At 39.3% G+C, this 106,818-nt stretch overlaps 4 protein-coding genes, 1 long non-coding RNA gene and 1 pseudogene across 7 annotated transcripts; 3 read left to right on the top strand and 3 right to left on the bottom strand.

The window, feature by feature from the left end:
- Positions 1-11,988: 11,988 nt before the first annotated feature.
- Positions 11,989-20,492, bottom strand: LOC121142840. Its single transcript, XR_005879950.1, has 4 exons — positions 20,075-20,492; positions 12,900-12,926; positions 12,770-12,780; positions 11,989-12,624 (listed from the first exon to the last, which is right to left on the bottom strand). It is a non-coding gene; the product is annotated as an uncharacterized LOC121142840 (long non-coding RNA).
- A 99-nt stretch (positions 20,493-20,591) lies between these two features.
- On the top strand, positions 20,592-24,554 carry Asdurf (ASNSD1 upstream open reading frame). Its single transcript, XM_005084485.4, has 4 exons — positions 20,592-20,763; positions 22,229-22,282; positions 23,384-23,459; positions 24,415-24,554. The coding sequence occupies exons 1-4, from the start codon at positions 20,674-20,676 to the stop codon at positions 24,483-24,485; spliced, it is 291 nt and encodes a 96-aa protein (XP_005084542.2). The 5' UTR covers positions 20,592-20,673; the 3' UTR covers positions 24,486-24,554.
- On the top strand, positions 24,507-28,617 carry Asnsd1 (asparagine synthetase domain containing 1). The gene is made up of 3 exons (XM_021235562.2): positions 24,507-25,955; positions 26,198-26,379; positions 28,275-28,617. Exons 1-3 carry the CDS (start codon positions 24,507-24,509, stop codon positions 28,522-28,524), a joined length of 1,881 nt encoding a protein of 626 aa, XP_021091221.1. The 3' UTR covers positions 28,525-28,617.
- Positions 28,618-31,449: 2,832 nt separating this feature from the next.
- Ankar (ankyrin and armadillo repeat containing) lies at positions 31,450-89,176 on the top strand. The gene is made up of 24 exons (XM_040753674.1): positions 31,450-31,551; positions 33,109-33,744; positions 40,896-41,333; positions 48,730-48,893; positions 49,765-49,868; positions 53,965-54,145; positions 56,523-56,742; positions 57,229-57,264; positions 58,647-58,848; positions 60,136-60,344; positions 63,951-64,055; positions 67,009-67,250; positions 68,308-68,476; positions 73,730-73,971; positions 74,148-74,301; positions 74,375-74,536; positions 77,871-77,977; positions 79,692-79,814; positions 80,356-80,514; positions 81,137-81,254; positions 82,861-82,970; positions 85,291-85,487; positions 87,612-87,658; positions 88,896-89,176. The coding sequence occupies exons 2-24, from the start codon at positions 33,144-33,146 to the stop codon at positions 89,141-89,143; spliced, it is 4,338 nt and encodes a 1,445-aa protein (XP_040609608.1). The 5' UTR covers positions 31,450-31,551; positions 33,109-33,143; the 3' UTR covers positions 89,144-89,176.
- On the bottom strand, positions 38,157-38,748 carry LOC106022368 (annotated as a pseudogene).
- A 1,586-nt stretch (positions 89,177-90,762) lies between the features above and the next one.
- On the bottom strand, positions 90,763-103,811 carry Osgepl1 (O-sialoglycoprotein endopeptidase like 1). Of its 3 annotated transcripts, none has more exons than XM_040753675.1 (8): positions 103,231-103,802; positions 102,044-102,287; positions 97,266-97,653; positions 95,557-95,910; positions 94,022-94,152; positions 93,808-93,879; positions 92,124-92,227; positions 90,763-91,059 (listed from the first exon to the last, which is right to left on the bottom strand). In XM_040753675.1, the coding sequence occupies exons 2-7, from the start codon at positions 102,262-102,264 to the stop codon at positions 92,143-92,145; spliced, it is 1,251 nt and encodes a 416-aa protein (XP_040609609.1). In that variant the 5' UTR covers positions 102,265-102,287; positions 103,231-103,802; the 3' UTR covers positions 90,763-91,059; positions 92,124-92,142. The 3 variants fall into 3 exon arrangements, with proteins under 3 accessions (XP_040609609.1, XP_040609610.1, XP_040609611.1); XM_040753676.1 differs by having other exon boundaries at positions 102,044-102,226; positions 103,231-103,798; XM_040753677.1 differs by lacking the exons at positions 90,763-91,059; positions 92,124-92,227; positions 93,808-93,879 and having other exon boundaries at positions 94,021-94,152; positions 95,526-95,910; positions 103,231-103,811.
- Between the last annotated feature and the right edge of the window lie 3,007 nt (positions 103,812-106,818).

The raw sequence follows: 106,818 nt of genomic DNA, 5'->3' as shown, positions 1-106,818 counted from the left end.
TGTTACTTAGGAGAGTAGATGAATAATCTCAAAATTTTTATGAGTTATCACAACCATGTAAAAATATCCTGGAGTGTAATAGTCTTTCAAAATAGGTAGCTCAAAAAGACATGTGAAAATGAGTTGTTAATTAAATGAAAAATGGAAGTATATTGATCCATTCCTTTGGTATTTCAACTAATATTTACTTCTGAATGCTTTCTGTCTAGATGTTCTTGTGCTAATTGCTAGAAATATGTCTGCACATCGACAACACAGTCCAAAATCACTTGGAAAGATGAATGTTGGGTCACTGTAATGCCTATGTTAAGGACTGCAAGGAATATGGATGATTATAGAAACATACAAAGGACTTGATGTGCAGAAAGCCATGGAGAAGGAAGAAATATTGATGAAGAAAGCTGAAGAAAGAATTGGAATTAAGTAGGGTACAAGGTCCTTGTGATTATAGCTAGCTCTAGGGAAACCAGGAATGTTAAACACGCAGACTTTTCTCATCAACAGAAGGGATTTACACCTGTTTCTGCCAAGAAATCTGGGAATGAATGTTACTAGTAACCTGGTGATCTTGGCTGACTATGTGTAGGGTCAGGCCTCACCCAAGTCCTCCAGATATTATGCTTATTCCAGATTCTTCAGTCCTTGATCCTGAACATGGTTTCTCAGTCAATAGGTCCCATTCTTGTGGAAGGTACTTTACAAATGAGTTTAGATGTAGCTGTGCCTTGAGCTTTATGGTGATAATTGTCGTGAGGAAACTTTTTCCCCAAAGTTGTACTCTGTTCAAATATGTCAGAAGTAAACTGTTTAGGGGGAGACTGTAGAAGTGTGAGTCAACACTGGCTAAGTAAGTCGTGCTGAACCATTTTCTTCCTGCCTCACAGAGATTGTTACTCTGCCAGCCACAGTGTTTGCAGACACCTCACCACAAGCATGAATGTTGGGCTTCATTAGAATGAACTTAGAGTGTACTAAGGGGAGAAAGAAAGCCAAAATAGCCTGAACCTGTACATGGAAGGGAGAGTGGAACACATGAGGCCTGTATAGAACCAAGTCAGAGAGTTTAGAATTGACTTTGAAAGCATTAATTAATGCAGTAAGCTAATTAATATATTAAGCAGGGTGCTGAAATGATATGACCTACATACTTAAAAGTTGGCACCCCGTAGTCTTTGGGGTACAGAGATCCCTTAGTGGATGCAGAAAAAGCAGTTGTTGTGGTAGTCAGAGAGAATATGGTGGCCTAAAGTGATGAATGGAAGCAGAGATGGCCAAAAACTCAAGGTATATGAAGGAATTCAGAAGTTTCATGTTTGCTACGCTGTGAGAAGAGAGGATGGAGTGAGTCACGGTTCCAGCATTAACTAGGTAGAGGCTGTGTTAGCTGATAATAACACCAAAGAAAGAGGAATCCAGGGCAGACATGGTGAGTGTAGTCACACATAACTTTGTTTGAATCATTAGTGAGTCAGCCAATTAGAAGTCTTAAGTACAGTGGGTATGAACTCAAAACAGAAAGCTAGCCTACAGTTGCAAGGAAAGCTCAACATATGGATGATAAGAGAAGTTGAAAGATGCAGATAATCACCTGCTGTATGCTGGGGGTTCTGGAAGGCTCTCACGCTCATGTGTTCTCTGTGCTCAAGACACCCATATTCCAATAAAAACAATGGTGCATTTGCCAGGCCAGAACTTTAACTCAGCTGAGATGAAAAGTACACTGGAAATTCTTACTGTCTATACTCTGCTTCCTTTCCTGCCCTCTGGAGATCCATCTGACTACCTAACATCAAACTAGAAATTCATGTAAAAATTAACGAGACAGTACTTTGTCTCAGATTAAATAGACATCAAGCCAGGTGCAGTGTGTGCCTATATCTATGTCTGTGTGTGTGTGTCTATGTCTTTATGTGTGTCTATGTCTGTGCATAAGTGTTTCTGTGTGTACACATAAATAAAATATTTAACACACACAGACAGACTTCAACACAGAGTGTCTCTTAACATGCAAAAAGGGTTCACTTAGAATTTTAAAACATGTTCTGAGTTGAACTATATTAACATTGATATTACATTCTTTTCAGTACTAGACAGCCCTTCATGGAACAGACTGTAGGTTTTTCCAGTCAGCCTCATGATGTCATGAACTTTATAGGCCACAGGACTGTGATCACAAGGCCCAAGGTTTGTTAGACCTGTGCCATATGTAAATAAGTCCACAGTCTGAGGGGTCCTTGGGACATGATCTGCTTTTAAAATGTACTTTGTAGCTAAATTAGTATTGCATTTAGCAGCTAAACTTTCTGTTTGAATGTTCATTTAACACCACAAGTAATAACCCACTGCACTAAGAGACACTGACATCCCAGAGACAACCCCTTCTTCCTGTCACCCTCCTCCCTCCCTTCCTCCCTTTTCTTTTTGTTCTCATTTTCTCTTTCACTCTTCCCTCTCTTTCTTGGTTCCTTTCATCTTTCCTACATTCTCCAAATAGTTTCTCCTTCCAAACTTTCATGGAATGAGACAGGTTATTGATAAAATCTTAACAACACATACAATGTCAAGTGTGTCATTTTTCCCAAGTGCTTCCACAGAGCCACACCATTGATACTAGAAAGGGAAACACTTTTTTTTCAAGAAAAATTTTTATTACATTTTTTTAGAAAAGAGCTTGCTTCACATGTCAAGCCCAGCTCCCTCTCCCTCCCCTCCTCCTGATTCCCCCCACCTTCTCCCCTCCAGCCTCCCACCCCATTCCCATGTCCCTCCACACAGGGGATATCCAGAGTCTGTCACCTCGCTCAGGGCAGGGTCCAGGCCCTCCCACAAGAGTCCAGGCTGAAAGAATATCCCTCCCTGTGCCATGGACACATGAAGTCCATCTGTATACCAGGGACAAACACTGTTGCACTGTCCAGGGCCCCACAGGTTGCCCAGGCCTCCCCACCAACTCTTACACTCAAGGGGTCCAGATCAGTCCCATGCTGGCCTCCCAGCTGTCAGTCTGGGGTCCAAGTGCTCCTCCTTGTTCAGGTCAGCCATCTCTGCTGGCTTTGCCAGCCCATTCTTTGCCCATTTACTCATCGTTCCTCTCTCTCTGTCACTTGGCTCCAGGGGTTCAGTTCAGTGTTTAGCTGTGGGTGTCTCACTGGATGAAGGTTCCAGGATAGCATATAAGGTAATCATCATTATCAGGAATGGGCATTTAGGGTAGTCTCTCCACTATTGCTTAGCTTGCCAGTTGGTGTCATCCTTGTAGATCACTAGAAGTCTCACTGGTGCCAGATCTCTCTTCAAACCTATGACTCCCTCTATTATGGTATTTCTCATCCTGTTCTCCCCTATTCTACCCCCCACTCAACCATCCTGTTCCCCCAGTGACCTATTCTCTCCTCTAAAGAAGTGAAAGACCTGTATATCAAGAACTTTGTCTCTAAAGAAAGAAATCAAAGAGGATACCAGAAAATGGAAAGATCTCCCATGCTCTTGGATTGGTAGGATCAACATAATAATATGGCAATCTTGCTAAAAGCAGTCTACAGATTCAATGCAATCCCTATCAAAATACCGGCACAATTCTTCACAGACCTTGAAAGAACAATAATCAACTTTATATGGTGATGGGGGAAGTCCTGTGTATTTTTCAATAAAGCACTGTTGGCCAATAGGGAACCAAGATAGGTGGGACTAGGAGTCCAAGAGGACTCTGGGAAGGAGAAACACGAGAGTCAAGATGTAATGCCATGGGGTAGGAAGCCCAGAAACTTCTCCGGTAAGAGACATACTTAGATTAACAATTATGGGGAAATTACTTAAGCCAGAGCTAGCCAGTAAGAAACAAGCAAGGCCAACAGCTTCATAATTAATATAGCCTCCTGTGTGTTTATTTGGGACTGATGTGGCTCTGGAACCAGGCTGGCGGGAAGGCTTCCCTTTACAATATGGAAAAACAAAAGACCCAGGATAGCCAAACAACCTTATACAATAAAGCAACTTCAGGAGGCATCACCATCCCTGACTTCAAGCTCTATTACAGAGCTATAGTCCTGCAAACAGCTTGGTATTGGCACAAAAATAGACAGACAGACCAATGGAATTGAATTGAAAACCCTGATTTTAACCCACACACCTATGAACACTTGATTTTTGACAAGGAAGCTAAAATTATACAACGGAAAAAAGAAAGCATCTTCAACAAATAGTGCTAGCATAACTGGATATTGGCATGCAGAACACTGCAAATAGATCCATGTCTATCACCTTGCACAAAACTTAAGTCCAAATGGATCAAAGACCTCAACATAAATCCAGCCACACTGAAACTCTTAGAAGAGAAAGTGGGAGATACTTTTCAATGAATTGGTACAGGAGACCACTTCCTGAACATAACACCAGTGGCACATACACTGAGATCGACAATTAACAAATGGGACCTCCTGAAACTCAGAAGCTTCTGTAAGGCAAAGGACACAGTCAACAAGACAAGAAGGCAGTCCACAGAATGGAAAAAGATATTCATTAACCCCATATCCAACAGAGGGCTGATCTCCAAAATTTACAAAGAACTCAAGAAGCAAGTCTCCAAAACACCAAAGAATGCAATTAAAAAGTGGGTATAGAACTAAATAGAGAATTCTCTATAGTGGAGTATAAAATGGCTGAAAGACGCTTAGAAAATGCTCAACATCCTTAACCATCAGGGAAATGCAAATCAAAACAACTCTGAGATACCATCTTACTCCTGTCAGAATGGCTAAACTAAAAAACACCAATGACAATTTATGCTGGAGAGGATGTGGAGAGAGGGTAACACTCCTCCACTGCTGGTGGGAGTGCCAACTTGTACACTCACTTTGGAAATTAGTATGGGGATTCCGCAGGAAAATGGGAATCAATCTACCACAAGACCCAGCAATTCCACCAAAAGATGCAAATTCATACAACAAGGACATCTGTTCCACTATGTTCATAGCAACATTATTTGTAATAGCCAGAACCTGGAAGCAACCTAGATGCCCCTCAACTGAAGAGTGGATAGAGAAAAAGTGGTACATTTACACAATGGAGTACTACTCAGAGGAAAAAAAAACAATGGAATCTTGAAATTTGCAGGCAAATGGACGGCACTAGAAGAAACCAACCTGAGTGAGGTAACCCAGTCACAAAAAGACAAACATGGTATGTACTCACTCATATATGGATTTTAGACATGGATCAGGGGAGTGCCAGTCTGCAATTCCACTGACAGAGAGTCTGGGAAACAGGAAAGAACCTGAGAGAGACATGAATGGTACCCCAGAGAAGAGGAATGAGGCAAGATCTCCTGAACACGGTGAGGGGGGGGGGTGGACAGTGGGATCTGGGAAGAAGAGAGGGAAGCACTTTTATGAAGCCTGGTATCCAGTTCGCCCATTTGCAGGACAAGGCAGGCAGTTTGCTTTCTCACTGGGGTGCTTCTGTGCTTACTCAAAGATTATTTCCAGGCTTGTTTGGCTGTGGTACTAGACTTCATACTGCAAGGGCAGGCACTCTTGTGTTATCTTACTAAGTATGCATGCCTACAACTGTACAACCAGCACAGTTATCCACTGAAACATGTGACAATTGAGATCCTTAAATGTATGAAATCTGAATTGTGACACGCTAGAAATATAAATCTGCAGACAGTATTAAGGCATGCAAACTATACCTAGAAAATGCCACTATTGAATTTTATATGGATTACTTGATGAAAAATATTCTGGATATATTAGCTGAAATGAAGTATATTATTTTAATTCATTTTACTTGGGTCTACTCACCTTTTAAATTTAGCCACTAGAAATGTTTCCATTAAATATGTGGCTAATAGGGATTTTTAATAAGAAGGATAAACTAGATATATTCATTCTTTAAACATGATTTGAAAAATATTTTAAACTTTTAGCTAGTAGACAAAGAAATGAAAGGAATCACAACCATCATACTCCTTAATATAAATATATGCCCAGGGATATATACCTATATAATATTTTTCTTTCCTCTTTACTGGACATTTAAAACCTATTTGATTATTGCAAAATAGAAACACAATAGTCTTTCTGAGACATGAGCCTCCTAAATGGTTATTTGATACCAACTGGTACGAAATATATATTTGATATATATTTATATACATACACTACATATATAGATACATACATGTTTGTGTATGTGTGTGTTGTGTATACTTAACCCTGTAACCCTGTTTCTAATGTGGAAGTAAGTGTAAATGTTAGAATATTGTTGACTCCATTACTACAGAGAGCTATGGAACTACAGTGTCCAAGAAAAACTAAAAAACGGATGTTAGCAACATCAGCAGTTGTCATTTGGTATTTGGCAAGATTTCTAGAAACTAGGCAAAAAGTGTGAGAGAATGTCCCTTTGTGTGTGTGCAAAAAAAAAGCAGTAATTTTTAAGGATTCCCATTTTAAAGCAAGGATTTAGAGTGTGAGCCCATCAAGAATATTCCAAGTCTGTCATGGCTTCAGTCCTGTGCTTCCTGATATCACTCCTGTAGTGGTTTCAGTTCCTTGATTCCTGACATTGCTTCTTTTCCTGGCCTGCCTGGCTGGGCATGCATCAACTCTGCTGTCTGGCTCAAAGAAGCAACTGTTGTTGTTTCACAGATTCTAGTTTTTACAGCATTAATTGTTATGAAATATTAATTTAAAATGAGTTACATTTGTTTATGCTGTGGAATATTTGTTTAATGATGCAAAAATGTGTTGCATTCTTTTGTTGTATTTGTTTAACTCTGTGTTGCTTTATCTATCTAAAATACTGAACAACCAATAGCCAGACACGAAAGGGCTGCCAGGGCTGCCAGGCAGAGAGAATAAATAGAAGAAAGAGAGAGGGAGAGCCAGAAGAGGAGAAGGAGAAGAAGACACCAGGGGCCAGTCACCCAGTCACACAGCCATGGAGTAAGAAGGAAAGAAAGATATATAGAATAGAGAAAAGTACAAGCCCAGAGGCAAAAGGCAGACAGGACAATTTAAGTTAAGAAAAGCTGGCTAACTTTGGAAACTAGTATGGCAGTAACCCAGACCCAGAAAGACAAATGTGAAATGTCCTCCTCATAAGTGGATATTAGATGTAAAGCAAAGGATAACCAGGCTATAAACAACCCTAGAGAAACTAGATTAAAAAGGGGACCCTAAGAAGGACACACATGCAGGACCCCAGGAAGGGAAAATAGTTAAGATCTCCTGGGGAAACTGAAAGGGAGAGGGATAGGAAGAAGGGGGGGGGGGAATGGGAACACGAGGGATTAAGAAGATCCAGTTGGGAGAAGGGATGGAGGAGGAGAGCAATATGGATATTTAGTTTTTTTCCAGACAGGGCTTCACTCTCTCTGTAGACCAGGTTGCCCTCAAAGTCACAGAGATCTACCTACCTCTGCCTTCCAAGTGCTGGGATCAAAGGCGCATGACACCATTGCTTGGCTGAAAGATATTTTGATAGAGGGAGCCATTATGGGATTAAGGGGAAACCTGCTGCTAGAGAAATTCTCAGGAATCCACAAGGATGACCCCAGATAATACTCCTAGTAATATTGGAGAGGGTGTCTGAATGGGCCTTCCCCTTTAATCAGACTGGTGACTACCCTAGTTGTCATCATAAAACCTACATCCAGTAACTGATGGAAGCAGATGCAGTGACCCACAGCCAAGCCCAGGGCTGAGCTCCTGGAATTCAGTTGAAGAGGAGGGGGGAGGGAATCATATAAACAGGGTGGGCCAAGAGCAGGATGGGGAAAACCAGAGACAGTTGACCTGAGCTAGTGGGAGCTCATGGACTATGGACTGGCAGCTGGGGAACCTGTATGGGACTGAAATAGATAGACCCTCTGAATGTGAGTGACAGTTAAGCGACTTGATCTATTGGGGGGCCCCTGGCAGTGGCACCAGGACCTCTGTGGTGGAATACCTTGCTCAATCTTGATATGGGGGGGGGGAGGGGGCTTGGTCCTGCCACAACTTGGTATGCCAGACTTTATTGACCCCCCCCAAGGAAGGCCTTATCCCCTCTGAGGAGTCGATGGCGGTTGGAAGGGTAGAGAGGCAGGAGGTGGGAGAAAGGGAGGGAGAACTGGGGTTGATATGTAAAATGAAAAATAATTTTTAATTAAAAAAAGACAAAAGCTGGCTAGAAATAAAACAAGCTAAGGCAGGGAATTCATAAATAAGAATAAATCTCTGTTTACTTATTTGAGTGTTGGGTGGCAGGCCCCCAGAGAACAAAGAGTAAAAAAAAAAGAAAAAGAAAATAATCAACCATTTCCTATCTTCTGCATTGTTTCATTTAATTTGCTTTCCTAGTTTAAGGTATAAGCTAAAAATCATAGACTTGCTCTTTCATCTTTTCTTGTCACATATTTAGTGCTATGAATTGTTCTCTACTGTTTCCGGTCTTGATTCTACAGTAGAGATGGGCTGTGAGAACTGAGTTCATATAACTGAATATGAATTTACAATGCTGTCCTTCAGTCAAAGGGAGTGGGTTCTTCCCAGGCTGAGTGAGGCAGGACGGGAAGCTCCTTGTGCGCTAGTGATTATTCTCAATTTGGGAGTAGTTTATTTGCATTTTTAGCTATTATTTATTATTCTTTGACAATTTCATACATGTATGTAATGTACTTGGGTTGTTTCTATCACCATTACTATCTCTCCTCCCCTTCCCCTTCCTGGTGAACTTCTTTTTCTTCCCAGGAAGTCTCCCTCCTATTTCCGTGTCTTTGTTCTGTGATTCACTGCGTTCAGAGGTGATGTTTATACAAGCGAAGGAGGGAATTCTTTAGGAGTGTGGGCAATGTACTGGTGGCTAGAGCATGGAGGAAAAGTATTTCTCCTTCTCCAACAACCATTAACTTCAGATAGCTCTTCAGGGAGGGTGGGCCTGTGTGTTCCTTCCTTGGTCCACAGCTCTGTCTCACCTTACCTATCTGTTGAACAGAACCTTTTCAAATTGATAATGTCCACCCCATAAGATTTTTGTTGGTTAGTTAACATTTTCAAGTCTTTGCAAATTCTTTATCAAATGTTTAAAAAAGTAGAACAATCCAGGTATAGGTGGCATATGCTTTTACTATGAGCACTTAAGAGTCTGAGGCAGGTGGATCTCTGAGCAAGATCTCTGGTCTACAGAGTGAGTTCTAGAACATACAGGGCTACACAGAGAAACTCTGTCTTGAAAAACCATATCACACATACATACATACATACATACATACATACATACATACATATGAAGGAGAGCTTACGTTCTCTCAATGCTGACAGTGCACTGCCCCTAAATTACTGATTTGTCCAAGTTCACACATCTTATTAGTACAGAGAAGATGCCAGGGTACAAGACTATTTATTTGATCATTGACCTTTTTATCAGGGGAGAGTTCCATGAACAAAATTGTGAAATGGTTCTTAATGGGTGCAAAACTGAATTCAGTCAGATTTAACAAATATTTGAAGACCTGATCAGAAGCGCCAGGCATTTTTGTAGCCAGTAGCAGCTGTAGGGCATAGGTGCCATAACTCTAGTGTCTAGGGAACATCCTGTGAGTTCTAACAGATAGGCAAGACGACTTTCATCCAGCTTTTCTTATAGGCAATAATTTATCATGATGATTTCAGTATGACACTTCCATTTGAGCATATTTATCACTATTTTCATATCTCAGCTTTTCTGCAGTGATGTGATTACTAGCATATGCCATCATATCTACCTGTGTTTCCTTCATTTTTAAAACTTGAAATAACATAGTTGATTCACATAAGTTGTTAAACTCTATTGAAAATTGTAATATTAACTAAAATATTATTTGATCCTAAGTACATATATTGAAATCATTATAAAATTATCAACGTAGTCATACTTCTTAAAATTTATTTAATGTTTAAAATAGGTTATACTGTATTAAATTTACCATTATATTCTTACAGAACCATATTTTTTATATCAACTGATATTATTATTTCATGGTTATATAAGTCATTTGTTACTGAACAGCATTTTAGTTATTTTTTACCATATACACCTTTATAAATTTTCTCTGTACATTTAGAGTGATTGTACTTTACCCAATACTATTTTTGGATGCAAGTGTATTGCTTTCAGTCTCCAGAAACATTTTCTTTTAACATCTTAGATTTATTTATTTGCTGCTTAGATCATCAAGGAAAACACATATTTGTGCCTTGGAATAAATTCCTCTTTGTGGTAGTCTCCAGCCAGTATGATGATGTAGTCAAGATACTCGCAGTACACTTATGCATTTGTACCCATAGTCGTATGTTTGGGGGAAGTTTCTTAGTTATTTTTCTAGTGCCATAATAAAAGAGCATGACGAAGGCAACTTATAAAAGATGATGTTTATTGAGGCTCACAGGTTTAGTGGGTTGGTATCCACAAACATCATGGCAGGGAGCATGCCTGCAAGCATGTTGCCACTGAAAGAGTAGCTGAGAGCTTGCATCTTGATTTACAGGTGCTAGGCAGAGAGAGAGCTAACTGGGGATTGTGTGAGCTTTTGAAATCTCAAGGCCCACCCTACAATGACACACCTCCTTCAGTAAAGCCACATGTCACAGTCCTTCCCAAACAGCTCCATCAATTGTTCAAACACATGAGCCTAAGAGGACCATTCTCACTCACAGTACCGTATGGTGTGAAAACCATGCTGGCTTCATAAATTAGTATTTTTCCCACAATTCTTCACAATTCTCTATTAATTGAACTAGTTCAAATACAGAAAATATCCATTCTTTTTAGGTTAGAATGAAGTTAATAGTAAAATGATTCAGGGTAGTATGTTTTAAATATAGTGTGTCCAATAATCTTTTCAATTTTTCTGCATTTATTCATCTGTTTACTATTTTCTCTTGAGTCATTCTTTTCATTCATATTTTGTCAAATAAAGGGTTTTTGTTTTAAGATTTCTCCAATTTATTGCAACTAAATTGTACATAGCATTATGATTTAAAAGTTTTCTTCCCACTATTGTGTATTTAGCCTTCCTTATTCCTAAACTTTCAACTTTTACTGTCTCTCCTTCCCCCAAGTAAGGTAAATTAATATTTTATAAGAACTCAAGTTCTTATTTTAATTGCTTTTCTATTAATTCTATTTCTTACACAGTTTCAATTTTTATCTCCCCTAACTTCTGTTCCTAATTAGTTATGGCTCGTTGTTCTCTTTTTTAGTCTCTTAAATTATTTGAATTTTATGTTAAAATATAATGTTATCATTTCCCTCTTTCTCTTTCCTCCCTCTAACCCAGTGGTTCCCAACCTTTCGAACACTGTGACCCTTTAATACAGTTCCTCATGTCAAAATTGTGAAGCCCAACCATAAACTGTTCTTTTTTGTTGTTGTTGTTGTTTTTGTTTTGTTTTGTTTTTCGAGACAGGGTTTCTCTGTGGCTTTGGAGGCTGTCCTGGACCTAGCTCTTGTAGACCAGGCTGGCCTCGAACTCACAGAGATCCACCTGCCTCTGCCTCCCAAGTGCTGGGATTAAAGGCGTGCGCCACCAATGCCCGGCTCATAAACTGTTCTTGTTGCTACTTATAACTGTAATTTTGCTACTGTAGTGAGTCATAATGTAAATATCTGTGTTTTTCAGTGATTTTAGGTGACTCCTGTGAATAGTTGTTGGACTCTCAAAGGGTTATGAACCACAGGTTGAAAACTGTTGCTTTAACCCCTCCACACCAACTTGCTCCCTCTCAAATTCATTGCCTCTTTTCCTTTGTTATTGTTATATTACATATATAAGTGCATAAATATATCAACACAACCTCCTTAGTGTATTAGTGTTTTTCATATGTTATGATTTCATGGCTGGCTATTTTGTATCAAGTGAATCAAATAACCAGTTGGGAGGCTCATCCCTGGAAAAACGATTTTATTTCTGCTTTGTAAATAAGCAAATAAGGTTTTAAAGACTGGTGGCGGGGGGGATGACAGGTGATTTTGTTGATGTTTTTCCTCTTTTATTTCCTCTTTGCTTTCTTCTACGTCTTTTAGCTTCTTGAGATAAATGCCATCTTGTGACTTGGCATTTCCCACTTGTGACTGCCCAGAGAGTTGCTCTTACTTCAGCCAGTTCTACCCAGTATGCTGTAAGAATAGGCTCAGGCACACAGGGAGGGCCTTTGGCACCATCGTGGCTGGGAGATTGGAGTGCTTGTGTAATAGTCCAGACATTTTAGAAGAACTGAAAAATATGTTGGTATCCCATTTGGCAAGCTATCTAATGTAGAAAAGAAAAAAATGTTCACATTCTTCTTGCAAGGGGTGAGGGTAGAGATGGTGGAGAACATGTTATCATGCCTTCAAAAGCCAGGCTCTACGGGAACATCTGAGCTTTGAAGAAACGTTTCCACATGCCATGGTAGCACTGCTCATGGCTCCTTGAGAAATGCGAGTTAGGTCATCATTTTTTTAATTAAAATGATCACTATGTTCTATCTTATATGAGAGGCATTTCTATGTCAGGAAAATACACCATCTTCCAATGGGATCTTTGTAAGAAGACAGTAGTTCAATTCTTAAATTCATCCAAAGAACTTGAAGAGAAGGAATTATTCTCCCAATCTCATCCTACAGGACAGAATAACACCGATACCAAAACAGGGCACACAGTAAACAAAAGTTGAATTCCAGATCATTAATAAACACAGATGCAAAACTTGTAACAATATAATATATCAAACAAATTTAATAGTATGTTAAAAAGATTACTCACCATGATCCATCCTAGAGATACAAGGATGCATGAATAGATAGATAAACATACTATACAATCAACACAACAAAGGACAAAATCATATGATCATCTCAATAGACTCAGAAAATTCATTTGATAACACACCTACCTGGAGATGTGGCTCAGTGATGAAACACTTAAATTGCATGCATGAAAACAAAATAGTAAATAATTAGACTATAATCCAATGCCATTTTATGATTTTAAAAAATCCTCTGGAAAAACTGGCTGTAGAAAGAATGAACAAGCTTCAACATATTAAAAGTATGTATAACCATAGGAAGAAGCTAAGCACTGCTTTGTCTGAAATGTGGCACAAGACCAGGGTGCCACTTTCATCATGCTTACTCAGCATAGTACTACAAGTCCTTGCCAGAGCTATTGCATAAGAAGAGGAAATAAAGGGCATCTCGATTGGAAAGGAGAAAACCAGACTGACAGTGTTTACAGATGATAAGATGTTATATTCAAATCCCAAAGATCCCACCAAAAACTCGCAGAATAAGTGAATTCACCAGAGTTGCAGAATACAGAGCCAAAGCACAAAATCAGTATTGTTGTATAACAGTATTGATTTTTCTGAAAAAATCAGTAAAGCAGTCTTATTCACTATAGCTGCGTTGCATTAAACATTAACTATCTAGGAATGAATTTAACAAAAGTGAAATTTCTATATAATAAAAGTATAAAATGTTGATGAAAGAAATTAAACGAGGCAGGAAAATGGAAAGACACTTATGTTCAAGTAATACTGTCCATAGTAAAAAATAATCTATAGAGTCAATGAAATCCTTATCAAAATACCAACGGCATTGCTTCCAGTGGTAGAAAGAAATGAGCCTTAAAATCATATGGAATCTCACACACACACACACACACACACACACACACACACACACACACACACGATGTTAAAATCACATACAGGAAAAGGATTTTTAAAAATTAATAGTACTGGGAAAACTGGATATTCTCATTCAGAAGTAAACTAGACCCCCACTTTTCACTACTTTTTAAAATAAATTAACAAGTTACATGTAAGATCTGAAACTACAGAAGAATACAGGGAAGCACACCAAGGCACTGGAATGGACAGGAGATTTGTGAGACCCCCCCACAAAGCACAGGAGATAAAAAATGTATGAATGAGATGTCATCAATCTCAAAAGTGTCTGGACAGCAAAGGAAACAACCCTCAGAGGGAAGAGGCTACTTCAGAATGTGAGGAAATACTTGTGAACTATGTATCTGATAAAAGGGTTATTATCATCTAGACCATATAAGGATCTCAAAAAAATCCAGTGGCAAAAAATCAAATAATCCAGTTTAAAAATAGACAACACATTTTTTTTTTGGTTTTTACAAGACAGGGTTTCTCTGTATTGTTTCGGAGGCTATCGGTCCAGCCTGGCCTCGAACGCACAGAGATCCGCCTGCCTCTGCCTCCCAAGTGCTGGGATTAAAGGAGTGCGCCACCACCGCCCGGCTAGACAACACATTTAAGTTGATGTTTCCCAATAGAAGACATGCAAATGGACAGAAGGGGTAAACATATTTAGTGTCCCTGGTCACCAGGGCAATGCAGGTCCAACCACGGAAAGACCAAGGCCGACTCCAGTAAGGATGAACACTATGAAGGCAAAAGGAAACAAGTACTGCAAGCATGCTGAGAAAATGGAGCCCTTGCATACTGCTAGTGTAAGTCTAACTCAAATTTACTACAGAAATTGTGCAAATAGCAGGGAGGTTCCTCAAAAATTTAAACCAGAACTATTATATGATCCCAGATATTCTACGACTGGATGTATATCCAAATACATGGAAATAAGTTTGTTGAAGATACATTTATACGTCTTTATTTATTATTTATAACTATAATGATAGACATATAATAAACATTTGTATCCATTAGCTGATGAATGGATAAAGTATGTTATATAAACCTGCATGATACTCTTCAACCATTAAGAAGAACAAAATTAAAAGAAGGGTGAGAGGGAGGAGGAGAAGTTGCCATTTGTGGCATGGATGGAACTACAGGTTATGATGTTAAGTGAAATAAGCCCAGTGAAAACACAGGTACCAATAACCATGTGTGACCTACATCACACCCATACAAAAGCTTGCTGAGTTTTCTATTTCCCCCTTTTTAAAGTACCTTATCTCCCAGGTGTGACACCACATACTAGTAATGCCAGCACTTGGGAGGCTAGGGCCGGAAGATCTCCATTTAAAGTTCAACCTAGGCTTTATAGAGTTGGCCAATCTGAACTACATAGGAAGACTCTGTCTCTTAAAACCAAAAGGAAGCAAGCATGAGGAGGCATTTCCTCTCCCTATTCTCCTTTCTCCTCTTCAATCTAGGTAAATTTTCTTAGATTTCTCTACAAGTTTGGCGGAAGAAGTCATCAGGCCTTCGCCTCTTCTACGTTTGATGGAGACTAGCAGTTGTGAGTAGATCCTGTTTTTGTATTTACTCCATGTTCTACTGGTTGGTTGATCCATACCTCAAACATCTTGCTGGACCTGTTCACTTAGTTTATTTGAGCTAAGGTATGCTGCTGGAATGTTCTGGGGGTAACTTCCCACTGTGTGTGAAATGAATCTGTAGACTTGTGTATGCTCCACGGTAACAATAAGAACCACGTTAGAACTGTGCATAGTGAGTACTCAGTATTGCAGAGGCTCTAGGGTTCCTGGTCCACCTACCTGCTGTCTCCTGTTCTCTGTTAGGATTCCCTGCAATTTTCCCAGTTGACGAACTAACTTTTCTTATGGGCCTTGTTATTCCTCAATTAATCATGTTTCTTCCTGATTCCAAGGTGCACAGGCTGCCTTGAGCACAGGCTCCTCCCCTAAGCCTGCATGCCTTGCCACCTCACATGTTGTCAAGCTTCACCAAAATTCCTAGAATAACTAGACATTTTCCTTCTTTTTAAAGCCTGTGTATCCCTTCTCTTTGAAGGTAGTGTATCTTTCTCCATATCTTCCACCTCTCTGTAATCCAACCAAGTATCCTAGATATTCTGAAAGTTCTCATAAGAATTTTCAAGAGCTCCACATCTGTCTCAAAAAATAAACTAGCTTAGGCCAATTTCCATGCTAATAATTGAAAGAAAATGCAGATTTGAGTCTTTCAGAAGCTTCCTGGCTTTGTATTGTCATATCTCTTCATTTTTAAAGCAATGCCACTTTGGTTTGTTTAAAAATATGTTGACTATCTGTCTAGATTACAATCTTATTGTCCTTATTGAATTTCTTGCTTGTTCTCTCAAATGAAATGTTTTTTTTTTTTTACGGTTATCTCACAAACAAGCCTACATGTGAAATCTTAAAGTATCATACTTGTAGATGTGCAAGAGAGAAAGTGTTGTGATTATGTTTTGATGATTTCTTAGATTTAACACCAAATCTAAGGATGGAAGCAGAGAACTGGTTTCCATCAGAGTTGAAAACTCTGCTCACTAAAACGGCAGACAAGCAGTGGACCATGGAAAGCCAGCCCTTCCAGCTCTGCCTTCTGAGTGCTATGATTCTATGTGTGTGCCACAGTATTCAGCGGGACTGTCCTGGTTTATTAATACTGCATTCAGCAGAGTAAGAAACTGTCTATATGAATGACTTTGATTCCCAGCAAAACACCCTTCCCTGTGGGATCCTTTCTGGTCATTCCTATAATATATAGCTTTCCTTCTAATTCTTAAGAGATATAGTATTTTTATTATTATACTTAGGGAATTCATAAGAGTTTATGTGTTTCAAGTAAACAAAATTTATGAATGAAAATGACTGAAATCAATAAATAAAAAGGCTCAGAGTCTTTTGATTCTTGTGATAGAGATACTTAAGTTTCTTTAAATAATTGAACTAAACTCTTTACCACGTGCCTTTCAGTTTAAAACCCAGTTGGTGGTGTAAACCATAGCAGATTCCATCTAGTTGTTCACAGCTTCTTTCACTTGAACTAGTTTAAACATTAGTGCCAGTGGCATAATAATACACCTGATTTTTCAAACTTTCCTGTGTTCTAGCTGCCCAGGTTCCCTCCCTCTTCTCCTGCTCCCTGTAGACATTGCTTTTGCAAAAGCCATTCCATGACTATTTTCCCAGGCCTAAGCAACATAAGTTCAAGCATAGTAGCCGCTATACCTACCACAGGAACATTAAGCTGGCACTAAGTTCACCCTTGGTAGTACAGAGTTTAACCTTAGCCTTGCCTTACCAATCTTCTGCTATAAAATCATTTGGAACTGAAGTACACAGTCATATGATGTTCTGTTTTGTTTTTCTAGGTCAAGCTAACAGCTGCTGCATAGCAATATTTTTTAAAAGCAAACAAAATGTACAGGCAAACATGGGTATACTGAGGTAGCTTGCTTGAGGTAGCTTGCTTGCTTACATTGTATCAGTATAGCACAGTTTTTCTACCTAGTTGCTTCGCAAAGAAAAACAAATGAATGCCCCCAAGGCAGTACTGCATTTGGTTGTAAATAAATTTAGTTAATTATTTGCTATGTAATGTGAGCCAACTTGTAGAGATGACCAAGTCTACCTCAGCCATGCAGACCCCAACAAGTGAAGCATGGCCTTTGTCTTTTGGAAGCTAAGTAGACAGCGGTAGTAGTATAGGAGGAATCTAATAAAACCTAATTTTGATCGATCTTTTTGTAGCTGTCAGACATGCTGAGATATGTCAGACATGGGCAGCTTACATATCTCACATTGCTGTCATTCCTACAAGATTCTTCCCGCTAGACTGCAAAGCAGAACCACCAACAATGAAATCGTCAAATTACCCTGGCAGGAGAGCAAAGTGAAGACAAGGGCGCAGCATGAGGCATCCGGTGTGGAAATTGAAGGAGGTGTGCACCGTCAGGACCCTGAGAGCCAGGGCATCTGGACATTTTGTGTCCCACATTTACTCATGCCACACCCAGTCCCTCTGCAGGACAGCCTCAAGAGATACTGGCAGCCAGAAGTGAGCTGTTTGACCTTCACACTCCACAATTGAAGTTAGGCTTCAGAACTAATATTATCTCAAGTAGAAAGAGTTAGTGATCTCTAGCCTATTACTTGCACATGTTCCCCCTTTCAATGAAGAATTGAAATGCTTTGTTCCTGGTGCAAAATTCCTGCACCCTCCCTGTAACGCTTCTGATAAGGACCCAGTAGTCCATTTCACAGATTCTACAGTTCCTCCGGTAAACAAACAGTTCAGTATCTTGGGTTCCTTTGCCTTCTGACAAAATTCTTAAGCTTGTGGTTTTACCTGTCCTTTGATTTCACCTTCTTAATCCATTGTCTGACCCCAAAGTTAAACAAGGAACTTCGGATGACTGTCCAGGCAGGGAGATGTCTCTGTCAATTCTACAGTTTATATATTATCCTTCTGGGGTCTTTGATAGTGTTGAAGACAGATAGTTATGGTTATGTTTGTCCTTAGTTAGGATAAAAGATACATTACATATAAAACTTTAAACTCACAAAAATAGGGTAGATGATAGAATATTTTCTTTAAATTTTGCCAAATGTTAGTGGACCAAATATAGTTAACTAAAATTCTTGCTTGATAACTGTTTTGTACATATAATTTTACTGTGTTAAAGTTAAAACCTTTCTTTTTATTTAGACAGAAAGCAGGAGATTATGGGGGATGTTCTTCTGTATGCTTTGAGTTATGTGTCTCTTGTTGGTTGATGAATAAAGCCATTTTGGCCAATGGACAGACAGGATGTAGTCAAGCAGGTAGTATAGGTAGGGTTACCAGACTAGGAGAAAGTTGGGAAGAGGAACAGAGAGGAGTCGCCGGATAGATGCCATGTAGCTACCAAAGCAGTAACATGCCGGAGCATTACAGGTAAGCCACACACTTGTGGCAATACATAGTTTAATAGAAATGGACTAATAATTAAGAGAGAGCTAGCTAATAAGAACCCTTAGCCATTGACCAAACCGTTTGTAATTAATATTAGCCACTGTGTGTTTATTTGGGATTAAATGGCTATGTGACCAGGCAGGAGAGAAACTCTACATGCCCCCTCCTCCTCTACTCAATGCCCAACACTATCTCCTTACTGAGATTGCATTTGGTCTGCTAGTTCTGCTTCTTAAAAACAGTCTGGTTCAGTCTGTCACCTTACAAGTGGCTCCCACTTTATCTTACCTCACAAGAATTAATTAAAAGCCACCTATCAACCAAAAGTGGCAACCAAAAATGCCTACATGTTTTTAAAACATTATCTATGAACACTCTAGCATTGTAGAAAATAACTGGACAAGGAGATGTATCTTTAATATGAAATAAACCGGGCAAGCCACAGCCCAAAATCTTTGTGTTGTAAAAATCCACTGGGCTCGTTTCTGATTTGCTGTTTAGCACACTTATATAGACCTTAGTATGTGCCTGCAACTAACAAAGAACATGTACAGATACTAGGTTTTTTTTATCTTCAAAACAACCCTTTGAATGGGTAGACAGAGTGGTGGGTGACCATGATCCGTATACATGTACAAAATATATAAGGATGAATTTAATTAATAAAATCAATGGATAATGATTATTAATAAGTTCCAAATTAGGAAATTATTTTGACATTCACTCCGTGAAATGTAATGTGTATTCTAAAGTACAGACACATAAGACACATAGAGTGACCTCATTGTTTCAGTTTACAACTTCAGTCTCAGGTTGACTGTAAACATAGAACACAGGTAAATGATCAGTCTGGAGCTAGGGTCCTAGCTCATCCAATGGGCACAAAGAGGCTGACAAACTGGATTATCTACCAATCTCTTCTAAAAAGGAGCAGGTATCACTCATCCTGCAGACATTACTAAATGATTGTCTATAAAATTTAGACTATAAAACTAAATTCCCAATCATCATTGCTTCCAGTGTGAAATAGCTTAGCAGGAATGTGCACATCAGAAACAATCAATGATAAAGAAAAATATTTTAACCACTTGAGATTTACTCCAACCACCAGTAAGAGGCATGCGCGGGCATAACACATGATGTACAAGCCTTTTAGCTGTATGAGTTGTGTCCATCACCAGTTCACCTGTGCATTTCAAATCTGTGTCAAAAGTTTTAGTCAACTCAGAGAATCAGAGATGTTAAAACCAAATCAAAGAGCACCCGAGAAGTGTATAAACAAAGGAATGAGTTAGGCACACTACTGATTAATGACTTACAGAACAAGAGATCGCTACCTGTGGTTTCTAGTTTACCAAATTATCTTAACAAAACGACACCCCACAGGTGAGTCTCTGCTGTCCTCTTACTTTGCAGTTAGGTCCTTCCTGTGCGGCTCCATAGACCCCAGTCAGCAGAATGTCAACGCTAGAATCGCTGAAAAACACTCATTAATCTCTCTTGCCCATTTTCAGACTGGACTGAAATACTGCATGGAACAGATAATACAAAATTAATATGAAATTCATATAAAGCTGTATTTCATCTGGCAGCCCTAACCACAAGGTGTCAAAAACCTTGTCAACAGTCCTGTCCTCAGCACCTCGGCTTCCGGCCATGCCTGTTATTTTCACTTCTGTAGTCTATTTGGATGTGAGAGTGAGATGATGACGTGATGATTGTTGTTGTTATTATTTACATTCGATCCGCTAGGGGACGACACAGAACACTCACAAACTCCGCCACCGGGCCATTGCGCATTTCCGCCAAAACCAGTCTGCGCCTGCGTATAACTCTCCATATCCCAGTCTCCCGACCGTGCGCCCAGCGCGCCGTCTACTGCGCAGGCGTGAGTGTGCGAACTCCATTGGTCGGGATACCGGAAGGGGCGGGGTCCACGGAGAGCACGCACGCCGGCTCTGGGATCTCCGCCCTCGGTTCCCCTCCTGGCGTGCGGCTAGGCGTGGAGATGCCCACCCGTGGGGTGCGAGCCGACGATCGCGCCGCGCCGGTGCCCGCCCACACGTCGGCTGCACACACCGAGGCCCTTAGCAGCAAGGTGCGGTGGGTGGCTGGGGAGCGCCTTCCGCCTGGGACCCCGGGATGTGGGCAGCGGCCCCGCGGCCGTGTTCCTCGCTTCCCTCGTCCGTTCTCAGCATCCGCATCAGGTTGCCCCTCCTTCCTGCAGACTTTCCCTGAGGGAGGCGCAGAAGCTTATCTCCCCTAAACAGTGGGGGGGGGGCACGACACTGGCTGAGGTGTGGTGGGGTTGTCCCCTTCACATAGATTTGTTGCTCTGTGGATCTGCTTCGCCCTGTTAGCCACGCACCCGCCTGGGGGCCATCCTTGACATCCATCCCGAAAGTTTAGAAATCTGCCGGTGTTCTTCCAGATGCCCTCACTGGCTGTTCAGGGTGTCCCCAGCCGCCTGTGTCCTCCACTTCGATCCTAAAAAAAATTCGTCTGGTTGTCTCTAAGTAGGACCCTAGCAGATTAATTGTTGCCTGTCTCCCTCCCTCCCTCCCTGGCGCAAACACTGTTGTTTGAGGGGAGCATGACCTTATTCTCTTGCCTGACAGCCGAGATTTCTGGGATGCACCACCATGCTGAACTATCCCATTAATCTTAACTTCCAGTTACAGACACAATCTTTAAACATGTATAGTGGAGGGGTGTGGCATGTATAGTCTTTTCAGGTATTAAACATCCTAAATTCTACATCTTCGGTTAGTGACCTTATTCCCACTGTATCCCAGTTTCCTTTGGTGTTAGCTAAAGTGGGATGTATACCTGTCATTCCTAAAATGAACATCAAACACCAAAGAAAGAGACCTGAGTCTCAAGGAAGATGAACTCATGTGGCTTTGTAGTTCATCACTATAACTCAAGTCTGCCCGTGTGAAGACATAGGCTGCATACTCACTAGGGTGGGTGTGAGTTTTCAAAAGACCTTGCTTCTTAATACTGTGTGTGACGGCATGTGATTACTTAGAATAGTTATTGCCTAGTTAGGCATTCATCTGATGGTCACAAACAAGCCTAGCTTAAGGATTCCAGCAGTATGCAGTCTTTACTATGCAAATAGAATGGTGCAAAGATGGAAAATGATGCATCCAGTACCATTTGTTTTATCTCAGTGCCTGGCCATCATCTAGTACATGCATCATGAAAAGTAATGGTTGTTGGGGAAAGGAAGAAACACATTCGTTTTTTTTTTTTAAGTCTACAAGACTTTATAAAACTAATTAAAGGACAGGTATTAATTTTGGTGGATAGTGTCTCATTTTGGTTAAAGGTGTAAGGCATGTGGTATCTGGCACTTGACAAGACTAAGTCAGCTTTTCCTTCTCAGCTATTTTCCACAGAGCCCAGCCTGTAGAGTGCCTATTTAGAGAGGTGGTATGTGACAGTCCCTGTACAGCATCCATTTAGATAGGTGGTAAGTGACAGCCCCCAGTCTAGTTACTCAGAATGTCCTTACTAAACATACTTTGAAAACTCTAGGTTTTTCTCTATTTTAATAGATTAAAGAACAAAAAATTCTTGTGGATGAACTTTCTAACCTGAAGAAGAATCGGGTAAGTTACTGCAGGAATCCGGAATAGTATATAGCTTATTAAAATTAGGAATTAGGTCACTTATGCTAAAATTACAAAACTAACATACTATTTAAAACTAAAGTATTCTGGTTTGCTTTTGTTTTTCTGCATGTGTCAGTACATCTCAAAGGTGAAAAAATTCTTTCCCTATTATTTTAACAAAAAAGAAACAATTACTTCCTTTTGCACAGAAAACTTTAATGTTTCAAGTACTTAACCTATTCCTCTTTTATGACATGTTTATAAATAAGCTGCTGTTTCATGTGTAGCTTTACTGTGAAAAAATACATTTTAAATGAAGAAATAATTTTGTGCTCTGTCAAGCATTTTAAAGATTATCTAAGCCGGGCGGTGGTGGCGCACGCCTTTAATCCCAGCACTCGGGAGGCAGAGGCAGGCGGATCTCTGTGAGTTCGAGGCTGGGCTGGACCGATAGCCTCCAAAACAATACAGAGAAACCCTGTCTCGAAAAACCAAAAAAAAAAAAAAAAAATTAAAGATTATCTAATGACTGACAGTTTCAACATTTCTGATATTGTCATTTGTGAAATATTGGAACCTAAGGCAAATTAATACAAAACTTTTGGAGACCAGATTGGCAAAATGTATAAATGCTGTATGAGACTTGACCTGGGCCTTACTTTAGAGTTACTAGTGAATAAACAGTCATGAAAACACATGGGTGTCTAACTGCAGTGGCAGTCGTCAGCATCTGTAATAGTGAAAAATAGGCATTACATCAAATGTCTGAAGTTTGAGGGCAGCAAAGAACTATGGTATTGTACGTGTGTGTGGTAATGTAAAGAACCTTCATTGGCCAGAAAAGGTCTCCATGTAATTTTATAAGAATAAATTATAACCCTGTGGCTGTGGTAGCCTTTGTCATTGAGAGTAATGTGGCATAATGCCACATGCTGTGCAGACAGCCGTTTCTGGGTGGCATAGTATTGAGTGACTTTGTTTTTGTTTATATTTGATAAATGATTGTTTTGAATATTACTGAAGGTCAGAATAAGTGATAATAGGATTGTTGAGCATCACTATGCAAATCATGTCCTGAGGCTGTGAATTCTTTTGCAGAAAGTATACAAGCAGCAACAGAACAGCAATGTATTCTTCCTTGCAGATCGAACAAAAATGTTTTCCGAAAGCAAAAGTGAGTGGTTTTCTTTTTGGTTTTGTTTTCAGTGTTATGTATGAAATGCTATAGAAAACCTTTTGTAGGCTTTTTGTGATGACTCGTAATGGCGCCTCAACTAAACCCTTCCAAAGACCTCAGCTAGCAGTGGGACTGGGATTTTAACTGGCTTGATCTTGGGCCGGCAGCTGCAGCTGCTGTGAGCTCATATTTAACAACCCCATCACATCTGAAAACGCTGTCTTGTAACAGTCCTCTCCAATCTCTTGTTCTTATGCTCTTTCTGTCATCGCCCCCCCCTTTTACCATGATCCCCAAGCCTTAGGGGTAAGATGTGTGATACAGATGTCCAGCACTTAATCTCTGCACTTGTACCAGTTGTGGTTCTCTGTACTAGCTCTCATCCACTGCTGGAAGACATTCTTTGATGAAGGGTGAGAGCTGAACTAACAGGGAGCTCTTGGCTGTTGATGACTGCCAGGGGAGGGAGAGTCAGTTTCCTTAGGGAGGTAACTCCTGGCAGATTGCCCATGCCCAGTGATAGGAGATAGGGTGGAATAGGAGGTGGATATGATCAAATGTATCACAAATGTGTGAAATAAAAAATATAACTTCAAGATGTATTTGCTATAACTATTAATTAAGGTAGGCAAATATTTTTAAGGCTTGACCAAAGTATGTAAGGTCATTATACGATTTTTTTTCATGGGGGAGGGGCACTTTGAGCCTCCAAGGTCTTCAGGGATTTAAAAGTTGTATATGTCAAGTGCTTGGACCAAAATAAGCACTCAGTGAAAAGAAACCATTACCAAATAGCAGCATTGTTTGTCACTAGAGCATTCTGGATTATTACTGGCAGTTGTACAGTGCATTTACTCATATAGTTTTGAGAAGTGGCCTCTTTTACCTGTGAATTAATAGGTAAACATCTTTTCCTTTTACATCAATATGTTTTTTTCACTCCCTCCTACAGATACTTTAGATGAACTAAGAAAAGAATACCAAGCATTAGAATACTCAGAGACAACCAGAGTCAAGAAGTAGTCACCGTGACTTCACAGAACCATGTGTGGCATTTGCTGTTGTGTAGGCTTCTCTGTTGAGCACTTCAGGAAAGAGTTAAGAGAGGATTTGCTGTACAAGCTTAGAAGACGGGGCCCTGATAGCAGCAAGCAGTTGTTAAAATCTGGGGTCAACTATCAGTGTTTATTTTCCGGTCATGTTCTTCATTTGAGAGGTGTTTTGACTGCCCAGCCTGTGGAAGATGAAAGTGGCAATGTGTTCTTATGGAATGGAGAAGTTTTTGATGGAGTACAGCTTGAAGCAGAAGACAATGACACTCAAGTTATGTTCAGTAGCCTTTCTGCCTGTAAGAATGAGTCTGATATTTTGTCGCTCTTCTCTAAAGTCCAAGGTCCATGGTCTTTTATATATTACCAAGCCTCTAGCCATTACTTATGGTTTGGTAGGGACTTTTTTGGCCGGCGTAGCTTGCTTTGGCATTTTAATCATCTGGGCAATAGTTTCTGCTTGTCTTCAGTTGGTGCCCAAATATCTGGGCTTGCAGACCAGTGGCAAGAAGTTCCAGCATCTGGAATTTTCCAAATTGATCTCAATTCTGCTGCTGTTTCGAGACATGTGACTTTAAAGTTATATCCGTGGAAATATGTTTCTAAGGAGAATGTTACTGAAGAATGTTCTAATGCCCTGACTCAGACTGCAGCAGAATTGCCAGCATTTGTATCAGTAGTAGCAAATGAAGACAAACTGTACCTTTCAAAACCTATTGTTCCCTTAAATAAGATGCTTCCTCAAGCTCCATTGGAAACTCACTGTAGAAACAGTTCCAGCGTTCCACATACAAGAGAGACCCTTGGAATATTTCTTACAGATGAACACACAAAAAAAGTAGTTCATCAGTTTATTGATGTCCTGAGTGTTGCAATCAAGAGACGTGTCTTATGTTTAGTTAGGGAGGAAAACCCAGCATCGAAGGAAGATTTGAAAACTTGTAATAAAGCAAACATTGCGATCCTCTTTTCTGGAGGTGTTGATTCCATGGTAATAGCAGCCCTTGCTGATCGTCATATTCCTTTAGATGAGCCAATTGATCTTCTGAATGTGGCTTTTGTGACTAAACGAAAGCCTGGGCCGAGTGTTCCTAAGGTAAAAAGGAAACAGCAAACCCATCATGAGATCCCTTCCGAAGAGTCCTCTCAGGGTGCTGCTGTGGTTCAGGGTCCTGGTGATGCCGAAGCACCAGACCGAGTCACAGGAAGAGCGGGCCTAAAGGAACTACAGTCTGTCAACCCTTCTCGAACTTGGAATTTTGTTGAAATTAATGTTTCTCTTGAAGAACTACAAAAACTCAGAAGAGCTCGAATATGTCACTTAGTTCAGCCCTTGGACACAGTTCTGGATGATAGCATTGGCTGTGCTGTCTGGTTTGCTTCTAGAGGAGTCGGTTGGTTAGTGAGCCAGGATGCTGTGAGACCTTACCAGAGCAGTGCAAAGGTATGCTCTGGGATTTTTGTTCAGAGGAATTTCTGAGACCTAATTTTGACTGTATTTTAGCTGTACTTTATAATACAGTGTTTATTACTTCTTTAAAAGTGAACGTGTCTTTTTACTATTTTCTGACTTGTGGATTTTTTTTTCTAAAATGTTAAGGCTAACTTTTTAGGATTTATAAGAAAAACAGAACTCATTTTCTGTATCCTGTTTGTTGTGTCTTGGCTTCCTTTAATCTTTTATAGGTGATTCTCACTGGGATCGGTGCCGATGAGCAGCTGGCAGGCTACTCCCGTCATCGGGTCCGCTTCCAGTCTCTAGGTCTAGAAGGTCTGAATGAGGAAATAGCAATGGAACTGGGTCGCATCTCCTCCAGAAACCTCGGTCGTGATGACAGAGTTATTGGTGATCATGGAAAGGAAGCCAGGTAACCCCTTACTTGAAAGCTATTTAGTAGAAACACAAAAGGAGACTTTCCATTCCTTTTCTTTGGAAACTGGCCCCATGCAAACAGGAGCACTGACATACTGCCTCAGCTTTCCATTATGAACACAGTCCAGAGAAAAGGAACCCTGGTGCAGTAATAAGTAACTATGCACTCATGGTCAAGGTGACTGAATAACTCTTTTGAAAACTATAGAAGTGAAAAAGAGGATAGTGTATTTCCAAGTTGAGGCAGTTTAAGGGTTTTGTCTTGCCCCACAAAGCCACCCTGACTTTGTTCTCTAATGTTGTAGAATCTGGTTTTGTTGATGTAGGCATGTCCCCTGTGCTGATCTATGGAGGTCCCAGTCCTGGGTACTATGGTAGATTGCCTAAAATTTTCACAGAGACCAAGGCAGTTTCGTGTATGCTTTTAAATCTTGGGTTTATTTTACCTACAACATACTCATGATAATAATAAAGACTTACTGAAATACAATTTTTTAAACATTAAGGATAAAGGAAGATATGATGGAATGAAGAATACAACTATCGAGCTGGTTATGGTGGTTCACATTTAGCAGGTAGAATCTGGAAGATCATGGGCTCGAGGTCAGCCTGTGTTACATGGCAAGACCATTTCTCAAAAATAAAAGTGAATATAACCCTATTTGAATTGTTAATACTTGATATTTTGTTAAAAGGACTAAGCAGGCAAGAAGCAGGAGGCCAGTGTAAGTCACATGAGAACCGAGACATCATAATTTAGTTACCTCCCTCTCTATCTGAAAATTGTCTCCAGCTTTTATTCCATGCTTTAGCCCTTCCCATTGAATTATGATTGCCTTTACCAAATTGTTCCTATGTTGCCCATCCTTGTCTAAATTATATTGTCATTGCTGTTCTATATCTCAAGATTGTATTTTAAATAGATAATTAATACCATCCTATGAAGTATATAAATGGTTCTCCCTTTGAAGAATGTCAAGAGAAAGGGTCAAGAGTTGAAGAAAGGGGGCTGGGCTTTAGTGGCACTTGCCTTAATCCCAGCACTGGGGAGGCAGGTGGATCTCTGTCAGTTCGAAGCCAGTCTGGTCTACAGAGTGAGTTCTAGGATAGCCTCCAAAATAATACAGAGAAACCCTGTCTCTGAAAAAAAAAAAAAAAAGAGAGAGAGAGAGAGAGAGAGAGAGAGAGAGAGATTAAGAAAGGGAGAGGAAAAAAATAAATTTAATCCATTATAATCAGACAGATGAAGGAGTAGAAAATTTACTTTTTCTAATGAAACAGTTAATTCCAAAGGCCTTATAAAGTTATTATAATGCTACACTCAGGTGAAAATGTGTATGAAGAATGTGTTTTTACAACAGTGAATATGGTATAGCTATGTTGTATTTCTGAGTGTGGGATGGTATGATAGATAAAACATAACCCAAAAGAGGAAACCCATGATTTTACGGAAAAGTGAAGAAGCAACATTACAGGACATTACTGTTTTAAATGTAGTATTTATTATATTGACCAATTTGTTGCCACACAGAAATTGTAAATAAACAATTTTGATACAGTGTTACAAGCCCAGGATTTTGGAACCCTTTCCACTGGTTTCATGCCCCTAAAGTTCAGTTTCTGTAGACATGCTCCAGTCAGACATAAATTAGGTTATTCATGATCATGCTGTATCCAGGGTCATCCTCAAAAATACTCTAAAACAACTTGAAATTATTTCTTGATGCCATAGGGAACTAATTTGTTTAGATTTTAGAATATTTTTGTAATGCATATAAAGTCATGTTTTGAAATACCCTTTTAATGTGGTTAAATTTTAGCCATTGTGTGAATAATGACAGATAGACTACTTTTTAATAGTAGTCACTATCCATTTTTTAATGAACTTAGGTTTCCTTTCCTGGATGAGAACGTTGTGTCTTTCCTAAACTCCCTGCCGGTGTGGGAGAAGGCGGACCTGTCTTTGCCGCGAGGGCTTGGTGAGAAGCTCCTTCTACGCCTCGCAGCTGTTGAACTTGGCCTCACAACCTCAGCCCTCCTGCCGAAACGGGCCATGCAGTTTGGTTCTAGAATTGCAAAACTGGAGAAAACTGACGAGAAAGCATCTGATAAGTGTGGAAGGCTTCAAATCCTACCTTAGAAAACCTCTCTCAAGAAAATTACATCATAATGTGATTCCACCCCCGTAACAACACTGTGTGACAGTCACTAAAAATAAACAACTACTGCCTTACTGCTGTGGGATGTTGTGGTTTCAGTTTGTTGTGTGAGTTTTTACTTTCCCATCAAGGATCCTTTTGATCAGATACATGAGGTAAGTTAGGCAGGGTTCCCTAGATGGCCTTGGCATTGGGCTCTTACCAGGAAGCCCAGGTATGTGCCAGCATTACAGCTGGTCTTTGGGGAAGTTTCACCTGAGAAATAGAGTGAGGTGGTCTTGAGATGAAACTCCCATCAAGCTCTTTACAGATGTGATGAGTTTCAGTTTCCCAGTGCATGGACAGGCTTTCAGGATGAAATTACAGAGGGCTGGAAGGCTGCTTTCTACCCCAGTAGTCCTGTACATCTGCTCTTCCATCTGGCTATTTCTGTGTTATAGCCTTGTGAATGTGAATCCTGACTTCTGTAAGCACACTATTAACACTGAAGGAGGGAGAGCGGTGAGAGTCCAGTTCATAAATGGTGCAGAGAAGGAGCAGAGGCCTAACTTGCACTGGGTGTTTGAAATGCCAATCATGCAGGACTGAGCTCTTAAACCTGGGGCCTGATACTGACTTCTGGAAGAGAGTGTCAGAATTTGTATGACACTCAGGTGCTGTTCAGATGTATAGGAAAAGAAAAAAGTCCAGTGTCAGTGTAAAATATAGATAAGCTGTTTCCTGCAGTCTTCATAGGAGCCACAGCCACAATAACTCAGTTGCTGTTGTCTTTGGGGACCTTGGCTTAGGCTCTGACAGATTCCAGAACTAAAATTTTGAGAAGCTAAACAATTGAGATTGATGTTCCTGAGACTTAATACACTTGTCACAGCTCATTTTCCTACTTGAGGAATTTTTAAGAACTATTTCAAATATCTGGTCCTTCAAATCTACATGTCCCATTCTTAACTGGTCACAGAAAGCTCGGTTAATTAGCCCAAGATCTGCCTCTGCCCAACTCAGAAGTATTTTCAAAAATTTTTTTCTGAGTTCTGTTGAGTGGATATCTAAGAGGAAGAGTTGGTCTTCTTGGAGTCGTATCCTGGAGTATGTTTGCATCATGATGTTCACCTCACCTGTAGTTATTCCATAGCTTTCGTTCTTGCCCCTACAAATGGTCCTTTACCAATTACCAGTCAAAAGGCTGTTTTCTATGTCACTAATTGTATTGTGTATCAAACTGATAGCAATCTGCTGACCAGCTCTTGCCTACCCCATCATCTGTCCATTGTGATCCCACCACATCCCGGTGTCACCCCACACTCTACTGTTTGGAAACTGTCTTCATCTGGGGCTGACACCTTTCTGATCTTTGCATTCGTAGTGAAGAATTGTTAGGAGACGGACAGACTAGCCTGACAAAGGCTTTCCTGTGTCCTGAACTTATTTCCTGGCAAATACAGTTTCCATGCATCTTCCTAAAGTTGATGAGAGCTCTGTCACAGCCACTAAGAACCTCATTGCTCAGTGTAAAGGGGGAGTTAAACTTTTCTTGAGCTGGCTGTCACAACCAATGAAGTTGCCCATACCTGTCACTTAGTTCATGAAATGACCAGTGGCTTCTGACCAGTTGGGTCTTTCCTCTGCTTTTCCTGGCCATCTCTTCATTGTCTCTGCTGACCCTAACCTCCCACTCCCTCCCTCCCCTCCCCTCCTCCTTCTCCCCATCCCTTTCCTCTTTTTTAAGAGAGAGTCCCATTATATAGTGCTAGTTGCCCTCTCCAACTGACCTTCAAATGTTAAATTTCATAGGTTTCTGTCCTGAATATCAACGGTGTGCTCTCTCGTGGTGATTCAACTACTCTGGCTTCAGTTACCTTTAGCTTAAGTGAATTTTATATGTCTCACCCCAGCTGTAATTGTTAATTGTCCTGATACCTAAGAGAGATACCTGACATTTCTTTGTTTCTCTGGTACTTTAAGGTGAATTATGTTCACAGCTGAACTTAGAATTTTGTTTTGACATCCTGTGGCCCCTGATAGGAACCAACCCTGACACGTTTTGGTGTTGTTTTTTTTTTTTTCTCAACACATTACAACCCTGTAATCTGTTACCAATAACCCACCTCAGATTCCACAGCCCTTGGCTCTCATCACCCTAGCCTCCACCTGACCTGCATTGTGTTAATTCAAAATCACACACCATCACTCATCCAACTTTACATATCGCATTTTATGCCCACATCCCTTGATTTCAATGCAATGATTTGTTTTCTCAAACTTCCAACACCACCACCCCTGTTCTCTAGAAGAGCAACTTCAGCAATTATTTGTGTGGATAACTTTTTCATTTTCCAGACTCATTTTAAAAGTCACTCCACAGGCGTCTGGATGAACGTTCCATTTGGTGCTGCCAACATCTTATACCACGTTGGCAAGCACTTCTGTGTTTCTAAGTTCCTTGGGTTTTGCTCTTTTCCCTGTATTTGTGGTCTCCAGTTTTTGGCATGGTGCCTAGCTCACAGTTGATGCTCAGTAAACGCTCAATAGGATTCCAGACCGGGACCCTCAGAGTCTGGCCCGTTGTCTCGTGCCACTTCCTGGGTTTCTGTTGTTTTCTTTGCATTTAGCCGATGCATAGTAGCAGTGACAGAACATGACTCTGAGCTGAGATCTAGAGAGAAGTTAGAAGATTTGGCCTCATGGGATCAACCACGAGGTTGTGGCCTTGGGGCAAGATGTACAGAGGTAGCGACAGCCATGTTCATCTATCTGAGACACAGCCTGCGCATGGCAAGGCCCCAAGGGAAGTTTTACCTAGCTCAGGGCCCTCCCAATTCTCACCAACTTTGGTCCTCTGCATAGGTAAGGCGCTCCCAGATTCCCTGACCGTCTCGCGCTCTGGGCGTTCTGGTGGGGCGACTCAGAACCATCGAGAAGCCATCCTAAGCAACCAACGGCTGTCTGCTCCTGAGAATACCTTAGCGACCGTCGTGGAAGGGACTCCTAGACAAGAAAAACATTTCCAAGTAGGCCTGTCCCTTTTCCTTGTCCAGTTCCTTGTCCTTGGCAGATGCTAATTAATTATGATCACAAGTCTTGCGAGCCCGCATCATGTCCTGTGATCTCCTTAGCTTACGTGTTGGTATCTATGAAGTAGAAAATGCCCAACAGAGCCGGATTCTGTATGCAGTGTCAGCATTGGTTCTCTGCCCCAAACCTGTGTGATCCAGAAACGGGAATTTTAAGAAGGTCCAGGTGATTTTGATGCAGGCTAAAATATGAAAATTGGTGCATAATGGAGGCCAATGAAATTAAGTAAAAACATTGTTTTACATAATAGATGCTCAGAAAAGAGTAATAGTTACTATTGTGAAAGCAAGCTTTCAGTTGCTCAGAAACTACAGAGCAGGCAGGAGGAACAACCCAGCAGATGAGCGGGGGACCTAGACTAAACAGCCCAGGAGGGGGAGGCACGCAGGTCTCAGGAGCTCCCAAGGGTGGAGAAGAAGGGAAGCCCAGAGTAGGCAGGAAAAGGTGGCTAAGAGGGTGGGAGAGGGAGGGAGGGGATTTTAAAAATCTTTACAATGAAAAATAAAGTGCATGGCAGTGGCTTCTCATACACAAATCTAACACTTTTTCTGAAATACATCTCATGCCATTTAATGACAAAGTTCGATTGGTTTTTGCCAAGTGACAGAAATTAAGGTCATTTGGGAAAAACAAACCTTAGCCAAGCAAATGTCTCCATCATATTGCTCTGTAGACAAGTCTATGGGACATTTTTTTTCTTGGTTTTTCAAGACAGTTTCTCTTTTGTGGCCCTGCTGTCCTGGAACTTGCTCTGTAGACCAGGCTGGCCTCAAATTCACAGAGATCCCCTGCCTCTGCCTCCCAGGTGCTGGTATTAAAGGTGTGTGCCACCTCACCGAGCAGGGATATTTTTCATTGATGATCAGTGTGGAAAGGCCCTGCCCCCTGTGGGTGTTATGATCATGAGTGTGTAAAAAAGCAAGGTGAGAAAGTTTGAAGAAGCAAGTCTTTAAGCAGCATTCCTCTCTGGTCCCTGCTTCAGTTCCTGCTCCCCACTGATAATGCGCTGTGACCTGGAAACCAAATAAACCCTTTTCTCCACAAGTCCCTTTGGTTATGGTGTTTATCACAGTGATAGAAACTTAACTGGATCAGATGGAAAGTGTGCCAAGCTATTTCAACGTTGTATAAACATTGTAGAATGTACTTAACACAAACTAAGATGTTATATATAATCTTAAGAGATCACAATCTGTGTGGTTACTTGTTGAAGAGCGTTGTGTAGCACAAAGAATTCCTCAGAAACTTTTGGCTCTGAAAAGCAGAGCTTTTTCAAGTAGTTAATCATGATTAATGTTAAAAATTTTACCATCTTAAATATTTTCATTCAAATTTAAGTTTCCTGTGATGCAATTAATCAGAGGTTGAAAAGAGAACAGGTTGACTATAAGAAGCCTGACTTTAGAAAGATGATAGGTACCTATTTATTCTAGAAAAAAATCCAGCTTCGTTGCCATGACAAATATTATTGCTTGTCTTTTCCTTCATTGCAGAAACTTCAAGAAAAACACACTAGATTTAGTTTAAAATGTTTAGAATATCCAAAAAAGGAATAGTTAGATTTGACCAAGTTCAAGATGAAGAAACTTACCTGGAAAATTTAGCAGTGCAAAGAAATGCCTCTGCTTTCTTTGAAAAATATGATCGCAGTGAAGTGCAAGAATTATTAACGACAGCACTAGTCAGCTGGTTGTCTACCAAGGATGATGTTCGTTCTCAACTAGACATCCCATGTGGACTCATGAGTCAAATAAATAATGTGGGCTTCTCCAATGCCATTCTATTGACACCTGTGGACCCTACTGCCCACTTAGACTACAGGGAAGTCCATCAGATCTTAAGGGAGCTGGCTGTTGGAATTTATTGCTTAAATCAAATCCCTTCAATCAGTTTAGAAGCAAATTATGATCAGAGTTCTTCTTGTCAGTTACCTCCCGCTTATTATGATACCAGAATTGGACAGATTTTGATTCATATTGACTATATGCTAAAAGCACTGTGGCATGGAATATACATGCCCAAAGAGAAACGAACCAGATTCTCTGAACTATGGCGAACAATCATGGACATTGATCCAGATGGAAAGCCTCAAACAACTAAAGATATATTTTCTGAGTTTAGTTCAGCAGGTAAGGAAATTTAGCATTGCTTAATTATTTTTATTATAAACCATTTCCCCCTTTTTTATTGAATATAAACTTTTTTCATACAATGTATTTTCTGATCATACTTCCCCCTCCAATGCCTTTGACATTGTTCCCACTACCAAATTTCATCTCCTTTCTTGTTCTCTTTAATAAACAAAAAGGAAAACAAACAAATGAAATCTCTGTCTCTGTCTCTCTCTGTCTCTCCTTCTCTCCGTCTCTCTCTCTCTCTCTCTCTCTCTCTCTCTCTCATACACACACACACACACACACACACACACACACACACACACACACACAGAATAAGAAACCACAATATGCAAGCAAAAGACCATGAAGACAAAAACTTCCCAAACAAAGCAACATGAAAAACCCTGCAAAAATACCATTGAGTTCGTTTAAGTTGGCCATCTGCCGGTAGGCATGGGGCCTACCTTGAAGTATGAAACTCCACTGGAGTAAACTAATTTATTCTTTGCAAGCAGGTATCAGTTACAGCTTAGTTAGAGGATGGATCCCATGTTTACTTCCCCCTTTCAGTGCTAGGACCCCATCTGGCTTGAACCTATACAGGCCCTACACATGCTGCATATGTGCGTAAGTCCTATTGTGATCATGTATGGTTCTTAGGGGAATTATTATCACCCCGTGTGGTATATAACTCAACTAAAAATATGGATACATGCATACACTCACATATATATATACATACATATCTATAGCTATCTATATATTCTTTAAATAAACTTATAAAATATGTTGCCCTATGGCTTTTAAAAACATTCTTAGGGTTGTCTATCTGTCCATCCCTTCCCCCATATAAAAGTCTCTGCCTCTTCCTCCTCCTCCTCCTCCTCTTAGTTAAAGACCATCCCTCATTTTTTCCATTACACCTGTCCCCTACTGTACTGGCTGGTTTTGTGTCAACTTGACATAAGCAATAGTCATCAGAGAGGAAGGAACCTCAGTTGATGAAATTCCCCCCATGAGATCCAGCTGTAAGGCATCATCTTAATTAGTGATCATTGGGGGAGATCATGCCTACAGTGGTTGGTGTCAACCCTGAGCTGGTGGTCCTGAGTTCTATGAGAAGCAGGCTGAGCAAGCCAGGGAAAACAAGCCAGTAAGCAGCTCCCCTCCATGGCCTCTGCATCAGCTCCTGTCTCCAAGATCCTGCCCTGTTTAAAGTCCTGTCCTGACTGACTACCTTCAGTTATGAACAACAATGTGGAAGCACAAGCTGAATAAACCCTTTTTTCCCCAACTTGATTTTTGGTCATGGTGTTTCATAGCACCAATAGACACCCTAACTAAGACACCTACCAAGCCCCTCTCTAGAACTCCTCCAACCCCTGCTTTCCCACAGAGCTTTTCAACTTTCCTGGTTTCTTCCAATACTTCAGGTTATATATTCAGATCTAAAGACTTGGAGCCAAGATCCACAAATGAAAGAGAACATACAGCAGCATTGTCTTTCTGTGTCCAGGTTACCCATACATAATAGTTTCCATTTGCATTTATTTATCTGTAAATTTCATTTTTCTTTACAGCTGAACTTTTTACTGTCCATTCATTAATTGAAGGGCATTTAGGTTGTTACCACTGTCTAGCTATTGTGACTAAAGAAGCAACAAACATGGCTGAGAAAGTATCTCTAGAGTAGGCTATTGAGTCCTTTGGGCATATACCATGGAGTAGTTATAGCTGGGAACTATGGTGGCCTTTTAGTATTGAAAAATTCTCCATATTCACTTTCATGTGACTACCCAGTTTTTAATCCCAAAAACAGTGAAGGGTTCCCTTTCCCTGAATCCTTGCCAGCATTTGTTGCCAATTGTTTTCTTGAACCTAGCCATTCATTTAGTGTGACTGGGTAAGATGAAATCTCAGAGTATCTGTGATTGTTAGGGATGTTAGGGATTAAAAAATATTTCTTGGCCATTTTTATTTTTAAGAAAACTCTGTTCAGATCCATAGACCATTTTTAATTAGGTCATTTGTTTTCTTGATTTCCAAGTTTTTTGTATATTCTGGATATTGATCTTCCAACAGGTTATGGCTGACAGATTCTCCCCACTCTGTAGGCTTCCTTTTTACTGGGCTGACTGTTTCCTTTGCGGTACAGAAGCTTTTTAGTTTTATGAGTTCCCAGCTGTCAATTGATGGCTTTAATTCCTGAGTGAACAGAGCCCTATTTACAAAGATTTTTTTCCTATACCTACAGCATGTAAGGTATTGCCTTTATTTTCTTCTATCAGCTGCAACATTTCATATCTCTCATACAGGTCTGACCCATTTGGAGTTACTTTTTGTGCAAGGTTATAGACATGTGTCTAATTCCATTCTTTTACATATGTACATTCAGTTTTCCCAGTAGCACTTGCTGCAGATACTGTCTTTCAACAATGTATATTTGGGGAATGTTCCTCAAATGCCAGATTATAGACTATAGCTATGTTTGTGACTTCTATTTTCTTTCATTGATCTACATGTCTATTTTTGTGTCAGCACCATGCTTTTTTCTTTTGATTGCTTTGCCTTAACTTGAAATCTGGGATGGTAATACCTCCAACGTTGTTCTATTTGCTCGGGATTTCTTTAGCTATCCAGGGGTCTTTTGTGGTTCCATATGAGTTTTAGGATATTTTTTCCTATTTCTGTTAAGAATGTCATGGAGATTTTGGTTGGGATTACACTGACTCTGTAGACTGCTTTTTGATAGGATGGTGATTTTCAAAGCCCCTTTCTGTGTCTAATAATTATGATTTTTTTCAAGTCCACTTATATGTTTTATTACATTTATTTATATGTGTTGAATTGTCCCTGTGTCCCTGGAATAAAATCAACATGATTAGTGGTGAGTGATCTTTTTTTTGTATTTGTTTGATTCAGTTTGCAAGTATCATTGGGATGTTGGCCTGTAGTTTTCTTTTTTTCCTTATCTGGTTTGGGTGTTAGAGTAACACTGGCTTCATTGATGGAGTGTGGGAGTGCTCCTTCTGTTTCTATTTTGTGAAGAATTTAAGAAGTATTAGGTATTGATCTTTCCAAGTTTTACAGAACGTGCTGTGAGTCAAACTGGGCCTGTCTGGGCTTTTTCTCTTTAATGTGAAAGCTTTGTATTACTGTTTCAGTCTGCTTGTTTGTAATACAGCAGTGTTTAAGTTGTTGATCTTTTCTTGGTTTAACCTTAGTGGTTTGGGTGAATCTAAAATTCATCCATTACTTCTACTTAATGGAGTAGAGGTTTGTAATTATTTCCTGACAATGTTCTGAATTTCTTTGTTATCTGTTGTTGGATTTCTTGGATCTCTCTGATTCTGTTAATCTGGTCTCCTCTTTCCTTTATTTGGCTAATTGTGCTAAGTCTGTTGATCGTGATTATCTTTTCAAAGAACTAACTCTTAGATTTGTTGATTCTTTAAACTGTTTCCTTTGCTGTTATTCATTATTTTTTTCCTCTGATTTTGTTTTTTAACTATTTCTTGCCATCTACTCTATTTGGGCTTAGTTTGTTCTTGGTTTTCCAAATTCTTAAGTGGCATCATTAAGTCATATATTTGTGGTCTCCCCTTCCCCCCACATTTCTTAATGTAGCAGCTTAAAGTTATATGCTTAAGCAGGGCTTTGGTGGTGCACACCTTTAATATCAGCACTCGGAAGGCAGAGGCAGGCAGATCTCTGTGAGTTTGAGGCCAGCCTGGTCTACAGAGAGTTTCAGGACAGTATCCAAAACAATACAAAGAAACCTTACCTCAAAAAAATATTATTTTCATTTCTTTTAGAGGATTTTTTAAACTTATTTCTTCAAAGGGCTTTTTAGGTTTATTATTTTATGTGTATGGGTGTTTTGTCTGTGTTTATTTATGTACACATAATTAGTGCCTGATGCCTAGAGAGGTAAAATGAACCATTTGATATACATGATGTCTTTAATTCTGATGTTTTTCTGTTTAGTTTCTATCCAGATGGCCTCTCTATTGGAGAAGGTGGTAGTACTGAAATCACCCCCTAGTTTTGAGTTGGAGTTAATACAGGCTGTGTCTTCAATTCCAGTAGTACACTTTCATATGAAATTGGGTGCACCAGCATTTATCGCATGTATGTTTAGGATTGTAATGTGTTCTTTTCAATTTTTCCCTTGATTAGAATCATATATCCCTCTGTTTATCTTCTGGTCAGTTTTCGGCTTAAATCTACTTAGTCAGATACTAGTATATCTACACTTGCTTGCTCACTGATCCAATTTGCTTGGAATACTTTTATTCAGCCTTCCACTTTAATGAGGTGCCTATGTTTAAACCTACGGTGATTTTCTTATAGATAACAGAAAAAGTGGATTTTCTTTCTTTTTTTTAAAGGTTGTTTTATTTTAATGATTGATCCACATGAGGTCACAGCAAGGCCACTATGTACACACAAGAGGGAAGTTTCATTTCTTGGTTTCTTCTCCCTTGGACAGTCTTGGCCGGGAGGTACTCCTTGCGGAGCTTTTGAGCTTTCTTGGTTCTGGACTGGCAAACCTCAGCCAGGTTAGTCAGGAACTTCTTGTGGGCCTTGTCTGCCTTCAGCTTGTAGATGTGTGCTCCATGAGAATCTGCTTGTTTTTGAGGACATTCCCTTTGACCTGCAGACATAGACTGTGATACATATGGTGGTCAGCCTTCTTAGATTCACGATATCTCCTGAGAAGCAGACTCACACTTTCTCCAGGTCACCTTCTCAGGCATTCAAGCGTTGGCAGTACCCTTCGCTTCCCTATGCCCGTGTGCATGCCCTTCTGTTGAGCCACGGTGTTTTTCTGGCATCAAGCCCAGAAATGGAATGTCACAGGCTCCCGGATGATCAGCCCCTCTTTGATCAGCCTCCAGATCTGCTGATGGGAGTTGGCGTTGACGATTCCATTAGTCTCAATGGGGTCCAATCAGACCTTTTTGTACCACAGTGGAGGACTCAAAAGGCAAGCCTCTTATGGAGCATAAGCATGCGGACACAGAGGCAAAAGGAAAGTGAATCCTATTTCCTAATCCTTTCCGCGAACCTGTATCTTCGGCTGAGGAGTTGAGGTCATTGGCTTTTAATGCTGTTACTGAAAGTTGTGTGTTGATTACAGTCATTGTATTGTGGGTTTTTGTTTTGTTTTGCTGTTTGTGTTTCAGTAGTTATAGCTTTGCTTCTTTATACATTCTTTCAGCTATACTTATTCCTCCCTTTAGTCTGTAGTATTGCTTCCAGTATTCCCTGCAGGGCTGGATTGGTGGACATGAATTCTTTTAGCTTGTTTATACATTGAAAGTTTTTCTTTCTCCTTCAACTATGGCTGATACTCTTGCCAGGTAAATATCTAAGTTTGCATCTGTAGTCGTTTAGGACTTAGAATATACTAGTCTAGTCTTTTCTTGACTTAAGTTTTCATTGAGAAGTTAGCTGTTCCTCTGATGGGCTTTTCTCTTTTAATATGCTTTTTTTGTTCTGGATATTTGTTGTTTTAACTTACTATGTTATGGGAATGTCTTCTCTGGTTCTGTGTTCTGTGTGCTACTTATATGGGTATGTCTTCTTAATTAAGGGATTTGTGTGTGTGTGTGTGTGTGTGTGTGTGTGTGTGTGTGTGTGTAATTCTGGTATATGCCATTAAACTAGGATCCCTTATCTTTGGCTACCATTTGGTCTTTTTGTGTCCCAGTCTCCTGTATATTTCTTCCATATTCTTGGTTAGGATTGGAGTATGATTCCTCTACTTTATCTGAATATTCTATCTTTTGCTTTATCTGTTATACTGGCAAGGCTTTTCCCTAAACTCTCTAATTGGGTTATTAAGTTTTTCCAATCCAGATTCATTTTAGCTTGATTTTTGTCAGTATTTTCATCTTCTTCTCTTTACTAAATTTAGTTTTCAGAATTTGAATTTAAAAATGTATTTGTGCATTCTTGGATGTGATTTGGAAGTTTATTGCCGTCCCCGTTAAGTCCTTGAATTCTTTAATCATGTTTCAGATTTTTCTTTTAAATTCTATGTTCTAAGTGTTTATTTAGATAACTTTCATTGAAGAACATTTCTATAGGGTTGATAGGTCTTATCATAGAAATGCTGTGCTTACCTTTTGTACTGTTTGTATAATTTGTGATGTAAACTGGCATGTGATTTTCTTTTGTTGGTTGAATGTCTGATGTGAAAATCTAGTTGGCTTCTGTTGAGTTGAAGTCTCATTTTTGTTTCTGTTGTCACCCAAGTTTGCTTGATTTCAGATCAGATGAGATGAGGAAATAGTATGTTGACCCTTCAGGTAATGTTATTTCAGATTGGTGGAAGAAGCATGATTCCAGTTCAATGGTAACCAAACAAGTGTACAAATGGGACAAATGGCTACATCTGCTTGGGCTGGCATGTAAGGTGCACTACCTGAGATATTCTAGGGAGCATGAGGATTGCAAGGATGGGCTGGAGTATTGGGCATTCACCAGGTTAGGCCAACACACAGACAGTTCAGTTGAGGCTAGGCCAAGGATTGTGGACCATGAGGCCCTGGGCCAGCACCTGGGATGTGCAAGTAGGGATCAGCTTGCAGCTTTGGAATGGTGTAAGCAAACAGGACCTGGGGGGCTCACTAGCCCTGGCAAGTGCTTAGAATGCATGACCAGGGATAGGCCTGGGGTTTGAGACAGCACATTCCTTGTTAATTTCACACTTGTATATGATACCTTGACATTCACATCTCTGACCCCTAACTCCCTCTCATCATACCATGCCCTTTTCCAGATTCATGAATTATGGTTTTGCTTTCTGATCCACTTGGTTTAGCCAGGACCATTTCTATCATCATTGGACTCAAGCTATCAACTGGAGCCTGGTGGAATCAGCAGTGGTCCACAATTGAAGGCCATGACTCTCCTTTCATGAATATATTATTAGCTGTGAGTACAGCAGTTAAAAGTAGGTCATCTCAAACCCCTCACCTCTGCTGACTTTTGAGGGGCCCAATCCTGTGTAGACCCAGTGGCAACATCTACAACTGTAGTTCATGATTGTAATGGATGTGTCTGGCCTGGAGAATTCCATAGCCCCTTTCCTTGTCTCTTGTATCTTACTACCTATTTTTTCTTTCTTTCGTCTTCTGTTTTTTACTCTGAAGGTTTGGTTGATATTACAAATGATCCAGACTTTAATGGAATCTATGATGAAGACATGAATGAAGATCCAACATATGATCCTAACAGCCCTGAAGAAAAGGCTATATTTATGAAATATGCTGAAAATATTATGCTGAAGTTGACATTCAGTACCACACGAGTTCAGCAGCATGAAAACATCTTTATATTTGAGACAGCCTACTGGCTTACTAATGCTATAAAGTACAACCAGGATTATCTTGATATTTGTACTTACCAGAGACTACAACAGAGACTGTATCTTCAAAAAAAAGTTATTCAAAAACACTTTGAGAAAAAAAAAGAAATCAGAAGAGGGATAGCCTATCTGAAGTTAATATGCTTTCTGATTCCATTTTTACTCAGTTTAAAAAAGAAGATGAAAGTTCCATATTTAAATAGTCTGCTTCCACCTTTTTCAGGTAAGAGAATAAGCAAATATAGACCTCATTTTTGCTTGGATTTCAGAAAATTATTTTTCAAATAAGTAGTATGTATATTTTCATTATTTTCCAGTAATAGGAACTGATTATTTTTATCAAATGATGTAGTGGTTTGAATAGTAATAGCCCCCATATGCTCATATATTTAAATGTTTGGTTTTAAGGGAGTGGCTGTACCAGGGTTTAGGAGGTGTGGCCTTGTTGGAGGAACTGTCTCACTGGGTGGTAGACATTGGGGGTTCCAAAAGCTCAAGCCAGGCCTAGTGTCTCACTCTTCCTGCTACCTGGGGATCTAGTTGTATAACTCTTAGCTTCTTCTCCAGAACTGTCTGTGTCTCACAAGACTTCCCAAAAATAATGGACTAAGCCACTGAAACTGTGAGCAAGCACCAGTTAAATACTTTCTTTTATGAATTGCCATGGTCATGGTATCTCTACAGCAACAGAAAACTGACTGTTGCTGTGATCATGATATCTTTTCAGCAATAGAACACTGAGTATAAGATTCCCTGTGGTCATGGTGTCTCTACAGCAATAGAAGATGAGTATAAGATTTACTGTGGTCATGGTGTCTCTACAGCAATAGAACACTAACTATAAGAGTTGCTGTGGGGATCTCCTGGCCTGGGGACTGCAGCTAGGTCAATTTGTCCCCAGAGGACTAAGCAACAAGGAGCCTGCTGAGAGTGCTGGTCTACTCCCACCCCCTCTCAGGGCAGAAAACAGAGGGCAGAGGGTAGAGGTGAACTCCAGCCCCGCCTCGGGCCAACTTCCTTCCACTTGCCCTCTCTGGGATCTCTGGGCCTGGGGACCACAGACAGGTCAAGTCACCCCTGGCTTACTAGGCAACCTCGAGTCTGCTGATAGCACTGTGCTGATCCAGCTCCTACCCACCAGAAGAGGGAGTACCTCAGACCCGTATGCACCCACCTTGAGACCCATCAGAATATTGGACCTGCTTGCAACCATGGGGAAGAGAACCTTGGACACATACCTACCAGGAAAGGAAGAGACCCCACCTGTACCCACTGGAAGAAGGGATGGGAAGATAACAATATAAGAACACATTCAACAACAGAAAAAACAATATGACACCACCAGAGTCTGGGGCCTATACTCCAGCAAGACCTGAACATCACAACACAGATGAAGCAGAAGAGAATGACCTTAAAAATAACTTCATGAAGATTATAAAGACCCTAAAAGAGGAAATGACAAAATGACAAAATCCTTTAAAGAAACAGAAGAAAATAAAAACCAAAAATGCAAGAAACAATTCAAAAAGTGCAAGGTTTGAAAGCTGAAACAGAGACAATTAAAAACAACACAGTCTGAAGGAATGCTAGAATTAGAAAAGTTAAGGAAACGATCAGGAACTACAGATGCAAGTGTAATCAACAGAATACGAGAGTTGGAAGAGAGAATCCCAGGCATTGAAGATTCACTAGAAGAAATAGATTAATCAACCAAAGAAAATCTTAAGTCCAACAAATACCTAACAAAATATGCAGGAAATATGGGACACCGTGAAAAGGCCCAATCTAAGATTATAGGGATAAAAGAAGGTGAAGAAACCCAACTCAAATGTGTAGAAAACATATTCAACAAAATCATAGAAGAAAAATTTCCCAAGCTAGAGAAAGACATACCAATGAAAGTACAAGAAGCCTACAGAAGACCAAATAAAGTGGACCACCAAAAAAAGATCCCCTTGCCACATAATAATCAAAACCCCAAACATACAGAATAAAGAAAAATATTAAGAGAAGCAAAGGAAAAAGTCCCAGTAAAATATAAAGGCAAACCTATCAGAATCACACTTGATTCCTCCATGGAAACTCTGAAAGCCTGAAGATCCTGGATAGATATTCTACCAACACTAAGAGACTACGGATGCCAGCCCAGATTACTATACCCAGCAAAGCTTTCAATCACTATAGATGGAGAAAGCAAGATACTCCATGACAAAATCAAATTTAAACAATACATATCCACTAATCCAGTCCTACTGGAAGGAAAACTTCAACCTAAGAAAGGTAAATATGCTTACAAAAACACAGGCAATAGATATCCAACCTTACCAAAAGCCAAGAGAAAAAGTGGGGTAAATCCACAAACAATACCACCACCAAATCAAAAACAAACAAGAATTAACACTCAGTGGTCTTTAATCTCCCTCAGTATTAATGGTCTTAATTTGCCTATAAAAAGACACAGGCTAACAGAATGGATATGAAGGCAGAAGCCATCCTTCTGCTACATATAAGAAACACACCTCAACTTCAAAGACAGTCATTACCTTAGAGTAAAGGGATGGGATGAGATTTTCCAATCAAATGGAGCCAAGAAACAAGCTGGTGTAGCTATCCTAGTATTGAACAAATTATACTTCAAACTAAAATCAATCAAAAGAGATGAAGAAGGTCATTTCATATTCATCACAGGAAAAATCCATCAGGAAGAAGTCTCAATTCTGAACATCTCTGCCTCAAATACAAAGGCATCTCTGTTCGTAAAAGAAACATTACTAAAACTCAAAGCACACATAAGATCTCACACAGTTAAAGTGGGAGACTTCAACACCCCACTCTCACTACTAGACAGGACCACTAGACAGAAACTTAAACAAAGAAACAAAGGAACTAACAGAAGCTATGACCCAATTTGCTTTAACAGGTATCTATAGAACCTTCTATCCAAACACAAAGAAATAACCCTTCTCAGCGCCACATGGGACTTTCTCTAAAATGGACCACATACTTGACAACATAGCAAACCTCAACAAATTGCAAAAAATTGGAATAACACCCTGTATCTTATCTGACCACCATGCTTTAAAGTTAGAATGCAACAACAACACAAATTTCAGAAACCCTACAAACTCATGGAAAATGAACAATGTGCAATTGCACTATTTCTGTGTCAAGGAAGAAATAAAGAAATTAAAGAATTCCTAGAATTAAATGAAAATGAAGGCACAACATATGCAAACTTATGGGATACTTTGAAAGCAGTGCTAAGAGGAAAGTTCATAGCACTAAGTGCTCATATGAAGAAACTGGAGAATAGTCACACTAGAGAATTAACAGCATAACTGAAAGCTCTAGAATAGAAGCAGTCATCAAAAGTTTCCCTATCAAAAAAAAGCCCAGGCCCAGATGGCTTCAGTGCAAAATTCTACCAGGAATTTAAAGAAGAACTAATTCCAATACTCCTCAACGTGTCTCACACACTAGAGGCAGAAGGTTCATTGCCAAACTCTTTTTACAAGGATACAATTACCTTGGTACCCAAGCCACACAAATAAGAAAGAGAACTACAGACCAATATCCCTCATGAACACTGATGAAAAAATACTCAATATAATACTGGCAAATCTAATCCAAGAACACATCAGAAAAATCATCCACCACGATCAGGTAGACTTCATCCCAGGGATGCAGGAATGGTTCAACATATGAAAATCTATCAATGTAATCTACCATATAAAAAAACTGCAAAAAAACCCCACATGATCATCTCACTTGTTTCTGAGAAAGCCTGTGACAAAATTCAACACCCCTTCATGATAAAGGTCCTGGGGAGATCAGGAACATACCTGAACATAATAAAAGCAACATACAGCAAACCAACAGCCAACATCAAACTAAATGGAGAGAAACTCAATAAATTCCTCTAAAATCAGGAACAAGACAAGGATGTCCATTCTCTCCATATCTTTTCAATATTGTACTTGAAGTTCTAGCTAGAGCAATAAGACAACAAAAGGAGACCAAGGGGATACAAATTGGAAAGGAAGAAATCAGACTTTCACTATTTGCAGATGATATGATAATTTACTTAAGTGTCCCAAAAACTCTACACAGGAACTCCTACAGCTGATAAACACCTTCAGTAAAGTGGCAGAATACAAGATTAACTAAAAAAATCAGTAGCCTTATTATATACAGATGACAAATGGACTGAGGAAGAAATCAGAGAAACATCACCCTTTACAATAGTCATAAACAACACAAAATATCTTGGGATAATGATAACCAAACAAGTGAAAGACCTGTATGACAAGAACTTTGAGTCATTAAAGAAAAAAACTAAAGAAGATACTAGAAGATAGAAAGAACTCCCATGCTCTTGTATAGGTAGGATTAACACAGTAAAAATGGCAATCTTGCCAAAAACAATGTACAGATTCAATGCTATCCCCATCAAAATGCCAGCACAATTCTTCACAGACCTTGAAAGAAGAATACTCAACTTTATATGGAAAAACAAAGGATCCAGTTTAGCCAAAACAACCCTGTACACTAAAGGAACTCCTGGAAGCATCACCATGTCTGACTTTAAGCTCTATTTTAGAGCTATAGTATTTTGGTATTGGCACAAAAATAGACAGGTAGACCAATGGAATTGAATTGAACACCCTGATATTAACCCACACACCTATGGACACATGACTTTTGACAAAGCATCTAAAATTATACAATGGAAAAAAGAAAGCATCTTCAACAAATTGTGCTGGTATAACTGAATGCTGACATGTAGAAGACTGCGGATAGATCAATGTCTATAGCCATGCACAAAACTTAAGTCCAAATCGATCAAAGACCTCAACATAAACCCAGCCACACTGAACCTCCTTAGAAGAGAAAGTGGGAGGTACCCTCGAATGAATTGGTACAGGAGACCACTTCCTGAATATAACACCAGTAGCACAGACACTGAGATTGGTAATTAATAAATGGGACCTCCTGAAACTGAGAAGTTTCTGTAAGGCAAAGGACACAGTCAACAAGACAAAACAACAGCCCACAGAATGGGAAAAGATATTCACTAACCCCACATCTGACAGAGGGCTGATCTCAAAAATTTACAACGAACTCAAGAAGCAAGTCTCCAAATCACCAAAGTGTCCAATAAAAGGTGGGGTACAGAACTAAATAGAGAATTCTCAATAGAGGAGGCTAAAATGGCTGAGAGACACTTAAGAAAGTGCTAGACACCCTTAGCTATTAGGAAAATGCAAATCAAAACAACTCTGAGATGCCACCTCACTCCTGGGCTAAAATCAAAAACACCAATAATAGTTTATGCTGGAGAGGATGTAGAGAAAGGGAAACACTCCTCCACTGTTGGTGGGAGTGCCAACTCGTGCAGTCACTTTGGAAATCAGTATGGAGATTCCTCAGGAAAATGGAAATCAGTCTGCCACAAGATCCAGAAATTTCACTCTTAGGCATATACCCGAAATATGAGCATTCATACAACAAGGACATCTGTTCCACTATGTTCATAGCACCATTATTTGTAATAGCCAGAACTTGGAAGCAACCTAGATGCCCCACAACTGAAGAGTGCATAGAGAAATTGTGGTACATTTACACAGTGGAGTACTACTCATAGGGAAAAAAACAATGGAATCCTGAAATTAGCAGGCAAATGGATGGCACTAGAAGAAACCATCCTGAGTAAGGTAACCCAGTCGCAAAAAGACAAACATGATATGTACTCACTCATATATGGATTTTAGGCATGAAGCAGAGGAGTGTCAGCTTACAGTCCCACTGTCAGAGAGTCTGGGAAACAGGGAGGACCATAAGGGAGAGATGCATGGTACCCCAGAGAAGAGGAATGAGACAGGATCTCCTTAGTGGACTGGGAGTATCGGGGGAGGGGAGAAGGAGCTGGGGAAAAGTGAGGGGGAGAAGATAAGAAGAAAGGAAGACATGGGAGAGCAGGATGAGAGATACTATAAGAGAGGGAGTAATTTATAGGTTTGAGGAGAGATCTGGCACTAGTGAGATTTCCAGAGATCTACAAGGATGACACATCCTGGCAATCCAAGCAATACTGGAGAGGCTGCCTTAAATGCCCATCCCTGATAATGAGATTGACAACTACCTTATATGCCATCCTAGAGCCTTCATCCAGTGGCTGGTGGAAGCAGAGGCAGACACCCACAGTTAAACACTTAACTGAACTCCTGGAAACCGGTTTCAGAGAGGGAGGAGTGATGAGCAAAGGGGTGAATACCCGTGGGTAAAAGTCACAGAAACAGCTGACCTGAACAAGGGGGAGCTCATGGACCCCAGACTGATGGCTAAGAGGCCAGCATTGGACTGATTCAGACCCCCCTGAACGTGGGTGTCAGTGAGAAAGCCTTGGCATTCTTTGGGGCCTCAGGTACTAGATCAGTATTTATCTCTGGCTTCCAAATGGACTTTGGGAGCCCATTCCACATGGAGGGATGCTCTCTCAGCCTGGACACATGGGGGAGGGCCTAGGCCCTGGCCACGATAATATGACAGACTTTGGAGATCCCCTATGAAGGGCCTCATCCTCCTTGGAGAGTTGAGTGGGGATTGGGTGGGGAAGTAGGGGGCATGGTGGGGGACAGGGGAGGAGAGGAGGGAGAGGGAGCTGGGATTGACATGTGAAACAAGCTTGTTTATAATTTAAATTAAAAAAAAGAGTTGTTGTGTTCATGGTGTCTTTCTACAGCAACAGAACACCGAGACAGGTAGATATACCTACTTAGTTCTTTATAAATGGAAGTGCCTAGTTGGTTCTTTATAGTGTCTCTTTGGGGCTCAAGGGATTCTTTTGTTGTTGTTTAAACAAAAGTTACCAGTATCACAGGATTTCAACCCAATAATTGATGAGTGTTTACTCATAGATGTTAATTAGAATATTTTATGCCTTTGAAATGTTTATACAGTAAAATCACAAGAAACACTCAAAATTAATAAAAATATATTTTATTGCCAGGGAGTGATGATACACACCTTTAATCGTAGCACTTGAGAAACAGAAGCAGGCAGAGCTCTATGAGTTTGAGGAAAGCCTGGTCAGCATAATGTGTTCCAGGACAGACAGGGCTACACAGAGAAACCCTGTCTCAAAAATCCATATATATATATGTATTTACATAATTCATTAACAATAATGTTTAGTTATTTAGAATGAAATTTGTATTTATTTATTTGTTTGTTTTTTAATGGGCATGATGGCACAGTCCTCTAGTCCCAGCTCCCAAAAGGATCACACTCAAGTCTAACCTGCGCAACAGAATGAATTCAAGACTATCCTAGGCAACATAGTGGAACATGTCTCAAAATGAAAAGTAAAGGAGGGCTGGGGCTATAGCTCAGTGACTGATCACTTGTGTATGCAGGCTCTAAATTCACTCTAGTACCACAAATAATTGTGTGTGTGTGTGTGTGTGTGTGTGTGTGTGTGTGTGCTGAGAAAGACAGAATGAATAAGTTTATAGTCAGTAATTGCCAAATTCTAATTTCATTTAGATTTTTCACTTTGTTTATATAATCATCTATGTGTTGTCCACATTTTAAATGAAATTTTCTTTTTATTTCTGGAGATGACAAAGTCAAGACAGAGCGAGAGCTGCCTCCATTTATTTATGGACGTGATTTTAAATGCCAGAATTTTGACTACAAAGAACATCAATATTTCCATGTTCATGGAGGAATCGAATTTGATATCAGCACGAATCCAGTTGAGAGTGCTTTGGATGAATTTAAGGTTTTTGAATTATTAGTATTTCTGAGACGTTTTGTTGTTTGACCTGTTTTTATAAGTTTTCACTGAGAAAGAGCTTCTGTTGGTACAGGCACTGCACAAGTCTCTGGACATTCATTCTACAGTTCACTAGCTTTTCTCACTCATTATTGAAACAAACGTGAATTAAGTGCACCTACTTCTAGGCATCTGTGTTGGAGAGTAAGCTGATAAATAAACCAGATATAGTTACTTTCATCACAGAATCTACAGATTTCAAATGAACAATCTTTGCCCTTGGATAGTTAATTAGAGTATACAGTATAAATCCATGAACACATGGCTGATAATGGTGGCATACGCCTGAAGTACCAATGGGAGCAGGAGCATCATGAGTTCAAAGCCAACTGACCACATAGCATAGAGAGACTTTATAAATAAAGAAAGGAAGAAGGCAGGTAGGCAGGTAGGCCAAGAAGGAAGGAAGGAAGGAAGAAAGAAAGAAAGAAAAAAAGAAAGAAAGAAAGAAAGAAAGGGAGAAAGAAATAAAAAAACAAAGCAAATAAATCCCTGAACACTTATGCTAGTCCATCCATGTTTGGGTTTGAGAAGTAAGTCTTGGGTTTGAGAAGTGAGTCCCCCAGGAACCTGGTAGCATCCCATGCATCAGTCCCCTTATTTGTTTGTCTTGTCTATATTACATATTATCATGCCCATTCTATATTTTCTTTTTTATTTTTGTTATTTGTTCTCAAACTAGGAATTGGAAACACGTAGTTATTACCAGATTTCTCTGGGGCTTTATTTTCTCATTTGCATGCATACAATCTCATATAAAGGATTTTATAATTATGAAGTCTGTTTAAAAGTTTTTAATGTGTGATTTGTATTTTAGGAAAATGTAGGAAACATACGGGAGTGCGCTGCTAATCCCTTTGCAGAAGATTCAGGATACAAAGAATTTTACTCGGTACCAGTCATGGAGTTTTATGGAAAGAGGTGAGGAGCTTTCCACTCATACCATACACAGCTGGCTTGCTGAATGCTAGCAGAAAACAAGTACGAAATGCAAAAGCTAGTTTAGAGTCACAGGATGGCGATCCTAGAACAGTGATGATCTTGTGGAAGACACACTCAAAATGGCACTACTTATTATCTCATGGATTTTGATACATCAGGCAAATGACCTTAGAGTTTAGAATTCTTTTTCCTTCTTCTTCTTTTTTTTTTTTTTTTTTGGTTTTACAAGACAGGGTTTCTCTGTATTGTTTTGGAGGCTGTCGGTCCAGCCTGGCCTCGAACTCACAGAGATCCACCTGTCTCTGCCTCCCGAGTGCTGGGATTAAAGGCGTGCGCCACCACCGCCCGGGTGAGTTTAGAATTCTTATAGTGAGCTCAAATATTAAGTAGGGATGGTGATGGGAATCAACTTCTGAGGGGAAGCTGAAAGCAATGGATACAGAGTACACTGTTCCATTGCCATAAGGAGTGTATTAAAAGTTCCGAACTTTCTCTGCCAGACCAGCTATGCTTGTCATCTTCAGAAATGATACAGTTCTTCCAGTGTTGCCAGGGTCTTTCATGTACTATATTCTTGTATCTTATCATGAACACAAGTTTGAAAACATGGCTTGCAGAGCTCAGAGAAAATATTTGGACTAGAGGTGGAAGGTTTGTTTGCCTATTTGTTCCTCTGGTGGCATGGCGGCAGCTCAGGACCAAGTCTGGAATTCTGGAGAAAAGAAATTTCAGAAATGGAATAGGAAGAAACATGGGAGAGACAGTAAATGAGATTAAGAGGGCCTAACACACAAGGAAGAAAACCAGGAGACTATATAGCATAGAAGTCAAATGAGGTGTGTAAGAATATGGAACTGTGCCGGGCGTTGGTGGCGCACGCCTTTAATCCCAGCACTCGGGAGGCAGAGGCAGGCAGGTCTCTGTGAGTTCAAGGGCAGCCTGGTCTACAAAGTGAGTTCCAGGACAGCCTCCAAAACAATACAGAGAAACCCTGTCTCGAAAAACAAAAACAAACAAACAAAAAGAATGAACAGCTCCTTCTAAAGTTGGTTATGATTTGGTACGAGAATTTTAATGAGACTGTGATTAAGGGAGGCTATTCGCAGCAAGTTAAAGGGTAATGTGGGGAAAGTTAATGGAATGGAAAGAGGTAAAAAAATTTTTAAAATCACACATTTTGAAGATGCATGGGGATGAGGAGTTTGAGAGAAACGAGGCAAAGGGCGTGTGCAGACAAAGGATGGAACGCAATCCATCTTTGCGTTGAGTACTGCCTGTCCTCATGTAGTGTGTGCATGAAGCCAAAGACCTAGTGACTGTGACTCCTAAGGAGGAAGAGCAGTGTGAGGACGCAGGTGTCCGAGGACCTGTGCGAAGGTGTCTCTTCCTCAGAGACAGAGTCCACAGAGACGTCTTGTGCCTTAAATAGTTTGTTACCTCTCTGGAAGAGGAGGGTCTTGCTCAAAGATCTATCGCCTATTGAATAGACAGTCCTTGCCAGGCTATGTGATGTCCTGGAGACATCTGTGACTGAACTCTTATTCTCCAGTTTCTGTCAGGCTCAGGGACACCACTGATCCTAGGAGTGGAGGGAAACAGTAGGGAGAAGAGATAGATTAATGAGAGGATGCCCTTGGTACAACAGTATAATTGGTGTGCACATCCTGCTGTTGAACTGTAAGAGATCCAACCACTGCGATGTGATGTCATTGTGCAACTATTTCTCTGGTTCCTTACTAATGCACAGCATTTGGGAATCAATGTTGGTGAGCCATAGGAAGGTAGTCATGCTTTTTCAAGTTTTAGGACCTGTAATTGTTGCTGGGAGATGGCTCAATGAGTAAAGAAAGCTTGCTGAACATACAAGAGCCTGGGATCAGATCCCTAGCATCACACAGTGTGCCTGTGGCTCCAGTGCTGGGAGGGGTGGAGACAGGAGGACCACTAGCCACTTACACTAGTCAATTAGTGAGCTTCGGGTTCAATGAGAGACTCTGATTCAAAACATGGGGTGGAGAGTCATGAAGGAAGACAGTCTCTGGACTCTCTCTCTCTCTCCCCCTCCCTCTCTCTCTCTCTCACTTGCACACACACACATCCCTTAATAAAAGATAAATACAAAATAAGATTGCTTCTAGACCCAGACAGCAAGAAATAAAAGTTAAAAAAACACAAGTAAATAATTCATATTTTCAAGGCTCCCATATCTATTACTAGATAACCTTCAACCATAAAATCCAACCTCTGCTTAATTTTTATCAGAGTTTCACATGCTAATTGGCCAGTATTCTCAACTGCAATGGGAAATCTCTGCTTCTTTTCCTTGCAGATCCCCTGCTGTCTCCTTCTGGGTATTCAGCTCTGTAAAGGCAACTACACATCCCACCTTATTGATAACCATGGTTTCTGGAGGAGTGGCAGGTGCTGGCAAATGGCGTGCATCTCAGTTAGAATTGGCACGAATCCAGTGAAAGGAGTTCCTTTCCCAGTTCATGTTTTCAAGGCAGCACTACTTTAAAAGCCCAATAATTTCTAACTGCTTTGCTCAGACATTTTGCTTGCCCCAACCCCATAACATAGGGCAGCTGCATCAATGCTGGACCAGAGGATAATGTGAACGACTGAAAGCAGGGCATTTGAAAAACCTCTTGCTTTCTTTGATCTTAAGAAATAGTTACTACATTGAGCTCATAGAGCTTTCCTGTCATTTTCTCTGATGTACTTCCCATGAGACTCCCAGTCCTTTATATTTCCACTAGGTCGTATAGTCATACTCAGAAACATCTAGATCCTAGATTTATTTTAGGTTCAGAGTGAGTTTCCCCATCATACAAGAATAACATCATGGGACTACAATCAGATGCTCAATGAATTGGAAGCCTATGAGAGTAGAAAAATTCGTGACTCATAGAGGTGACAATTACTGGGGCAAACAGATCGATTGTCCTAAATACATATTTTGGAGAAGAACTTACCAGGATCATAATGCTGTTGTAAATGTAGGGAAGTTTATCAGAAATCTGCTTAAAGAAATGAGTGTCAGGGAAGTTCCAAACCATAGTCTATAATTCAGGTACACATTTCCGGGCAGAAGAAGATGGAGGCAGGGAGGTTTAAAATGAGACCTTCCTAAAGCCCCTGTTGATAATTACACTTAAGGTTTGAATAAGAGATGTAATGTGTCAGCACACAGGAGTTGAATGAAGGTTGCAGCACAGGACATCTGGGAGTTCTGTGTTTCTAATAAGCATCTCTCTGTGGCCAGTGCAAACTTTACTGGACAGCTGACCATGGACATTACAAAATTATCTCACCAGAGATGCTCTCAGAGTACAAGCAAACAATCAAATCTTCAGCAACTATTCCTCCTCAAATTTCCATTGTAGCAGAGACAACCCCCACCCCCACCCCCACCCCCAGTCCTAGGCTCTGGATATAATCTTAAGGTGACACCAAGAGGAACCGAGTGCTTCTCTTTACTCTTCACTCCTAGCAGAACAGTCATAATGCCTCCCCACAGGGAGCAGAAGTATTCCCTGGATAAGAAGTCACTGGAGGGAACAGTCATTCAATATTTTGTCACTGCTCTACTCCAGAATGAGGCAGGCCCATGTTGGTTGCAAGTCTCAGAGTAGACCTAGGAGTTTCTTTAGCCTACTTGGGCAGTAAAAGTCAAGGGGACATTCCCTAAAACACCATTCTAGATTGGGCTTAAGGTAAATAATCCTTCAGGAAAGCAAATTATGGACACATAGATTAAAGCAGTAGGGACGAAGGAAAATGGGTAGATGATAAACCGAGGACCCTTACCCTAGAACCTGGGCTTCTAGTGACTTCTAAACACTGCCCTAATTTCTGCTAAGGGAATACAGAACCAACCCATATGGTCAATAAAAGGCTAAATATCAGATAAAGTTAGCTGATAACAATGTTAGTATTTTTATAGTCACGTAGAGCTCAAAATATAGTTCTGTGCATAATTATTATCGAATAAGCAAGGTTTGACAGAATATAAATAAACAGCAACTTACTTCATAGCTATAAACACCCCACCCTTTTCCTTTATTTTTTATAGCTACTATGTGATCTACTTTGAGCTTGAAATTTTCTACCAGCAACTCCATAAGACTCAATGGTGGGGAGCCATAAATGAAATCGTGAACAATCTGAGAGTGAAAAGACTCCCACTGACTGAGGCTCAGTTACACGAGCAATTTAAGAAAAAATTTGGTTTCAAAAAATCTATGAAGTGCAAGGTATTTCATGGACTATCACATAATTTTGTGTAAGAAGGTTGCTTACTGCCAAAGTTCATGTTCCATATTCTATCTTGGTGGAAGATCTAGGATATGGGGTTCAAGAAGGACAATGAGATCAGTTTTGGGGGAGGTATGGTGTAGCACAAAAAATAAAAGATCCAGAGACAGATATTGGGGTCAAGCTTCAAACTGAAGGTCAGAGAAGCAAAGTAGCCAAGCCACTAGCTCTTACCTCTGCCTCAGACTGGAAGGGCTGATCCTGTTTCTATGAACTCTCACCAAGCTTCAGACTTCTGCCTCTCCTCAGCGTGGCTGGAGATTCAACATGGCTGGAGAATAAATGCCAGCTCTGAGACCCTGTTCCTATCTTAATACCTCTCATGAGTCCCAGGATTAAAGGCGTGAGCTCTGTTACTATTTTAGACTGATCCAATCTTGAGTAGCCCTGGTTGGCCTTGAACTAACAGAGATCAGTCTGCCTCCTAATCCTGAGTCCTGGGGTTAAAAGTGTATAGCACCACGTCTAGTTTCTATAGCTAACCAGTGTGGCCACTTTTCTATTTTGATCTCCAGTAGCTTTAATAAATCATAAACACCACAGTATGGAATTTACTAGAAGAGTCATCAGTGCTTATGGACAGACAGACAGTAGCATTTCAAGACTCTGAGTAGAGTTCCAGCCCTGGCATCAAAAAACAATATGTTGCAGGGCTCTGACAATAGGAAATGAGGCCCAAAAGGTAGAGAGAGAGAGAGAGAGAGAGAGAGAGAGAGAGAGAGAGAGAGAGAGAGAGAGAGAGAGAGATTTCTGAGAATAGGGATGATTTTTAATTTATTTATTTAAATTAGAAACAAGCTTGCTTCACATGTGAATCCCAGCTCCCTCTCCTTCCCCTCCTCTCCAACCCAATCTCCACTCCATTCCCCAGGGTGAGGCCCTCCCTGGAGGATCTCCAGAGTCTGCCATTTCATTCAGGGCAGGGTCTAGGCCCTCCCCAAAGAGTCCAGGCTGAAAGAGCATCCCTCATTGTGGGATGGGCACCCAAAGTGAACAGGGATGATTTTATTGCACAAGCTTGCAGTTAAGCTCTCTGATGCCCAGGCAAAAGGCAGGGCAATGGGTAGAGAACAAAACTGTGGCCACCAACACTCACTTTTATGCATACTCACTTCCACAGGAGAAAAGCTCTAGGGTATGGAGTCTATTCGCCTGGAAATTGTCAGATGAGTTCTCAATAGGGTGCCTTGTTTCCTGGGAGTAGAAGGGCTCCTGTAGCCATTCTAACATTACATTCTTACTCTAGGAATAAACCAATGCTTATATAAATACTTCATATGAAATTAAAAATCCCACCTTTTATTAGCTGAATGTTTATATGGCTTTAGATTATACATTCTTGGCCAAGTACAGAACAAATTGCCAATAAACGGGACTATAGTTCATTTGAATGGCAAATACTTATTCGTTTCTAATGTTTAAGCCACTACTATAGATAGGAAAACTTCTCTGAAGTCTTACTTCTGTTGCTATCATTACTATTACACAGATAAGAAATGGGAAATGTAAAGAATTAACACATGTCATACAGTCAGTAAATGGCACCACCTGGCTCCTTCTAGGCATGTAGAAAGCAAGTCGACACCTGAAATAGCCCTGTATCTGTTTAACAGACATCACCTTAGCTGCTGGACCCCTTCTGTTGGGCTCCTTAGCCTCTGGATGTTGGGTTTCTTAGCTGCTGGATCTCATCTGTTGGGGTCTTTAGCCACTGGAAGCCATCTATTGGGCTCCTTAGCTGCTGGAAGCCATTAGTTGGGCTCTCCAACTTCAAAGATTAGGCTGGCATGCACTACCATTTCTCTGTTTAAAAAGCCATACATTTAAAACTCTGATAACTAGTATAATTTAAAGTATTTATCAGAACATCTCAAAGAACAACATGGTATTTTTACCTCTTCATCTAAGAACTAGAGAAAGAAGAAAAAGTCTCTCTAGCTATACATTTCAAGCTTCTCCAGTTGTCCTTAAGTCAGAAACAGGTAATCTTCATTAACTTCATTTGCCTTTAAAACATTTTAGGAAATTATCTGTCCACTTTGCAAAGATGAAGCTACAGTTTGCTCTAAAAGAAAGGAAACAACCTTTCCAAGTGTATTTCCATACTCTCAGTGTTTCCTTGTTTGTTGAATTTCAACATTGTCCAGGGAGAAGCTCTTCACCTGGCCCCTGTGGCAATGTGGCAAAAGTCGAACCACACTCTTGTGACTCTGTTAATACATTCTATGTTCTTTTTTTTTCTTTTAAAGAAAACTTTATAATTATTTTTACAAAACTATTTAAAACAACTGATGCTGGCCTTTTAAAAACTTTTAGAGTATCCCATTTGGTATGAAGTCGGCTGTTGAAAGAGGATTGTCTGCTGTTTTCCATACATTTAGCCGTAAAACCTCAAGCTCAACAATCAATGTTTCCGATGAAGCAGGCTACGCCATTTTTCACCATGCTGCCCTGCACAATCGGGTCTCTATCATTTGTCAGCTCTGTAATGCCAACTTCAATGTCAACCAGAGACGCTTCATCATGTTCAGCCAAGGTACCACTCAGTTTTTACATCTTGTTCAATACTGAATAGTCGAGTTCATATAAAGCAGAATTCAATGATTTACATATAGTAAGTAATTAGTTATCCTTTAAGTACTTTTTAATGTGGTAAAAACCTTGACAATTAAAAATCTTCCATTCATCCTTGTCCTGCTCAGATTCCCACTTGCTAATAGGTATGTTTCACAGTATGAATAATTAACTTGGCTAGCAATATTATGGTAAATCAGTGCATTAGCCTAGCTACAAGTTTTTGTTGCCTTTTGAAAGGCTAAGTTTCCACGTCTGCTCTGACTTGATTTTGGGTGCATGCAATATACCTACCTGTCTCTGTCATAAATTGTACTCTTCATTGTCTGATGTAATACTAGTCTCTGTATCAACACCTTGTCATTTTGCTCTTTCTGACTAATTTAGGAAACTGCTATGTTTTTCATGTGTAACATCATGTGTCTATGTGAATTTTCTTTTTAAACAGACTCATCCAAAGGGGATACGAAAAAAGAAAGAAACGGTAAGGTATAAGTGAAATATGTATACATGTGAAAAGAATATTGTATCTGTTAAAACTTTTTGCTGGGTGTGGTGACACAAGTCTACAGTCTCAGCACATGGGAGGTGGAAGCAGGAAATGAGGGTTAAGGTCATCCTCGGTTATGTGGGTGAATTCAAGACCAGCAAGGGCTGCACGAAAACAAACAATTACCTCATAAAAAGAAGCTTTTGTAGCATATAATCTACAAATATCTGTTGCTTGAAAATTGATACAATTGATGTTTCACATTCAATTTGAAATATAATTTTTCTACCCATGGTTATTGATATTCATGTTAGTTGTTCCTTTTTTTAACCTTTAACAGAGAGTTTGCTGAGATCTCCACTTGTTTTATAAATTTAGTTCCCAAAGTGGTTTTTGAAGCTTGTCCATAATCAGTTACGGGAATGTAGATGGTTCTTGCCTTCAAGCTCTACACCCCAGTTCCAAAAACAAGTCTATAATTTAGACATTCTGCCACCTAGTGGCCATATGATATATAGGCTCTAAGGAATGGTTACTTTTGAGTGAGGTCAACGTTTTGAGATAAGTATTGGGAAAAAAATCCTTGAGTTTTATATCTTTCTACACATTTGAGAGACCAACCATATACTTTTAGGGTGTACATAAAGTAATTTAAGGAGAGTTATTTCATTTTAAAAATGCAACCACCTACTTTAAAAAGCCCAAATTGGCAAGGGCAGAGAGGGACTAAGTACTTGAACTGGTGGCTGGCTTATTGTGGTGGAGGAACATCATACACGAGCACACACACACACACACGCACGCACGCACGCACGCACGCACGCACGCACGCACGCACACACACACACACACACACACACACACACACACACATAAAATTTAAACCACCACCAGAGCAGAAAGGAGACTGTTTGAAGCCTCTGATTAAATGACATTTAATGAAACAGGGCTTTATTGTAAAATAGTTGAATTAAGTATAAAATTATAGCTTGCTTTATCATGACTAATTTACAAATTTACTTAGTTTTTTAAAATGCGTAGTAATATAGGGCAGTGCACAGCATCAGGGGGCTGAGGCCAATGGATTTCAAGTTTGAGGCTCTCCTGAGCTATCGTGGGTCCCAGACCAACCTGAACTACATAGCAAAACCTTCAAAAAATAGATTTATATTTTCTTTGCTTCATACATTCCAAGTTAGGCAAAGAAATATAAGATTGCCCAAATAATTGTGTCAGTGCTTATTTTGGAGGATGTATACATTGTAGAGCACCAAGCTGTGTGGTTGGGTTCATGAAGGCATGCTTATTTGTGATATACTTATTTTAGGAGTGCTAGCACTAGCTCTCACTACTGAAACAATCGTTGTCCGTCTCAGGTCCAACACCTCTGCACCTGGCCGCGCAGGCGTGCTCCCTGGAAACGACCATCTGTTTGCTCTCCTTCAAAGCCGATTACACACTCACTGAGAAGAGAGGCTGGATGCCCATCCACTTCGCTGCCTTCTACGACAACATCTGCATCATCATCGCACTCTGCCGCAAGGATCCGAGCTTGCTAGAGGCCGAGGCCACAGCCGAGTGAGTTACTGAGCGTCTGTGAGAACATAAACTTCTGCTTTTCTGACCACCAGCAGGCATAACTGGTATGGGGACTTGCAAGGTGACAAAGTGCTGATGTCCTCTCGTCCTCCCTGGCCCTCATCTCCTTCTCTTCCAGCTTAACCGTAGAATCCACAAAGAGCAGAGCTTCCACCTGCCTGTGTATGTCCCCTAGGGCAGGAAAGAATAAGTCCTGGGATTTCTTTAATTATTGTATCAATAACACAGCTTCACAGGTAGGTTTACTAGGCTAGCCAGGTGACAAAAGTTGAGACTGCTGCTCCTGTCTCCTACATGATCAGCAGGTAACTACTTGTATCTAGAGGAGGACTACAGCAAAAGAGAAGAAGAGTTGGAAGCAAAAAAAAAAATGTCCAACGGTCTTCTATTTCATAATTCTGCTAAAGAGCCACTTTTAGGGTGGGGGTGTGCATTCTTCCTAAGGCTTATCTAGGAATGTGAAGACCAGGTGATCGCTTTGGTTCTCTGAGCCTGTTATAGGGATACTTGTAGTCTAAGGCTTCAAATACCCTATGTGTTACCTACTTGCTGGTCTGGCAGTTTGAAGGACACTGGGCTTCTCTTATTGCTCCTTACACATGGCTTCCCCACCATAGTGCGAAATGGCAGCAGCTCCTGTGTCTATTATCATGCCTGCATTGTAGACAGGAGCAGAAAGATAGCGGGGAAGCAGCAGCACACACCTTTCTCTTCACAGAGCTGCCCATGCAGCTTCCGCTGCCATCCTGTGACCACCCTTGTTTGTACTGTCGCATACATACCCCCGAGGGAAGCCAGGAGACGGGATGCTGAGCTGAATAACCATTTACACAACCCAAAGAACTTCACTGTCTAAAACAGCACACTGTCAGCTTTCAGACTGTTAGTTTCTGCTACAATGAGGAAACTGGGATTTGGAATTGGATGTAAAATATAAAAAATAAATATGTTCGGTGACTACCAAGTCTATTTGATGTTTGAAAAGCGGGTTGATAATGCCCAATTGTGTGTCCACAAATTTGTAAAGATTAGATAGGCAGCATATTTTAACTATTTTGTGTGGTACCAACTTTCAAACACATTATAAGTCAAAATAATTGAGAAAGAGAATGGGTAGAAGGGAGGCGTATCTGTGGAATGTTGGGAGTGAGAAGCTATAGGAAGACAAGGTGATGGTATGAATTAGAATTTCCTCAGCAGTGCAATAAAAGGAAATGCGATGCTGTACATGTGTTCACGCTGTTACAATGTGGTTTTGATTTTTAGAAATCAGTGTACGCCACTGCTACTTGCTGCCACTTCAGGAGCACTGGACACTATTCAGTACCTGTTTTCTCTTGGTGCTAACTGGAGAAAAACAGACATTAAAGGAAATAATATCATTCATTTGTCAGTGCTCACTTTTCATACAGAGGTACTCAAGTATATAATAGAATTGAATATCCCTGAACTTCCAGTTTGGAAAACTTTGGTAGGTGAGTATAAAACATATGATTTCATTTTAAATAAATATTCTGATTATTCTATAATATCATTGATATGCAGAAATGGAATAGATGAAATAGAATGTGCATATTTTAAAAATTAAAGATCATGAAATAAAAAATGAATTAAAACCAACAATAGTACAGTTGTTCATGGGAACGTATCTTTTTTGTGTGCAAAAGTAGTTTGATTTCTAACTTAAAATCAAAGATCTGTGACCCAAATGAACTATATCTTACACAGTGATATTTATTTTTATTTTCCAACTTTCTTGGAAGTGAGAAAATAATTTTCTCCATTAAAATGGAGAAATATCCCATAATAAACCAAATTCAAAAAAAAGAAAGAAAACGGAGGAAATGAAAGCTTAAGCAGCGAAGGTTCCCTCCGCTTAATTCCTTACCTCTCAGAAAAGTCTTCCTTCACATTTTGATGAATGTTTTATGCAAAATTTTGTGTTTAGTCTAGCCAGAAAAACAAGGGTAAGGCTTACCCCGTCAACTGAATGCACACGTCAAAACTTACTCCTTCCACATTCCCCACTACAGTCAAACAGCAAGGCAAGGCAGCAGTAGTAGCCAAGCCAAGGAGAAAACGGGGGTAGGGGGGGCATGGCAGTGATAAACAAGGTGGGACTAGGCAGCCACTCTTAGACTTAGCCTCCCAGAGACTCCCAAGTCAATGTCAGGAAAACCGAGAGCATCTCAAGCTCATACGCTCATACGCTCATACGCTCATACGCTCATACGCTCATACGCTCATACGCTCATACGCTCATACGCTCATACGCTCATACGCTCATACGCTCATACGCTCATACGCTCATACGCTCATACGCTCATACGTCACAGTCCTCACACAGCTGGAGAGCAGGCAGGGCCAGGGCTCTCCACAGGGTCTAGCCAGAAAGGCCAGCAGGTGCTCAGGCTGCCTTCCCCTCAGTGAACAGAAGGGGGAAGGCCCCGGGGAGTAGAGTGACGGGCAACCGGAATTTCAAGGATGACAGCAAAGGGGTATTCAGGGTGGCGCTATGGGCCCAGCCCTAAGAAATGGCAGGACTGTGAAAGCGCCATTGAATCAGTGAAAACAAAGAAGATGAATCTCAAATAGGGGAAGACTACTTCCAGGGAAAATAATAGCGAGAAATGAGACAACACCATGAATCACTGCAATGCCCAGATGAGAGTGGTATTTGGATAGACAGTGTAGACATTAAGTATTGAGTCTAGGAACAGCTATAGATATGAGGAAATGGCAGAGCAGCATTGACCTGGTTCCCCGTTTCCCACAACCCGAAGCCATAAACAAAGGCCAAGGCAGCACGATGCAGCACTGTGTCAACCTACACAGACCTGTGGACCTCGGAGTTCAAAGTGCTGCTTCTAGAGAAATAGACCCAAAGTAACAGAGGGGCGGGTGCAAGTCACAGTCTTTTGCTGTAGGTATTTTAGTGGCTTATAGTTTTGAAACATTAGCATAACATTAAAAAATTAAAGTAAAAAGGAAAGAGATGGAGAATAAGAACTGATGTTTTCCCAGTGGAGGAGATGTTTGATTCTTTGGGCTAGGGAGATGGCTCAGTAAGTCACCTGCTGTGCACGTGAGGACCCGAATCCAGATGACTCTGGGCATGGTAGCCTCCTTGTTCTCCTAGCACTAGGGCTTACAAAATGGCTTGAGAATTTTCTCCAACTTTGTGCTTAATCTTTATAGAACTGTTATAAAGATAAAGGTATTATATCAGTTTAATATATGCATAGAACTTTATTAATTCCCAAGATCCCAAACAGAATTGCACGAAGATTAAATAATAACAGCAGCAGACACTCAAGGGAAAACATGGAGGATATGACGGTAATAAAAATTGTAGACAGGCTAGTCCCTGAAGCTCACTGGCCAGCCAGTCTAGCCAGTTGAACTCCAGGTTCAATGGGAAACTCTTCCTCAAAACTTAAGGTGGAGAAGTAAGCGTGGAAAGCAGCCACTGTCAACCTCTGGACCCCCTCCCAACACAATACAAATGTACATCCATGTACTCGCACAAAACACACGTTCACGCAAACACCATATACACACATGCTCGTACATACACACACACAAAATGCACATGAGTGCACACACACACACAAACACACACACTTTAAAAAATGATGTCCAACTGTTCAGAATTGGCTCGGTATCCATCTCAGTCTGTGTTAAGTAGTGAGCACATCAACCCAAGGAGCTACTGGGAAATGTCTTGGTGTTTATTTTTATGCACATATGTCATTGTGTCTTAATGTTTTTAAAGAGTTACTGTGAGGATCAACTTATAACAGACATCCATTACAAATAGTGCCAAATCTAGCTCCTAACAAGGATGACTTAATGGCATAGGTAACTTGCAGGGGTTATACTTGCAGTAGCTGTGGTTAGACAGTCCTGGTAATTGCATGATAATGACACCAGCAGAATAATAGAGTAAGCATGTTGCTTCTTGCTTTGCCTCAAGCCCTGACATAGTTCTCTCTCCTTACACTGCCAGTTTCCACTAGGAACCTAATTAGAAGCAGCTTAATTAGCCGTTAGAGTAGAAGCTGAAATTTAAAGCAGAGCAGTCTAGGTGAGGACTGGGACAGCTCTGAGAAGAGGGAGGCCAGAGAAAGGGGGGAAGGAAGGAAACAGCCTTGTGCTTTCCCACACCGTAGACATTGTTTAGAAGCATAGGTAATGCTTCATTTTTGGTTTGGAGTTCAAATTCATGCTCAATTTTTAAAAGTCATATTAATTATTTTCAGGAAATGTAGAAAGCATCTCTAATTTAATGACTATTAAAATGCTGTTGATCATGTAGTTTACTATGCCATTCTTAAAATCTCTTACTCAAATTTTATTAAAAACTAATGGTAGATGCATGAGAAATGTACTGCTTTTCTAGTGAACTTGAACTGTATTTCTAGGCAATGATAGCCATTCAGACCAAGTAAATAATTTTAGATTTTTTTCAATAAGTATATATACTATAAATCTCAGAGATCTTGGGTGTATTGTGTTGGCTTCTGTTACTGTCACAAATGCCCCAAGAGAGCACTTTATATGTGCTCACAGGATCGACTGTGATGAAGTAATAACAGGTATTACAGGAGCCTGTGGCAGAGGTCCATGGCCTGTTTGCCTCATGAGAGGTACAAAAACCAGAGAGACAGAATCCCACTATCCCTTTCAAGGATACTTACCCCAGTGATCCATAATCTCCCACTGAGTCCCACCTCTTAACGGTCCCATCACCTTCCGATAGCACCAAGCTAGTGGCTAAACCATGAAGATGGGGCCTTGATGACCACTCCAGATCTAAGCTAGCCCATGGTAATCTACTCAGCACCAAGCTAGTAACTAAATCATGATGATGGACTTTGATGACCAGTCAAGATCCAAGCTAGCCCATGATGATCTACCCAGCATCCCAGAAGACCACAAACACAGGGATTTAGCACATGCAACTGGTGATGGGATGATCTCAACTCTTGGGTTCACTTTACCTATATGAAAACAAAATCATTAATCCCATTGCCTCTGCTGTGAATTACAGTTGTCTTTTTCTGTTGAATATTTATCAGAAATGTTGCAGTGTGAAAGCTTCAAGCGAAGGATGATGGCTGTTATGTCCTTAGAAGTGATTTGCTTAGCAAATGATCGATACTGGAAATGTATTTTGGATGCAGGTGATACAAAATATATTAACTATCTTTTTCTTGTCATGTTTTAAGTAAAGCTGTATTATATTCAGGTCAATCATTTTAATATAGTATATTGTATATATAATACATGAATGTTAACATAGACATACATATTTAATGCTGGGATCAGATTCAAAACATGTACTATAACTATAAACTTGTGTGTGTGTGTGTGTGTGCATGTGTGTGTGTTTCAAGACAGGGTCACACATATAATGTAGGCTGACCTTGAACTTGTAATCCCCCTGCCTTAGTCTTTTTTTAAGTAATTTATTTATTATTTTAAAACTCATTTTACATTCCAACCACAGTTCTCCTACCCACGCCTCTTCTGCCCCCTGGTATCCCCCCATCCCACTCCCAGTCCACTCCTCCTCATGGGTAAGGGCTCCCACAATAGGATGGGGTGACACAATAGGATGGGGTGGGGCCAGGCCCCTCTCCCATGCATTAAGGCACCTCAACCTTTATTTAAATTAAAATTTATACGATATATTTTATTATGTTTTTCTCCTCAATATTTCTCAGATCCTCCCTACCCATACAACTTTTTATTTTTGATCTCTCTATAAACAAACAAAACTAAAACCCAAGGAACAAAAACAAATCAAGAAATGGAAACCCCACAAAAGCATAAATCAAAACAAATAGGTAAAAGCCTGATAGGACAACAATTTCAATACAAAGCAAAAGGAAACAAAAAGTCCAAAAATACCACAGAGGTTTTTTTGTTTTGTTTTGTTGTTTTTGGGGTTTTTTCTGGGCCTGATATACCTATTAATATTCCACTGGAGAAAACTGATTTTTCCCTTTACCAGTAGGTTCCAAATTCAGATGGCCTCTTGCTTAGGGATGGTTGGTTCTCACAGTCTTCCCCCCTCCTCTTTTATATAGATCCCTGAGCCTTTAGGGGGGAGGGGTTTGGTGGAGGCATCCCATTTAAGGCTGAGTGCTCTAAAGTCTCTCACTGTGTGCACACTGTCCAGTTGCGGGTCTCTGTGTTAATTCTCATCTATCCTGAGAAGAAGTTTTCTGATATGGGTTGAGTGAGGCGCTGATCTATGAGTATAGCAGAATGTCATTAGGAGTCGTTTTACTGTTACATGGTTTTAGCAGAAGAATAATGCTAGGTTTCTCTTAAGGTCCATGACCTATCTGATCCCAGGATCTTGGCCACTTTGGCAGTGTCAGTTGTGAATTCCATTGCCTTATAGCTTTTGAGTACTAGGTTTATAAGTTTTCAAATTTACTTTAAAATATGTTTTTAACTGTAAGGCATATTTGTAGTTGACTTTAAGCTTTTTTCTTTTCTTTGAGATCACTTGTCAAGTTTATATTTTTTCATGTGAAATTTGCACATGGTCAAAAAACTCTGTACAGTTTAGAGAAACTCTATTTCTCTAAAAACTTAAATCTAAGAAGTAATAAGGAACTTTAGTGTGCTAGTTCTTCTAATATAATATCTGGTTGTTATAGTTTAATATGGTTGTGATAAAACTACCCTGACCAAAAAAAAAACAAAAACAAAAACAAAAAACCGAAGGGGAGAAAGTATTTATTTTCAGCTTATAATTCCAAGTTACAACCTACCATTCCAGGGAAGTCAAGGATGCAGGGACTTGAATCAATTAGTCACATACATCCACAGTTAAGAGCAGAACAAAATGAATGCTTGCATGCATGCCACCTCATGCTCAACTCTCTTTCTAAATTTACAGCCTAGGATCCCCTGCCTGCCTAGGTCATGGTGTCACCCACAGTAGATGAGTTCCCACATCAGCTAACATTAGTAATTCACACAGTCCCCACATGAATGCTCAGAGTTCAGCCTATCCAAATAGTCCTCCACTGAGGCTCTATTGTTAAGTGCAACCACCACAGTACTGCTGTGAGTACTTTCTTACAAATTATTCAGTTCTACACTTGTGTAATTCATTTCTTAAACTGAAAACTAGAAGACAATATCAGGCTGGGTTTGTAAGTAGTTCTGCATTTAGAAATTACATTAAGTACATGGTTTCTCTGGCCCAGTTTCTTCAGTAATCAAATGGATCAACCACATGGACTTGTTCTGAGAGCAGTACTGTCACTTTCTGAAATGATGGGGATGTTTGAGCTACCCAGCATGGTGTCCACCTCTCTTATGTGCATATTGAGGCACATACAATGTCCCATGAATATTGATGAATGAACAAGTTTAAATTTATTAAATTCATTAAAAACATGTTTGGAAAAGCTCTATGTGCCCCTAAAGTCAGCAATAGATAGTTCCTCAGTTATACTCATGTTTTTCATAACTTTGTGTGCCTTCTATGGGTGGTTTCTTATCAACTGACTGATATAAACCCAATATGCATTAGCTGAAGCCAAGTTTTCTACTTTTTACCGTGCCCAATGGCTAATTATAAGACATAAGGCTACTGGTACATTTTACTAGATCAGCATTTTTTTCACTTTTTGGTTTAAGGTAATGTATGATAACATATTCAGGTAACTAAACAGTTATTGCTACACCAAGACAAGTCAGTATCCAGAGCAAAACTTTACCATGCCTGTGAGCTAGGCATGATGATGTACACCTTGATCCCAGCCCTTGGGAAGCTGAGACAGCAAGATAGTAAATTGCATAGTGAGGTTCTTTCTACATAACAGATTGTTAATTCTGTAGGCCAAAAATTGCTGCTTTTAAGATGGTTTATATTTACTAATATAAAGTGTGTGATTGGGTGTTACATAATGTTAAATATGCAAAGAGCAAAAGCTTGGAGATAAGACAAAATTATTCCCATATCACTTCAAGTTGTTACTCTATATTTTGTAGAACTGTCTGTCATTATTTTTTATAGTCATACCATGAACATTATTTCAATACTGTTAGGATAAATCAACCATCAATGAATTTGCAAAGTTAATGCTCATTTTAGTCTTATCTTTACAGGCACTATTCCTGCCTTAATCAATCTATTAAAGTGTCCCAAAATAAAACTGCAGGTTAAAACTGTTGGGTTACTGAGTAATATCTCAACCCACGTAAGTGTAGTGCATTCTTTGGTGGAGGCAGGAGGCATCCCTGCTTTGATCAACCTGCTGTCATCTGAGGAACCCGAACTACATTCTCGCTGTGCTGTCATTCTCTATGATATCGCTAAGTGTGAAAACAAGGATGTTATTGCCAAATATGTGAGTACTGTTTTAGCAAACATCACTTTAAATGGCTATGATTCTCTAACCTAGAAGTTAGAAAGACAGTGATCCATGTTGTTACAGAGTGACACACTCCTAGGGCTGATCAGCTAAAGGAGAGAGAGTGCCGGGAAAAACATTTGAGTAAGCAGCAGGCATTTAGGTGAGTGCAGGTCTGTGGCCCAGTCAGCCCAGGGGGCCTAATGCTCAGCGCTGATTAGTTCAGATATGAGTATCCCCGGGGAGAAGATGAAGTATTTCTCATAGTATAAACTGGTTGTTTCTTGCTTATATGAAAATATTAGTTATGTCTGAGAAATATATCCCAATTGTGTACCAGAAAGAATTAGAAGAAAATTGCTTTTGGCTGCATTTCCTCAAACAAAACCTACCCTATTGTGTCCACTAATGCTCTAAAATCTTCCTTTAGATGTTTACAAATGAAGTGAAGCTACTTGATACAAGTTTCTTCAGTCTCATATAATCGTTTCTTCAATGTGAATCGAACCATCTACGTTGTAAAACATACTTTCTGCTCTTTGCAAACTTGAATCCCTCATGGTGGAAAACCATTTATATTCTCTGCTTCCTCTGTGCTCTTATACTTGCCTTTGTACATTTTCTTTAAAACTTCTCTGAAAAACTTTAATTGCTGTGTCTAGTATCAGTCCTTTAGAAATATATTGGAAATATAGTTACACCCAAGTCGAATTTCAGTTACTCAGTTGTGTCTACCTAAATCTCATGTTAATTGATTCTGGCAATTAGCCAGAATTAGGGTAAAATTCCTCTATGTATGCAGTATACTTAGGTTTGTGCTGTGCCATTCCTCTTTATTGGGTCAGAAATTAATATTTATGTGTTTTTCTTAGTTCTGCCATACTATTGGATTTTTCTGGATAAGAATTACTCAGGTCATCTTAACTTACTAGACATGTTTGTTTACAAACATGTTCTCTACTAAATAAGGATGTGTTTACAGAAAGGTTACTGACTTGCAAACAAAATTGCATGAGTCTTCCGTGAATTCACATTCCTTTTTGTTTCTTTTTAGAATGGAATCCCAGCTCTGATAAACCTCCTGAGCCTGGACATAGAAAATGTGTTGGTGAACGTGATGAACTGCATCCGGGTGTTATGTATGGGGAACGAAGGCAACCAGAGAGCAATGAAAGACCACAATGGCATCCAACATCTCATCCGGTTCCTGAGTTCTGATTCTGGTGAGCCTCACCTGTCTGTTTAAAAGTGACCAGATTTCCCAAATGAAGCAAGAATGATCTCAACTTATCTAGGAACAAATATTTTGGATTTATTTTTGACTGGGTCTATGCACACAATATAACCCAAATATCTGGAAAACTCAAAACTACGAAGTTGGTACGAATAATTGACTCTCAAAAGTATACTAACATGTTTAACTAGACATTTGCATAAATAAAATATAAGTATGGATAGTGAAAGTAGCATAAATAATATGTTCGAGGAGAACATTTCTTCTTGTATGGATGAATATTTATTTTGATCATTGGGAGCTCTTTTGCACTGTACAGATTTGCTCTTCTATATCTGATATCAAAATTCAAGGCAATCAGCAGGCATTAAGCCAGATACCTGCTCCTAAGTGCACCTCAGTTCCAGGAGTCCCAAGAAGTATTGGGCAGCTTCTATAGCAGCTGCCAATGATCACCTGCATTCTGTAACAACATTCTCATCCCAGTGAGCATACATGGCGGTATGAACATTGCAACTTTAAGGAGAAAAACATGGGTACACATGTGTCCCTTTTTGTTCCTACTTGGTTTGTCATCTGTCTTTCTTGCCCTGGTTCATCATATGTGAGTATAGAATAAATACAAAATTAAAAAACATCGGTTAAAAGGTAAGCCAGGGATATAAGGAGAATGCTGCAGAGAACTTGCATTAGTTTAGACTTTCAGTTTAAGCAAACATCATCTTCTGAGAATCAGTTTTATGTAGTAAAGACACTTAAAGCTCCCTTCCAGCCCCTGAGATTACTGTTACAAGTTTTTCTACACCACGAACTGTGCTCTACTGGTTGCTTGGGGAGCAGCACAGAAGGGAAGCCTTTATTTTCTTTATAATCCTTCATGTTACTTTGTTTGTGCCATTAATTGAAACTTAAAGTAAGAGACTAGCTCTTTCTTTGTTTCCCTGCCTCTTCTAGATATTATAAAAAGCCATAATTTTAACAGTAACTTAAATAAATGAGTTCACAACAAGTAACAGAAATAAATATTTAAAATAAGTCCCTTTTAGATCTAACACTAAATGAAAGCATTGTTTTCATACACTGGAGTCTCTATTATTCTCTTACTTTAAGGAGTATGAAGCATTTACATTTTTAATTATTTTTTCTCTCTGCATAAATTTTACAAATAACTTCAGCATTTTGACAACTAATTCTCCTTGCTATGGGCCAGGTGGCTCAGTCATAGAGTATTAAGAAAATAGCATCAAACTAAGTTCGTGGTTTTTATCTGTGTTACTTTGCTTTTTGAGAAAGAAAGGTCAATTAAGCAAACTAATGACTTATAAAAATGTTAAGGTTGTTTCAGAAAAAAATTATGTTTCTGGTCAATTGGTGGCGAATTTTTTGTTTGTTTGTTTGTTTTTTGAGACAGGGTTTCTCTGTATTGTTTTGGAGGCTGTCCTGGAACTTACTCTCTAGACCAGGCTTGTCTCGAACTCACAGAGATCGGCCTGCCTCTGCCTCCCAAGTGCTGGGATTAAAGGCATGCTCCACCAATGCCCAGCTATCCTGATGAAGAATTTATTATTATTGTTGAGACAGTGTCTTACTGGGTAGACCAGGCTAGCCTAGAACTCCCAGAGATCCAGCTGCTTCTGTCTCCCATATATTGGAATTAAAGGCATGTCCAGGTTACTTACACAATGTTAAAGTACAGTTTGTTTTTAGTTAGAAGCAAGGCTATAATGGCAACTAAGCAGTATAGCAACTAAACTGTGGAATCAAAATTAAAATCACTAATGAAAATAAATGAACATCATTTAACACTACATGAACTATCACCAAAGAATATGATGTCACTTTTTAAATGTTCTGGATAGAGATGCTTATCTTGAATCATGAGAAATATTAAACAAACCTGAACTGAGGTTTAATATAAATTATGAGTATTCACTTAAAAAGTCTAATCCAGCCTACAGAAAGTTTTGGAAGGAAAACAAGAAAGAACCCAAGGAAGTTAACTACACCCACAAAAACATAGGCAATAGATAATCCCACTTTACCAACAGCAAAAAGAAAAAAAAGGGGAGGGGGATCCACACGCAATACTACCACCACCACCAAATCCAAAACAAACAAGAATGAACAATCAATGGTCGATAATATCCCTCAATATTAATGGTTTTAACAAGCCTGTAAAAAGACACAGGCTAAGAGTATTAATACAAAGACAGAATCCATCCTTCTGCTGCATACAAAAAAAAAAACACACCTCAACTTCAAAGACAGACGTTACTTCAGAGTAAAGGGGTGGGAAAAGATTTTCCAATCAAATGAACCTAAGAAATAAGCAGAGGTAGCAATCCTAATATCTAACAAATTATACTTCAAATTAAAATTAATCAAAAGAGATGAAGAACGTCATTTCATAATCATCACAGGAAAAATCCATCAAGATGAAGTCTCAATTCTGAACAACTATGCCCCCAATACAAAGGCAGCCACATATGTAAAAGAAACATTACTAAAACTCAAATAACACATAAAACCTCACACACTTAGAATGGGAGACTTCAACAGCCCATTCTCACCACTATACAGGACCACCAGACAGAAGTTTAACAAAGAAACAAAGGAACTAATAGAAGTTATAACCCGATTGGGTGTAACAGACATCTATAGAACATTTCATCCAAACACAAAAGAATATATGTTCTTCTCAGCACCACATGGACCACATACTCAACAATATAGCAAACTTCAATAGTTACAAAAAAATTGAAATAATCCCTGTCTCTTATCAGACCACCATGCTTTTTAAGTTAGAATTCAACAACACAGATTGGAGAATCACTACAAACACATGGAAATTGAGCAATGTGCAATTGTACAATTCCTGGATCAAGGAAGGCATAAAAAAAGAAATGAAAGACTTCCTAGAATTTAATGAGAATGAAGACACAACATACCCAAACTTATGGGACACTTTCAAAGAAGTGCCCACATGAAGAAACTGGAAAATAGTCATATTAGAGAATTAGTAGCACAACTGAAAGCTCTAGAACAAAAAGAAGCACACTCACCCCAGAGGAGTAGATGCCAGGAAATAATCAAATTTAAATCCATGGGGCAGCTGGGCTTTGGTGGTGCACGCCTTTAATCCCAGCACTTGGGAGGCAGAGGCAGGCGGATCTCTGTGAGTTCGAGGCCAGCCTGGTCTACAAAGCGAGTTCCAGGACAGCCTCCAAAACAATACAAAGAAACCCTGTCTCGAAAAACAAAAAATAAATAAATTATTAAATAAATAAATACATCCATGGGGCCTGTGGTAGTGGATCAGTATTTATCCCTAGTACACGAATGGACTTTGTGGAGCCTCTTCCACATAGAGGGATGCTCTCTCAGCCTAGACACACTGGGGAGGACCTAGGCCCTGCTCCAAATGACATGACAGCCTTTGAAGATCCCCAATGAAGGCCTCACCCTCCCTGGGGAACAGAAAGGGGATGGGATGGGGGCCAGTGTGAGGCAGGGGAGGAGGGGAGTGAGAGGGAACTGGGATTGACATGTTAAACAAACTTGTTTCTAATTTGAATAATAAAAAAGTTTTTAAAAGTCTAAATCACAAAAGTTAAAGAAAGAGGAAAGAATTGTTGTAGATTATAGGATCTATAGAGACATCATAAATGAAATGCATGCTCTTAGTTTGGTTCAATACTGAGAGAGAAAAGTGTCATAGAGGAAATTACAGGAAAGCAGACATAATATAATGAAAGTATTGCATCTACTGATTGTATGTCTATATATCTACACACAGCCTGAAATGTGTGTGGATCCCTTCATGCAGCATTGGTGGCAGCAAAGTCATCCACGAGGAGGCAAGAAGAAAAATTCAGTTCAGTCTGACTTGGTCAACCAGACTGGATCAAAGTTCAGGAATCTGATGCCAGGCAGTTTATTGCCAGCACACTTTAAACACAGTACAATTTGGAGGAAAGTTTCCTGGTGCAATACAATCCCTAGTGCACAAGGGGGCATAATTCCATTGAAACTCAACTAAAAACAGTACATGTGATTTCTTTCTAGTCGATGGGTTCTAGACATAGTCATTTTGGCTATTAGCACCTCCAGTCCTGGTTGTGGGAATTGAATATAGCCTGGCCCTACAGATAAGGCACATCACCAGGCAATTAGTCACCTCCAATTCTCAATCTTCTCCTTTGGGAAGACAATCCAGTTTTCTTAACATTCCTGGTTTCCCTGGTTATCTGTGGGCTCAAAGTCCTTTGTGCTCTCAACACAGATGTAGAAAACTAAATTGTAGCCTGGCATAGTGGTACATCCCTTCAGTCCCAGTATGGGGGAGGCAGAGGCAGGTGGATCCTTGTGAGTTTGAGGCAAGTTTGGCCTATGTAGTGAGTTTCAAGCTAGCCAGAGCAGAATAAACAAACAAACAATAGATTGGCAAATAGATAAGTAAATAAAGCAAAACTAAGTTGTAGATAGACAAATCTATAAAATCAATGTACTAATGTATTAAATTTATGAATGCGGGTCAAGTATATGAGTGCTCTCACTCATTTTTACAAGTTTTCTATAAATTGTAACAACAAAATAATATGAAATATCATCTTGTCGATCAAGTTTTATGTATCCATTTTAATGATAATATATGTTTTCAAGAAGAAAAAGTCAAATTGATATCTGAGCTCTGATTATGAAAGAATAAAATGTTACTGACTCTTTTAGAAAGCAATTTACTAAAATGTACAGAATTATTCCAGTAATTAATATACTCAATGCTAAAGGAAAAAAATGTATTGGTAAATATCTAAATGCTAAGAAAGTTTCTCCTGGAATTATTTAAAACAGCAAAAATTTTGAAGCAACATATATTCTTGGAGTGTGAATGGCTAATAAAATGTGATATGACCATTGATGCAATATTTAAAAGGCATTTGTGACTTATATGTTCATAAAAGAACGGAGAAAATATTTTAAAGGTAAACAAAAAATTCTGGATATTATACTTGTAGTACAACTATACTGAATATGTCTATAATTATATAAATATGCCCAAGTATCTATATAAGTAGTGAACAAAATGAAATCTAAATGATAAATCTGGACAGTGTTTTGTACTTTTGTTTTCTAAATTTTCTTGGAACGTATGAATCTGGTTTTGTAATATGGAAAGCTGTCCTGCAGTGTGGTAGAGTTACATTTTTGATGACTTGTTTACTCACTCTCAACTCTTTTGAAGATGCACTGAAGGCGGTGTCCTCAGCTACAATCGCTGAAGTTGGCCGTGACAATAAGGAGGTGCAGGATGCTATAGCGATGGAAGGGGCCATCCCTCCCCTGGTTGATCTTTTTAAAGGGAAGCAGCTCAGTGTCCAAGTGAAAGGTGCGATGGCTGTGGAATCCTTGGCAAACTGCAACCCTTTAATCCAGAAGGCATTTCTGGAAAGACAATTAACTAAAGATCTCCTAAAACTACTTAAGGTAGGGATTTTATCATACCCCTTCCAACTGTTTAGGTGGTTTGCTTCATTTTGGACTTTACTTGGATATTGGAAAATCAAACCAAATTCCAGACTGCACACCTAATAAAAATATAGATGCCTAGTGTGTTCAGAGCATGTTCCCTGAATGAATGGCACGTTTTTTTGTCTTACTAGGCCTTTCAATTAGATGTTAAGGAGCAAGGAGCCATAGCACTGTGGGCTTTGGCAGGACAAACCCTGAAACAGCAGAAGTATATGGCAGAACAGATTGGCTACAACTTCATAATAAACATGCTTTTGTCTCCATCAGCTAAGATGCAGTATGTAGGTAAGTTACTCTCTAGAAATACTGCTGGTGTAGATACTGATGTCCATACCCACTTCTTACTGTTCTTTACCAGGAGGTGAAGCAGTCATTGCTCTCAGCAAGGACAGCAGAGTGCATCAAAACCAAATATGTGAAGGGAACGGCATTGCACCTCTGGTTCGCTTACTGAGAATTAATAAGATAGCTGAAGGCACACTCCTGAGCGTCATCAGAGCAGTGGGATCCATTTGTATTGGTTTGTATGCAGTCTCGCTTTTTAATTACTATGAGAAAAGTAAGTCTTAGGTAGAGAAGTAGAAAATTTGTTTCTTTACATCTGTTTACACTGTGAAAGACCTCAAAGAATTATAAATGTCTTCTCCAAGACCTTGGTGAATTAAAGTGGTGACATTGAGAATTTTACATCTGCCTTGACCTTGAATTCTGAGTAGAATAGAAAATGAAGACAACAAACACTGACTACTTTGAACTAAAAGAATCCCGTTTAAGAGAATTTTTTTAATGTCAAGTGTCACAAATATAAGGTTAACATTCAATTACATTTTTTCCAATTCTTGTATATTCATATAAATAATTGTTTGTTTATAGAAAGTGGTCTTTGTTGCAAAAGAATTGACTTTGGGTCCGTGAAAAAATTGCAGAAGTTTTAGTGATTGATCTACCAATAACATTTGGGTTCTTTGCTGACCCTGCTGAATTCAGGGTAGAGGTTTCAGACTATTTATTGCAAACAAGAGAAAAGAGGCTTTCTGTGCAAGGAGCAGACATGTCTTACTGTTATGAAAATCCTTATGTTACTAAAAAAAATCTTAAGTTCCATATTCTGTAGGTCTGTGAAGTGTTTGAAGATCACCTGTCTATCTAAGATATATCTCTGACCTTGAAAACATAGCTAACATGGCTACACATTTGATTGTTATAGATGATTAATTACTAACTTGTATTTCTTTCTTTTTTGTTTTTGTTTTTTAACGATGACCAGTAACAACTTGCAACTAACCTCCGTAAATGATGACAAATGTTCATAATCCATCGAACAACCAAAAACTACTCTTCTCATTTCTTAGGAATACGGGTGGTGTACTTTCTAGTTTGTTTCCTGTTGTGTGGAGGTGACAGCATCTTTAGGGGACCCTGAGAAAATAGGGATAATGGTCAAGTCCTGGGAGAGCTAGCTGTATTATTATTTTTTTTTGTTTAGTCTCTATGATGGGAAAGTGTAGAGCTTATCTGAAGTCATGGCTGGACTAGTTTGTGAGGCTGGATTATCTCAGCTAGCAGCTTTGAAGTTGTTCTGGGTGCAGAATTTTGAGGAAACTGCAATAGAGGCATTCTGAGAGGCTGGATCATCTGGGCTACTCATTTTCATTGGTGTCTGGTCCTTTTGTTATAAAAACACATAAACTTTTAAAGGTAATATATACATCTGTATTAACCCAAGGATGGAATGTGTGGTATGTATAAGTCAGCTAATGATGTTTCTTGTTTTGTGTTTGAGCAGGTAAAAGGCACCTGTTTACTTTATAAGTTTGTTTGGACTGTATAACCAAACCTCTATCCATGCCATACAAAAGGATGGCTTGTAGTAATAAGTTATGAGGTCTCTGTCGCCAGAAAGATTTATGTCTCATCCATTCTCAGAGCTGTTCCTATGCAGAGGGATGAACATAAATGCCATCTGTCCTGTTGTCTTTATTTTCTTCCTCCCTCATGTCTGTTGCCAAGAGCCTCAGGTGTTTGCCCCTGGTCAAATCTGATAACTATTAATTTTGAAGGAATCCATAGCTTTTTGTTTCCTGTAGAAGCAAAGGCATAACCTCTCCTCCAATGCAACACATTTCCTAACTTCCATTCTAAAGCCAGGACATCTCTGGTTTAATTCAGTAGTGTCTTCCATAATCCAGTGTCTTTCAGCAGCTGCCATTCACTCATCAGATTTCAAAAACTCCAACGTCAACAAGGAAACATTTAGGATCCAGATTCCCTGTGTATTTTCCATCTTCACATGGCTTATTCTTTTCATATTACTTTATTCTTTCTTTAAATACTTTATTATTTTTAAACTTTTTTTCTATGACTGTGTATACCCATTTTTTTACTGTATCTGTTTAAAGGTTTTCTCAGTCTGAACTGCTTTACTGTGTGCCTGTGGCCTTCTCTGACTGTCTGAGCCAAACTATAAGTCCCACTGTACAATTCTGCACATGGTACTGGCTGGGTCAAGCCCCCATGCAGTGGCTGGGAACTGCATTGCTGTACACCATGGCCCACTTGAGACACTGTGGAACTAGGAAGCTGCATCCAACTCCGTGTTCTCATGTTTGAAACTTTTTTTAAAAGCTTTCTCAGGTCCTATATGGAAATTTGTGCCTCTACAATGAATACCATGTGTATCAAGCTTTCTCGTTCTAACTGCCAGCCTGCAAATAATGACACAGAGACTTATTACAAAAGCTTGTCCTTTAGCTAAGGTTTGTCTCACCTAGCTCTTATAACTTAAATTAGGAATCCATTTATATTAATCTATATATAATGTCACATGGCGTTAGCTCTCTTCCATCTTGCACCTCCTGTTTCCTCTCTGTGTCTGGATGGCGATTCTACCTTTCTTCTTCCCAGAGTCCTCTCTGTCCCCAGAAATCCCACCTAACCTCTGCCTGCCTAGCAACTGGCCATTCAACTCTTTATTAAACCAATCAGAAGGCACCTTGGCAAAGACACATCTTCACAGTGTAAGCAAACATTCGTGTGTGTGTGTGTGTGTGTGCGCGTGCGTGTGCGTGTGTGTGTGTGTGTGTGTGTGTATGTGTGTGTGTATTTGATCATCCCCACAACAACTGTCCTTCTATGGGGGTGGTGAAGGAGAGAAAATAAAATTGATAAAATAGATGTTGCTCATTCTACTCCCCCTAGTTAATTTAAACATTACAAATAGCAATATGTGGGTGGCTCTTCATCACTGCTCAGAGATGCCTAAACTTGCATTTTTATTTAAATACATAAATTTACTCCATTTGTATCTATATAGTGTACATAATACTATATTTAAGTATATAAACCTACCATGTATGTAATGACTCTCCTTGGCAAAACAAAATTAAATTGTTTGTGCATATTCACAAAAATGAGATTGAGTTTTCTCCTGATGTTAGATTGCAACTTAAAATATAGAATCTTATAAAAGAAGACAATGTTTATTTTTTAGTATAGGCAATTTATGAAAGCTAGAAATTTTAACTCAGGAATTAGTCATTTTGTAGATAAAAACTTGATTACCAGAATGTAATATTTTTAACCAATGATGCTTTAGTAATGTAGTATTTTTCAAATTTATGTGCTGTGTCTCTTATTATAAAACCATCTATAATTCTAATAATGAATTTCCATGTTCATTCTAACCTTTAAAAAAGTCAAAGGAAGTATTGAAATAGTATCAATATACTATGTTTTAAATTTTGCTAGTCATTTTACTTTGATAGTTTATCGATCAATATCAGGCAAAGTTTAACACTACAATTTACAAAAATGGAACAAAAACATGACCTCACTGACCTACGAGAGTTTTACAGGTGTGGCCCACACGAGTAATCCCATGAGTCAACAGTTTGTTGTAGAGGAGAATGCCTTTCCTGTACTCATTCAATTGCTAAGAAGTCACCCTTCAGTTAACATTAAGGTATGGGTTAATGTCTTAAATGTTTTCTGAAATACTAAATGTAATATATACAATAGTTTTAAGAATGATTTGTATCTTATGTAGGTCTACAAGCACAACAATTTAACTTTTAAAAACAAAATTCCAACACTTTTAAGCAGAAAATATTAATGTGCAAATATTAATTTCTTCCAATATGACATGAAAGTCTTATGTGCCTACTCTCTGGTTATTTTTCCTTAGCCCTTCATGGTGTATTCACAGAGTACCTTCCCACTTCCTCAGTGACTATTAACATTGAGTGGGAATAATGGTGCTGCTTCTCAAGAACAAGGGAACACCTATCAAAATAGCATGGGCTAGCTGTCAGCCTGAGCTTCCAAGGCTGGATTACAAGGACTTACTCTACAGTCTTTGAAAGTTATTCCCTCTTTCTACCACTAGTAAAATGCCTTTAATATGCCAGCATCAATTCAAACCCTTTTACCAAAGCCACAGAAATTCAGAAACTGTATCAGTGGCCAAGCAGGAAATTATAACACACACGCACACACAAATACATTTTCATGTCATAATTTTCCAGGGGCTCTGTTAGTGATGAGGAAATAGAAAACTACAGAATAAGGTGTTGGTGAACAGTTAACATTTCCTTTTATAGATATATTATAAAAAGGATATCATAAGTTATTTGGTCTTTCAGGATATGATAAGAAATAGAAAAGTACAGGAGATTAACATGTTAGTGGATAGTAATATTTCCTTTTACAAACACATTATCAGAAAAGATATAAGATTTTTGGCCTTTTGGGAGACAAAAGGGATTATTTTATTGCAAGAGTTCAGTGGGGAGATAAATGGAGGCATAAGTTACAAATCATTTTTGGTTTGAATTACAAATAAAATTATATAGACTTTTATGGTATAATCAGCATATTTCATCAAACTATTGAAATGCCATGTAAAATACATTTATACTTAAATTTATATTTAAATGTATTTTCATGGAAAAACTTTTATTTTATCCATGTATAATTTATCTTTCAATGGTGTTAAACTATAACACAAATACTCTCAGTCATTTTCCTGAAGATTAAACTCTATAATGGATAGAATAATTCAAATTCTTAACATTTTTTTCATATCAAGATGTAGTATAGCACTTTCTAACACTGCCTGTCAAGTCCAGCAATGTACATTGTTCATCTTCCTATTGGAAGAGAGATACAGGCTAAATTATTCTAAAAAACCTAGAAGAAAAAGACTATTCCTTGATTTACTTTTATAAAACTTGCTTAAATTCTTAGGCAGTTCTTTACAGTTTGACAGTGCTGAGGTCATTAGCAACTTAAAACAGCCTTTAAACCCATGCTAGTAAACATTTTAAAATTATGTTTAGATGTTGAAGGTATACAATTACATATGTAAGATTTTGGCAGTACCTCTGTACATGTCTTGATGTCCCTAGGACACCCCACCCCCAACCCCCCATGCCCTCAGGAGATATGTGATGATCTCTAGTCACAGAGGAGATGAGTATTTCCTGGCCACTAAAATCTATGAAGGACAGCCCTCCAGAAGCTGGGTTACTCTAACAGTAGTCAAAGAATTATTGTCAACACATTGTGCTTTAAAACACTTTATATTTCCACAATCTAGCCTATATAAATATTTACACAATGAATACATTCTCAGTAACGTGTGAGTGAAACCTAATTTCTGAAAACCACATATTTAGGTTGAAGTGGCATTTTCTTTGGCATGCATCGTCCTAGGGAATGACTTGCTGCAGAAAGAATTACAAGAAAAAGAAGGATTTATGTATTCTGATGTTCTTTATCTTCTTCACTCAAAAGATAAGGTAGGACCTTTACACATGTCAGTGTGCTCATTTAGGGGAAATGGTTCCAAGAAAATCATTTATGATCAAACATTCTCCATGGCAGCATCCAAGCATTGTTATTTAAGAGAATATGTATATATGTATATATATATATATATATATATATATGTCTTTGTAGATCATGAGTTTGTAGTGGTGAGATAATATGGTTCCAAATTTTTCATAGTTGCTCTACATCTTCCTTGATCTGCAAATGTAATGCTTGGAAAAATCTCTCTCCTGAATCAAACCTTTCACTTAATTGCATGCCCTTCCAATCCCCCATAATGCACTTCTTACCCAGAGAGTCCTGAGGCTTCAGAAATGCTGTATGGTGAAGATAACTGTCCCCAAAACAGCTAATAGGAGACAATTATTTTTCTTTAAAAATTTCTCACAACAATGTCACATTTCTCTACTTGATAAAAATGAAATGTATTTTAATAGGCAATAACTCAAAACCCAACGAATAACAAGTAACAAAGCAAATGAAAATTATTGGTGTTTCTCCTCTTCCTAGGAAATTTGCTTGAGAGCAGGTTATGCACTAACTCTTTTTGCCTTCAACAATCGTTTTCAGCAGTATTTAATACTGGAAAGTGGAATGATAACCATATCTATTTTTGAGCCTTTTCTTCGATCCACAGTTGAAACGGAGAGGGCAATGGCAGCATTTCAGGTATAGAGGGCCTAACAAGTACACCGTCTTAGTGAGCACTTCTTTATGGGAGATTCAGAAAAATGTTTATTAATTTATAAAATTTAGTATTTTTCACATTAGCCCTTCTACCTCTTGAAAAGCCCGTTATTAGAACTTCTTTATTTATATAGAATTTCTTGTTACATCTGATGCCTGCAACAAACCTGTGAGGTTCATAGGCAGGTACTTTAATCACATCATGTTTATAGCAACTATGTAGAGACACATGGTTGGGTTGAAGACAGGTGTAATTGCGAACTGTCAGCTTATGGCTTCTTTCAGCATAGCAGTATGTAGGTTCCTCTGTGTCTTATGCTTACCCTTCAGAACTTTTCTATCCCATAGCCTTGTAAAGTGTTTCTCTTCAAATTCAAGGTCAAATGCTGCAAGAACTGCAGAAAGAGTAATATGGCCATTGTAGTCATTGTTATGAGCATTTGTGGGGGAATACTTTAACTCTTGCTTTCCACCTATCACATCTCTTTTATTGGAGCCCACCAAATGTCCCACCCCTTTAAAATGCCCTCAAATCATAAATGATTATGAGAATATGAGCAGCAAACATTCACCAATTCTATATTTTTGCTTTGTTTTCTTTCAGATTATTGTATTAGCTAAAGTCATTATAGACGTGGACCATATTACTTTGTCTGCAAGAGGTGTTACTATTTTAGTTGACAGTCTGTATTCAGCCCACACCCCTACTATTGTCCTGACAGGTAATGAATCGCTAACAAAACAAAACAAAAAATATTATAATGGCATCTACACAAAGGAATGTGGATTTGTGTTCAAGATGGATTATAAAAACATTTTTAGATTGGAATCTCAACAATACTAAAATATTTCTAATTACCTGTTGCATAGTTTCAAATCGCGCTACTTGAAAATACTGAACATGTCTGCATGGAACGGTGGAACAGTGGGTGTCAACACCCACTCTTCATCCTGCTTGGAGCAGTGGCATTCCATCCTGCTTACTGAACAGAAATGTGGTACCTCCCAGCACAGCCCCTTTGATTTCTGAATTATTATTTTCAACTTCTAATGATTTTCTAGACTATAAAGTAAGAACTCAATTACACACTACCAAGGAAAAATTTTTCAGTAGTAGTGGCAGATTTACACTGATATGCTTTGTGTTTCTCTTGAATGTATACATTCTATTACTATTTACGAGTTCTTCAATTTTTTAGATTGATATATTATTTTATGTATGAGTGCTTTGCCTGCAAATATGTATTGCACTACCTGTGTGCCCATTGCCTGAAGGTCAGAAGAGGGTGTTGGATCCACTGGAACTGGAGTTATAGATATAAACCATCATGTAGGCACTTGGAATGGAATCAAGGTCTTCTAGAAGAACAACAGTTGTTCTTAATTGCTGAGACAAGTGAATACTTTTAATTCCAGTTCATTGGAGGCAGAGACAGGTGGATCTCTGTGAGTGGGAAGCTAGTGTGGTCTACATAGTGAGTTCTAGGACGGCCAGGGTTAAGTAGAGAAATCCTGTCTCAAACAAACAAACAAAAGAAATACAACAAAGCAAAGAAACATGGTTCACTAGCTCTCTTAACACAGTGTTATCTGTGTAAGTACATCCACTTCAGGCTTACGCATACTTGTAACAACAGGTAATAAATAACACTTAACTGAACTACCACTCACAGCTACATAAACAGTTTCAGAATGATAGTTTGTGAGTACTAGCAAAATAATAAAAGGTCAAATATATTATTAACTTAGTTGCTTTATGAGAGAAGCATGTCTTTCGGCTTAGAGAGGAAGATGAGTCACTCAATGAAAACTCTTCCATACTAGGTAGGTAGGAGAAAGGATTTTGGAAGAAAATTTAATAGTAGGAATTTTAGACTTTGATTCATAATCTATTTGCTACAAGAGATGCCATACTATATTTGCTTTCAAATATTAATTTTCTTAATCTGAAAGAAATGCATATCATGTACAGACATAAATCAGGGAAAACACTTATATACATAAAATTAATACATTTTATAAAAGCTGAAAAAACAAAAGCAGTGAATGCATTTCTGAAGTTTGGAAAACAGAAGGCTTCCAACTGTTAAAAACGTGTCATTCTTACATAAATAGACCTGTGTAAGTCTTAGTATGTGTGACAGAGATTCCATCAACTACACGAACAGTTGTCCCACACTTACATGTGCACATTTCTTTTCTCCTGCTTCTTCATTTCAGAGAGGCTTTGTAGCTCAGACTTTTAAAAATACTGTGCACGAGTGAAAAAGCAACACATCTATTATCAGTTATAGATAATATAAGAGCTTTTCTTTGCTTTGATTCTAGGTAATTTAATAGCTAGTCTGGCTCATTCTAGAGTTGGCATTCCAGATGCTTTTATGACAGTAGGGACAATCCAGCGGTTATGCTATCACCTGTACTCAGGAAGAGAAGAGGTAAAAACAAAAAGCTAATTATAAAATTTAATGTGCAATGAATAATAAAATTTGTTTCTCTCCCACTAGGGGATACTTTTTACTTGAGATAGTAAATAATTCATAATGACTCAAAAAGAGTTGAACTTTCCATTATTAGTCACGTCATATCTGACACCTACGGTTCTGATTTCCCATGAAAACCATACTTTTTTATTTATTCTCTCATATATTACATCCTGACCACAACTTCCCTCCCTACTCTTAGCCCAGTCCCTCTCTCCCCATCTACTCCTCTTCTATTTCCCTCTAGAACTCTTGGGGTCCTGCCTCAATCTGGTTCAGGTCCTGAGATGGGGAAGGGACATCTGTGCAAAGAAAAGTGTGAGCACCAGATGAGTTTCATACAAGTGGCGGCTCCAAGTAGCTCAAGCCATCTTTATGTATACTTAAAACAAGCATGTCTTTCTCAGCTTTTAAATCAAAACAACACTCGGTATCTTGCTAGCTTGGCTAGCCAGGCACATCCTGTCCTTACAAAACAGAAAGGTGATAGACACAAGCATACATTCTTAAGTACAGCAATATCATTCAAAACTTAAAGCATATTTACAGAAATTGGGGTAAATTGCCATAAGCTGCTTGCATAGAGTTAAATTGTATTTCTCTAACTATTCCCTTGTCCTACAAAAGTGTCCTACATGCCTAAAGAAAAGCATCCTAAAGCCTCTTTATAAAGGGTGAACTTTGATAAGATACTCTTTTTCCATCATGCCACACCATTTTTAATGTTTCTTTCCAGAATGTGCCTGTGCTGTTTCCTTATATGTGCCCATTAACTTCCATTGCCTCCAATTCCATCAGCATTGAATCAGAGAGGTCTCCAGGGTCTGGGCAACTGGTGTTTCCAGATAAGAAACTTGAGAAGTATCAGTTCCCAGAGAATTTTTAGGGGAAAATATTTGAGAAAAGAAATGGTCTTTCTGGGAATGGTTACATCTGTCTCAAGTATGACTGACAAATGAAACCAAAACCTCCAAGAGAATCATCAACACCATGAGAGAGAAGAGAGTGTGTGGGTCATGTGGTCCCAGAAGGAGTTTGTGCTGTCTTGAGGTACACTGGTCCTTGCTGAGTGAGAGACTGTCTCCACTGGCTTTGTCCTGAAGAGACCCGGTGGACAAGCATTCATATGCTGATCTGAAACTAAGCCAGGCAACTCCCTACCCAAAACCTCATGTCATAGTTTATGCCAGTAATCTCAGCACTCAGAAAGCTGAGACAGGAGAATTCCACCTACCTCAAAGCTAGTGTGTGTCACACAGAGACTTAGAATGTGCCCTATCAAAGGATGAGATGCAGATGTGTGAAGGGCACCATATTATACGAACAAAGTATAAGGTGGATGTATGAAGGTGCCATAATGAATGCCATTTTAATGATTGTGTCTATGTAGGTTTGTGCATGTGAATTCAAGTGCCTGTGGAGGTCAAAGGAGGGTGTTGGATTCCCTGGACTTGGAGTTCCAGGTGTCTGCCTGGGGTTGTTCTGGGACCTGAAACTCAGGTTCAACAGACACTTTCTTAAGACGTAGCTAGATAATTTTTATTAGTTTTCTTGAGAATACCATACCAAGTGTTTCCATCATATTCACCTCTTCTCCTCTCCAACTTTTCCTTTACCCATCCCTCCTCCCCTACCCACACAACTTTGAGTCCTTTTTAAAATCCCATCAAGACCAATTTGTGGTGCTCAAGATCATGTGTGGTCTTCACTGGAGTGTGATTGACTTACCCGTGGCTCTGCTATTAAGGGAAAGCTGTTCCCATACACCCCAGAAGCTCACAATTGGCAATAGCTCCGTGGCTATGGGTAGGACTATATGCTCAACTCCCATTTGTATGCTGGGATTTGGTCTGGGTTGGGCTTTGCACAGATTCTGCATGCTATTGAAACTACTCTGTGTTTATATGTGGGGCTGCTTTGCTGTGTGCCGAAGGCACTGTCTCCTGTAATCACTTTCCATCACTACTTCTGTAATTCTCCCTGAGCCTTCAGAACCCATAGCTTAAGAAGTTGCTTCTTATAAAGTTGTGATAGACCTATTTTGAAAGAGAAATTCTACATGTGCTGCCTACATGACGCATTCAATCATACATTTATTAAAAATTCAAGATGAATGCTGAGACTCGAACCCAAAATAATGCTCAAAAAGTGTATCTGAATATATTTATCTCTGGTAAATTGTGACATTTAAAATGGTCAAAGTAGAAAATTCTATGTCACTTGTTTTTACCATAACATATTAGGAAAACATGTCAAAAGATTCTTCTTATTTCAGGTTCGCACAGCATGTTCCTGTGCCCTTGGCTACCTGACTTACAATGCATATGCTTTTCGGATCCTGCTATCTGAGTGCAGGAATAAACCTAACCAATTCCTGCGTATAACAAACAATATCAGCAGAGATGCCAAGATTAACCCCGCCTTTCTAAAGGAGTTCCAAATGCAGCAAAGTGTGGGACTTCCATCCTTAAGGTACTGTGCCTTTATAAGAAATGGCAGTAGTGAGGTTATAAGTACATATACAGTGCCCCTTGACATGCCTCTGTATGTCGGTATAAACTTAACCTTGAATGTTCATTGACAAAGCCTGTTTTCATTGATTTTTGAATGTCAAGTGTCTTCTGTTTTTTGTTTATCTTTGCATCAAAATCCATAGCAGCATGTTTCTGCCTAAAGCTTAGTGTCAAGTACTATGTATCTTTCCCTACTGAAAGTGCATTATTCCACCAAGGAAAAAACAGTAAAATTCACTTTATTTCATCCTGTAAACAGCCTATGTACAAGTTGGTTGAGTTATTCTTCTGTGTGTAAGCACATCTAGGCCCAGGAAAGATCTGATTTGTTATAATTATGTCTGAAAAGTATGCTACAAAACAGGAGGTTCTAGAGGAGGGGAGAAGAAGGTATGGGGGAGCAGGAAGGTTTAGTGGAGGTAAGAATAGATGAGAGCAGGATGAAAGATACCATAATAGATCGAGTCATTATAGGCTTGAGGAGAGAGCTGACACTAGTGAGATCGCCAGAGATCTACAAGGATAACACCAACTGACAAACTAAGCAATAATGGAGAGACCACTAATAGCCCCTCCATGATGATAAGGTTGATGACTACCCTTTAGGCCATCCTAGAACCTTCATCCAGGGACTGATGGAAGCAGAGACAGATACTCACAGCTAAACACTGAACTGAACTCCTGGAACCTAGTGACAGAGATGGAGGAGTGATGAGCAGAGAGTCTAATGTAGCCAGACTTACTGTTTTCTCTGTCAGGGTCCCATAGGCCTGTTGTCATCACTGATTTTTATTGGCTAGTACTTCAATACTCTGCACCTTCAGCTGAGAGAAAAATTGGGGTCAGAGGGCTACCAATGATAATAGACATACTAAAATTTGTCAACATAATCTAACCTAATCAAGGTGAGGATACATACCCCCTCCCAAGTTGGTCATCCTTCCCAATTACAGGGCACCACCCTCTCTATTTGCTTTGGATAGAGTGCTTTGCTATGTTTTCTGGCTCCAACCTTCCCCCCTTCCTCTGCCTCTTCAGTAGCTGGGACTAGAAATGCATAATTATTGTGTCCAGTTCAAAACTTGTTTTAATCCCAATTTAGTAACAGAACTGTGGTTGTGGACAGAACAACCACATTTTAGGCATCCTGGGTTGACAAGATTATTTCAGTTTTAGAAGTTTGCAGGATGGGGGTGATAAATTCTATGCACAGCTCAGGAATCTATTCTTTATTATATTTGAAGAGATCTGAACTAATCAGGAAAGTCAAAACAATCTTCACTGCCAATGGATTTCCTACACTTTTGACCCAAGGCTAAGCAAGCTTCTTGGAGGGAAACAAGGCTAAAATGACACTGTGGTGGAAGTTTTAGTGACTGTCAAGCATTTTGCTCAGATGATCTTGCCTCAATACTATAGTTTCATTATAGCCTAAGGCTTTAAACTAGGGAGTGAAAAGTCTTATTGTGGACTATATTCTCTGCTTCCATACACAAAGCTGAATTATGAGTCTTTCCAAGCAGAAAAACACTCATGTGAGAGCTACTCAGGATATATAGTTATTCTGATACAAGATGGGAATAAGACCCAAAAGTATACTATGGTCATATGAATATGACTATATGAGTCAATTTTAAATACAGAAAAATGTAAGTCTATTTTAAGAATCCCTTGATGACTAAAAATACAAAATAAATTACATAACTATAAAACACAATCTGAACTTTAATTCTAATAATTTGTTAAATTGGTTTCATACCTTTAATTAGTACAAGTGATTTGTGCTTTGTACATTACCACAACTCGATGGGAAATGTGCTCCTATTCAGTTTTGTTTTCTTCAAAGTCCAGTTTGAATCCCTTCTTTCCATCAGTGGAAACATAACTAACATTCCATTTTAGGTGTGTTTAATGTTGGAAATGAGTAAACAAGTGATCAAATGTAAGGTAGCATGCATGTAATTTTATGCATGTATGACAAAGATCATTAGTCCTCTGAACATGGTACCTAGAATCTTTTTTATTCATGGTTTTCTGAGTATACTGTGTCTTCATTTAATTATTTGTTTTTTTTTCCTTTTAGCCTGGAAAAGAATGGAGGACCATCTGTAATTCCTGTCTTTAAAAAAGGTAATTTTTTTCTTTTATTTCTGTAATGCCTGCTAGCCCTAGCAGTCTGTAAATCTGCCTTAGGCTTTTGTTTACTGTGATAAAACCAACACCATGACCAAAGGCAACATAGGATGAAAGGATGTATTTCATCTTACATCTTGCAGCCAGTCATCCAGGGAAATCAGGGCAGGAACTCAAGGCAGAAACTGATGCAGAGGCCAAAGATAAGAGCCAATTTCTGGCTTATTCAAGTTTCCTTTCTTACATATCCCACAACCACCTAGCCGGGGTGGGGTAACATCAGCTAACCCTCCCACATAAATGAAGAAAATACTCACAGGTTTGCCTACGGGTCAATGTTATAGAAGCATTTTCTCAGTTATGTCTAGGTTTGTGTCAAGATAACATACCAACCAATACATCCTATCTTTAAAAAATTCAAAATATGGAGACAACCCTCTAGAAAACATCTGATTAATAATTCAACACACAGAAGACAGCTGTATTAAAAATTTGAGGTCTTCCCTGCTATCATGTATCAAAGATTTCTCTGGCAGAATGGAGCAGTGGGTAAGAACACTTACCAACTAGCCAAATGTCCTGAGTTTGCTCCTCAGAACCTAGATGGTAGGAGAGAACTCCATGCCAGTGGAGATGCAGTTACAGGAGCCTGTGCACTGTGAGCTAGGGACAGAGCATGGACTCTGCAATAGCACTGCATGCTATTAACAGCTGAACCACTTATCCAAGACCTCATTAGATATTTAACAGGGAATAAACACAGATAACTTACTTTCATGCACATGCTTAAATAGCAAAGCTTAGAAAGGGCCAATGACTACAATAAACATCTATGACATAACCAGTCAGAAAGAGAGCAGGGGAATAAACAGGAATGCAGGACTGGAGGATGGCCCAGTGGGTAAGAGCAGACGCTGCTCCTACAGAAGACCCAAGTTTAGTTCACAGCATCCATGTGCAGCTCAACAGCCATCCATATTCCAGCTGTTGAGGAATGTGACACCCTCTTCTGGACTCAGTGGGCACCCACACACATTGCCTACATCCATGTGCACATGCATGCTCACGAACACACACATACACAAAGTAAAATTTTCTTAAAGAGAGAAAAGGAACATTTACTCAGACTCTCTGCAGAAAACTGGTATACGTTTTAGTTAAGCAAAGAAAAGAATTATATTATACTTAGGGCCTTTGACTTGAGAGACATTTAACTGTGGTCTCTTACTTCCAGGGAAAGAACACCGAAGAAAAGCAAGACCTAAAATCCAACCAAGAGATTCTCTGACTTTAATACCTCCTGTAACTAACTTCATGGGGCTCTTCAGAACAACAAAAAAGCCCAATATTTCCCGTAACATTTTCTCTTTTTCATCTGGAATTTCATCAGATATCGTAAATGTATCAAGACCAAGAATAGTATGCTTGAGCAAGCTTGGGAAACTTGAGCAGAAAGCCAACCCAGAGCCCACAGAAAGCTAATAATTAAAAACAAACAAACATTTGAACGTGAAATGATTCTTGAGTGGTCTTTCAGGGGATGGAGTCTGTGTTGTTTGAATGGAAGTTCTTTGTGTTAATACTGAACAGATCTTTCCAGTGTTTCACATGGAATTTAACATCAGGTTAGAGTTACTGCTTCAAAAAAATAAGTAGAATTTCTGTATACAATGCTGCACTTATACTTATAGGACTTACCAACTGTCATGAGTAGATTATACACACATACGCAACATATACATATATATGTACATATGCGTATCTACATATGTCCCAAGAGACAGAAACATTTTGAGTCGGTATGCTGAGTTAAAGAGTCCACATACTACAAAGTGTGAGGCTTATGAAGCCTGAAATATATAATGTCTAAATACTCAGTGTGACATCTGTAGTCACTGCCCATCTGATACATAAGGGACTGTGATTAAATGTGTGGCCACTAGAGTTGTCCCATTATCAACACAAAGTGTCTATACTCTGCATCTGGAAAGGACATTCTTTTGGCTGAGAACTGGGTGAGGCCTCTGCTCAAAAGTCGCATATCAATGGGTGCAATCTCTGGTGTTGGTTTTTAGTTTACAGCAGTAGAGACACGATAAATGCAAGCAAGGCTTCACCTGGTTCCTTCACTTCTCTATCCCTTTGTTCTGCTTACTCTGCCTCCATATACGCTGAAGGCCTTTTTGTAATTTGTTATCTACCTGGGCAGCAATAAGCACTGGCCATACATATTAACAAATGGTTACTATAATAATGGTCATGATGGTGGTTAGCCACCCACACTTAAGCACTTCATAGAGCCCATCTGCGTTCTTAATCACTGCAAAATAAAGTATTCTTAAACATTTAAATTCTAAGCTTTATCAACTGCTGTGAATTGCGATTTTCTGGTGGATAATAATATAGATGTAGAGGAAAATGTATGTTTAATATTAGAAAGAAGTGAATCAGCTGGGTAGTGATGGTGCACACCTTTGATCCCAGCACTTGGGAGGCAGAAGCAGGCAGATCTCTGTGAGTTCAAAGCCAGCCTGGTCTACAAAGTCAGAGTTTCAGGACAGCCAAAGCTACCCAGAGATACCCTGTCTTAAAAAGACAAAAAATAAACAAAAAAAGAACTGAATCAAATGACAAGATATTGTCATTTTCTTGATGTCATTAGGGTCACCCCTGAAGTTATTATGAAGTCTCTGAACATGAGGGAGCTCCTGGAGGGTTTACATACAACCAGAGGTACTTCCTGAGAAACTCAGCTTAACCAGACTATCCTACCATCCTAACAACTACAGTACTTTTCCTGATCACTGTCAACTTAAAAAAAAATACTTTGCTGAAAATAATTTTAATACAATAGTCTAATAATGGTTTCCCCTCTCCCTACGCCTCCCAGATCTTCCTGACCCACCCACCTGCACACCCTTTCTTTTTCTCTTTAGAAAACAGATAGGCAAATAACAAAAACTCCAAATAAACCAGAATTTTAAAAAAAAACACATACAAATCCCATAAAAGTACAAAACTAGAACCTCAATATACAAGCAAAAAAAAGTAAAAACAGACAAAAAATGCCCAAAGAAAGCAACATGAGACAAAAAAAAATCTACAAAAATACCACTGAATTTATTTTGTGTTTGCCATCTATTGCTAGGCATGGGGCCTATCCTCAAGTGTGGATAATACACTCAGATGCTACTGGGGAAAATTAATTTTTCCTTTGAAAGCGGATTATCAGTTGGAGACAGCTTCTTGGTTAGGCTTGTGAGTTCATGTCCACTTCTGCTCTCAGCACTGGGTCCCTATCTGGCTTGAACCTGTGCAGGCCCTGTGCATGCTGCCACATCTTGAGTTCAGAAAAGGGTGCTGGGTCCACTGGAACTGGAGATTTGCACACTTGTGAGCTGCAAGAACAAGAAGTTCTCTTAACCACTGAGTCATTTCCGCAGACCCAGTAGGAATGCACTTACAGTCCCAAACAGTATGGAGTTACTTCAGACAGAAAAAATTTCAAATTTACAGTATCAGAAATACCAGAGAAAATTATCCAAACAAACCTTTCTTTTCTTATTTATTTTTATCTAATAAATACAATTTTTAAAATAATGGGTAAAAGTATGTGGCCCAATTAGACAAACATTAAAAGCATAGAGCCACCTTCTGAGTATGGCACCGAAAAACTTACTTAACTAGTAATCCAAATTCTATTGGTCAAGTTTTGTCATAACCCAGGGGTCTGTGATTAAATACAGCTAAGATCTGGTTTAACTTTAAAACTGCTCTCATTGAAGAAGTGAGTCTATTGTAGTAGTAGTCAAAAACTAGCTTGTACTCTTCTGAGAAAGGGGGAAACAATTTAGGATCCATAATATGGGGCCAGGAATCAAAAGAGTCACTGTATTTCTCCCAAGGATATATTTTTTCCACCTGCCAACATCAGCAAACCCTTCATCCTTTGATTTCACTGGGTTTTGATAATAAAAAAAAAAAGCCATTCTCTTTTGTAAAACTATAACATGTAGTTATTATCTTTCAGAATAAAAGATGTAAGAAAAATTTTTAAGAGTTTTGGGACTGGGGCGATAATTCAGTAGGTAATGTACCTGCCTTGCAAGCATGGTCCTAAGTTCAATCCCCAGAAAGTACGTAGAACTGGCAAGCATGACAGTGTAAATATGTAACGCCAGTGCTGGGGTGGGGGGATGGAGGCTTGCTGAGGCTTCTGGGCAGTCTCCTCTAGTCTAACTGGTGAAGATCCAAACCAAGGAGAAGCCTGGTCTCAAAGGAGATTGACAGGATTCCTGAGTGTAACCCTGAATTGTGAATGACTCCTTGCTAAGATGCATACCCGTGTGCCCCAGGGATATGTATACACACATGCATAATAAAAGTTGTGAGGCCTAAGGAACATATTCATATAATTTGATACCAAAAACTTAAAATGTAATTATATTGTTTGAAATATTACCTGTAGAGACCTTTAAGAATCACAAATCAAATTGTATTTTTAATTGTGGTACTTTTATGGCAGCTTCTGCGACTTCTTTGGATATGTCTACTCCAAGAGGACATCTGCAAAAGATCAGAGGCCACAGTACATTATACTTGCTTCACAACCTATCACAACTTCTGCACATTATTGGCTTGGAGTCTGGACAATGGTGGAAGTAATGGAGAGTTGGCATAGGTGATGCTGACTCATATACAAACCAGGACAATACATGACACTACCTCATTCATAAGACACCTTAATTTTGAGTTACATTTGCAATTTCTACTGCTCCAAAGTACTGTAAATTCATAAGTTTAAAACAAAATGAAGGCTGAGGATATAGAGTTCAGTGGTTCAGTAGTAGAGTATCTGGTTAGGTACACACAAAACCTTCAATTCCGCAAACTATCCAACAACAAAAAAGCAAATGGAAAAATAACCCTTAAAATGAACCATAAAAGACACCAAAGGTGCCATAGTCTATAATCTTTTACAAAGGTAAAAAGAATAGCATTTTAACACAAAGTCAAGCCTGATTTGTTTATGTTTGCAGTTCCCTAGTTTTCCATGACTTCTCAGAGCTTACAAGTTCATCTGTCCTTGCCTTGCTCTTCCAGACTGAAGAGCTCTTCACCTTTCACCCATTTTATCTATTCTTCCTCAGTAAGTAAAGTGAAAGCTCAGATGCCTGCTTTTCTACGATGCTGGTCCAGGAAAGACTCTGACCTGACCCCAGCTGGGTAAAGCCATCCTCTCCCGCCTCGACACTGCCACAAGGGAGCACAACTGGGCCAGCCAGTATCATCTGATGAGCATCGATATCACTGATTCTTTCTGACACTACCCTAACCTCTGGCCATCCACAGTCGACATCAACAATCTGCACAACAAACACAACTCTCTGGTGATGAGAAGATCAAAATATCAGAAGAAATAATGTTCAAACATAATTATGTCAGGTTATAAAACATAATTGTCCTAAATTATTCCTTGGCTAACCTGATTTAAAAATCTGGTCTTCGAACTATGGTTTGAGAGAGGACACAGGGCTTACAGATGCCTTCTGATTTATTACTGTAGGAGCACAGTTATATCTGAATGTTATCTTCATGTTTCCCTTAAGTTTCTAATACACTAACTGTCCTTAGATAAGGCTACACATCACAAAAGTACAGCTTTGGAGACGGCTGCTTTTCTGTTATTAAAATATTTTATGTGTATGGGTGTGTACCTGCATGCATGTATTTATACCATATGCACTCAAGAGTACAGGAGGTCAGGGTGTTGGGTCCCCTAGAACTAGAGGTAGGGTAGCTGTTAGCTCCATGTGGGTACTGGAAACAGAACCCAGGTCCTCTGTAGGAGCAGTAAGCACTCCTAGCTACCAAGCCATCTCTCCAGTCCTGAAATATGTTCTTTTCTGTAAGAAATAAGATAATGTATCACCGTGGGTCATAAATGGCTTGCTCAAATTTTATAATCTGATTCTGTAGCAGAATTATTTCTTATCAACAATTTCTCAACTATATTCATGAAGACCAGTAAATTTCCTTGAAATACCAACCAGAATGTCAACGAAACTTCATACATAAAAACATACTCCAGGCTTTCTTTCTTTTATAATGTAATTTGTATAAACATGATAAATGGTAGTACATACTTTGGTTCATATCGGATGCCTTCTACATCATGTAAAATGCCCAAGCCAGCACGTAATCTTTCAATCCCATTCCTGAATAATAGTAATTAAAAAAAAAAAAACAACATTGAAACAAAAATCAACAGCCTCAAGATCTAAAGAAAGAAAAGTTAGTATGGTAAGATGTTAATGACTATATGATTACAAGTAAATAACATATTATCTTGTGGATTACCATGCAATCATAATGCCATTATCAGTGCACAATCGTGGAGGAGGACACAACAAAGTGCATTGTGTTTCATTTGCTACAATTTCCAGAGCTCTTCGGATATACAAGTTACTTGCAACACCTCCAGATACAACCTAAAAGAATTGAGAAGATAAGGATTAACAGTTATCACGTATGGATATGAACCAAGCTGTTACTAAACTTGGGGTAAACTATCCAACAAGAAACTATTTGGGAGCCGGGCGGTGGTGGCGCACGCCTTTAATCCCAGCACTCGGGAGGCAGAGGCAGGCGGATCTCTGTGAGTTCGAGGCTGGGCTGGACCGATAGCCTCCAAAACAATACAGAGAAACCCTGTCTCGAAAAACCAAAAAAAAAAAAAAAAAAAAAAAAAAGAAACTATTTGGGAAAATTTAAAAAAAGGGGGGGCTGGAAAGATGGCTCAGGGGTTAAGAGCACTGGCTGCTCTTCCAGAGGACCTGAGAATCTGAGTTCAATTCCCAGCAACCACATGGTGGCTCACAACCATCTAAAATAGGATCTGATGCCTTCTTCGGGCATACAGGCATACATGTAGAGCACTCATACATAAAATATAAATAAGTTAAAATTAAAAAAAGAAACTGCTGGGCAGTAATGGCGCACTCAGGAGGCAGAGACAGAGGCAGGCAGATCTCTGTGAGTTCGAGGCCAGGCTGGTCTGACAGGCTCCAAAAGAATACAGAGAAACCCTGTCTCGTAAAACCAAAAAGGAAGGAAGGAAGGAAGGAAGGAAGGAAGGAAGGAAGAAAGGAAGGAAGGAAGGAAGGAAGGAAGGAAGGAAGGAAGGAAGGAAGGAAAAAACTATTTGGGGTTAAGTAATGAGTGATATATTTGCATAATAAAAACTTAGAGATACTAATCACAATTTTAAGTCAGCATGTATTCATTGCTATCATTTTAAATATTTTCTTAGTACAAGAAAATTGTCTCTGCAACATTCGCAATCACAATACACCAATATTTTAGAGAGCATCTTATACTTTTGTTTTTTTTTTGTCACTGAGCCACCCAGCTCTTAAGAAACCATTATTTCTAATACTCATTTTTAATATTCCATCTTACAAGTTGCCAAATTTAGACATTTCCTTAAGTTTATAATTTTCAAAGATTTAAGACCTATTAAATAGGAAGATTATCAAGTCTTGTAAACACATTTAAAGGGATTTCATTAAAAGATGGAGGATAGCAGCCTACTTTTCTAAAAACAGTAACCACAATGTTGTTATGGTTTCTCTATTGTAAACTCTCTTAAAGTTCAGAGAGAAAATGTAGCCAGGGATTTTCTTTTTCTACACAGGCTATGCATATGCTCCATAAAGATGTTATGTCTACCTTGATAATGGCTATACATCACTTTTATTCTGTATTACTCTACGTTGTCCAGCACGAGACACAAGGACCTACTCATCCTAAATACAAAATCAACTAGATTGCTGAGGGGTAGATAACACACTGGAAAGTGTACCATTACTAGCAGGTGAGATGACAAAGCTTACTAATACTGCGTTAGTTGGAGGTAACAATTTTTTCTGCTTGCAGAACAGGATAGCACGATGTGTTCTTTTCGCAAGGTGGCACGCTGTTGTATGCTGCACGGCCGCAGCAATGTCTGCAGCTGAAGACAGGATTTGCCCCTGCTCAACACCTTCTTCTTTCTCCTTGTGCTTTATTAGCTTGTCGGTAACATGCTGAAGTCCCGTAAAAGAAAAATCGCAATTCTTAGCATTCTGCATGGGAGGATTGATAGTGAAATGGAATCTATTTCCTTGTTTGGCCAAATGTTCTATAGCCTTCCCACCACTCATCGTAGAACACTCTGGATGTTTGATTAAAGAAAGTCTTCTTGCCACCTATTAAAAACAAATATTCAAAATGTTTTTCATACAATATGTTTTGATCAAAAATTAACTAAGAAAAAGATTATCCACTATGGCCAAGTTAGCTTTCTCCAGGGATAAAGAGATGGTTCAAAATATGTGAGACATACATGTAATAAGTGACATTAAAAATATATTCTTAAGTGAGCAATAGGCTATACATTTTGAAATCTTAAGACATAGATAATGAATTAAAAAATTATTTAAAAAACCCTGAATGACTACAAAGACTTTGGTTAGCGTCAGGAAGTCTGGCGAGTCTTGACTTGAATAACCTGACCTGCAGCGTCCAAGCACTGCCTCCCTGGTTCCTCTCTCTTACCCTGGAGTTGGAAAACTAGTTAGGGATGGTTATTTAATGAACTTTGAAAATATGAATCTGACTCATTCTTTCCCTCTATCATTTCAGCTGTTTTGTATATGGGAGTAGGCTCCAAACTACTAAAAGAAAATCTGCTGTGATGTTAGCAATTATGCAGTGGATTCTGAATTCCTTGTTAATTTTTACTTTTCCCTCACAGGATCTCACTAGATAGCCCCAGTTGGCCTGGAACTCACTATGTAGACCAAGCAGACCTTGAACTCAGTGGTCCACCTGCCTCTACCTTCCAAGGGCTGGGATTAAAGGTATATGCCACAATGCCCTGCTCCTAATTTCTGTATATCATTACACTTTTTCAGCATGGCACAGTGCTACAGTTTCCCAAACAAGTTCACAGGAATATTTGACTAAATATACAGCAATACCTGAAAAGTATTTGAGCTTTTACATACAGATTCTTACCATTTTATTAAATGGCTAAACGTTACAAAATTGAGATGGATAGGGTAACCTACACCTCTAATCCCAACACATGCAAAGCTGAAGCAGGAGGATCAGTATTAGTTTTGACTCCAGCATAGGTTACAGAATGAAACTCTATCTAAAGGAAAAATAAAAAGCTATTACAACTCTTCGTTTTTGTTTTTCTTTTTTTTTTTTTTTTTTTCTTCTCTATGTAGTCTTGGCTGTCCTGGAGCTCATTATGTAAACTGGGCTAGCCTTGAACTCACAGAGATTCACATGCCTCCCAAGTGCTAGGTTTAAAAGTGTGCACCACCAACTCAGGCCACAACCTTGCTGCATGGCCCAGAATTGCCTCAAACTCATTATATAGGCAAGGTTGGCCCTGATTTTTATCTATCCTGCTACCCTCAGCTAGCTTTTTGCAGCAGTTTTAAAATAGTTTTTCAGTCTAATAAGGCATTGCTCAGGATTACCTAGATGAGCAGTTAGTATACTGCTATTTAACTGAAAGAACCAACGGAAGTGACTTTTGAGACAGTACCTTGTCGAGCATGTCACCTGGCGCTATGTCCAAAGACTTCCCAAGAAGCAGAAAATCTGAAACACCTCGGACTAATGCCAACAGACAGTGACCTCCAGAAATCAAAAGAACCAAAAAAGGAAACTCTACTTTATTGGTCAGCCTAATAGTAAGAGCATGTGCCTCCATATGATGAATAGGAATGAACGGCTTTTTAAACTGATTTACTAGCTGTAAGCTAAATGACAAGCCTACGCCCAAACTTAGAGCCAGTCCTGGTTTGATGGTAGTTGCAATCGCTGAGAGGTCACATAGAGAGATGCTGCTGGCAGAGAGCGTTTCTTCTACTATTCGTTGGATATTTTCTCTGTGAAGCTGTTGAGCTACTGGAGGAACAATCCCACCTGTTCTGAAAACAAAACAAAAAGACAGTCTTCAAAAAATTAGGAAAGAAGGAAAGCATGCTATGCCTGAAGGCATCCTTGCAAATGAACTAGTGTATTGGTATGTTAACACTGTGTGTTTTATAATGCAAGACTGAGAAGAGTTCAATACTGTGGCTGACTTTTCACGTTGTGTTCAAAACCCCTATGGTTTATTTCTGATAAATGAGGTCACTACAGCAGTCTAAAATCTTATTTAGCTCTAATTAATCTCAAGGAGAGAAGTTTAAAAAAATCAATGCAAGAGTTACTTGTCTAAAGTAACATATTAAACTGGGTACAAGAACCTAGGTATCAAAGATGACTCCTATTTGCTAGGAATGACTGGGAGAAAAAATATGAACAGTGAGAAATATGAAGACAGTTTTGTGAAGGTGAGTTTATTTTTAAACACACTGCACTTGAGGTCAGACCAGGTCAGGAGATAGCTTGCAGCCCTAAAATAAAGTTTGGGAATCTAGCAGTGGAGATCTCCGGTCTGTGTGGGACAGTGGAGGATCACTCCAAACACTGAGTTAAGAATGTGGAATGCAGCTCCAGGTTAAAGCAGCTGTCTAATATACTCACATTCAGTCTCCAGCGGGGGGAAAAACAATGGACTGAACGTGGCTAGCAGCAGACACAGTAACCTGTAACAGGTCTGTAGTCTGGGAAGCAATTTCTCAGGTCTGTAAAACTCACCTCTGGTCTCACAACATCATTTTAAAATACTTAACATTGCAAGACCATGTGGGATGGTTTCTATATACAGAAATGAAATATTCACAAATATTCAATGAATATTTATACTATCTATATAATTTATATATAAAATATATCTTAAGGGAATGAAGATGTAAGGAAATCAACAGGTACATTTTGTAATAAAATGTTTTAAACTTATTTATTTGATATTCCTATTCTCTATTAGTTGCAACAGTACTCTTAGAATCATTTGAGTTTCAAGGCTCATTTGTAAAATGTCTAATATTTAGCTTACATTTTTTTTTATTTAGTACACGTGGAGGAGGTCGGAAGACAACATGCAGCAGTCAGTGAGGGACTGAACTCAGGTTTGCAGGGCCTCTCCTAACCAACTGTCTCACTACCGTCAACACTCATTTTGACCTTTGTCCTGACACTAACACCATCAAATTCCAAGCCTCTCTACTTTCCTAGTTCAGTCTTCTGATTCTTGGAGACCACTACTGATTGTGATGCCAAAAACCACCAGGAAGCAATCTGCTGCTGACTGTTATTTTCCAACTCAAAATATTTCCCTGATTGGAATTTGAGAGTTTGAATTCAAGTCCTTTCCTCCTACTCACATTTTCCCTGTGTCTTTACATCCATTCTGAGCCTTCTTTGATATTTTATTTTTTAGAAATTATGCTGAACAAGACAAATAATGAGTAAAACTATGGCCTTATTCTCAGTTAATCAACGACAACACATTTTCTAGTCATATTTTAGTTTGTATAGAGAATGCAAATGACTAATGAAGGAAGGTGACAGAAATAAGGAAAGCACTTATATTTGGAGTCTAGGCAAGGGACAATAGAGGTTTATGTTAAGTTAGGAGAACAGAAAGAGCTACCTCAGGTGTATTTGAGGGCAATGTTTACTACCCTGGATGACTGACTTGGGTGTGAAAGGGGGAGGAAGTGAAGGAGGCCTGGAGGAAGGGCAAATGCTAGCAAGCAGTGCTTTTATTAGCACACTTCCCACGTGACTTTGCAGACCTGTTCACTATCTGTCCTGAGAGTAACAGAGGTGCTGTTAGAAATGACTAGATTTTACTGAACCTTTCATACTTCTCAAAAACTGCAGCAGCTGCTCTAAAAGAATTCACATTTATTTATATTTAATGCAATGCCATCATTATAGATTTTATAGACAAGATGGATGAAAATATGCACAGTGCTAAACCAGAATATAAAAACTATGCTTCACCTCGAGGCAGGCAAGCATAACAGACAGTTTAGTACCTTGGGGTATCCACTTGGTTTTAGATTCTGCACACACCCTCCTTGTAATATGCATTTGGCAGCCTAGTTACTTTATCTGTACCCACTATGTACACACACCCCTCTACAAATGATGCATTTAGCAACCTCTCCCTCCCCAACCTGCATGGGGCTATAGGTACTCCTGTCTCTGAACAATAGTAGACATTTCCCTGGCCCTGTAACAATCAAATTTAGGCAGTTTTCATTCAAATGTGTTTCCAACATCCCAGAATAATAAGAATAGAAAGACTGGCCCAGCCTGAACTAGTTTGGATGCATGTGCAGTAAGGCAAAACTGTGTCCTCTAATAACCTTTTAGGCAGACTCTTCTATTTATTGTCTATGCCTATGCATAATTGGATGTGCATGTGATTAAAACAGATGCATAAGGAAGGTGACATACACAATAGGAAAAAAACGAGAATATGATCTAATCTTTCAAATGAGATAAAGAAGCACCCAAATTCTGTCCCTGAGTAAACAATCCCTACTTTGATGTGCATGAAAGTAGTCTTGAACAAGAGTCAGGACTTGAGTACTCTTAATCATGTGGCCTGCTGCCAATCTTGACAGCACCGTCACTCTGACTCTTTTGTGAATCTGTGTGATCCCTTTTCCATTCTCTGGACAAGAGGCCAAGAACCTGGAAATACCCAATCCTGGCCCCAACACTGGGAGCAAAGATTATTCAAGCAAAGATCATATAGCATATTCATATTAGGACTCACAGCGTCCCAGGTATTGCCTGGCAATGATAGGTTTTCTTCATGCTAAGTTGAGCTGTATGGATGGTATCACAGAACATCCTTGAGAATGCTCTTGTCTTTTTGCCTTTGTTGGTAACGTTCACTTGGACAGCAATATTCTTTCCATCACTACCAAGGACCTGTGAGGAGTCATTGTGCATGCTGGCAGGGCACTAGGAGTATCACAGTGGCCAATCTAGACAGACTTCATTACCAGAGCATAGGGTTGATTGGAGGAAAGGTTATGAATAAGCAAACAAATGTATAAATTGTAAAAAGGGTTAGGAAGAACATTTGCAGAGTACAATGATACACAGTAACCCTAATTTAGATGGCACACTTGGAGTAGGCTTTTCAGTGAAGGTAACATTAGAAAGTTCAGTACAGTAAGGAAAAAAGAAATCAAAATGTGCACCACGTGATAATTATTGGTTGATATAACTCTGTGCTGCCACACACTGGTCGATCTCTGTAGGTCTGTGTGCATCATAAGATGATGGGCCTTCCAGTTCATTTCCTGTCTTGTGTGTTTGAGGCTTTATTTTCTCCAGAAATTATTCCCAGTTCACTAAGGACGCTGCTATTTTTGTTTATTGATATGAAAAAGAGTGATAAAGAACTTGCCTAATATTAATGAGAAACAACTAAGTCAGATCAGATGTTTTTCATTCTTCAAACCCTGGACACTGATAACTTACAGGTGCATTCCAATGTGTATTGAATTAGCCAATAATTTTCTAAGAAATCTAGAGAGCTCATTTAAAATGTGGACTTTCACTTTCTTTTGAAAAATCTGATACTTCAATCTTAAAGTCTTGAGTGACAATTGGTTAAAGCTGGGTATAGTCTGTACTTTATCTCTAGTCCTGTTAGTCCTGTGGGCCTACTGCAAACAGCTGAGTTTATAAGCCTAAGCTTTCACACAATATTCTAAGGACTGATGAGAATTACATGTGTAAGTGTGAACATTTTTTTTTAACTCCCAACCATCAGGTGATGATTTCCTGGGGCTACTGTTGAGAACACAAAACATACATGCAGAAAAAAAAAAGCCACACTGAGAGAAAAATCATTGAAAGTAAGTGTTGGGAATGACCTTGTTTCTTTTTGTCATCAGGACTTGCAAAAGTTGAGACCCTACCTCAGACTATGGAGGGACTTAAAAGCCAGGAGGAGGTACTGGCTGGCCTGGAACTCACATCCACCTGCCTCTGCTGCAGAAGTGTTGGTATTAAAGGTCTATAAGGCATGGATATATAGAATGGTATTGAATGGTTTTACACAATAAAGTTTTTTGTTTTTTTGGGTTTTTTGTTTTGTTTTGTTTTATTCGAGACAGGGTTTCTCTGTATTGTTTTGGAGACTGTCCTGGAACTCACTCTGTAGACCAGGCTGATCTCGAACTCACAGAGATCCGCCTGCCTCTGCCTCCCAAGTGCTGGGATTGAAGGCGTGCGCCAACAACGCCTGGCTAGAGTAAGAATTTAACTACTAAAATTGGACTTTGATACATGATAAATGCAAAAGAATGGTTTCAGTTTTTTTTCCAAAAAAAAAAATAAATAAAACAAAACAAACAAAAGACCAGAAAACCAGGAATGACCAAAATAGTTTCTACTTACTTTAAATGAACTTCGGTCTGGGAATGCATTGCTTCTCCCAACACATGTCCAGCTTCATCCACCACAGCAGCTGCTGTGTCATCACAGCTGGTTTCAATTCCCAGGACCAGTTTATGAGGAAAAAGTGTTCCAGGGCAAACACTAAAACTTCTTAAAAATCCATAAACGTTCCTCTTTGGTGATCTGGAAAAAACTCCTGCTGTCTTACTTAGTATTAGCATACTTACTACTCTACAAATAATTCCTAGAAAAGAATTGCAGAAATATTATTTGGAACTGTCATTTGCAATTAATTTCATTTATTTAAAACAACGACTATTCACTTTTAAGTATGCAGTCTTACAAAACTATAAAAAAGTTAGTAAAAGTTATCAAAATCTTATAAAGGCTCTATAAGCCACTGGATATAAAACTAGATTTAACTAAAGTGAGAAACATACAAAAATCACTAATATTCCAAGTTGAGCATCCCTAAGGTGAAAATCCAAACCATTCTATTCACCTGACTTGCTAATGGAAACATAAGGAACACTAAAAATATTATAGCTATATTTACAGGATGCAAATAAAACATGAATTTCACGTTTAGCCTTGGGTCTCATTACACGTTTAGCCATGGGTATATGACACATCCCAAAATTAAAAATATTGAAATTTGGAACACTTTTGGTTCAGCGTTTTGGGTAAACAATGCTCAACTTGAACTTTATACAACAGCTAATGTTACAATGCAATGGTTATCTGAACAATCCTATTTAAAATGAAGTTAAAATTTTAAAAATTAACGGCAAATAGAACTGATAAAAATAACGTCCCCCATTTCCTGGGCTTCCTCTCCAAAACAGAGTGTACAGTACATAGTTCAGTTAATTAAAATATACGCCCAGCATTCAAGATTTAAATTTGTAGTTTGGGAACAAGTCCTCCCATAACGCTCATTTCTAAAAGAAACACGTCTCAGCTAAAACAACCGCAGACACTTTTATCCAATGTTGGGAATCACATTTTTTTTTTGTAATTGGTTTATCAACCCAAGCTTCTTTCTACATCCATCTCCCACTGAACCCCAAAGACAGCAATCCACCACTAAATATAACGCCCTAACGTTTTTATAATGCAAAGCATGTGTGTAATGAGCAAAACTTGGGTTAGAAGCAAAAGCGGACATCTCAACAGGGAAAGCGGACCTGCAGGGACTCGAGTCGTGAGCTCCCAAAGCCACTCCAGACGAATTCGATTTCCTCAGTTTGGGCAACACAGCTGGAAGCAGCTGGTTCGGAAGCGACGGAGTCCCTGTCGGCAGGGCGCAGGAGAGGAGCTCCGACTAGACCTGCTTTCAAATGCCTGAGAGCCGAGATCTCGGCGTTGTCAACCATCTAGGAAACCTGCGGCGATCCGCTCGGAGCTCCGGCGCCTGGCAGTGACGTCACCGGGCAGCGCCGCAGTTCTTGGGTCCGCGGGCCTTCCCGTGGCTCCAGAGCTGCTTGGTAAAGAAAGGCCTAAGGACATCGCGAATCTTCCGGCTTGCCCTCCGGCGTTCCTCTCAGGTTTGTGAGCACCACGACGTCTATCGGGTCACACTGACAGGAATTCAGTTCTGACTGCACTGCGCTGTTTTAGGGAAGGATCCTGCCTTCGGTTAGCTTTGCTGCCACCATGAGGAAAAGGATAGGGTGCATACATCCTCACCCTATTTTAGGGAAAATGTCATCAGACTTACAGGTAGATCTGAGAAACCTGAGTATTTTCATCAGAAATCAGAACACCAGCAAAAATAGCACTGGGTTCCCAGAGAATGGAAATGTTTCTGTCTGTGCAGTCTAAACCTTCGCTCCCACTTTTCCATTCCAAGTGACACACCCGTGACTGGCTCATTCTGCTATCACAGTCAGTCAAAATAAGTTTAAAACGTGTGCTGCATTCTAAAAGTCCCAGATTACTATGTACTCGCCTGCGTAGCATGTAATAATTCATGCATCTTGTTTTGTTTTTATTGGCTTGGTTTGTGAACCTAATAAATTTGAATGGATGTATCCCAAATCTTTCTTCTCCCTACCTAAGCTTTAAATCTGTAGCAAGCCAAGACTTTACAATGCAAGGTTGGGAATGGTTGGCATACACATCTATGCTTTGCAGTTAGTGAATGTCAGAGTTTAAAAAAAAGTAAATCTTATCACAGACCAGTAGACTACATTCAAGGGCTAGGGCAACTCTGGAACCTTTTTGCTTAAATGCCAAAATACAAACTTATTTGTCACCTTCAGATGAATTTAACAGTGTTACAATACTTATTCCTTAAGCGTGTTTCCACTAAGATGTGTGTGCATGTGTATGAAATATTATACATATATGTATGATTCAGGTTCTTGCTGTATTGACCAAGCTGGCCCTTAGCTCCTGGATGTAAGCAATTCTTTCTTCAGCCTTCATAGTAGTTGGGACTATAAACACCCACTCCTGTAGACCTGCCTGGATTCCACTTTATCACACACTCATCGGGACTTTTCCTTTGTAGGAGGTACTTTCTTAGTGGTGAGAGCTAAAAACTTAAGATCCACCTTCTCAAAGTTAGCAAAAGACAGTAACAGGCAATAGAAAAGTAGGGAGATGGAAATGCACACTAAGTAGAGAGTAACTTGGAGAAGGCCGAGTGATGTACCACAGATGTAGCCGTAGCCTGGCGGGATAATGACATAATTAGTTGGTTCTCAAATCTGATTCCTTTACAAGATTTGGATTAGAAATGACTGCACCCTGGGTTACTGAGACACAGATCACAAATTGCTAGGGAACTACTGTTTAAAAGCCATTAGTACTAGTAATGCATTAACTTATGGGAAATATAACGATGCTGGAGCTAGGATCATTGGGTGTCCTGATCTCACATCTTTGTGTTGAGCAAACCACAATGAAGGTCAAATTCTGATTATATGCAGAAGATAAAGGCAGTAGAACTAAGGAACTTATTACTTCCCTTCTTGAGTCATATGCCTCTTGTAAATTTGTTATGTACGTTAAGGCCTTTCCTGTGGTGATATCTTGTTCAAATAAATCCTGTCTGAATATCAGAGAATAGAGCTAACCACTAGCCAACCATAGAGGTGGGGAGGTCTGTACAGAGAGACAGGAAGTGAGATGGTTGGGAGGAGAGATGATTTAAGTGGGAAGAAACAGGAGCTCACTCCCTTGTCTGCTGAGATGCTAAGGAGGTAAGGTGTGGCTTGGCTTGCTCCTTCTCTGTGATCTCTCAGAATTTTCCTCTATATCTGACTCCAGGTTTTCATTATTCAGACCAGTTAAGAACTCAATTTATGCCAGGCGTTGGTGGCGCACACCTTTAATCCCAGCACTTGGGAGGCAGAGGCAGGTGGATCTCTGTGAGTTCAAGGCCAGCCTGATCTACAGAGCGAGTTCCAGGACAGCCTCCAAAACTATACAGAGAAACCCTGTCTCGAAAAACCAAGGGAAAGAAAAGAAGGAAGGGAGGGAGGGAAGGAGAGAGGTCAATACATACATACATACATACATACATATATATATGCCTATGAAATTTTTCATTTGTATTAAAATATAATTGAATTAAGACAAAAGTCTAACAAGCATTAATGAAAAAAATTAGTCATGGAAACAATATACAACCCTTCAAGTGCTTTCATGTATTTAACATTTACAACTTTCTGGGTGTTAGATATAGCAGTTGTCAGTACACAAAAATCCTGTCTTACAAATAGCAGAGTGAGGAAGTAGACAATAAACAAACATGTACAATACTGAGAAATTAAGTAGAAGGGAGGAAATAAGAAATACAGATTTTCTATTTTAACTTGGTTGGGCAAGGAAGGCAACATTTGAGCAAATATCTGAAGAAAGTGAGCTTTGGGCTGGATAGAAAACAGTAGTATTTTATTAGTGACTGTCACACCAGTACTTCAAATTAGTAAAGGTAACATACTCCCAAACTTGTTTTTCTCCAAATGTTGTCTTTTTAGATATCATACACCGATTGCTCAAACCAGCAACAGAATTTATACCTTGTACCACAGGTATTAGAAAGTACTTCCTCTAATGGAATTCAAATCAATTTTTATAATTTCATCAGCATTGTGCCAGGTTGCCAAACCACCAGTATCTCTTCCTTTCATGATGTAGGTATCAGCTTCTTAAACTGATTTGAAACTCACTCCTTATGCGGGTCCTTTAAGGTTGTCACAAAAAAACAAACCTGGCAACAGTAAAAGGTTACTGAATATGCCACAGCCAAAACTTAATTTGAAACTAAATGTGTAATGAATCCAAAGAGTTTGTGGCAGTACTTATGCCAGCTACACTGTATAAACAATGCAGCCTTTGTTTTAAACATTCAGCATGCATACTTTATACTGTGTATGCAATCATACTACAAAATTGAACATTGTTTGAAACACCCCAGGCTGACTTGATCCTTTTGTATTCTATGGACTGCAGTTTTTTTAGGGCATGTAATTTTCTACTCTTATAGAAACCAAATGGTTTAATTCCAGAAGTCAAATCTTTCATTAGCCCCCCCCACTACTCCTCAGCATATAAATATCACATTAGTTTATCTTTAAATTGGATTGTGTTAAACAAGTTGATTTCATTGAGTATGCACATTTGTTTTGCCTTGAGTAAACTCTATCTAGTGGAAGCCATGCTGTCAGCCCTGGAAACAGTGCATAAAAGTTTTGCAAATGGAGCTCCTTAGATGGCAAGGTCCTTTGGAGAATCCCATCCAAGTGGCAAGGACCGATGGATAC

The sequence above is a fragment of the Mesocricetus auratus genome, unplaced genomic scaffold (assembly GCF_017639785.1).
Source record: "Mesocricetus auratus isolate SY011 unplaced genomic scaffold, BCM_Maur_2.0 Super-Scaffold_100010, whole genome shotgun sequence".
NCBI lineage: Eukaryota > Metazoa > Chordata > Mammalia > Rodentia > Cricetidae > Mesocricetus > Mesocricetus auratus.
The sequence above is the reverse complement of the archived record's forward strand: the minus strand, read 5'-3'. Positions and strand labels throughout refer to the sequence as shown.

Bases quoted from the DNA above. Each gene is read 5' to 3' on its own strand.
- Asdurf (XM_005084485.4), top strand. From the start codon at position 20,674: ATGCCCACCCGTGGGGTGCGAGCCGACGATCGCGCCGCGCCGGTGCCC. The intron at 20,764-22,228 runs GTGCGGTGGGTG...CTATTTTAATAG, and splicing joins CCGAGGCCCTTAGCAGCAAG to ATTAAAGAACAAAAAATTCT. The intron at 22,283-23,383 runs GTAAGTTACTGC...ATTCTTTTGCAG, and splicing joins CTAACCTGAAGAAGAATCGG to AAAGTATACAAGCAGCAACA.
- Asnsd1 (XM_021235562.2), top strand. From the start codon at position 24,507: ATGTGTGGCATTTGCTGTTGTGTAGGCTTCTCTGTTGAGCACTTCAGG. The intron at 25,956-26,197 runs GTATGCTCTGGG...AATCTTTTATAG, and splicing joins CTTACCAGAGCAGTGCAAAG to GTGATTCTCACTGGGATCGG. The intron at 26,380-28,274 runs GTAACCCCTTAC...TAATGAACTTAG, and splicing joins GATCATGGAAAGGAAGCCAG to GTTTCCTTTCCTGGATGAGA.
- Ankar (XM_040753674.1), top strand. From the start codon at position 33,144: ATGTTTAGAATATCCAAAAAAGGAATAGTTAGATTTGACCAAGTTCAA. The intron at 64,056-67,008 runs GTGATACAAAAT...TTATCTTTACAG, and splicing joins GAAATGTATTTTGGATGCAG to GCACTATTCCTGCCTTAATC. The intron at 73,972-74,147 runs GTAGGGATTTTA...TTGTCTTACTAG, and splicing joins ATCTCCTAAAACTACTTAAG to GCCTTTCAATTAGATGTTAA.
- Osgepl1 (XM_040753675.1), bottom strand. From the start codon at position 102,264: ATGCTAATACTAAGTAAGACAGCAGGAGTTTTTTCCAGATCACCAAAG. The intron at 95,911-97,265 runs GTACTGTCTCAA...TGTTTTTAATAG, and splicing joins CAGGTGACATGCTCGACAAG to GTGGCAAGAAGACTTTCTTT. The intron at 94,153-95,556 runs GTAAGCTTTGTC...CAATTCTTTTAG, and splicing joins CTCCAACTAACGCAGTATTA to GTTGTATCTGGAGGTGTTGC.